The following is a 144,179-nucleotide window of genomic DNA, read 5'->3' as shown; positions in this document are numbered from 1 at the left end:
ATATCGTTGCTTTTCAAGCTAAACATATGATGTGATATACTAAATTGAAGGTCTTTTTTGTACAAAATCAACTATTTAATAGTTGAAGCAGTATTCTGAAACCCGGATACACTCAATGGAAAATTGTATGTTTAACAAACAAAAAAAGTTCAGAAAGTTATAGAATCAGCACTTTTACCACTTTAAGAGCTTGTTTTTACATTTAATCCAGTTTTGACTAAATGTTTTAACATAGAGGGGGAATCGAGACGAGGGTCGTGGTGTATGTGTGTGTGTGTGTGTGTGTGTGTGTGTGTGTGTGTGTGTGTGTGTGTGTATGTGTGTGTGTGTGTGTGTGGTGTATGTGTGTGTGTGTGTGTGTGTGTGTGTGTGTGTGTGTGTAGAGCGATTCAGACCAAACTACTGGACCGATCTTTATGAAATTTGACATGAGAGTTCCTGGAAATGATATCCCCGGATATTTTTTTTCGATAAATACTTTTGATGACGTCATATCCGGCTTTTTGTAAAAGTTGAGGCGGCACTGTCACACCCTCATTTTTCAATCAAATTGATGGAAATTTTTGTACAGCAATCTTCGACGAAGGCCGGACTTCGGTATTGCATTTCAGCTTGGTGGCTTAAAAGTTAATTAATGACTTTGGTCATTAAAAATCTGAAAATTGTAATAATTTTTTTTATATAAAACGATCCAAATTTACGTTCATCTTATTCTACATCATTTCTTGATTCCAAAAACATATAAATATGTTATATTTGGATTAAAAACAAGCTCTAAAAATTAAAAATATAAAAATTATGATCAACATTAAATTTCCGAAATCGATTTAAAAACAATTTCATCTTATTCCTTGTCGGTTCCTGATTCCAAAAACATATAGATATGATATGTTTGGATTAAAAACACGCTAAGAAAGTTAAAACGAAGAGAGGCACAGAAAAGCGTGCTATGCAGCACAGCGAAACCACTACCGCGCTGAACAGGCTCGTCAGTTTCACTCCGTTATGCACAAGCGGCGGACTACGGTCATTGTGAAAAAATGCAGTGCGTTCAGTTTCATTCTGTGAGTTCCATAGACCTGATTGTAAATAGTTTTAAACATGGAAGTTACCATGTTAACTGAAAAAAGAAACAAACTTGCATCGGTTTCGAATAGCATTAACTGCTGAAGAGACGACAAACAATAATAACCAACCAACCAACCAGCCAACCAACCAACCAACCAACCAACCAACCAACCATTTTCAATTTACCGAACAACAATCCACAAACATTAGCATACAGTCAAACAGCGAAAGAAGAGGTTGTATGGATTATGCTGAAGCTCATCAGAACAGAACGTCTTTGGTTTACTATAAGGGGAAAAAACCTTGTAAAAGGCACTATTCAATATTGAGTCCTTGGTTTACAAATGGACGATAATATACTTGTATGTTTAAGACACTATTCAATATTGAATATGCTGAAATTCTTTAAAACAGGACCTGCTTCAGCTTGGTTTACTAATGGACTAAAATGTAGGCCCTACTTGTAAAAGGCATTGTAATTCAATAATAATAATAATAATAATTCTCTTTATTTATATAGCGCCTTATCCGAAGTTCAAAGCGCTTTTATGCCGTGTGAGATGGAATTTTTTTACACAATATATCACGCATTCACATCGACCAGCAAACCTCAAGCCTGTTAGGCGAATGTTCACCTTTCGCGGCCTTTATTCCAAGTCACACGGGTATTTGATGGACATTTTTTATCTATGCCTATACAATTTTGCCAGGAAAGACCCTTTTGTCAATCGTGGGATCTTTAACGTGCACACCCCAATATAGTGTACACGAAGGGACCTCGGTTTTTCGTCTCATCCGAAAGACTAGCACTTGAACCCAATCAAGTTTGCGTTTTAATGAAACAGATCCTGTGATTGGTCAGAATGCCCCAACTCATTACAAATTACTGGTCATTAATTGTCGATAACCACTTGCTAAAAAAATCCATTAACAACCTGCTGGCGAGGAGCATTGATACAGCCTCAACTAGTCTCGGTTAGCTTTGAGGGTCATTTTACAAAATACCGAGACCATAAGGTATGCGAAGTGATCACGTCGAATACGTGACGTAAGTTGATGCATGAATTCTTCCGGACTACGTCAGTCAATTCCAAAGATCGCTTTTGTGATGCAAAGAATTTGTTTTGGAGTTTGCTGTCCAGAAACCCGTCAAAAAAGAAGGGAAAATGTGTGTGAAAGAAAACAAAACAGGAGCAGAGTGATACGACAGGAATACAGAGACATATTTCTTGGGACTTGACCCTTGCAGGTAGGTGGACTGAAAGTAGTGTGTGAACAGAACAGAACCAATTCTGTCTGTTTACAACCGCATGAAAGCAGGAACACACCGGTGACACTGTGACGGTTCCCCTACGCTTTGTGTCCGGTGCCCTGACCCTTTGTGTTCGGTTCCCACTCGGTTCCCACACGCCAAAATTCGCGGACAAAACATCCATTTATGGTAGTATTACGCAATGTTGCTCTCTGAGAATGGTCTTGTTAGATCTGTGAGTGTTTACACTACATGCCTAGGTGCTGTTGGATTGAAGGTTTTTGATATTTTAGCCGTTATTAGGTAGAATGCCTTCCACTTTACTGCAAAACTGCATAATTCGTAGCATCGGCAAGAAATATCCTACCAAAAAATGCCTGCTTGGAACTGTCGTTGGTCCAGCAAAAAGTTCAACATGTCTGTAGCAGACAGCCCAAGTTTCAAGATTGTAGGGCCATCCAAACAGCCGTAATAATAAAAACAACAAAAGTAGTCAGTGAAATTGGCTGTGTTCGGTCCCCACACACTTTTGTGACGTAGGCGTGACGGTTCCCATAATTCATTGTGTCGGTCCCCACTTTCTGTGTCGGACCCCACTTTCGACCTAATTTCTCTGTGACGGACCCCACAACCAGCCTATTTTGTGTCGGTCCCCACACCTTCTTGGATTTATGACTTGCCGGTTACTTGTATCATTGTATTCATTGAATCTAATTGTCTCGGAGTTATTTTTCAGCAAAAACCGGCAAGGCAGCACCTTTTGTGATACCAAGTAAGTCAGATGACATCAGTATGTGTGTGTGTGTGTGTGTGTGTGTGTGTGTCTGTGTGTGTGTATGTGTGAGAGAGAGAGAGAGAGAGAGAGAGAGAGAGAGAGAGAGAGAGAGAGAGAGAGAGAGAGAGTGAGAGAGAGAGAGAGAGATTGACACCTTTCCAGATCACTCCGGTTATGCGACACTACCGCGAGCGTCACTACCGCGTGTCACACTACGGCGAGTACGACACTACCGCGTGTAACACTACCGCGTGTCACACTACCGCGAGTACGACACTACCGCGAGTATAACACTGCCGCGTGTCACACTACCGCGCGTACCACAACCGCGAGTACCATAACCGTAGAGAGAACGCATGCAAACTTACTTCTTGTGAGTTTGTGTTCTAACGGCTTTGATTGGAAGCAACCCATTCTATATGTATTCTGATAGTGTGTTCTGATCGTTTTGAGTTCTTGGTTAGCATGACAAACATTGAATTAGTGTTCAGAGAACAGACCAGGCCTTTTTGTTTTATATTTCAAGGAAACATTTCAACCTTTGCCTTCAGCCATGGAAGTCATAAAATGACACGCGGTAATGTTATACTCGCGGTAGTGTGACACGCGGTAGTGTTATACTCGCGGTAGTGTCGTACTCGCGGTAGTGTCGTACTCGCGGTAAGTTCTGTTTCCGTACCCGCGACAGCGGCAGCGACAAAAGAAAACGCGCGCAAACGCGTGACGTGTTTCCGTACTTGCGTTTTAAACATGCGGTAAAATCTGTAAACTCACGCGTTGCCGCGCGACAACGCGAAAAAATCGCTCCAGGACCCTTTCAAAAAAATCGCGTCGCTTGCCGCTTGTCGCGCCGCTAACGCGTCGCGCGTGTGGAAACACTCCTGGTCATTTTCTATGTGCTTGATTTTCGTCGCACCGCTGGAAAAACGCTATCGCGGGTACGGAAACACAACTTTAGTGTGAGACGCGGTAGTGGTACTCGCGGTAGTGACGCTCGCGGTAGTGACCAGTACCCGATCACTCCACATAAACGCTGGTTCTGGTTGCATTGTGCCGCTGACATACAGCTAATAGGATTTTTACACCCCCAGTATAGGGGTGTGTATAGGTTTCACTCGATGTGTTTGTGTTCGCAAGTAGATCTCAAGAATGAACGGACCGATCGTCACCAAACTTGGTGAACAGGTTCTATACATTCCTGAGACGGTCCTTACAAAAATTGGGACCAGTCAAACACACGGTTAGGGAGTTATTGGTGGATTAAAATTATACAAGGCCTGGTATAGACGGACACCCCCGTTGGTCAAAGGGAAATAACCATTCTCACTGCCACCAACTGAGAAGGCTATTTCCCTTTGACGGGGGTGTAGTTCCTATCGGAGGAATTTCTTGTTTTAATCCTTTTGTGGTATTGCTGATGATGCTGAACATGTATTTTACTAGTTTACCAATATGTATCTTTGACCCTGATAGCCTACGAAAACGGAGCAATCATGGCCCAACATTGGCCCAATGCTGAATTTATTGGCGCGGTGTTGAGCCTTAGTCGGGCCGTTGTCGTAGGCTGTCAGGGTTTATGTAGCCTTGTTCCATTGTATTCTGACTGTCATAAAGTAATAAAGTAGATGTGTACTGCCGGGCAGTACATACCCCAAGCGAAGTCGTCCATCTGTGTGTACATGATTCTCTCTCTCTCTCTCTCTCTCTCTCTCTCTCTCTCTCTCTCTCTCTCTCTCTCTCTCTCTCTCTGTCTTAAAATGTGTCATCGATGACGTGTTTTCATACTTGCTAATGCGGCAGGCTAATCATGACGTCAAATTGAAACTTCTTGAAGTCTCTCAGAAAGGGACATGAAAACCATGTGGGGGTTACTAGTTTGGGCTGAAAAAAACCCCAACTCCACCTAAAATTCAAGCGCCTATGGGGCTGAATTATGCAGCATAAATTGTGAAACATCAGGATATCTCACACTTTCAATTCTGCCATCATGTCAAATCTGACAACAAACCTACCCACAAAATGTCATAAATATCGGTGTAGAATTGAGACTTAACGGTTTTTAACTGCCAAAAATAAGTTTTTTTGACTGGAATAGTTTGTCTTGAAATTCAGTTTGGGACAACGGACCCACCCACTAAATTTCATAAAGATAGGTGAAAATTTAAATGTAACGGTTTTTAACTGCCAAAATTATGTTTTTCTTCTGGAAAAGTATGGAGTGAAAATCAGTTGGGGACAACGAACCTACCCACAAAATTTCATAAATATCGATGAAGAATTGAGATTTAACGGTTTTTAACTGCCAAAAATAAGGTTTTTTGTCTGGAAAAGTATGTCTTAAAATTCAGTTTGGGACAACGGACCCACCCACTAAATTTCATAAAGATAGGTGAAGAATTGAAATTTAACGTTTTTTAACTGCCAAAATTATGTCTTTCTTCTGGAAAAGTATAGAGTGAAAATCAGTTGGGGACAACGAACCTACCCACAAAATTTCATAAATATCGATGAAGAATTGAAATTTAACGGTTTTTAACTGCCAAAATTATGTTTTTCTTCTGGAAAAGTATGGAGTGAAAATAAGTTGGGGACAACAAACCTACCTTTAAAATTTCATAAGAATCAGTGAAGAAATAGGATTTAACGATTTTTTAACGGCCTTTAAATCATTGGTGATGTCATCATAACCCAGTCGTTGTAGTTGTCGTCGTAGTTGTTGGTGTTGTTGTTGTCATGTTCGTTGTCGTGATTGTTGTTGTTCTCGTGTTGTTGTTTTTGTTGTTGTTGTTGTTGTTGTTGTTGTTGTTGTTGTCGTCGTCGTCGTCGATGTCATTTGTTGTTGTTGTTGTTATCGTCGTCGTCGTCGTCATCGTCGTCGTTGTCAGAGGTTATTTCTAAAGATTTCATTGATAGTCTTTGTTCTCGTCACCAAGACTTGCTAAGAACAAGCTTGGAACAGCAAGAGTTCCAAGAACAAGATTAGAACAACTCATTACATCATTACCAGTACGTCATTTGTATTTAGAACACACTTTAGAAAAAAACCTCTTCAGCTACAAACCAGTCACCCTCACATGTCGGAGGTGTTTGTCTAAACCACTTACTGAAATGTTTTGAGGTTTAATGACCATACACATGTTGAACCGGTGAGTGTCTTCCGCTGCTTAATTCGCAAATAACTATTTTATTAAAGTCCGCTTGAAACGCTCAAAGATGAAATTCCATGTTAAAAAGTGACAAAAGTTTCACATTTTCCCGTTGTAACAGCTTCCGATGATATTATATGAAAATTCTGATCCTCTGAGAGGATTCCCCGAAACAAAATCAGTTTGTACGCCTAATTTTAATAGAATTGTCCAAACAGTGTCGCTAATATTGTGCTAAAAGATGAATTCTAGAACAATGTTCACAGACAGACACCACTTGGCAAAAAAATTTTCAGTGCTGGGAGATGAAAAAAAAAACTACCTCGCTACGCGCGGGCTCCGCCCGCGCTCCGCTTGGATTAATTTTAAGAGAAAGCAGTCATGAACACAAGGAGCTGGGAAAAGTTGCCTCTTACAACAAGCGTGGATAAAGACACATACTTGACACAGGCAAGTACTCTTTTTTTTTTTCAATCACCACTAGAAGTCCCTGGGCAGCATTTTGCTCTGAAAACTGAATCTCACATACGACAGGTGGATCAATTATTTTAAAAATGTGCCAAATTGCATATCTCCAAGGCCTTAAGACTAAGAGTAGATATTGGGAAGGCCAGTTCAAGAAGGTGTGGGTGGATCAACACATAATTTGCTGGTATACTGGGAACCGTCCCAGAGATAAATAATGTTATATATTATTTGTGGCATAAACTAATAAAGTTAGTCTCTCTCTCTCTCTCTCTCTCTCTCTCTCTCTCTCTCTCTCTCTCTCTCTCTCACACACACATACACACACATACTGATGTCATCTGACTTACTTGGTATCACAAAAGGTGCTGCCTTGCCGGTTTTTGCTGAAAAATAACTCCGAGACAATTAGATTCAATGAATACAATGATACAAGTAACCGGCAAGTCATAAATCCAAGAAGGTGTGGGGACCGACACAAAATAGGCTGGTTGTGGGGTCCGTCACAGAGAAATTAGGTCGAAAGTGGGGTCCGACACAGAAAGTGGGGACCGACACAATGAATTATGGGAACCGTCACGCCTACGTCACAAAAGTGTGTGGGGACCGAACACAGCCAATTTCACTGACTACTTTTGTTGTTTTTATTATTACGGCTGTTTGGATGGCCCTACAATCTTGAAACTTGGGCTGTCTGCTACAGACATGTTGAACTTTTTGCTGGACCAACGACAGTTCCAAGCAGGCATTTTTTGGTAGGATATTTCTTGCCGATGCTACGAATTATGCAGTTTTGCAGTAAAGTGGAAGGCATTCTACCTAATAACGGCTAAAATATCAAAAACCTTCAATCCAACAGCACCTAGGCATGTAGTGTAAACACTCACAGATCTAACAAGACCATTCTCAGAGAGCAACATTGCGTAATACTACCATAAATGGATGTTTTGTCCGCGAATTTTGGCGTGTGGGAACCGAGTGGGAACCGAACACAAAGGGTCAGGGCACCGGACACAAAGCGTAGGGGAACCGTCACAGTGTCACCGGTGTGAGGAAAGAGATCGTCGTCAGATTGAATTACAATAACATTAACATGCTTCCATTTGAAACTTCTCGGTCTTCATCGGGGATTGACGCCCTCCCAAAGTCTAATTGAAGCCCGACGGAGCGAAATCCCCGATGAAGACCTCGAAGTTTCAAATGGAAGCATGTTTATCCTACATACGTGAGAGAGACACCCGTGAGATAATAATCGTTCAAATCACACGTGTGTGTATCATGTAAATGAGGTCATGTCAAGTAAGTCTGGCAGGGACCTTTTTTCCACTGCTCATGATGCCAAAGTCACCGAGACAAACGTCATTATAGAAAAAAAAATTGCGCTCGCTAATTACCCTCGATGAATTTTTTGAACTAACACGTCACGCCACACTTTCAGAGTGACGTTTCTTTGCTTTGACGTAATAGATTGCACGAGGCTTTAGAAGAGATCTAGGTTCCAAAACAAGCGTCTTAAATTTAGCTGCCCCGAATGCAGGACATTTTCAGTAAAATACACGTAAGTACAGTATGTAGGATAAACAGAATACTACATGTCTTGCTGTTTCGTACCAGATTTACACTCGTTGCTTTTTCAAATAGTGAACAGCTCGCTTTCGCTCGCAGTTCAATATTAAAAAAAAAAACTCGTGTAAATCTGGTACGACACAGCCAGCCATGTAGTATTCTCTATTAATGTGTAAATGTTTACTCCTGAGTCCTTGGTTTACTAATGGACTCAAAATACACTTCTATAAGGCACTATTCAATATTGAATATGCTGAAGTTCTTCAAAACAGGGCCTTCTTGGTTTACTAATGGACTAACATTAACTGGTATGAGCACTATCATAGTTCAATATTAGTTTTGCTGAAGTTCTTCAAAACAGTACCTTCTTGGTTTACTAATGGACTAACATTAACTGGTATAAGCACTATCATATTCATAGTTCAATATTAGTTTTGCTGAAGTTCTTCAAAACAGGACCTCCTTGGTTGTTAATGGACTAAAATGTACTTGTAAAACGCACAATATTGAGTCCTTGGTTTACTAATGGACTAAAATATTACTGCACAAGACATTATTGATTACGCTAAAGTTCATCAGAAACGACATCTCTGTTACATTTTTTATTGCGAATTGGTTGCTGAAAATCGGCATACAAAGTAACCGTCTAAACGTGAAAAATAGGCTGAATTTTGTACTTGAGTTATCTGTTTATTATCACAATCCGAAAACAGACTACTTACGTACAATTAGAGAGAGAGAAAAACGAATGACAGCCCAACATAAAAGTTACCCGGGCCGCCCAGAAACCAAATGAAGGATAATGCAAGATCGGCTGACAACGCGGAAGGTCATTTTCATTTACAGGAGCGTACCTGGGAGGAAAAAAGTCCCAAATGACGAAGGATACCAAAGACAATAACAGACAGCCGGATGGTAAGTATCCAAAAATACCAACCGAACTCCAACGCTGAAGAAGAAATCGGATAAATACAGCGCAAAATGCCAGAAGGTCAGTCACAATCAAGGCGGGTAAATTACAGAACAGGACGTCAAATACCATTAGACCAAACGCACAACCCTGGCCGAAGCCCCAAGCACTGCGCTGCAGGAAATGGAAGTCTACTCCTGCAGATGAAAAACGGCTGCCCGATTCGACTCTCAAGGAAGGCAGCAGCAAATGAAATTTGTAAGAGCCCGATGAAGGAAGACATTGCTTGAAAGCTGGATGGTGTGGTCACAGCATGCCTTGTAATTAACCGCTGTCTTTAGTGTGAACTTGAACACACCTTGTGAAATGCTGCTTTTTTGCTTCCGTGTGTTGAGGGTGGGTGAGAGAGGGAGAGAGAGAGAGAGAGGGGGTGGGGTGTGTAATTACCGGTGTCTTCTCTGGGATGGCGTTTGTCGAGTGTGAACTTGAACACAGCTTATGAAATGCTGCTTGTTTTTCCATTACCAAAGTTCATGTTTGCGACAAGTGAATATTCTGCATAGGTAAAAAAGCAAAGTAGGAGGTATAAGTAAGAGGTGGGGTAGGGTACGGGGATATTGTAGTATGGAGAATGCTTTTTTCTACCCGTGCAAGCAAAGTCGGAAAGCAAGCACACAAAATAACGAAGAATTTGAATCTACAAGAAGAAAAGTTGAAATGACTGAAATGACCGCGTATTCAGTTTGGCAGTGTTTGTGTCACACATAGGAAAGCAGCACCTCTTTTGCTTTTAACGCGCTCTAAAAATCATTCATGACACGGATAATCTCACACTATTAGAGTTTTGAAGCGTTTTTGCCTCGCCTGTTTACCTGTATGATGTAATGGGTGAGTATTTGTTCTGAACAGTATCTCTCTGTACTGTATGCATGGGTCCGTCCGTGAACAAAAACAACCTCAAGACCCACCTCGCCTCGTGTAAACAGTTCACCTCACCGTCTCAGATCTTGTCATTAAACAGCATCGGTGTTGTCTGAGCACTGTGGTCATTTTTGAAGAATTAATGTCGTGTAAGACGCTGGTGCCTTATTCGAACATTAATTCATCAACATATTCAAACTCACTCCAGCAAGCATTCAGGGTTTTGAATTTTGGTATGTGACTTAGTGGAGGGATAGTCGTTTCCCGTGTAAAAGAAACAACACATAAGGAGCCAATCTGGGAACGTTTTCTGACGATCTGGACCTTAAAATGTTCAAGGGACATTCGCTGTGCTGTAATTTAAGAAACACCTGCAATGAATTGCTAGAAAGAGTTCCGTAACTTTGCTAAATAATATATAAACATTAAAGGTACAGTCAGCCTCCCGTAAACCACCACAGACACTGTCACTGTCAGGCTTTTATACACAGTACAAACACCCTTTCGTTTAAACACTCACCGCTTGAGAACATCCTAGGTGCCCTACATAAAGAGTGAGCAATTTTAAAATAATTCATTTTTGTGTGGCCAGCCAAATCAGACAATCGGACGGCGCGATCTGGCGCTCGACTTTTAAAATCAAAATAATAAATTGACAGCTTGTTACACAAACATTCTTACATCATAAAATCATTATTTTTTTCATCAAGACAAGATTAGTACAACTCGAAGTTTTGAAAGTTTAAAAAAAAAATAGCCCGGAAGTGTGTCCCGCAAAACGTGGTTCTCGTACAGACGAATGATCTGCATCGCCAGTTTCTTTGAACGCGGTCAACCGCCACCGCTCAGTTCGTGTGACTTGCAGCCGTTTGTTGCGATTTAGATTCAGAGGTAGACAATAACGTGCTATTGCAGATACAGCCAGTCGCATTGAAATCACAAACTGACTACTAAATTGTGAGAAAAAAAGGAAAGTTAAATGGATCACACGGGTTCACGATGGCTCAGGGGTTAGATAAACCACGAAAACGGGTGTGTGGTTTACGCGAGCTAAATCAGCCATTCAAACGAACTGTGTCATTGAATGATATTAAATGTTATTGCAAGTGAACGTGTTCGATAAGGTTAGAACTGCTTTTTTTCATGAGAAGATTTAAATCGTTCTGTAAACCATTTGAGACGGACTGGGGCTTTAATATGCAAGCGGTTTTCATCTTCTATCTGTGTCAGGAGTCCAACATTAATTTAAATTTTAGTCCTGATAGTACACATTCGCCAAAGCAGATTAAAGTAAAAACAGTAATCTAGCTAAAGCACGCACATTCTGTGCCTACCTTACTAAAGCGCATGTAAATAAACGCCCTTTCCACTGGAGAGTATACACGGCCTCAAATAACTACCAAACACTCTATTTAGATCTGAAACAATAGATCTCCTGAGAAAACTAAAATGTGGTTGAGCGTCGTCAAATTTCAAGGTCAACACAGGGTTATGATCCGGTCATACACATTTAATAAGCGTTAGAGTCAAAACAGGGTTATGATCCGGTCATACACATTTAAGCGTTAGAGTCAAAACAGGGTTATGATCCGGTCATACACATTTAGCGTTAGAGTCGTATAAGCGTTTGCCTTTCTTGTTAGATCTGTTCACAATAACGGATGATGTTCCTAGGTTGGAATAATTACACTGCCTTTGGAAGCAATATTCTTCAAGAAGTTACAATGGTTTTCATTAATGGCTTTCTCGATTACATCATGAAAAAACGGATTGATCGTTTGCTACACATTTGATTTTTCTGTTTTAATATATCTTCTCTTTGAAAATGGGTAATAATTTCGAAATTCGGCTCACCGCGACGGGCTTTTTACTTTACATTTCGTAACGAACTGATTCAGCTTTTGGCGGCACAATAGATTGAAAATCGCTTCACTTCAATCGCCTGGCAAGGTCAAAACAATGCACACACTGAATAATGCAAAAAGATGTTCTACTAATAGATTTATCTCTTGAGATCACTGACAAGAAAGAACAATTTCCCAAAACGCCTGTGTTAAAAAGGAAACGCTGTGTTCAGAATCAACACTATCAAAGACGTATTGATAGCTTTTGTAAGTTGCTCATTTGAATATGTAATGACAAAAGGTTGATTGTTTGACACGCAAAATTGCATCCATCTGATAAGAATACCTTTCCTTTGCGAATCTTTGGAACTTGGGCGATAATTTCTAGTGTTTCAACTTCATAATAGCATTTTTTCTCTCTATTATGACTTGATTCAGCCTTCGGCGGCGCAACCGTTGAAAAATCGCTTCACTTCAATCGATTGTCCCGGTCAAAGTATAGCCCGTATTGATGAGAAAAGATGTTCTTCTTGTAGATTAGCCTTTTCAGATTGCTGAGAGAGAAGAGCGTTTTCCAAAAATGCCTGTGTCAAAATAAAAACACTGTGTTCAGAATCAACCCTACCCCCCGCGGGTTAGGGGGAAGAATTATTTACCCGATGCTCCCCAGCATGTCGTAAGAGGCGACTAACGGATTCTGTTTCTCTTTTTACACTTGTTAAGTGTTTCTTGTATAGAATATAGTCCATTTTTGTAAAGATTTTAGTCAAGCAGTATGTAAGAAATGTTAAGTCCTTTGTACTGGAAACTTGCATTCTCCCAGTAAGGTAATACATTGTACTACGTTGCAAGCCCCTGGAGCAAATTTTTGATTAGTGCTTTTGTGAACAAGAAACAATTGACAAGTGGCTCTATCCCATCTCCCCCCTTTCCCCGTCGCGATATAACCTTCGTGGTTGAAAACGACGTTAAACACCAAATAAAGAAAGAAATAAAGAAAGAATCAACCCTGTCAACGACGTAATAAAAGATTTTGTAAGTTGCTCTTTTGAATGTATAATAACAGAAGGGTGATCGTATGACACGCGAAATTTCATCCATCTGATAAGAATACCTTTCCTTTGCGAATCTTTGGAACTTGGGCGATAATTTCTAGTGTTTCAACTTCATAATAGCATTTTTTCTCTCTATTATGACTTATTCAGCCTTCGGCGGCGCAACCGTTGGAAAATCGCTTCACTTCAATCGATTGGCCCGGTCAAAGTGTAGCCCGTATCGATGTGAAAAGATGTTCTTGTAGATTAGCCTTTTGAGATTACTGAGAGAAAAGAGCGATTTTCAAAAATGCCTGTGTCAAAATGAAAACACTCTGTTCAGAATCAATCATATTCACAACATTTTTACAATAGTCATAAGTCGCTCTGTAGAATACATACTAACAAATACTGGTTGGTCCGGTGTCAGAATAATGTGACATGAAGCCTGTGCTGCGACTTGTATGAAGTCTTATATCGCGCGCGTATCTCCAGACTCGGACTTAAGGCGCAGGGATCTATTTATGCCGTGTGAGATGGAATTTTTTACACAATACATCACGCATTCACATCGACCAGCAGATCGCAGCCATTTCGGCGCATATCCTACTTTTCACGGCCTATTATTCCAAGTCACACGGGTATTTTGGTGGACATTTTTTTTTTATCTATGCCTATACAATTTTGCCAGGAAAGACCCTTTTGTCAATCGTGGGATCTTTAACGTGCACACCCCAATGTAGTGTACACGAAGGGACCTCGGTTTTTCGTCTCATCCGAAAGACTAGCAATTGAACCCACCACTTAGGTAAGGGGGGAGAAAATTGCTAACGCCCTGACCCAGGGTCGAACTCGCAACCTCTCGCTTCCGAGCGCAAGTGCGTTACCACTCGGCCACCCAGTCCTTCTGTCTTGTGTGTGGCGCACGTTAAATGTCAAAGCAGCACCGCCCTGATATAGCCCTTCGTGGTCGGCTGGGCGTTAAGCAAACAAACAAACAAATACTAACAAATGATTGATCTGAAACTGCGTCTAATATGTTTTCCTTGGGAGATCTCAGAACTTACGCAATTCGGCCTTCGGAAGTATAACAGTTGAAAAATCACTTCACTTCAATCGATTGGCCCGGTCAAAGCAATGCACACATTGATGAGAAAAGGTATTCTACTGATAGATTGGCCTTTTTAAATTATTGACAGAAAAGAGCGATTTCCAGAAACATCTGTGTCAAAAATAAAGCACTGTGTTCGGAACTGACCCTTTTTCAAGACGTTAATATAATTTTGATAAGTCGCTCTTCCACATACATCATAACAAAGGGTTGATCTTATGCCACACTAAGTTTCAGTATTGTACTTTAAACAGTTTTCCGGTTTTTAAAGGAGTCTGGTCTTTATTTTAAGATTTGAATTTTAAAACTACCTAATTTATTTGACATATAGTGTCTTGCTTTGACTTTTTTGTTGCCTTCGGGTGACGTTACGGTTTTTATGTATTAGAATTGTTTTAATCTAAAAATGTGTAATGATTAACTTGTGGGGTCCTGATTTGGCCTATTATGGTCCGCTGGACCCGAAAAGCAATAGCTAACTAACTAACTAACTAACTAAACAGTTTTCCTTCGCGCACTCTTGGAACTTGGGTGACGATTTTGAGTGTTCAGCTTGCCGCGACGTCAAATAGCTTTTTCCCTGTACACCGCGTCTGCGGCTAAGTCCGAAGCGGAAGATAGCGTTTTAGGGCAAGTTTGGGACTTGTTTTACTCATTAAAACAAAAACGGGACGTTCACATACCAACAATCATTCAAAAGAACAACAACTGGAAAAAAACCTTGCAAGTTGTTTGACGTTTTCGAAATATTTATTAAGCCTTTTAAATCTTCAGAGAAAAGTAAAAGAAATTCACGGCTGTGGCCGCCATTTTGAATTTTCACTGTGGGCCTCCCTACATGTGTGTTTGGTAAACACAATGTCGAGGTCATTATCATACTAGATGACTGAATCAATCAACGCTGCAAATATAGAGAATACTACATGGCTTGCTGTGTCGTACCAGATTTACACGAGATGCTTTTTAAAATATTGAACTGCGAGCGAAAGCGAGCTTTTCAATATTTTAAAGAGCAACTCGTGTAAATCTGGTACGACACAGCAAGCCATGTAGTATTCAGTTTATCATACATACTGTACTTACGTGTATTTTACTCAAAACGATCGATATTCGAGGCGTCCAAATTGAAGATGCTTCTTTTAGAACCTTGATTACTTCCAAAGCCTCGTGCAATCTTTCACGTCAAAGCAAAGAAACGTCACTCTAGAGAGTGTAACGTGACGTTATGTTCTAAAAATTCTTCCAGGGGGAAAGAGCAGCCGCAAAAGTGTCCCTAGGATGACGTTTGCCTCAGTGACTTTGGCATCATAAGCAGTGGAAAATCAGGTCCCTGCCAGACTTGTTTGACATTAACAGTTACATGATATATAAACGTATGATTTGAACGATATTATTGTCTCATGAGCAGTCTCTCTCGCGTATGTAGGATTAAAAAAAACAGTTTCAAACTTAAAGGCTTTGGTGTCATCAAATTCCTGGAGCTCATTTTGTCACTATCTCGGTACTCTGAACATTCTTTTTGTCTACACCCTGGCTCTGCGCCCTTTGATGTTTTAGTTGAACGTTAGGTGATGTCTGTCTTCTTCTTTACTTATTTTCTTCTTTCTCTTTCTGTCATCTCTCCTCCGTCGCGATATAACCTTCGTAGTTGAAAACGACGTTAAACACCAAATAAAGAAAAAGTCATCTCTCCTTGTATGTTTATAGTCTTTTTTGATGACGAAAACATAACGTCGAAACCGGTTCTTGTTCGTATTTTATTGTCCATGTTTCTCGTGGGTACATTTTCACAATGGTATCTTGTTCTTGTGTAGATTGAAAAGTGAGGAAGTTTTAGAACCTTCTTTTTGACAGTGATAGACCTGATTGAAAATAGTTTTAAACATGGAAGTTACCATGTGAACTAAAAAAACGAAACTAACTTGCATCGGTCTGGAATAGCCTTAAAATGCTGAAGAGACGATAAACAATAATAACGAACCAATCATCTTGTTCTTGTTTTATTCATTTCCTCGGAAACACAGAGCACTAGCGTAGTACTACCAAAAGGAGGCGACAGTCTCCTGTGGAGCTCATTTTGTCACTGTCTGGTAACTCTGAATATTCTTTTTGTCTACACCCTGGCCCCGTCCCTTATGTATTGTACGGCTTATGAACACTCTGGGTTCCCCTTGCATCAACGAATTGCTTCCACCCTCGCACAAACCGGCACGGTTGGCCTAGTGGTAAGGCGTCCGCCCCGTGATCGGGAGGTCGTGGGTTCGAACCCCGGCCGGGTCATACCTAAGACTTTAAAATTGGCAATCTAGTGGCTGCTCCGCCTGGCGTCTGGCATTATGGGGTTAGTGCTAGGGCTGGTTGGTCCGGTGTCAGAATAATGTGACTGGGTGAGACATGAAGCCTGTGCTGCGACTTCTGTCTTGTGTGTGGCGCACGTTATATGTCAAAGCAGCACCGCCCTGATATGGCCCTTCGTGGTCGGCTGGGCGTTAAGCAAACAAACAAACAAATAAACCCTCGCACAAAGCTATGCAATGCAATAATTTGGTTTCCCCTTGATAGTCGACGATAGAGTAATCCTTGTCTTGTCTTGTCGTGTTTTTTCTTGTCATGTGTTGCCTTGACCTGTCTTGTCCTCTTTTATTAATTTACTTGTTCTGTTTTTCTTGTCTTGTTTTTTAAGGTGACATGACTGTAACTGATGATATTCGAAAGCAATATGTATCATTGAAATTGTGACGAACACACACACACAGACTTAATGTAGTAAATTCATTACATCTATTAACACGAAAATTGCTTTGAAAGGTTTGGGTGCAATTGTCCTAATATGGTAGGGGGGGGCATATGTCCGGGGGGGCTGTTGTCGGAGCGTAATTGTCCTGCTACCCAGCTTCCTACACATTTTTTACAGTGATACACCTGATTGTAAATAGTTTTAAACACGGAAGTTACCATGTGAACTGAAAAAAGAAACTAACTTGCATCGGTCTGGAATAGCCTTAAAATGGTGAAGAGACGATAAACAATGATAACCAACCAACATCCTACACACTCCAAGCAACACGCATCCTCATCATTCACGTCCTAGTATACAGACACTACCAAGCACAAGTCGACGGTTTCCCGTGGAGCTCAGTTTGTCACAGTCTCGTTTCTCTCACCATCCCTTTTGTCTACACCATGGTCCTGTCCGCTTTTTCTTGCACGGCTTGGGGACACTCGGGGTCCCCTTGCATCAACGAATTGCTTCCACCCTCGAGGAAAGCTCGGCGGGAGAAAGTCCAGATGAATCTGTCTGCAAACTCGGCTGGCTGCCTGAACCGATTTACAGAGTAGGGTAATGGGTTTGGAATTTTCCTTCAGTGTGTTGGCCTGTTAAAGGTGTAACTTGTGCTAGTGAAAACGCAACAAGGCATTTTAAAAGGGATACGTGTGGTCCGAAATCGCCCCATAAGCTGCTCAGTTCGATTTGGTGTGTACAATTATGTCACCACACACACACGGAATATCTTAAAGTTAGTGTTTGAACTTTCAATTATTCCCATCTTAAACTTGTGTCTTTGCAGACAACTTTCTCCATTCCGTGCCTTTGTTTTTGTTCTCGTCCTGTTTTCGCTCTTTGAGGGCGGTGGATCTTGCTCGCATAATATTATGCAATAGTTTACAGATTTCGGAGTTCCGTCTCCTTGTGTTACGGATGAAAACCAACACTGAAACAATAAGTGGATGAACAGAATTGGGACTCAAACACAGGAAAGCCTACATAACTAAATCGTTCCCCTATTTACATTGATTTAAAGGCACAGTCTTTTCCGTGAAAACAATTCGGCGCATTTCTTAAATCTGGTCAGGCTTTTACGTGGAATAAAGCCATCTATCCACGTGGACACAAACCAGAAATCAACATCCTGATAATTGTCTGTGCAGAGATGGATTCTTTTCATGAATGAGTTTTTGATGGAATTAAATCATCGACACATTCTTACTCTGCATAGAAAGCAATCAGGATGCTTATTTTTGGTATGTCTCCAAGTGGAGGGATGATCCTATACCATGCGAAAGCCTGTCAAGTGAGCCGAACTGTTTTCCCTGGAAGGAGTTCACCTTAAATTGTTTAGCATAATTAGTTAAAAACCAGCTGTGATCTCATTAGGGAGCGAAAATGGAAAACGACGTGTTTCTTTTTCCAAAAGATTGAAACAAATGCCAAACACACACACACACACACACACGCATTGACAAACACACACACACACACACACACACACACACACACACACACACACACATTTCACATACATACCACCACACCACACACACACACACACCACCACCACACACACACACACACGCACACACACATACATACACACACTCACACACAGAATGACATACACATACATACACACACTCACACACACACACACAAAAACACATACACACACACACACATACACACACATACACACACATACACACACACACACACACACATACACACACATTCACATACACACACACATACACACACACACACACACACACACACACACACACACACACACACACACACACACACACACACACACACACACACACTCTATGTGTACGCTCGAACAGACGGTCAGAGAAGTGACTGCTTTGAATTGGAGACAGGAAAAGCAATCCCCTGTTATTCAGAGATAGAGAGAGAGATGGTTGATGATAGTTGGTTTTTCATGTCCTTTTAACCTATTTAGCTACTCGGGACTGATTCGTTTATTTTCCTTTTTCACGAGTGAGTGGGATAGAAAATAAAAGATACAGGGTAACAGAGATAGAGAGAGAGAGCGCGTGCGAGAGAGATAGATCCCTCCGGTTGTTCCTGTTTTACCCTTGCTTCTCTAACCAAACTGCGCTCATTCTTTGTCGGGCAACAGCCCACGTCCTACATACTAAAGCGAATCTACCCAGCATGATCAATTGTAATGCATTTGGCGTGATCTACAACTTTAAGAAGGCTCCCCCGTGGCCTATGCAATTGCACCAATGCGCATGGCTGAGGTGATCACATGACAGTGATGGAAGTGACCTGGACTTCCTGTGTACTCAAGGGAGGCTACTTTCACAACCTCTCTAAGATTCAAGCCACGTTATATCAACTCCAACAAGGGAAAGAACTCCCCAGGGACGGGATACTTGCGATTGGTTGTGTTACATTTGTCCGCCCTCGTCCTGAACTTTTTATTTGTTGGTGCCCACTGATCCTTTATTTTTTTATATTTTTTAGCACAAATTCTTTTCTGTCGCACGAACGGTAACTCTCTCTCTCTCTCTCTCTCTCTCTCTCTCTCTCTCTCTCTCTCTCTCTCTCTCTCTCTCTCTCTCTCTCTCCATCCTCTCTCTCTCTCTCTCTCTCTCTCTCTCTCTCTCTCTCTCTCTTTCTCTAGCTTTAGATGTTATATCCACTGATTCACGCTTGCACAATCATCGAAACATAATTTATGACTACAGAAAAGAAGAAATAAGCTGCGCATTAATAGGGAATTCTGGGTTGGGTAAACAAGGATTAAAAAATAAAACGGGGTTCCACTGAAAAGAAAACTGTTGATAAAAATAAATAAGAACTCAAACAGGTTGTTGCTTTTGGGTGAGTGTTTTTTTTAAGTTCTTTCAACCGATATGGCTATCAGGGACCGTTTCTCATACAGGCTGGGATTCTAAATATTTGTAAACGATTTTGGTCATTAAATGCAATATCAGATGCTGGGCCAGCTCCCGTCACGGTCTGTAGCGGTAAAAAATAAACAGAGCATGTTGTCCCTCTAAACACACAGACGTCAGAAAGTAAAAACTTGCGCAGTTAAACAACAAGGACGGCGAGTTTCACGTGCTCGCTTTCCCAAGACACTGTCCCTCTCATCATGCCACCTCACGTATGATTTTCCCTCTTTTTGCCCTTCTTCTTCTTCTCTGCCCGTGACCCATGAGCTAGGGAGGCACCCTTCCAGCAAACACATTCCCCTGCAAAGTAAACGCGCTATCATCAATTAGCTTCGGTCCTCAGATCTTGTAAGCTCAGGATGGCTCGTTAGAGCCTCGGTAGGATCCGCTGCAAAATATCAAGTTAAACACTTGGTGTGTTTGGCGGAACGATCGAGAATGGTCGTCCAGGGTTCTGCGCACAAAGAAGCTGAGTGTGGTTTCATCTCTGATCTATGGAGCTAAAGGATGGCCCGAATTGTCATGTACAAACATTGATTTTGCAGTTTGATGCCGGTTATAATGCAATAAAACGGCCCCTTGGGTCAGACTATCTGCTTCTCGTTTTCCTGACCCTCGTGATCTTGCTTGGGTAGGGTAACGGTTTAGAACGATGGCAGTGTTGGCGGTGGTGGTTGTTGTGGCCAATGACAATAGATGTTGACGATAATCTGTGCGACCACTCGTGCCTCGTCAGAATAATATTAAAGAAAAGGCACTTGCAAGGCTTGTGTGAGAAAAAATCTTCAGTCTCCCGTTGTACCGGAACTCCTAGCTCTCTCTTCCTCCGCCGCCCCTCACGCACCATCTCTCTCTCTCTCTCTCTCTCTCTCTCTCTCTCTCTCTCTCTCTCTCTCTCTCTCTCTCTCTCTCTCTCTCTCTCTCTCTCTCTCTCTCTCTCTCTCTCTCTCTTCTCTCTCTCTCTCTCTTGCACATACACGTACGCGCACACACACACACACACACACACACACACGTACGCGCACACTCACACACCCACTCATACACACACACACACACACACTACTCAAATGTCCTTTCACTTTCTTTGTCTAAACACTTACGTATACACAGCAATGATTTTCTTGCTTTGACGTGCACGTCTTGAACTAAAAAGGGACACCAATAGGTGCTCAAGGGAGACTTGCTTTCTCAAAATGCCATTCAGTATCTCAGTGCTCAAAGGATATCCGGGGGCTTTAATCAATATTTAGTCACTGTCATTTACGGAGTACCGTACTATAGAACATTTCAAATACGGAAATATTGAGCGAAACAGAAATCTTTCCAAGCAATAAATCAAAGTGCATTTCAAATCTCGCCAATCATCTAAATGGCATGCACCCATTTACCCACGTTGTCGACTATGTAGTTTCGAACTTAAAAAAAGAGGAAGCAAACAAAAATCGGACAAAAGATGGTCAGATACCTTATTTTATTTGCATGTCTGTTCTGAGAAACGCAAATCTCGACCTCAGCTGTCCTATTCTCGTGACGTACAGACCTTCGAGACTACGAGCGTGCTTCAAAGAACCTTGCAAACTTCTGCTTGGGCTCACCGAAACTTCAAATCCGGGCACGTGACTTTCCAACGCCATCTTGAACACGCAAAATGGCGTCAGTGAGATGCCCTCGTGTCGCGGCCTGTGAGCTAAAGTTCCCGTTTGATGTTTAGATTAAACACAAAGATGGTGGCTTGCGCAAGGAGGTTGGTTTGTGCAAGAGCGTCAGCAAAACAGGAAGGCGGAGAAAGCAAAGGTCATATTGAATTTCCGAGCATGTACCGCTTTATTTTCGGCACACGTTTTTTTTCCCGGATGCTATTCCTCAGAGGGGTTTTGCTTTGATTTTGTTGTTGCCTTCGGGTGACGTTACTGATTATTTATATTAGAATTGTCTTAATCTAAATATGTGTAATGATTAACTTGTGGGGTCCTGATTTGGCCTATTATGGTCCGCTGGACCCGAAAAGCAACAGCTAACTAACTTACTATTCCTCAGAGATTGACAAAAAGTCAACGTTTTGTTTAAAAACATTTATCCCATGACCTGCCTCTTTGTCTCTGTTAGCTGAGGAGGTGGTTATTCTGAATCATCCATCGCAACCATATGAATTATCCATCACAACCGAGTTTCGATCTCAACTGTCATTGGTCATTGTCTTTGATTTCAGAGTACAATTGAATAATTTATAAAGGTCATCTGCATATTCAGAGTTTACAGATGGACTACTTTTTTCAACATACGACTGAAATATTTTATGGTGTCAAAGTCAAAATCACGTATAGGTACAGGCCTACATGTGTAAATATTGAGAAAATAAAGATTACTTCATACGATACGCACATTCTGCATGGATTTAAAGAGCGGAGTCGAGATATTTCGCTGGGTGAAGCGACTGCATGGTCAAAGGCATGTTTAACGAGTATCGCGAGTGGGATCAAGGGACTAGTCACTATACTCCCTACTTTTTACACAGACAGCCATCTACACAGAATCGTGAGAGAGAGAGAGAGAGAGAGAGAGAGAGAGAGAGAGAGAGAGAGAGAGAGACACACAGAGACACAGAGACACAGAGAGACAGAGACACAGAGACAGAGAGAGCAATCAAAACACAACCCAGTCACCTGGTAGTTTGAAAACTCAATCTGAAACTGACATCGATTGTCGAAGGCAGCCTGCGGTGCATAACTCTCGAAAAGTTGTAGCTGGGAACCCGTTGAGATCCATTCCAACGCCCAAAAAATTATCAAAAGAGTCACCATGAAGTCAAATCAAACGTTAGGTTTTCTCATTTGATTATTTGCTTTGGCTTTAAGTGTATTGCTTCGATTGATAGCTGAATCTGCTTGCAACCGTGCTGTTCAAGACTGTTCGAACTGTCGTCTGCTAGACGGGCTTGTGTGAATCCGAGTCGAGTAAACTGCGGGGTTCAGCGACAAATGAGGGAGTGGCATCAAAATGAAAAGAAGAAGACGAAAAGAAGTTTGAGATACAGTTAAGATATATGGGGAAGAGAAGAGGATGTGAGGTGTTAGATGTAGCCAACCTTAGGTGTTCAAACTCAAGACCGGGACAAAGTAGAAAGCGATGTACCGCGACCGACTCTCAGTGCCGACATACAACTTCCAAGCTTTATTGCTTAACGTCTACAACAGGCGAAGTATTGAAGCTTTGGCTCACCTAAACCCGACGACTGAATATGTAAGTGATCCACGTGTGAAAACCGAAACAGAACAGCGCGATGACAGCCAACATTTCTATCCCCGACTGACAAACAGTAACACTGCATGCGAACTGACTTGGGTCAACGATCAAACCAGCACGGCCCGAACTGAATTTTTTGCGCTGCCATTATCGTGCGCAATTCTGGTAAAAATATAAACCCGGTATGCCGAATTGAGTATAACGAAAGCCGATGTCAAATATACACAGGGATATTTTAAAATGACTTTCAAAATGTAAAAGCAGACAGCAGACCTTTTTATAAGCAATATGAATGATTGAATGTCCACATACAAGTCGAATGACGCCGTCCATTATGCTGACAAATGCGAACTAGCTTTGCGCATGAATTCATTGACATGAATTTCGACTGCGGAGGCTTTTGGCTAGCTGAAAACAGGCACGTGCAGGTTTTAGTGGAAAAAGTAAGTGTTTTTAATGAAAACGTCGGAGTAATGGGATAAATAGCTTACACACCTCGTCCTGAATATCTTGCATATTTTCCCTCGGGTCGATTTTCAGGTATTACCTCGCCAAAGGCTCGGTAATACCTGAAAATCGACCCTCGGGAAAATATGCAAGATAATCAGAACTCGGAGTGTGTAACCTATATGTCTTGCATGCTTAGAATAGGGAGAATTAGCGTGTTTTTTTTGTTAATTGCGTAAATTGATAATCTACAATGGCTTCGCGTGGTCTGTTTACGGAACAAGATTAAAGATGAATAAATAAATAAAATACTCAAATGAATTTTTTTGTGTAATTAAGTACGAAAAAATGTCTACTGAGGATATTGTGTCGAGATTCATGGAGTAATAACCTTTTGCTGATGGAGGTTTTTGTTTGTAAATTTGTTTGTTGTTTTAATTATTGCTGTTTTGGGGTCTTTATTTATTTTTCTAGTTGCATTTAATCATGCTTGTTTAGCATTCCTTGAAAAGAATGCGCACATTTGCAAGAAAAAATGAAGATATTTTGGACACAAAAACAGACTCGTCTGAAAGAAACCGCGGTAAATGCGGAATGTATTTCTAGTTGGGTTTGCGAATCCGGATTAAATAGCTTTGGGGTCAGAGGCGTTATGTATCGATTGAATAAGGGATTTCCTTTCTTTGAGCCATGTGAAGTAAGAAGCCGGAAAAAAACATCATTTGGGCATGTTTTCCTCACAAACCTGACGCTTTGAGTTAATTAATGTTGTTGTTTTGTTTTGTTTTGTAATTTGAATGCACGCAGACAGATTGACCGAACTTGTGCGCATAGCTTACACTCTGCACAGTACTCTTCTATTTCCCTATTTATGTTTTGTATTTCCCGGCTACATGCTCTCAGGCTGAATTCATCTAAGCAATTCGAGGGTTCAAGCCAAACACTGCATCAAAAACATATCCTGTAATACGATCCACTACCGTCTCACTCAAAAATGTTCAGTGACGACCACTTGAAACCATAACCTGTATTACCCTCCATTCCCTAGAACAATAACCCCTTGAGGACGCGTAGTACCATACTCAGTTGTCGCAGACGTCTACCAGGAGCTGGCACTGTTTGGACAAGCAAGCAGCGAGCTGTTGTTGGAGATGCCAGAAATCACAGACAGGCAAGACCCCATCGGGCATTTTTCGGAGAGAGAGGGGTCTGTACCTTGCTCTCTGACTGCTGTTGATTACTGGCAAAAGACTGACGTTTTCACTATCCAGTAACCAGTAACGAATTTGTCGACTCGTTACACTAAAGTCTGGCATTTATTCGGAGAGAGAGAGGAGTCTGTGCATTGCTCTCTGATTGTTGTAAGTTACTAGCAAAAGACTATTAAGTAAGTTTTCACTATCCATCTCAGACACTGTCAACGCATTCAACAAAAGTCGAGCATTTTCGGAATCCCCAGCTCTTGTATTGTACAGCATAGTCTGCAAAATAGCCGAAAAAGAATCTGAATAACAAGAAGTACATTACGTGTGTGCTTGTATAACCTCAAATCTGAAATGTTGCTTAGTATATGCCTTGGCCTATCCCCGAACGCGTACATTTAAAAAGATGAGATAATGGTTTATGACAAAAAGGTAACCGAGCCGAGGTTTTACTCAGTATCGCATGCCCCTAATGGCCTTGCCGTGATGACGTTAACGTGATTCGAAGCGATGGCAAATAGGTACCCATAGGCATAACGTGCCTGTTGAAATTAATTTTTACGCCGACTCTCGGAAGGAAACCCGCGACTAAAAGTTAGTGTGTTATGTTATATGAAGTCTTATATCGCGCGCGTATCTCCAGACTCAGACTGTGTTAAGCTAGATGACATACCCTTGAGCCGCCCCGTCCTTCACCATGTATGAGAACATAAAAGGAACTAACCTCTGCAGCTCTCTTTGGATTTTTAAAGGAGTCTGGCCTTTATTTTAAGATTAGAATTTTAAAAATCCTTGACACGTAGGGTTTTGATTTAGCTTTTATGTTCCCTTCGGGTGACGTTCCTAATTTTGTTTATTGAAATTGGTTTAATTTAAATATGTGTAATGTTAAACTTGTAGGGTCCTGATTTGGCCAATATGGTCCGCTGGACCCAAAAAGCAACAATTAACTAACTAACTAACCTAGTATCAAACGAGAGAAAAAACAAAGTAACTAACTCATTACATCATTAACAAACTGACTAATCTAATTACTTACTACCTTAGTGACTGAATGGTGGTTGTCCTTTGGGTCCGAAGAAGACTTTTTTGTTTTGCATCCTATCTATGTACACGTAGGTGGCTCTGCAATCCTAGGCGCAGAGTCTGGAACAGTGGGGGCACTGGAAGTCTGTTGTGGTCACAGCAGGTTTAGCGCTATGGCGTTTCTTTCGCGCAAATTAGTGACTGAATGACTGCTTAACTAACTACACGGATACTTTACTTCTTGAATAAGTAACTCGATCAGAAGCAATGGACCGACTACCTCATAAACAAGGTTGCTATATATATCGACCAGGGCAGCAAGAGTGCACCATATTGTTCACACAGTCTTGCACTAAAATTCAATAGAATCAACAGAAACCGACATCCTGGCTGTACGCCTACCTTGGTGTACAAACAGTGCAGCCTGGCACCAGTTTTTGCCATCGTCACTATACTGACGCCTGCAACTCAAAGGAAGACAACGGACCGACAGAGACCTCAGAACAGCCAAGCTCGATTGGCCATGATTGTGTCCATTGTTAGGAGCGAGACGCGATTGGCAAGCTGTCGGACCGACCCCAGCTAAGACACGGTAATGTCTTTGGCAAACCGGGCGGTCATTGCCACGAGAACTGGCGTACTCCTCTTGAGGTTGTTATATCACCCTCTGTATTCCTTGTACAGTGGAGCCTCTCTCTCAAGACCCTCCATTATATAAGAATCCCTCTACTATGAGACAATATTGCGGGAACATGCCCCTAATGGTTTTACCGTGAGGGCGTTAAACAAAATGCATCATCATTCATAAGACATTTCCTCGGACGTGTTCTTCATAGTATCACTACATAATTTTGCCTCCATTGTGTAGACTCTCTCTCTCTTGTAAGAACTATTTTCTCAGATTTTCGGAGGTCCTAAAGCAGAGGTTTCACGGTATTATCTTCTTTTCTCTGAATCCGGTTTTCATTTCTGAAAAATAGGCAAGCTCTTTGAGGGACCTCTTTGAAGACACTGAACTGTTTTAGCAAGTTCGCCGGTCATTACCACGACAAACAATATCTGTCCAGAAAAATTTGTAAAAGACTTCTTATGTTGTTTTAAAACGAAGAAAAAGAATGGCGAGTTATCTCGGTGCTTTCAAATATAACACAGAACAAAGTTTAGCAATCAGTGATGCCAATTGGGAGAAATTTTTGATACTTTTCTAGGTCAGTTATTTTACGTATTTCATCGAGTGACGTTATGGTTTTTCTTATTGTATTTGGGGCATAGTTTTTAGAGGTTGCATTTACCCAAGGGACTCGCGTCCGTGTTTTATGTAAGCTGCCTGATAATAAGTTTCGACCCAGGTTTAAGGACGGGGATGTAGCTCAGTCGGTAGCGCGCTGGATTTGTATCCAGTTGGCCGCTGTCAGCGTGAGTTCGTCACCACGTTCGACGAGAGATTTATTTCTCAGAGTCAACTTTGTGTGCAGACTCTCCTCGGTGTCCGAACACCCCCGAGTGTACACGCAAGCACAAGACCAAGTGCGCACGAAAAAGATCATGTAATCCATGTCAGAGTTCGGTGGGTTATAGAAACACGACAATACCCAGCATGCTTCCTCTGAAAACGGCGTATGGCTGCCTAAATGGCGGGTTAAAAAACGGTCATACACGTAAAATTCCACTCGTGCAAAAAAACCACGAGTGTACGTGGGAGTTTCAGCCCACGAACGCAGAAGAAGAAGAAGCAGAAGAAGACCCAGGTTTGACGTCTAAAGGTGTGGATAAAAATGCTGTTTCAATTTAAATTTGCTTTCTTTTTTCCCCCTTCTTTGTTTGACTTTTGTTAGTTTTTTTCTTGAAGGTGCTATCTGTTTTTGCTTCATTTATCTTTTTTACATGCAGTCAAGTTCTGATTTTTTTGTAACGTTGTCTTGATGATGATAATATAAACTTTTTGTGTGTGCTGCGCTTCAAACGTTGTGTTTGTTTGTTCTCCTTTTTCTGATGTTTGTTTTTCAAAACGCGCAATCATTTCACAGAACACCGCCTGGAGCGGGTCTGCCAGACAGTCGCCTTTTTTTTAAATCAAAGAAAACACATCAATTGTATTTATTCTTGAAAAATATCAAAGTTCAAACGTGATGCAAAATGTTTGAAGCCTAGAAGACTGCTGACACGACAACACTCCGTGTGTATGCGTGTGTGGGTCTGAGTGTGTCAGTGTGTGTGTGTGCGTGTGTGTGTGTGTGTGTGTGTGTGTGTGTGTGTGTGTGTGTGTGTGTGTGTGTGTGTGTGTGTGTGTGTGTGTGCTTCCACTTCAAGCTTCAACTTCACATTACAGAGAAAACAGACAAAGAATGTTTTAAAAATGAATTTCAAACTTCCTACATATTTAATCTGCATAACCTCTTTTCTGTTTAGCCTTAGGCAAAATGCAACCCAAAATAAACAAGAGGGCTTACCTATTCCGAAGATGCTACATATTGATTTTTCCCTTCTCATTAATTTTATTTCAAGGACATTTTGTTTCGACACAAACTCCGTTAAAACCAAGTTCTCGGTACTTCAAGAGTATTCTGTTTTAGTACAACCTCACTCAAAACAAAATCTCTTAGACGATTCTTCTAGTTGTTTTTTCTACTCTAGCTTCTTTGGTTTTACATAAGAGTTTATCAGTGCTTACGGGTTTTGAATTATTGCTAGGACGAGTCATGGAGTTTTGAAACAGCTTCTGTAGAGCATTTTGTATTATTACTGCCACTGAGAACGTATGCCTTTACCTACGGCATTGACGAATCTTTTATTCTTTTTCATGGCCTAAAAGGCAGTCTTCTTCGGAACAAACTCAGAACTTAAAATGTTACCTATTCCTGAGACCTTTCATTGATTTTTCTTCCTGCTCTAGTAGAAATTTGTTTACCCCAAACTCATCCCAGGCAATTTCTTCCAATCGAACACAACAGCAACGCCCCGGACGCTGCATTCTTGATGACAGCAATCTTGTCAGGAGTAGGTGCGCGAGATTGAAATTCTAATTCTGCAGTTGACAAAATTCGATATGCGCCCAGCGAGAAGGCCGGACTAGGGAACAATAGCGCACGACAGGCGACAAGCGACGTTTCATGAGCAGATATAGGACCCGGCCTCCACCTTCTCCCTCCCCTCCCCTAGCCCGCTGCCCCTCTTTCTCTCTTTCTCTCTGTCTCCCCCTTCTCCCGCCATCTCGTCATTGACCGGCTACGTGTCTTCTGGAATCCCGGCCTACTGCTCTCAAATCGAAAGAAGATCGAGCCCAGCGAGAAAGAGACCGAAAGGAAAAGAGAGCGAAGGAAGGGAGAGTACTCCCTGCAACTCGTGCCGAGAAGCAGACGATTGTCGATTGAGAAGAACGGGCAGAGCGGCAAAAAGAATTGTCGCCAGAAAGTGCTGCCCGAGCCTTGGCTGTGAACATGTGAAGTTGTTCAAGACTTTAGCTGAGTTGTGATTTTAGACTGGCGTCAAACTTGCGGAATGGAACGGAGCACGGTTTTCTTAACCTTTATCTTCACAGTTTTACTGTGGCCAGGGTGAGTTTTTATTGACACATATTTTCTCTCTAATTTCGAACACACAAATATTTCATGTCGATTTTGAAAACGGTGCCTTATTTGTATGTAAACATCGTAACCCGTGTATGCTTTGGAGGTTTTTGTTCAGTTTGTTTTGTTTTATTCAAGTGAATACATCTGTCCATTTGCCCTACTGTTTTGTTTTGGTTTTTAGAGCGTTCGATGTTGTGCTGCATGATTATGTTTTGTATTTAATGTCAGACTTTAACAGCAGTACAATGCTTGCCTGTTCCCTGAAAAAAATGATTTTGATGCAAAATACAAGTTAGTACCCATACACAAAATTAATCTTTGAAAAACATGTTGCTCGGTAACGAATGGGTACTGTATTTAACCAAACGACTTGCACCTGGGTGGGGATAAAGCAGAAACACAAGCAGATTTGTCCAAACTTTTTTTATTTTGAGTTTTTGCTATCGTTTTTTGTGTGAAATGTTATCTGGACTACAGATGCGCAAGTACTACTACAAATACATCACAGACCTAGAATTGTTTTCATATTAACAGAGAGTGTATGATTAAAGAGTTTATTTATTTGTGAGCAATGGATAATGCGCCGCAATGAACATTCGAACAAGAACATAACATATACGGTACAATTGCCAAACTTACCATCTATTTGATTCTTATTTTCAACTTTTTACATTTAGTCAAGTTTTGACTAAATGTTTTAACATAGAGGGGGAATCGAGACGAGGGTCGTGGTGTATGTGTGTGTGTGTGTGTGTCTGTGCTTGTGTGGGTGTAGGGCGATTCAGAGTAAACTACTGGACCGATCTTTATGAAATTTGACATGGGAGTTCCTGGGTATGATATCCCCAGACTTTTTTTCATTTTTTCAATAAACATCTTTGATGACGTCATATCCGGCTTTTTGTAAAAATTGAGGCGGCACTGTCACACCCTCATTTTTCAATCAAATTGATTGAAATTTTGGCAAAGCAATCTTCGACGAAGGTCGGACTTTGGTATTGCATTTCAGCTTGGAGGCTTAAAAATTAATTAATGACTTTGGTAATTAAAAATCCGAAAATTGTAATTAAAATTATGTTTGTATAAAACGATCCAAACTTACGTTCATCTTATTCTTCGTCATTTTCTGATTCCAAAAACATATAGATATGTTATATTCGGATTAAAAACAAGCTCTGAAAATTAAAAATATAAAAATTATGATTAAAATTAAATTTCCGAAATCGATTTAAAAACAATTTCATCTTATTCCTTGTCGGTTCCTGATTCCAAAAACATATAGATATGATATGTTTGGATTAAAAACACGCTCAGAAAGTTAAAGCCAAGAGAAGTACAGAAAAGCGTGCTATGCAGCACAGCGCAACTGCTACTGCGCTAAACAGGCTCGTCAATTTCACTGCCTTTTGTACGAGCGGCGGACTACGGTCATTTTGAAAAAATGCAGTGCGTTCAGTTTCATTCTGTGAGTTCCACAGCTTGACTAAATGTAGTAATTTCGCCTTACGCGACTTGTTATTCTTTGATTTCAATCAGTTATTCTGAATTTGGTGACGTCACTGGTTCATGAAGGGCTGTAAGAACAGACTAGGCAGACTAGAGCGAGAGCTTGGAACTCCGCCCTCATTTTGCGAAACCATACCTATATCTTACTTATCCAGCCAGAACTGATTGTTGTGTCTTTAAACACGCCAGGAGTTAAATATGATATTAAAAGAAAATTCAATCGAAAAATACAAGCGCAAGCATTTGCTTGTCTTGCTTTGTTTTTTATTTTTTAATCTTCGTTGTGTGGATTGACAAAAGACGTGAGAGAGAGGTAGAGTTGATTTTTGTTCTTTTTGGCTTTTTCTTTCTTTTTGCTTGATGTTTGAGTGAGAGGAGGTATAAATCGTTCGTGACTGTCAATAAGCAAACAAAGCGCCAGAAACACGTTAAGAACAGGGCTATTGTTTGCTCAAAACTATCCCCAGATTTTATGTGGCAGCTGCCAGAAAATGAAAACCAACCCACACGGACCCACGCACACACGCACACACACACACACACACACACACACACACACACACACACACACACACACACACACACACACACACACACACACACATACACACATAAAGAAACACACCCACACGCAAAAACACACAGTGCGCGCGCGTGCACGCATATAGACACGCAGAATATATTAACCCTCAACAAAACCACAAACAAAGAAAACCAATTAACTATGTAAGTTCCCGCAGTGGGGCACTGCGGTTATGAAATTAAAGGCCCCTCCTGTTTTTGGAACCGCAGGAGCTTTCTAGTTTGCTGTTAGGTAGATTTTTGGTTCCTCTTTCCTGTCATGCTCTCTTTTTCTTCATGAATTCTTTTCTTTTTTCTGCCTTCTTGCTCATTCACCTGTATTTTTTCCAAAAATCTCTTCTCTTGCCGCTTGTCTCGCGATTCATGTATAGTTTAATCTGTTAGTGTTCTGATGTAAGTCCAGCAGTAGATAGGTTAAGCCTATTTTAACATACTGGAAACTGGTAATCTTCCAGTAGGTATTAATTTAGTTTTACTAAAGCCTGCTGGGACACAAGTAATGGGTTAGTGCATTTGTAAACAGGAATCGCTTGACAAGTGGCCCCCTTCATCCCCCCCCTTCCTCGTCCTGATATGGCTCTGCGTAGTCGGCTGGACGTTAAGTAACAAATAAACAAAACAAACTATGTAAGTTCCATACGAATCTGTAACTTGTTGACGGAAATAATCAATCAAATAATCAAAATTCAATAAATCAATTAATCAATCAATCATCTATTACAAACCGCTCAAAACGCAACTAAAACATGAGGAAAAGATGAACAAGAAACCCACAAAATGGGATGGGGTGTGGTCAGACAAAGGTTATTCTAATTTATCATGCATAATTTTTCAGGAAAAAAACAATCTGCCTTACACCCTTCTCCCTTCCCCACAGTACTGACTTTTATATATAAAGAGTAAACTATGATTAATGTCTTAATCGCATGTCGTTATAAGTATGTGTTTAGTCATTGTTCCTTTTTCTCTGAAGGCGGGGACGCTTTTAATAAGAAATACGTCTTTACAAGAACAGCACACATTTGGAATACGGTGTGATTTTTAGGTTTTTGGTTGTTGTTGTTTTTTTTATAGAGTTTTCATAATCAAGAAAAAGGGTTGGTCAGTAAATCCGAGGTGTTTGTTCAAGAGGATTAAGTCTGCTTCACCGAATATTGTCGTGTACAATATTCCAGAATTATACAAAGATGCGACATTCGTTTACAAACATTAATACGATGCGTTTTGAATGCATGATTTTTTTTATAGAGCATGTTGTAGTTTTGTTTTCTTTGTAACCTTATTTCATAACATATCCGCTAAGAAATGTTGGTAGTGTCCTTTTTTTGCAGTCGTTTCATTAAAAAAAAGTGAAACAAGAAAAAGATACTTGCAACTGAAATCAACGATGCCTAGTTTCTGCTGCGAAGACCGTGCAATTCTAAATAAAGAAGACAGAATGGCACCATAAAGCAGATTTCATTGACCATGGTTGCTGAGCGTTTGTTGATGATGTTAATAACATTACATCATAACACCACGGATTTCTGCGGAAGGGAATAATATTCCGGAGTAACGTCACCGAGTTTTGCAGAAAATGACGCCATTCTTTCGCCCGGGCGGACTTCACAATTTATGCCCTCGCTGGAGCTCGGCGCAATGCAATCATGACCATGAGTTCATTATCTTGCACGCTGAGCTCGACCTAATCCCACGTCTTCTACTGTCTGGAAGCTGGAGCAATTGTATTAGGAGAGCAGAGAAAGTAGGGGCAATGGAAGAGGGGTTTGGATAAAGACAACATGAAAGTGTGGCATTTCAGGCTGTCATTATGTCAGTTAAATAAAATTGTTTTATCAGACACTCTTTCGGTCTATTTTCAATACAAAAACAGAACAGTTACCGTGCATTTCCATGAGCCTCGCAGTCGATTCACATTTTGTGACTGATGAGGTTTTATGTAGATAATTTCTGTGAAATTCATGATTGTACAATCGCGGTTCCTCTTAAATCAACTTTTGGTGTTTTATGTTTGTGTCAGTAATTGATTTCACACGTTCCCGCATCGGTGTGACAACATACATTACTTATGTGCTACATTCCCAGGTTATATATTCCCTCGTTGTAGCATGTCGCAATGCAATTGGGCTGATTTCAGCACTCTGAGCTCCACCTAATCCCACATCGTCTAGTGTCTGCAAGCTGAAGCAGTTGTATCTGAAGAAAGGGTCTTCCGTTGGGGCAGAGAGAGAGAGACAGAGAAGGAGTGTTACAATTACATTTAATTGTGAAACATTAGGTGTCGTTAGGGCAATCAATACATGCGTTAACAAGCACATTTCAGTTACACAAGTTCATATACTGCAGTTCATAACCAGAATTATGCGTCTCCATTCATCACGCCATTTCATGTTTTATTTATTTAATTATTCATTGACTTCAATCTTTATATCAGTATGCCTTTTGACTCTCGCCATTTTGAACTGATACAAATTGAACACAATAACCATATTTAGGTAAGGCAACAAATGTCACGTATCTTTCTTTAATGAATATTAAACATGATTGATATATCTTCGAATCATTCTTTTTGTACTACAAAAATCCGTCAAATCAATGATTTGATGCTTTTATTTTTTAGTTATTTGTTTGTTGGTATTCTGCCCATGTGACATACCTCGCGGTTCATGTAAATGGAGTCATTCGTTTCTAAATGTCGTCATTTACAGCTGGGAATACAGCATTTACGGTGTATGAAATTGAAATAAAATTTACTATAAAACAAAATCTTAATACAAAATATCGCTCGTGTAACATGTATCCAACTTTTGACAATAACCATCTTTATGGGACACAAATTTGCATAAGTTTGCCGTCTAAACAAAAAAAGTGTTTGTGGAATAACAGAATCCCGATTCATTAATTTCTTTATGAACATGTAACGCATATGCTACAATAAAACGAGAGAGTTGTGAATTATAACACGATGTCTCTCATGTCTATATCATGAATGTTGTTGTTGTCTTCTTGTGGATAAATCTATTTCTGTCAGAAACACCGATCCAGCATTAGCAAACGTATAACTTTTGTTGTTAATGTAACAGGTAATTCACTTCACTTTTGTTGTTAATGTAACAGGTAATTCACACGTTCACACGCACACACGCACACACACACACACACACACACACACACACACACACACACACACACACACACACACACACACACACACACACACACACACACACACACTGAAGTAATTATGCGTAAGACCAGAGTTCGTGCTTAGGACATGCTCAAGCAAGATGACACACGTTCATCCATGTTTAATTGGCACTGTTCTAAATTATGATGATTGAACTAGAACATCACATATATAGTACTATGCCATGCAGTTTAAATGCAAAAAACACAACAACACACACGCAACAAACCAACAAAAACATATGTATGCATTTGTTAACATGTTTTGTGTCTTCAGATCTTTCATTTGTATCCAAAAACGTACTTCAAGTTATCTTCTAGTATTACTCCCTAGCAGAAAATCTCCACTAATTCCCCTTCTCGTCATATCCCCAGGAAAGTCATAACATGGGCCATTTCTCACTTTTGCAAAGCCTGACTGCACAATTAATGCAACCGTGAAATGCTGATAAATGTAGTAAGAGAAGTATGTCCCTGCTTGTGCACAGAGGCTAGTATTTTGCTGAAATTACTCGTGAATTTCGCCAATGGAAACTTGTACGATAATGACAGTGAATATTCCAAGTTACACCTTTACTCGGAGCTATTAAGGCGTATTATCTGGTACATACATGTTTAGCTTGTAGGTGAAATTCAATCGTCTAGCGTGATGTTGAGACATTAACGCCATTTAAGCAGACCTGTAAATTATAGCTCTCTTGAATAAGACATCGTATTTATTGAAACGTGACATGGATGAAATTCGAAACAGATAGGCAGCTAATGTTGCAAAGACAAAAATAACAAAAATGTGTAACTTAGACATAACGACAAATTCAACATAATTATACTCTTCAAAAAAAGTTAAGGACCGGTCATGAAATGTTCACAATGTTTAGAATATTCACCAAAAATCAAGGGTTTGACAATTTGATTGAAACGTCACTTTTTTTATTTAACAAAAGGGCAGTAAGTCTTGCTCTATGAACATTTTTGGCAGGCAGTGTTACTGTGTCATGCTAAACAGGTGGGAAAAGTGAGGTTTTCTTTAATAAGGGGGCAGTTTTCAAAGTCCTATAACATCGGTGCAAGACATGCCAGGACAAAAACCAGTAATCCACTTGCTACAACAGGGTTCCAGCAACGAAATGTGCTCACAAATTTGTGTTTGTAAAATGACACACTGACAAAGTAATGCAATAAAACAACATGCCCCTATCACGAAAACGGAGCGACTTGGATAAGGCAAGGGCAGTTTGATGGCTACAAGATGTTGTTTCTGCCAGGTAAGTGTTACAGTGTCTCACTTCAACATCATCGGACTGAAGCAATGGCTTCAAGCAATTGGCAGAGTACAGTTACGACAATGTAATGGTCGACCACAACAATGAAGGATCGCCTCATCCAAATGAAGGTCATGCAGCAAAATAAGTAACTGAAAAGGCAGGAGGCATCGACCATGAGCTGCCACCACACACTGTTGTCAGTAATCAAAGTGTTGATATAGACATAAAAGAAAGTCATCAGGCATGAAAATTCTCCGTATTTTCCGTATTTTTGAAAAAAATAAACCGTATTTTTTTTTTTTCCGTATTTTTCCGTTTTTGTTTTTTGTTTTTTTGTTTTCTAGTCATAGTTATAGTAAAATAGTTTTGGGGCCATGTTTAAATCCAATTTTAAGGCTCAGATAGCCCCAGATTGCACCAAATTGCACCCTTGAAAAAAAATTTCCGGGGGGGGCATGCCCCCGGACCCCCCTACAAGTCTTGGCGCTTCGCGCCTGCGAAACTTGGCGCTACTCGCCTTCCAATTTTGTTTTCAGTATTTTTTTTCTTCTTCAGTTTTCATGCCTGGTCATGTATTATTAGTGGAATTGACATTTTGCTTGCACTTACGTAATGGCTCTTCTGTGCTGTATTCTTCGGCCTACACGCTCTCTCGTATGAGATCAAGTGGGTTGTTTTTTTTATAAAGGAAAACAAGAACAAACACTTTATTATTGGTTGACAGAATTAAATTTGCCTTCAAACCTGTCTCACAAATTACAAAGAGAAATCACACTAAGATGGATAAATATGAAACATGATATTTAACACCGTGTTATGATAATAATAATAATAATAACGGGAATTTATAAAGCGCCTTATCAGAAGTTCAAAGCGCGTGACAACAATACATGTATACAAAAATCATACAATCACTGTCAGATTCAAACAACACATCATGCACATCTCACACATAAGTAAGAATATCATTCTTCGTCTGAACACGTTTTTGGCAATTACTAGGAGTTGCATGTCAGTCTTTGCTGTCTAATTTTATACAAGGCTAAGCGTTTGAAAATTAGGTCTATTAAAAACGGTATTCCACTTTGTGTCTTTTCTCTAATAACGTGTATAAGGCATTATTACTTAACATGGTAAGGTTCTCATTTTGTAAAAGACAGGCGCAATATTATTCAGCCCGGTATTTTGCGACAGGTTCGTGATGTGTGCTTTTATTTACAATCAGGAACACATTTTACATGAGAAGGTGTTTCTCGCAAATGATAAGTACGCAGATTGGAGGCTGTGTCGGTGCATATAATACAGATCAGGAGCAACACTTTTTTTTAAATTGAAAAACAGTGAATGAAGAGAGAAAAAAAGCGATTTCATAAAAACCAAGAGAAAATGTCGCACGAAACAACAAACAAAATGTTTGCAAATGCATGCGTGAAGTGGACACAACGACAGACACCACAAACAAGGCTCCACAACAATTCATTTCAATCCAACCCATTCCTGCATACCCCCACTTGCCATTTTATCGATATCTTCACATGCCATTTTTTTTTCTCAACAAACACAATGATAAAATCCACCAAGTTTGTAGCCTGGAGATTGAGCACGTGAGACTCGAGTGTTTTCTTTCATCTTCCCCCGTGTCCTCTCCAAGGTTCTCGCACGTCTTTTGCTCATTGAACCCGCGCGCCTTGCCACTGAAAGGCTGGGGCATCTTCACGTTCCTCTCGATGGAAGGAATCTTTGATCCCCGCAGACACCCTGCCTCCTTTGGGTGATGCGACCATGCTCCACCATTCTCTGCCCGCTTGTTTGGATATGGTTTGAGGGAGGAGGCTCGGAGTCTTCTTTTCTCTTGGAGTCTTCTTTTCTCTTCACCCCTTTCTGCTGTCAGATTCCTGGTTAATATCCGGGGAGGGGTAGTGCCTCTTTTTGTATGTGTGTGTGGTTTTTTTAAATTTTTAATGTGGTAATTGTGGCGTGAAATAAGGAGGCTAAGGTCTGTGGACGTTGCGATGACGCCATCTGAATTTTAAAGTGGAGGATTGTGCAGTTTCTGCGGACATTTGCTGGCAAAAGGTTGTTGGAGGTTTTTTTTAATGCATGACATCTGATGCCTTGCCTAAATCTGGTTATCGTGTTGAATTTGTATTCAAATGGATTCCGAAGACCTTCAAGAAATATTGCTCAAGTAGAAAAATGCAAATGGAGATGCTCACAAGGGGAATAAAATGCAAACGTTGAATTAATAAAATATCAATAGTAAAAAAGATTGAAGTGGTGAGAGTTTGGTGCAATGTCATTAACACACACACACACACACACACACACACACACACACACACACACACACACATAAACACACACACACACATACACAGACACACACACACACACACAAACACACAAAAAACACACACACACACACACAAACACACACACACACAGACACACACACACACACAGACACACACACACACACACACAAACACACACACACACACACAAACACACACAAACACACACACACAAACACACACACACACACACACCCACACACACACACACACACACACACACACACACACACACACACACACAAACACACACACACACAACGGGAGTGTGTGTCTGTGCGAGAGAGAAAGAGAGAGTGAGAGAGAGCTACAAATGTATATTATTTTTAGCTCCTGATTTTCTTTCCACTCAAAAATTTAACGAAATCGATCATTCCACAAAAACTACGATGAGTTTTTTTCTGTTTGACGGAGATTAATTGTTTGCTGCACTGATGCGAGCAACGTTTTATACAATCATGCCAACGCGGGTAAACAGCTCGGCATCTTGATAAATATGCTCTATCAGCGTTAATCAACGTGGATTGTGCAGAATGAATATCGATCGATAAATGTCGTTTAGCGAGACAGCTTCTGCGTGTTTTCTGCCAGAATCTGTCACTTTACCTAGCACTTATTTTGACAGAGCACTCGCAATGTTTCCTAATAACCGTCAACTAATACCCTAAAAGGCTTTGACGTAAATGATTTCTCTCTTTCTGATTTTTGTGAACTTAGCAGATCAGTTAAAACTTTTAATGCGTTAAGTTATTTACTTTTCCAGTGTCTTCAATGTGCAGCCGGCTTCTAGGGCCAAGAGATGGACATCTATTGGCTCACACTACGGAATGAACGTTCAAAAACGTTCACGTTGTGCAATTAAAGAACAACAAGGCATGCTTAACATTTTCCTTTCTCTTCAATTTCAGTCATTTCATGTGAGAAGCGCTGCTGAGACATGCTGTCTCTAACTTTATGCAAATCTACACACAATCCTCGCCTTTCTTTTGATGCAAACTAATGCTGTTTTCGATCCGAAGATTTGCCAGCGTCCAGTCATAAATACCGCCATAAAAACGGCAATATGCAAGCGGTCCAATATTCCCGCAAAACGGGCCTGCGGCCACAAGCCCGTGCAAAGCCCACTTTCATTAACTTAAGCTCCGGCGGGATCCGGCCCGATCGGGCACGGGGCACGTACTTTAAATGCCCTGTAATCGCCCCCTTGCCCTAAGCCTCGCGTACTCCCGCGCAGCCCGAGACTTCTCGTGACCTGGCCTCTGGCGCTTCCCGTGTTTTCATACCGCGAAAAAATTGCATGCATCTATGTCTGATAGGAAAGGATAGTAAGGCAGGAGGTTGTTATGTGAAGAGGAAGAAGTATGAAGACGAGGAGGGATGGGGAGAAGTGTGTCTGTGTATTTCTGAGTTTTGAAAGAAAGTAGGCGTCTGGATTTGGATGTGAATCTAAGATCAGGAAGTGAGAAGGGCAAAAGTGTGTCTGGGGTCAGGAAAAAGACCAGTATTGATTTAAATGTTTGATGGCTACCAGAGATGTGTTTGAAGATAGTCTTAACTGAGTTGCTTCCTTTCAACGCACAGAGAGAGAGAGAGAGAGAGAGAGAGAGAGAGAGAGAGAGAGAGAGAGAGAGAGAGAGAGAGAGAGAGAGAGAGAGAGAGAGAGCGAGCGAGAGATGGGGTAGAGGTTGGGGGGTGTGCTGCGTGGGTACAATTGGGTTTTTTTCTCACCAAGGGCAAAAGAAGGCCTTCGAAGGATTATTTCAAATCTTACGATTTACAAAGGGATTGTTAAATACATCCTGCCTGCATGGTTTTGTTGAGAAAAGATCGATGTTATGTTGATGAGCAGCTTAAACTATGTCACATTGATCGAAATTCTACTTATTTGGATAAGATACTGAGTTTTGAGTCCTTTCTCTCATGTTTGGTCAGATCCTGCATAAAACAAACTCCACATTTTCTCAAAACTTGTGACGACAGACAAATGTGCAAAAAACGAGAAGATCTAAAAACAAGTTGTGAAGTCTGATTTAAAGCAGCTGAAAGCAAAAAACGGATTGGAAAAGAGAGAAGTTTGAAATCCAAATGGGAACCCTCTGCCTCACTGGCCCTGAAATAACGCTCTTGACGACCCATTCATCAGGGCAGAATCAATTTAAAATGACGGTTAGAATTAGGAAAAAATTGAAATTTTCAAAGAGCAGCTGGTGCTGCCACGGAAACGTCACTGTGGTGGGTTTTCTTCAGAACGTACTAATGCATTCTTTGAAGTAAACACAAATTCAGTTCAGCTCTCCGTGGAGAATGGTTTCGAATGTATTTAAATGTGTAAAGATGCAAGTGGTAGCTTTGTGTTCCCCTGTTTAGGTATACTCTATATCTAAGCTTTGCGTGTTTTACTGCATCGTTTTTAATTTCCTTTACTTCCTTCTGTTTTAGGGGTTGCGTCACCAGTTGATGTGTCACGTGTTTGTTTTGTTTTGTGATTTTTAGTGTTGTTGTTTTTTGTTGTAAATTTGTTGTATAGTTGTTCTTCTACGCGAGATGACCCAAGTCGTGTCAACGTACTAGTAAATAACAAACACGTCGCTAGAGCGATATAAAAATATTCAGACAGTCTGTTGGTTTAATATATGGAAATGAACGATAAGACTTAACCAAGATTGACTGGCCCAAGCTTGTCGATCGAGAGTGTCGCTGGCCTGTCTTAATTGGCAAATCATGGCAACAATGAGCCTACTCTTATGGATTTTTGAGTACATTTTCAAAGTCACAACCAACCTGTCTAAAATAATGTGAGTTAAAGGCACAGTGCAGCTCACAGCCTTCGTTTTGCGTTTTTGTTGCAGCTGAGTGCATTTACAGTTCAAAAATCCTCCTATGGTAGTAAAACAAACCCAAAACTACCCAACGACGACATCTGTGAAGCTCGACAGTTTCTTGTTCACGCGAGTGCATAAATTAACCTAGTTATTACGTGGTGTTTGGTCGGAGTTCGATTCAACTGAGTGATTCCGGCCTCGATTTTGTTTTACACAAACTCATGATGACGTCTGACATAGTTTGCTAGTGACGTGTCTTTTTGTGCATGATGTGGTGATCTTACTTACTTACTTAGGCCCTTTGCTCCCAGCGGAGCATAGGCCATTGACGTCTTCTGTCGTCAATGCTTCTGTAACGTTGTTTGTTTTCTAGGCAGGGGTGTTGGCCCCATACAAACCTCTGAATGAGGTGATCTACCTGATCTAAATTTAGATCCAAAAATAGGTCAAGACCAGCCGGGTCCGAGTACGAAATTAATTCGTAAAAAAATCGCAGTTCTTGACTCTTTGGGTGCAAGTCAATGAAACTTGGTAGTTCTTCTAACGGATAGCTGCCTGAGGTATGACTAAAAGCCCCAGGGGCTCCGTGCACATGGATTTGACAAGTTCAGTACCTTTAAGAAAATAAAGAATGCAATGAAAACACCTTTTTTTCTGTTCGAACCAATTTCAATTATGAGGTAACAAATTTGAATAACGTTTCTAAATATCAATACTCGAGCTTCCAAGCTTAAATACAATCCCCCAGGCCAGACCGTATCAAAGGTTGCTTGACTAAAACTGTCAATAAATGTGATTGAAAAATATGGTCGCCACAGTGCCGGCTCTATTTTTAACTGACAGATGTGACTTTAAAAACTCCTCCAAAACTCTCACACACACACACACACACACACACACACACACACACACACACACACACACACACACAAACACCCGCTACACACACACACACACACACACACACACACAGTCACACACACACACACACACACACACACACACACACACACACTCACAACTTTCGGAGGATGTCATCTGAAGTAATTCATGATCATATGCATAGTTTCGTAAACTTCTATCCGGTATCAGGAGTGTATGAACTCACAAACACAGTCACCCACGCACACACTTTTGGAAACAAAGTTGAATCTCGTATCTGCGTATTTTTGAGTCACTTGAGAAAAAGTGACTCTATGTAATCGGTCAGTGTTAGTCTGTCCGGCCGGCCGTCCGGCCGGCCGTCCGTAGACACCACCTTAACGTTGGACTTTTCTCGGAAACTATCAAAGCGATCCGGCTCATATTTTGTTTAGTCGTGACCTCCAATGACCTCTACACTTTAACGATGGTTTCGTTGACCTTTGACCTTTTTCAAGGTCACAGGTCAGCGTCAAAGGAAAAATTAGACATTTTATATCTTTGACAAAGTTCATCGGATGTGATTGAAACTTTGTAGGATTATTCTTTACATCAAAGTATTTACATCTGTAGCCTTTTACGAACGTTATCAGAAAAACAAGGGAGATAACTAGCCTTTTCTGTTCGGCAACACACAACTTAACGTTGGGCTTTTCTCGGAAACTATAAAAGTGACCGGGCTCAAATTTTATGTGAACGTGACTCCCAGTGACCTCTACACTTTGACGTCTGCTTTGGTGACCTTTGACCTTTTTCAAGGTCACAGGTATGTCTTGAAGGAAAAAAATTGAAATATCATATCTCTGAAACTATTCATCGGATTTGATTCAAACTTTATAGGATTATTCTTTACATCAAATTATTTACATCTGTATTGTGTTGTGAATAGCAATTTCTTCCTGTCCATCTGATGCCTCATATAATATTCAGAACTGCGAAAGTGACTCGATCGAGCGTTTGCTCTTCTTGTTTTGTATTTGAAACTATTTCAAAATCCACAGAATTGTGCAAGTTCGGAAATCGTAAATATGCGGTTCAGGGGCGGTTTTTTTCTTCTTTTTTTAATTTTATTTTTTACCTCAGTTGCATACAGGTTGCTACTACCCTTCTTATTTGCCTTTTTTCCTTTATTATTTTTTTTTCAGACTGGGAGCATCCTTCTTCATATGTCTTTTTTCTTTTATCAATCAAATTCTTACATTTTTAAATCAACAGCCTAAATAACGGGTTGAAAGAAAAAACAAAAACAAGAAAAACAACTTAATGGGGCGGTTTTGTTCTTCATTTATGGCTTGAGACCTGTAAACAAGAATGCTTGTTTTCATAATTTGCAAACAATACATCAGGCTTTCAGGTTGTTCAAGTAAATTTAGACGAACACATCTGGCTAATCCACTCTGGCTAGTTCTTTGAAGCTGCTCCCAGCAAAGGAAAAGTGGAATTTTCTTATGATGTTGGCAGAATGTAGCTGTGTTGTTTTGAGGAATCCATTCAGTTCATGCCAGACTAGTCACCAGCACCCAGAATACCCCCCTGGCTCCTTTCAGCCTCAATCAGCCCGTCATCAAACCGGTCACCTGAAAATACCAGGACGAGGAAAGCTAGGGCAATTTCAAAGCCCAAGGACGTTACATGGAGGTCATCCCTGATTGAAAGAACTCGTGCGGGAAATGCGTTCACCTCATCTGCACATGAAACACGCATATTTCTTAGACACTGGGCCGCTCACATCACACATTTCAAAAGTTCGCAGAGATCAATGAGGTTTTTCATCTCCTTTTTTTATTCACTCTTATTTGATTAAGAGTAAATAATGGCAATCTTAACAGGAAGTAATAAATCATGATTAACGATATTGATTCTAAAAAAGCCTCTAAATGCGCGATTAAATATTCAGTCAATCATTGCAAGGGCGTGCACACGATCGAAAATCCACATTGATTGATCTGCTCTTATTATACCATTTGTTTCATCAAGCGGACAAAGTCATGTTACTCCTCTGGCACAACATCGCCCCACTCTTATCTGTTTACATTCAGTCAAGTTTTGTCTAAATTATTTGACATAGACTGGTGTCTGTCTTTGTGTGTGAACGTGTGTGTGTGTGTGTGCTCGTAGAGCGATTCCCAGAAACCAACTGGACCGATCTTCATGTAACTGTACATACATTTTTCCCGATGGTATCCCCAGATCATTTTTCTTTTTTTCCAGAAATGTCTTTGATTACGTCATATCCAGTTTTGCGTGAAAGTTGAGGTGGCACTGTCACGCCTTCATTTGTCGTTTAAATTGATTGACATTTTGGTCAAGCTATCTTCGACGAAGCCTGGACTATTTGATTGCATTTCAGCTTGGAAGCTTAACATTTTTAATGAGTTTTAATAATCGATCCAAAATAATTCCATGTTATTCTTTAATATTTCCTGAATCCAAAAATATAATAGATATGCCATGTTTACTCTGAAAATGTACTCACAATCAAAGAAAATTGGTTAATTAGGCACTAGACGAGCTGGACCCGTTTCAATCTTCGGGTTTTAGGTACCGAAGCCTTAGTACAGCTACATGTAGTCTCGGTGTTGGCTGTTTTTGTTCTTAGTGTTGATCTTAAAGTTTCAGGCCGACAGATTGACTAAATGTTTTCATATCGCTTCACGCGACTTGTCTTTCGTTCCGTCTGTATTTGACTTAATGTATTGATGGATACTGGGAACTAAACAAAGGTGGCGCACGTTAAATGTCAAAGCAGCTCCGCCCTGATATCACCCTTCGTGGTGGACTGGGCGTTAAGCAAACAAACAAACAAACAAACAAACAAACAAACAAACAAACAAAGGAAAGCATATGAAAAGACATTAGTTTGGTAGAATCGTGTTTTGTTATACTGCGATAGACCTACATGTAAATAGTTTCCAACACGGAGGCAACTATTTGAACTGAGAAAGGAAAAAAAATTGAATCGCCCCGAATAGCCAAATACGTTGAAAGGACACGAACACTCAACAACCACCTATTTCAAATGTGCATAACGACATGCAAAGAATCAGCCGGAAAAGTTTGTCTCAGTAAAAAAAAAACAAATGCATCGACTACTTTCTCTTGCTTTTTTTCCTTCAAAAATGATTTTGTTACACTCTTCAAGCTTGTGATAATTACCGCGAGTGTACCTGCACATTTGCAGAACAAAGTTTGGGTATCTGATTTAAGCAGCGTTCAATTTATGACACATAGCAGTTAAATCCATCCCAACTTCCTGAATATGTGAACACACAACCGTTACACCCGATCCAGCATCCTGCTTAAAGGTTGAAGTTCACATTCCAAGCACCAGGCCGGACGACTAGCGTGGTACATGCTGGCAGCTGTTTAATCAACGCTCCACTTTGCATAACAATGAAACGGATTGTTCCCGTAATCGATCCAATCTATCTTCTACCTTTCAACTTTCCTTGCTGAACCCGTTTGTTGTAGAGAACAAAGCCAGGGTGTGTTTTGTGAGATCGTTTGGCCTTCGTTTCCCAAAGGAGACGGAGAAGTAGCTGAAACGTATGCGTGCTGGGAATGGGGGGGAGCACGAAAACCTTATCGTCGGAAGACGAAAGAGTTTTATGGAGGCCGGGTGTGGAAATGGAGTAAGGGTGTAGAGGGAGGGGTAGGCGATTGGAGGTTCTCTTTCTTGAAGCATTATCCTCCCGCTGGTGCAATCGGGCATAACTCACGCCGGGGACTCCCAATGGCCTGTGGAAAAGTTTCATTATCGCTGTGAGAACAGCCTGCTGGGCGGCCCTGAGGGACTCATCAAGGCACGACGGCCAGCATGCGTGATGAAGGTGGCGAATATTGGCCGCTGACGGCCGTTTCAATCCTCCATTCTTCATAGATTTCTCCTTTGCTTTCGTGGCTCTCTGAGGGAGTGTCTGAACACAGGAATATATCTGGGGAATACAGCCATCAAACAGATTGTGAGCGCCAAGAGATGTTTTTAACGTTTCAAGGAATGTTTGAATTTAGGGTTATATTGACCACTATGGGTCCCCCACAGCTCTCTGGGAGTGTATTTGAACGCGGTCACATATTCATAAAAATAGAAGGTACACATAAATACATTTTAGTTTTGGGGAATCTATTAATATATAGGATTATGTAGGACGATACAGATTCAGATGTTCTTTTACGGACCTCTCGGCTCTATGAAGACATGTATGAACACAAAAGAATACACACCATGAGATTTGTTTTATGTTTGAGGAATGTTTGAATACAGGAACATAAAGACCAATACAGATATTGAAATGCTTAACATTGTGTCTGAACACTGAAATATGAACACTGAAATATATCCTTCAAAACGAGAGTGTTAGGTTATGAGAATGTTAAAAGACAGGAACATAAAGATCGATTGATATTCAGATAATGGATGTTATTATGCTGGCTCTCTCGGCCAAAATGCCCAACATTGTAAATGTCAACAGATTGTTTTCCTGGTGTAAAGACTAAAGAAAAAAGTCTAGACATAATAACATCTATGTCTTTATCGGCTTTCATTCTTCTTGCAGCTCAAAAAGCAATCTCTCAACACAGGAACATATGCGTCAAAACAGATTGTACACAATAAGTTGTTTTGTTTTAATTTGTGTGTGTAATGTTTTTAAGTAGTGTATAAACGCAGGTGGTAAAAATCAATGAACGTTTAAACAGTTTAGGTTTAGTTTCCTTTACATTCGCAGCTGCCTTGGAAATAAATCTGTCAAACAAGATTGTAAATGTCAAGAAGATATTATTTCCTTCAGTTTTCTTTGTCCCCACGTTGGAATAAAGTTCGTTTAGAAAGTGAGAGGAATAAAATGAGATAACAACAAAAAAAACTGCGGGTATCTGTAAAGCGGTTTGAAAGTGCGAATTTTGGCAACAGACACCTCCCTTGTCGATTTTGTTATAACAAAATGAAAAGCAGTCCTTTTTTCATCTTTCTGTTTGTTCTTCCACCAGTTTTATGATAACAGGTTTTCATCATCTAACTTAATGCTAGAATAAAACGTAATTGCATCTCGCTGCCTGATAATAAACCAGGCGACGAAGGGCCAAAGCGATCATGAAACGCCTGATTAAAGATTTCTGTTTCTCTCTTATCTCGCTCAAAATGTCCATCTGACCATAACAGTCGGACTTAATATTGCCAGGACCCTAATACATTTCTTTGCAAAAGTGTAACGTAACAAAGGTACACGATGAAGAAAGATAGCTGGTCTAATGCCCGAGAGGAGCATTATTTAGATATTGGCGGGAGATTATGGTTTGTGCTCAGTGGTGGAAATGATTTTAGTGTCCATCCAAAGAGTACTTGGGAAAACAAGTTTATATAATTATCGTTCCCGGAGGCTGGCTTTTTTTTTATTAAGTAGTATTCCTTTCAGAAATATTTGTCTTTTGAATTGATTAATGGCAAATATTTGGAATGGTGTTGTTTGTGTTTTTATACTTATTGTTCCAAGGGACTGGCTTTTGCATTAACACCAAAGGATTCCTTTCAGAAATGTTTATCCTCTTAACAAAATAATGGCCGTCAGCTGAATTACTTGTATGAGTATTTTTCCCCCTGTTGATCCCAAACGGAAAAAATGAAAGAGAATCGGTGAAGCGCATTGGTCCCCCGGGGAACAGTTTGGATTACTGCATCGTCCCCAAGGCAGACACTTGCTGGTGGGGGTCAGAGCAGGGTGTTACACCGTGTTCCACAAGGTTGACCTAGTATGCTCCAAAAGGTTGACAAGACTAGCACGTACATCTCGTGAATGCAAGTAATGACAACTGACTTCAGCTTCATAACTTTTAGGAAATTTAGAGCTGACCTAGACACGGATAAACCAGGATTTATCGATGCTAGTGTCAAGCAAACCAAAAGGGGCGACCTTTTTTAAGGCTACTTGATCCGTTTTGGCGATGGCAGTAAAATTCCAAAAGCTAACTTGTACGTGACGGTGTTTTTTATTAAGGGGAGCATTTCTTTCTCAGCACAGTCCAGTAGCTCTAAGCAATATTTTGTGCACAGAAAAGATGATGTTTTAAGAATGTTTACGTACTTGACTGTACCATGCTGTGAATATTTCGATACGACTCTCTCACGACCTAGTACAAACAGAAACCATGTTTAAGTGCTTATGCAGATCAAAACAAATTTCGAGTGAAATAAAAGAAAAAACTCTATGCAAGTTGGCTATTCAAAAGTGACAATATTTCGACGCCTATTTTTTCTCCGAACTGTCATCTCCATATCTCTCAGAATCCTTTGCCCTTGTTCCTACACCACCTCCCCTCTCCTCCCTCCTCCTCCTCCTCCTACACTTCCAACACGACACCCCCCAGATGCCCAGGTCGCGTTGTGGAGAAGGAATCCCAGACGACCTTTGCGAGGGCCAATTTCTGCGCGCAGTGAGCGATAAATAGGCATTAGCACACATCTCGACAACCCGTGGTGGCAACGCAAAATGAAGCGCCATTCTATCAGACTCTCGTCTGTCATCGTTTGTCTGAGGACGTGGCAAGGACCATGGCGCAAAACACATAATCTTCAGAGTAATGATCAAGCGATCCTCGAGTCTGCCAAAGAGCGAGCGTCTGGGTGTAAACACGATAGTTGAAGTAATTGTCATGTATCATACGATCGAGTTCTGCCGCATCGTGATTTTTTTGTTGGAGGAAAGTACGTAGGTCTTGTGTAAGACAGCAATACCAGGGGACTTTTTCCCTCACTAGTGCCTGTTCTTTGCTGATGCACCACCACTACCACAAACTTGCATAACCCCGTGTGACAGATATCTGAGTCTGAAGTGGGCTTTTATTGTCATGAATTGAACACTTTGTCAAATACCTCAGCCGATCTTAAGTTCTTTTCCAGACTTACTTGCAGGAATTATTTACTTGATGATTTATTTCTTATCGAATCATTGCTGTTGTAAGAATCACGCAAGAGTGTATTGTCTGCGTAACATAGACTGCATCAAAGCTAGAAGTCGTGGAAGAACAGTTCTGCCACTGAATAGAAATCAACAAATAAAAATCAACAAACTGACGAACAAACAAACAAACAAACAAAATACAGATAACAAACAAAAATGTATCGTGTATTTTGGAAAATAGTTTCATGAATCGTTTTAACGTTACAAACAGTAGTCCGACGATATTGAACATACTGAGGCTAGGGTCAGCATGTCCATGAAGTCCATTCACAATATAGAAAATACGATTTTCGGAATTGATCTTGGTTTTTTTTCTACTCTTTACGAATACTCCTTTTCAATGCACCATAGTTTCAGGAATTTACAGCTGGACAGATAAACCTAGTACGTAAGAAATCAAAAATAAAGTGAAACAAAATGGACGCAAAATTGAAAATCTTTTTAGAAGTGTTGGGTTATATAGGCGCGGCTGAATTCTGTGCACGTCAAGTTCTTTGACGGAAGATGTCAGGGGCTTATCTGGGAACAATAGCGGGGTATTAACAAGGGAAGGCTCTTCAACCTCTCAATCTCCCAGCATCCCTTGGGAAGGACAACAATGGCTGCCGATCTCCGCGTGAACAGGTCATTTGCAACCTGTTCTTTGGGGGCTTCGATTTTTCTGTCTCTGCCTTTCTTATCGAAGCTATCGGAATGTCTTCGTTTTGCGCTGTCCACGTACAGCAGCTGTTTGCAGCTAGGTTCAGTTTCAGTTTGCAGCGTTCTCTTCGTGCAAGATTTATCACAAGTCTGAAATTAACTAAAAAGTTTGAACAGATGTCAAATATACAGCAACTTGTAAAATGTCCAAACTTTAGCTGTCGGCAAAGTGTTTGAGTAGTAAACCTCGACCATTCTCAAAAGAAAATTGTCTCTTGTGTACAACAGCTGGTATGGATAGCCAAGCTCGTGCTCATGGCGAATTTTCTGCTTCGTGCTTATATTAACTTTTGAAACAATCGGTCTCATGCAACAGCAAAGCTTAACAAGTCGCGTGAAGCGATATAAAAACATTTAGTCAAGATCAACACCACAAACCAATCATCGCCGAGACTACATTCAGATAGTCTCGGCTAACCATACCGAAGACCGAGAAGGTTCACGCCCGCCGCCTCGAAGCACGCGTTGGTAGTACTTACTGAACCTATTTTCTTTCATTCTGAGCACATTTTTAGAGTAAACATGACATATTTATATATTTTTGAATTCAGGAGAAGATGAGGAATACCATACAATCATTTTTAAATCTGTTTGGGAACAATCGATTTTAATGACAACTTTAATGAGCAAACTTATTAATTAATGTGTAAACCTCCAAGCTGAAATGCAATACCAAAGTCCGGGTATCGTCGAAGATAACTTGACCAAAATGTCAACCAATTTGGTTGAAAATTGAGAGCGTGACAGTCACACACACACACACACACACACACACACACACACACACACACACACACACACACACACACACACACACACATCACAACCCTCGTCTCGACTCCCTGGCTATGATAAAACATCTAGTCAAAACTTGACTAAATGTAAAAAGAGCTTGCCATAAGCTCACAGCTACGAGCACATTTCTTACTCGCAATGTTTAAAAGAATAACCAACCCTCTCTTCACAATGACGATAAAGCAAACTTTACCCACCTACACGCCATGACACTGTTCTCGTGCCTGTCTCGTGGTCAATGCAACATTGTAAGAGTCACAACGATTGGTTGAATTGGTTGTTGGTACTTAACGTCCCTTCAAACCTATGTGTCCATGCAGGGCCGACGCTAACTTGTTTCCTTTCATGATCCAACGACAAGTAGTACAATTTGGAATAGTGCAAAGAATCAAACCACATATTGGACTTAGTCTCTATTCCATCTCAGTCCAGATCCACACAAGCTATCACATTTCCGCAGCTGACCAGGCCATTACGGGTAGTTAATCGTGCCTTTTCCAACGCATCGCGGAGTCGATTAAAAAGAGGAAGAAGTGCAGCCGGCTGCTTGCAGTACAGACCGGAAATAGGGGTCATTATGCCTGCCGTGCTCCCAATCAACATCCCCCTCAACTTTTCCCGCTTCCCTTTCGGAATGCGGCCACGGCCCGAGGCTTCATGTTAAACACAAATCACCCGACTCGCTGGGCCTCTGGGGGCTGATGGCAAACGGTGCCTATGATGGAAGCGATCCTGAGGTTTCACGTGTGGGTCCAGAAAAGAGAAGGGCAGAGAGAAAAAAAACTCGTACAGTTTGGAACGCGCTCCTGGGAGCTGTGAAGGCGCGCGTCCGCAGCAATTAAGAATTACGGAAGTGTATGGGTGCTTGGGTCTAAATTAATCTCGCTTGCAGCCATAGAAAAGCAGAGGAGAAGAGCCGTTTAAATCTAATCTGATGGCCCTCGCTCAGCCACGACGCTGTAGTAATTGACGCCAGAAACAGTCGTTCTTTCTTTTCTTTTCTTCGCGATTGTTTTCCTGCACTTTTTATCTGTGTGTTCTGTGATGCATTTATCTTCCTGATTTCATCAAACACTATGGTTGGGTTTTTTTCGTCGCTTTTGTTCGCATCCGTTTACCTGTTTTCAAACGCCGTTTCCAGTATCCAAAAACAAAAAGACTGCAAACGTTCCAAAATTCAGAATACAAAAACAAACAACATACAAATAACGTTCTAACAGTACTTAACAACATACCTTTCTTGATTTTTTATTTATTAAGAATGCATTAGTTGCGTCAAACTCTACCTTTTATATCTGTCCTCGCTTTATAACAGAGTTTTGGAAACTCGGAACCCAATTTGTCTGGATTGAGACGGTGTCTTAAATTCCTCGTGTCCATGCACTTAGCTTTGAGAGTTAAAGAGTATCGATTCCAGAGTCCTCTAGACAATGTGTATCGGTGGCATATTTCTAACAGGTCACTTTCTGTCATATGTCCACACAGCGATAAGCAGAAGAGGCATGAAATAATTAGGTTAAATTGTGTGAATGCCTGACTTTTGTGATGTCTTCCGCCCTTACGTACTCTCTCTCTCTCTATCTCTCTCTCTCTCTCTCTCTCTCTCTCTCTCTCTCTCTCTCTCTCTATCTCTCTCTCTCGCTCTCTCTGTCTCTCTGTCTCTCTGTCTCTCGCTCTCTTTCTCTCTCTCTCTCTCTCTCTCTCTCTCTCTCTCTCTCTCTCTCTCTCTCTCTCTCTCTCTCTCTCTCTCTCTGTCTCTCTCTGTCTCTCCCTCTCCCTCTCTCTCTCTGTCTCTCTATTTCTCTGTCTCTCTCTCTCTCTCTCTCTCTCTCTCTCTCTCTCTCTCTCTCTCTCTCTCTCTCTCTCTCTCTCTCTCTCTTTCTCTCTGTGTACGTGTATGTAAACACTGAGGATCCCCCTCCCGAAAGAAGAAGTCCAGAAGAAGATAAAACGAGGACAGATTGGAAAGAGGAGGCACACATATAACAAGACGTAATTGCAGAACCTTAATCAGGTTTCAAATGTGGGTGTTTTCTTTTTTCACACACCTTCCCTTTAAGTCCAAACTTCTCGAAATTCTCTCTTCATCCTCCTCTCGCCTTTTCTTTTCTTATAAGTCATTTTCGGCCTCTAATTGCTTCTGCCCTCCGGTATCCCAAATAATAAAAAGCTTAGCAGAGGGTAATCAGAGAGCGACAGCGTCCATTTGCCTCCAGACCGCTCCTCCACTTTACCTCCCCGGAATTCAATTTGCTTATTACGTCCCTTGGCCAAGAGTCGCTGCCCTTCCTGCCGCGTGTGTGTCGCACGTGCGGTATTGTTTAAGTAGGTCACTGGCTGTCTTCTTGATGTGGTCTTTTCTCGTTGTGGTCTTTAGCTGTGCACCTGTTTGATGTTTTTAGTGGCTGGCTGACGGAGTATATTCCGCATAAAAAAAAGGTAGTGTGTGAAAAAAAAGAACATATTAATGCTGGTAAGACCAGTTTACACACACTGGGTGGCCGAGTGGTAACGCACTTGCGCTCGGAAGCGAGAGGTTGCGAGTTCGACCCTGGGTCAGGGCGTTAGCAATTTTCTCCCCCCTTTCCTAACCTAGGTGGTGGGTTCAAGTGCTAGTCTTTCGGATGAGACGAAAAACCGAGGTCCCTTCGTGTACACTACATTGGGGTGTGCACGTTAAAGATCCCACGATTGACAAAAGGGTCTTTCCTGGCAAAATTGTATAGGCATAGATAAAAAAAAAAACAATGTCCACCAAAATACCCGTGTGACTTGGAATAATAGGCCGTGAAAAGTAGGATATGCGCCGAAATGGCTGCGATCTGCTGGCCGATGTGAATGCGTGGTGTATTGTGTAAAAAATTCCATCTCACACGGCATAAATAGATCCCTGCGCCTTGAGTCCGAGTCTGGAGATACGCGCGCTATATAAGACTTCATATAACAAAGGCGCTCACACACTCGCGCGCACACACACACACACACACACACATACACACACACACACACACACACACACACACACACATATACACACACACACACACACACACATTTATCACATGTACACCTTCCTGAGACATACGACCAAGAACTCCAGATGAAATGAAGCCCAGAACCCAGGAGCTACAAAGGTTGTTGCATAATCCTCAGTTGAAAATGAGAGCTTTCCCTTTTCACTTGGACTAGTACAGCCTCTATTACACCCAAAAGCTGGGACCTTATCCATGGAACTTTGACTCTGGAAAATCAAAGGGCTTCGTCACTTTGAGATATTGGCTAACTGTCGATTTTGTTCCATTCCATGCCTCCATGTGTAGTGGTTGCTCTTGGATTTGAGCACGTTCGACTGCTCAAGAAATACAGTTGACCTCATGACTGATTTCCCCTGTAATGTTTGAAATATAGAATCTTTGAACTCGAAAACGTGACGTTTGGAGCAGCAAAACTACAGGCCATTTGATAAGAACGGGGAAATTTCCTCCGTTTTCAACGCCGTGCATTTTCAGGGGGGTGTAGGGTAAGGACGGGGACGAGGAATAACGATTAGATTACGGTCTTTAAAAGTAGGTTGTCAAGGGCGTTATTTTTCACGAACTCATTCAGATGTCAGTTCTTGCAAAAGATTTCATCAATAATATTCGTAATTATTTGTTTCTAATTGTAATGACTGTAATTTGTGCGCGAAGCATCGACAGTTCAATACGCACTTCTCCACATTAATTGAATGGATAATATCACGTGATATGCACAAGCAATCGAATTTGTGCAATTAAGAGAACGACTTCCTGAAAATCGTATCAGTGTTTCCATACTGTATGTAAAAAGAGTGAGTGAAACCTTTTGCCACAAACACTAGTCTTTCGGTGAAAAAAAAGAAGAAAACACTGATAAATAATGAAACAAACTTCGATAACTGGGAATACCTTCTTGTAAATAAAGATGTGCGTCTTGCTGACTTTGCATGCAGTTTTCATATATCCATTTCATTTCATTTTGTGTATTAACAAGATAGCAAATAATGCAGTGTGTTTGATAATATTTTGTTCAACCATTTTCTTGGTCAGAATACCGCGCGATATTTTTTTGTTGATACAAATTTTGATGTGAGTCCTGCTGAATGAGTAAGTATAGTGTCTTCGTCTTACTTTCATTTCACTGCTTTTTGTGGATAGGCAGAATATCAACATGTCTTTGCTATTTTTCTCTCCATTTTTGTCAAAAGCCTAAGTGGGCGAGCATATCACTTCAATGTGTACTTTATGATAGGTACAACATAGTGTCAGATATACTTATAGTTTTGTGCAAAACCATCAAACAACTAAATATTGAACGAACAAAGTGTGACCAAGATCTCGTAATAATGTTTTGTGACTAAAAAATATCGATATGCGGCGACCGAAGTTACATGTATAGTGGTTTTAATCGTCTTTTTTCATATCATTGCTCTTTGTGGACCCGCAACGATAACTATATTTTTCACTGTTTTTGTCAGAAAACCAAGCGGGCGAGCAAGTTACTGTAATGTTTCCCTTGTGGTCAGTGTAGGGGTCGGCAAGGCGAAATATGAAACATAAACAATGACGACCTATCCACCCAGACTCCCCGGTGTAGTATAACAATGTGTAGCTGCTATCGATTCTAGAACTCTGTTTGTGATGGATGATTGCAACTACTCGCAAGATAACACTAAAAAACACGATCGAAAGGAACGTGGTGTGGTGAAAAAGAACGGATATTAAGATAAAGCTAAAAGGAAAAGTTAAATGATGTTGAAAGCTAAGAGAATGAAAGCCATGTTTGTGCTATAATTATTCTCTTAAATGTAAGTAGCTAAGTCATCATGGGTAAGAGAAGCTAACTGTGTTGAATGTCACTGTCAATGTTAAGGAATTCTAGTTGACTGTGCTGGCGATGCTTATCTCAGAGATAGGTACAATTATCTCAAAGACATTCCAATGTGTGTGCTTACAGGCACAACAGTTGTCAAAAACAGCACATTTGAAGAACACTTTAAAAATAGATCAGAGTTGTGAGTATTATCTTAGAGACTGGCTGGAAATCCTCCCCCCCTCCAAAAAAAAAACCCACACACACACAAACACTTCTGTAAAACTTTTTTTAAGAGGACAATAATAGTCTCTGTTTTTGCGTAGCTGAAAGTGTGATTAAGAACAATGATGTCTGACTAGGTTCTCTGGAAGATATTATTGAATTTGCATTGAAATCCGTCTTTTTCATTAAAAGCAAATGCTGCCCACACTGATCGGTAGAAATGGATGAAAACTTGCAGGAATCAATTTACTGTTGGGGCACTAAAACAATACTTACCACCAAAACGTCCGGTTTACTCAAGCCGAAATGCACACAGTTCGTTTTATAGACAAGAACAGCTTTCAACTTTAATTACTGTCAGAACGCCTCCTTGCATTTCGGATTATTTTTGTCTCTCGGGAAATCAAAATGTGATATTTGCAAATTGATTTACAGATCGTATTTTTCTGCTGTTTCGTCACTATTCTCTCGGGAGCAAGAAATGGCGCATGTTTTCAAGTGATGGGAAACAAGAAGTTGATTCGTTTTAATTTGAACTCACTTGATGATGTGGACTTTTTGAATACCATGCTTCCCTGCGTACACAATTAGAGAGAAAGAAGGAAAGAAAAGGCGAGAGGGAAATAACTGAAATACGCAGTTAGTTAAGAGAACGGCACCACCAATCATTCAATAATTAGGGTTATATTTCTTTCTGTAATTTCCAAACATGTCAAACATTTCTGCTCGCACACACACACACACACACACACACACACACACACACACACACACACACACACACACACACACACACACACACACACACACACATCGACTCATATCTACATGTATGTATCTAACCATATCCAGACTGTCTGTCTGCATCGCTCTGTCTCTCTCTCTCTCTCTCTCTCTCTCTCTCTCTCTCTCTCTCTCTCTCTCTCTCTCTCTCTCTCTCTCTCTCTCTCTCTCAGCGTATTCAAGTTATCTGTTTGCATGGAAACGTATTTTACTTTTGTCAAAAATAAGCATATACAAGATGTGCTCATTAGGTTCAGAGCTGGCGTGTCCGAATTACGCTCACATAAATTGAGATACTCCCCACATACCCCACAGGACTTGTTTTGCCCATTCTGCAAAAAAGCACCTGAGGATGAAATGCACATTTTATTTTACTGTGATGCATTGAACGATCTTCGCTGTCAATACTTACCCTTTAAATACACATCATATCCTTGTTTGGTTTCCTTTCAGTTGATAATGCAAAACAAGAAGGGTCTCCATGATTTAGGCAGATTTATTTATTATGTTAACAAACGCCGTGATTTACTTCCTAAGGTGTAACAGAATGATTTATTTTGCTTCATGTCTCTCTGTTTTGTTGATGTGGTTGAGTGCATTGCGTAGCTGCTAGTTTTTAAACAACTATGTCCTTTGATGTATGTTGTAGTTGAGGATGTATTTGATGAGGCACCAGCCATCCCATGTACATACCCATACATGTATGTATTGTGTGTGTGTGTGGGTGTGTGTGTGTGTGTGTGTGTGTGTGTGTGTGTGTGTGTGTGTGTGTGTGTGTGTGTGTGTGTGTGTGTGTGTGTGTGTTTGTGTTTGTGAGAGAAGGAGTGAAAGTCAGAGTGTGTGTGTGTATGTGTGTGAGAGTGGGTGAGAGAGAGAGAGAGAGAGAGAGAGAGAGAGAGAGAGAGAGAGAGAGAGAGAGTCATGTTTGATATATGTACCGGTTGTAACGGGTCAGTTGGCCTAAACAATAAACTTTCTGAGTTCTGAGCTCTCTCTCTCTCTCTCTCTCTCTCTCTCTCTCTCTCTCTCTCTCTCTCTCTCTCTCTCTCTCTCTCTCTCTCTCTCTCTCTCTCTCTCTCTCTCTCTTTTGGCCTCACCTTTTCAACAAGACATAGTTATGGCGTCGCAATTGAAGACGCAGCAACAAGAGCAAAGCGAAGCACGAGCGAAATTTTGAATACTTTAAAGAACATGGGTTGTAACTCATTTGATGTATTTTTTAAGTTATTTGATGCGCAAGTATTGCCAATATTATCATATGGAGCCGAAATTTGGGGTTATGAGAAGTATGACCAATTGGAACGTGTTCATTTATTTGCATGTAAACGGTTTCTGCACGTAGTAGATAAAACTCCCAATGATGTTGTGTATGGTGAATTGGGTAGGTATCCTCTTTGGGTGACAACAGTCACAAGGTTGATTAAATATTGGTTACGGTTATTGAGACAGCCAGACAATTAATTTTTATTCAAAGAAGGCATACAAAATGTTGTTCAACCTCCACGAAAAAGGTGGTATCACATGGGTAACGCATGTAAAGGCAGTTTTGTGTGAAAATGGATTTTACCAAGTTTGGATGTTTGGATGTGGAAACGAGAGGGTGTTTTTTGCAGAACTGAAGGAGAGGCTCTGCGGTTCCTTCTGTCATGATTGGCGTAATCATTTGGACTCGAGTGAGCGCCTATTACTGTATGGAAAATATAAAGCCTGTTTTGAAAAAGAACGTTGTGTGGACATTTTATGGAAAGATGTGTACAGAAATGTCATCGCTCAATTTAGAATGGGTGTATCACAGATAAATATCCACAGATATCGCTTCCAAAATTCAACAGAAAACAAGTGTTGCCCCTTTTGTGAAGATAAATTACAGACCGAAATTCTTTTTTTTTTTTTTAATGCCAAACATATTGTGAGTTAAGAAGAAAGTATTTAGCACAGTTTTTAAGTGTAGGTGATCAGTTGGGCAGTATGATTTCCATGTTTAAAAAACAAGACACAGAAACAATTGTAGATTTAGCAAAGTTTTAGTTTTTTTTGCATTTCAGTTAAGATTGTCAATGTTAAATAATAATGAGGATTAATTGTCGCTGAAGGTTTAGTTGTTGCTGTATTTATTGTTCGGTTGTATGTATATATTAGGCAGCATTGATGTGCAAGATTATTGATAGAGGAAAGCTTGGAACAAACCACAATGTATTTTGCATACGTTTATAATTAAATATCATGTTGTCTATTTTTTCCTGTGATTCATGTGTACCCCCCCCCCCCCCCCCCCCCATTGAAAGGGGCTGTAGGCCCATATTCAATTAAACTGTGTCAGTGTCAGTGTCTCTTTCTCTCTCTCTCTCTCTCTCTCTCTCTCTCTCTCTCTCTCTCTCTCTCTCTTTCTCTCTCTCTCTCGCTGTCTTTCTCTCTCTCTTTCTCTCTTTCTATCTCTCTCTCTTTCTCTCTCTCTCTTTCTCTCTTTCTCGCTCTCTCTCTCTCTCATTTCTCTCTTTCTCTCTCTCTCTCATCTCTGTCTCTGTCTCTCTCTCTCTCTCTCTCTCTCTCTCTCTCTCTCTCTCTCTCTCTCTCTCTCTCTCTCTGCGATTGACAATCTGGATGATAACAGATCTCACTCCACGATGCGAACGACTGTGCTAAACCTAGAAGACACAGACACTCAACGCGGACTGGTTTCCATGCCGCGACGGAAACGATAAATATTGTGTATTGTTTTAAATGTCTCGCAAAGCTGTACATTTTACCCCAACCAACCCATTTTGAAATGAACCTTCGTGTTTATTCAATAAAATGTCAAAGCGTCTCTGCGAATTTGACAGTATCTCTGAGACTTTAACACAGTGTGACATGCAAAGAGCCAAGTCTGGGCCACCACACGGACGTAACGATATGTAAATGAGATTAAGGCTGGGCGGGAGCCGTCGACAGGCTAACTTCTGGTGTCTGGCAGTCAGAGTATGATCTGACTCCGAAACAAGATGAAACAGTCTAGTTGCTTGCCATTTCTTCGTCATTTTAGAACTGTGTGTTTGTTGGAGAAGGAAGCACAAGGGAGAGGGAAGAGAAAGAGAGAGTGTGTGTGAATATTCTCAGTGTGTGTGTGTGTGTGTGTGTGTGTGTATTTGTACCTCTGTGAGGAACCCAGAGGAAAAGGTCGACCAATAGAACGACGAAGACGACAACTATGCTGCTGATGAAAACAAGGAAGAGGGAAAGGAAGAGGAAAACAATGACCAGTCGTAGGTGGCAACGGTCAGATTCTGGACTTGACCTACATTGCAACGCGCCACTTTTATAGTCAGTACAAAAATGGAAGCCATTAGGCAATGGCAAATTGTCTCAGACAATGCGTTGACAAGGTTATCGCAACTGCAGACACTTCCAAAGTGAAAATCCAATGCAGACAGTAAAAGCCAATGTCTATGTTTCTTTCAATTTATTCAGCCAGCCTAAGTATTTTAGACAGATCACTCAGAGCTAAGCTGACAAAGCAGGGGCTGTGTTAAGTGGGAATTGTCACAAATGAGATGCTTTTAGCCGTCAAACCTCTAGAGCTTCTAAAACTTGAAAATGCCAGACAAGAATCGCCCTTTGCATGAAAGTCCAAGGCTTTTGGGAATAAGTGACGTCGTCTGGCACTCTTTTCGGATCAGTATAAGGAGAGATTGGGGATGGGACAAGGAAGGGGGGGGGGTGTAAGACAAAAATGGAATAGGGAGTAGTGATTTGGTTTGGTGGGGGAGGGGGTGAGAGGGATAGAAAAATTGTGTTTAGAGATGTTTAGGTGGTTAGTGATTTAGAGGTAAGTTACGAATGGCTGCGTGTTAATGTGTGTGCGTTCGTTTTTATGTGTGTGTATGTTCGATCACATGTGTGAGTGTGCTTATGTGTGTGTGTCCGTGTGCGTGTGTGTCTTTCTGTCGTAAACTGACAGACAGACAGACAGACAGATCCTAGAGAAGCGCAGAGACACGGAGTGAATGTTGCGTGTCTGTTGACAGGAACGAAGCTGACAGATCACGTTTGCTGTTAAAACGAGAGGAAAATTGCAGCAGAACTCGATCACTATTTTTTTCCGTGCGAAACACTTTTTATCTTTTGGAAAATTATCCAGGAACCCTGAAGATTTGAGAAGTCGGGAGACGCTGCACTTTAAAGTTCATCCTTTCGCCTGACCTCTTAGCTGTTGGGCGGTCAATATTTGTCTGTGGTCGTCTGTTTTTGTGACGTGATGCGTGCTGGGTTGTGCACGTGCAATTTATATTTTTGCCCTTGCGTTTTTTTGTCGGGTCTTGACCCTGTTTGGAAAACTTGGGTCGTGCTCAAGAAGGATTTGGAATCGTCACTGTCAGATTTTAGATTAGATGTAATTGTGTGGAGTCGGTGAAAAATAAGAACATACGCTTTCGTCCCCATTGGAAACTTGCAAGAGAGGTCAAGAAGGAGGAGGAGATGCACGATGAGGAAGAGGAGGGGGAATATAAACACACTGGAGGGGCCCAAGAGACCTTGGCACTCGCTGAAAATGTCACGTATCAATGAGTGTGCAAAACAGCAGAGCACACCATTTTGATTGGAGTAAGCCGGTCGATTTCAGCGGTTTACTCATGAGAAATATTTCTCACAACGTCAGTGGACTTTTTCCGCTGTGAGGTTTTAAAACGCAGAAAGGAAAAACTATGAAACACCAGAGCTTACGAGAACGTGAAAAGTTCGCGAGTATGTCAAACGCGAACATACACCTCAAATGGAACATGCCGACACAAAGAACAGGCTACAAAAACAAACGCACACGGAAACACGCCTGCTCTAAAAGCCTACATCGCAAAACTATGTCCACAGCCTTACTAAACATGCACCTTGATTTTAAGGAGCCAGATGACGACCTGAGAGGCGTCCCAATCTTCCTGGGCTAGAAAAGGACTGACAAGCTCCTCGCCTGCTGAAAGCTCTGACTCTAAAAAAAAAAAAAAAATGATGAACAGTTCTATTCCAGGGAGTGGACCTATGTCTTCTCACAAAAGGAACCGTAAAGAATCGAGGAGTAGGCGTCATCATACAACACTCAAACAGAAGCCTGACACCCAGAGCTATGCAACTGAAAAGATCTCATGCAACTATAGAGCGGAGTCAACAGCACTTCGCCGTGCATTGTACATGTAGACATTCACAACGTCAGCTCAGCTCAAAAGACCGTCTTCTTCACAGATTGCAGATCCCTACTGCAGGGACTTGAGAATACCGGAAGCGAAAAGTATCTACATATCATCAAGAAAGTCCTGCACGATGCATCAAGACAGTCCACAATCACACTCGAGTGGATTTCAATCCCAACGAGGGATCGCTGGGATCGAGAAGGCTAACGCCCGTTTCAAGTTAGGCAATAACAATGCAGCAGTTCAGCCACATAGTGACCGACAGAGAAGTGAAAATAATAATCAACAATTACTACCGGTCACGGTGGAAGAGGAGGCGCAGACAGTGGGGTTGACCCAGTCCGCCGACAGAGACACAAGCAGATAATCCTCTTCAAACTGAGGACTGAGTCACATCAGCCGCCTGAAGATTGACCACACCGACACATATTCATTTTGCACAGGGTCACAGATCCCTAAACATATCCTTCGACACTTGGCCGGGGCCATGATGCTCCTCGTGGTCAAATCTGGCGAGAGGATGCGGGGGGGGGGGGGGGAAAAGCTACAGGTGCGGTTTTGGGTTGCCCATCTCGACCATGATAGACCGTGGGATTCGTCTTGACGACCCAGAAGTAGATCTGACCCATTACTGGTCATATCGACCGCAGAAGAAGAAGATGCCTGCAAAATCTAACCGTTCGGCCTTCAAGTAATGTTCTCTGATCACGTTATATTTTCATCAGTTTGCACAATATAACCAAACACACTTTTTCAGCATGCCGATGCGCAATCACATTCAACCGAATATCTCATGGAAATTGAAACGTGATGCGTGCCTGGGGAATGCGAGAATCTGTGAGTGACCCAGATACTAAGAACAACATGCAAAGCAAACGAATACGCGTAGTTTTGATAACGCCTTGAAAGTCTACGTTGCCGCGTAAAATCTCTTCTTTTGTTCATACAGAAAATGCAAATGAGTCTGCTTCTCTAATACGTGTATCATAGCTGTATGAGTCAATTATTGACACAAACACACCCAAGTGTCAAGGATTTCACAGAAAAACAAGCTGTGGTTAAAGCAGACCTGTTTACCCTTACGATTTTGGCGTAATTTATTACGATTTTCTGAAAAAAATACGCCATTCCGCTATCCGTGTCAAGACTACGATTTTCATTAAAAAAAAATTTTTTTTTTTAATTAATTAACATGTTTGGCATTGTTTTTTTCAATGGCAAAATGGGGTGAAAAAGCACAGGACTGACCAGAGATCATGTCTGTCTGATGAGACGCTGGAGAGCCTTCTAGTGGTGAAGTCTCGCCCTCACTCATTCGGCAAGCGCAAGTACAGTAAAGAAGCGCTTGACACACTGAAAAAGGCCTACTACGAGCAAAAGAAAAAGAATCAGTGATGCATGTGCTTTTGATGGGATCTTCTTTGAAATTATGATGACTACAAAAACTGACTGATGTGTTTTGTTTGTAAATGATGGATATATGTGCATGATTGCGTTTCGCAGACACAGTTGTCATGTGCCGCGGCGTTGTAATTGGCGACGAATGCTGGATGATTACTATTTTTGTGCCAGGATTACTATTTTTGGGGCTGAGCATTACTCCAAAACACTTATGGGGGTAAACAGATCTGTTAAAGGCACAGTAAGCCTCCCGTAAACCATCACAGATACGGTCAGGCTTTTACACACAGTACAAACACCCTTTCATTTAAACACTCACCGATTGAGAACATCCTAGGTGCCCTCCGTAAAGAGCGAACAATTTTCAAAGAATTTATTTTTGCGTTGTTTATCTTACCCCTGAGCCATCGTGAACCCGTGTGATCAAGTTTCCCTTTTTCACAATGTAGTCGTCAGTTAGTCATTTGAATGCGACTCGATGTGAGCTTATCTACAATAGCACGTTTTTATGCACGAAACAAACGGCTGTGGTTCACAAGAACTCTAGCGATGGCTTTTGACTGTTGCCGAGAGGAACGGCGATGTGCCGCATAAACCGTCGTCTGCTACGACCCTTGCGTGACCCTGCTTCTGGGCTTTTCTTTTTTCAAACTTTCACAACTTCGAATTGCACTGATCTTGTCTTGATGAAAAAAGAATTCTTTTATGATTAAAGAATGTTTGTGTAACAAGCTGTCAATTTATTATTTAGATTTTAAAAGTTAGGTCTAGCGCAAAAACGCACCACGGTCCAAAAACATTCTGATAATCATCGATCCACGGCTATCGCCAGTTTAAGGGAAGTAACTCATTTTTGACCTGAGTTCAGGATGGGTCCAAAAAGTGTTCGAGACAATCTGCAAAATTAATTCTTTAAAAATTGCTCGCTCTTTACGTAGGGCACCTAGGATGTTCCCGTTTGGTGAGCGTTCAAATGGAAGGGTGTTTGTACTGTGTGTAAAAGCCTGACAGTACCTGTGATGGTTTACGGGAGGCTTACTGTCCGGGCGTGATTTCCGGGATATTCATAACAGCCGTCCAGCACCAAAACAAGGCGCCATTGTTGTAAAGGGCCAAGTCCACGAAAATAAATTCTTTGAAAATTTCTCACGCTCGACAGAAAGCAGCCAGGATGTTCCCGTTCGGTGAGCGTTTAAATGGAAGTATGCTTGTACTGTATGTAGACGCTCGGGGAGCTCTGTGATGGTTTACGGGAGGCTTACTGTGCCTTTAAGACAAATGTTTCAATATGAGTGTGTGTGTTTGTGCTTGCGTGTGTTCTTTGTGTCAGTATTTGACTTTGTCTCTGTGTCTACGTTTCTGTTTCTCCCTCTCACACTGCGTATCTTTGTGACTGTGTGATTCCATGACATTCCTTCCTCGAGTTGTCTCTGTTGACTTTCTTTTTTCTCCTCCATGCACTTCTTCTGCACAGTTTTCTCAAGAAGAAAAACCCTGATTGTCTTTTCATGGACATCTCAGCCTGGGGATAAGCGGAAACTTGGTTGTGAATCAGTGCACGTTTTATCGCCCAATCTCACGCAGTTAGCCTTGATGGAAACGAATGTGCCTGTTGCCATGCTGTTAGATGAAATATGTTTTTGTAGCAGGAAAGCGGATGCGCACAGATATGTGGATGGGATGTGCTGGGGGGGGGGGGGGGCGGATGGCGACGATGACCAAGAGAGAGTGAGTGAGAGGGAGATACAGAGAGAGAGAGGGGTGGGTGGAAGGAGAGACAATCATTTTTAGTAAAGTCCATTGATTGTTACTGTATCATTCAACAATTCATAGATTCAATATATGAGGAGCACTTTTAGAATCAACCACAAGTTATAAGCTTATATATGGTTGAAACTTATTTTACCGCAAAACCAAGATTCCCCATGAAATTTCAGACTATGAGGAAAATAGAAGAATTTCAAGTTAAAAGGTACTGATTCCAATAAAGATCTTGTAATTTGTTGTCTGTTGCAGGCGTGGTGTGGCCATGCTGTCTGACCACACGACTGTGACACGCGTGTTGGATAACCTATTGAGTGGCTACAACAAGGAGGTGCGCCCTGGCATTGGAAGTACGTTCCTCTGTGTATGTGTGTATGTGAGTGTATGTGTGTGGCTGGGTGGATGCCTGTGTTGGTAGTTACACGTGTGTTGGATAACCTGCTGCATGTCTACAACAACGAGGTGCGCCCTGCAGACCTGTTTACCCTTACGATTTTGGCGTAATTTTTTACGATTTTCTGCAAAAAATACGCCATTCCGCTATCCGTGTCAAGACTACGATTTTCATAAATGGTAAAAATCCCCCCCCCAAAAAAATATTTTTATTTTTTATTTATTAATTCACATGTTTGGCATTGTTTTTTTCAATGGCAAAATGGGGTGAAAAAGCACAGGACTGACCAGAGATCATGTCTGTCTGATGAGACGCTGGAGAGCCTTCTTGTGGTGAAGTCTCGCCCTCACTCATTCGGCAAGCGCAAGTACAGTAGAGAAGCGCTTGACACACTGAAAAAGGCCTACTACGAGCAAAAGAAAAAGAATCAGTTATGCATGGGCTTTTGATGTGATCTTCTGTTAACATGGCAGACACGCTGAAATTGTATCCATGATTACAAAATCATGTAATTTCCAACATGGAAACATCTTCGAAAATAAGCGTATAAATAACTGTATTTTGTTGTTGATTGATCAGTGTTGCTGCCTTTTGATTGCACAAAAACGGATTTTTTTCTCACGCAACTATTTAAAAGCTCAGCCAATGTATTTAATTCATTATCAATAAATAGATTTTTAATTGTTTGAAGATCAGTATGTTTTTGTTTCTCCCAGATTATCATTTTTAGTTCCTCCTAGATAAATGTTTTGAGTTACTCCGAGGTCGTAGCCTTTTTAGTTCTCATCGATCATAATGTTTTTAGCTTTTCCTAGCTAATAATGTTTTAGTTTCTGTTGAATCGTTATGTTTTTAGTTTATCCTGTATGTTGCAGTTCCACTTTTTACCTTGTGTTTTAGATACAATATCTAAGAACACACCAAAGTTATATTCAATACTTTACAACAGTCATGCTTCAAATCAATCTCGTAAAACACTGATGATTTAGATTAATGAATAAATTTATTGGTTGGTAATATTTCCGGATTCTTTAACAAACTATTTCTATTTTAGATCTAACGAATTTGCGTTCATAGTTAATTGTTCTTGCATTGACAGCTAGTTTAATGTCGAACTGGACTTATCTTAAATGGGCTGGTTAGTTACAAAGTCCGAATGTCCTGATGGAAGCCTGGATTCACATGATGACCGTAGCAGTGACGAACTTGATGCAGATCACTGGATGATGATGATAATTAGTAGACAAACTCCTTTTGCTCCTCGCTGGTGGATCACACTGGTGGCGTAGCTTGATTAGTTCACCCTTATCCCAGCGGATCCTAGACGCTCGAACCCCTGGATCAAAGGTAATACTTGTTATTAACAACGGTATCCTAGGATCAAGGTTAATTTTGATTTCTTGCCCTATCTTCATGTCGGGCGGTTCGCAGACAAACCAAGCATGGTTACTGAATAAAATACTAGATCTATATGCCGAACTAACTTGCAGCATGTACGTTTATGATTAACTTCATTAAACATTCTAAAACAAATATCATATGCGAATAGATGTGAGTGTATAATAGCTGTTCCTTGATGGGCGCTCGATATTACAACGACACCTTACCTCTTGATGCTCCTTTCCGGACACTACTCTACGAGTCTGTGCGGCTGCGGGTTACATCTCAGGCCTTGGGATGGTAGGTTAAGTGCCGGCGGCTTTTCATCGGTGGTTACACAGGATTCTTGTTCCCCACTTGTAGCCTCTCAGTACCCGGCAAATAGAGTGACCGTAATGGTTAGCGGTTCACGTTTCCTTCCTCCAAATAACTGTTTTCATCCCACGATGCAACTCCATGAGTTACGTAAATTCGCATATTAATGACGCAGTAATGACGTTGATCCAACATGTAGATTCTCATACTAGTGACGTCATTACTTCGTCTCCAAGGTCTCGTAGACTCTTACCCTAATGGTGCAACAAAATATTTCAGTCTCGGCTAAACAAGAGTTGTTTGGAGTTGAGTCGTAACATAACCCCGGGGGGTGGACAAGCGAAATCTTATTTCGTTTCCGTTTATACGACTCAATATACAATACAATACAATACAATATACAATATGCATATACAATTGTTTCCACATTTTGGAGTAGATCCGCATGAGCCTGTCGCGGCCAGTTTGGCCTCACTACTCCAACGGGGTGGACAAATTTTCCTTCTGGACTCTGAAGCTCAGTTGATGCGACTCAAATAGTCGGCACCTAGGTTGTCCTTTCCTGGCATCTTCACCCATCGAAACTGGCCTCGTGACGTCACAAACGCGGTTTTGTCTCTGTCTTCCTCGACAATGGGTATTCCCCAGTAGCCACGCGTGAGACCTAGCTTGGAGAAGTACTTGGCTTTTCCTAAGCTTTGGAATAAATGTTGAACGTCGGTGATGGGTTCCCCATCGAACACCGTGACATCATTCAACCCACGGAGGTCCGCGCAAAAGCAGTACTTTCCTTCTTCTTTCTTTTTGACGAGAACAATGGGTGAATTGTAAGCTGAGTTGGCGGGTTCGATGACTCCTAGCTTCAACATCTCTTCGACTTCATTCTCCACCATCTTCACATATATATGCATGTGGAATGGGGCGTGGTCTTATATAGACCGGTTTCTTGTCTGTGACCTCGATTCGACACGTAGTCAGATTCGTGGTGAGTGGTACGTCGGTCAGATTATCTAGTCTGTCCGCGCAGATCTGTCTCGCTTCAGTTCGCTGTGACTGAGTGAGTTTCTCTGAAAAGTGCACGTGGTCTAAACCTTCTGTGCGCTTTGTCTCAAATGTTGGGATAGTCCTCTGACTGTCCAACCTGAAGATGTCGTCGTTAGTGGTTTCGTCCTCCTCTACCACTACTGAGACGATCACTTCTTCCTCTTCTTCTTCTACTACTACAACCGGAATTGTTCCATCGGTGACAGGTTGCTCACGTTCGACGTAAGACTTGAGGAGGTTGACATGGAATACTTTTTCCTTCCTCCTTACTTGGACTTTGTAGTCGAAATCATTCAACTTCTCTAACACTTCAAATGGACCTTGCCAAGTGAGTTCCAGTTTGTTTGTTTTCAATGGCTTGAGAATCAGGACTTTCTCTCCTGGTTTTAGCGACCTTGGTTTGGCTTTACGATCGTAATATTGAGCAGATCGCACTGAGGCTTTTTTCAGGTTCTCTCGAGCAAGCAAACAGGTCTCTTCGATCCTCTCACGAAGGTTCACTACATATTCCGCAGTGGTTTTGACCTCATCTGAGACGCTCTCATCTGTCCAAATCTGTCTCAAGAGTTGCATTGGTCCTCTGACAGTACGCCCGAACAACAGTTCGAATGGCGAGAAACCTAAACTCTCTTGAGGAGTCTCGCGGTATGCGAACAGTAATGCAGAGATGAACGTATCCCATGCTTTGGGCTGTTCTATGCACATCTTTTTGAGCATGTTCTTTAACGTGCCATTCATTCTCTCGCACAAACCGTTTCCAGCTGGATGAAATACCGCAGAGGTTTTCCTTTTGATGCGGAGGAGTTCAGTGACTTCCTGCATCAGAGTGCCTGTGAACTGGCTCCCGTTATCAGTCAGTATTTCACTTGGGATACCGAGTCTAGTCCAAAAATCCCACAAAGCATCGGCTACTGTCTCGGCGTGGATGTCCTTCAACGCGACAGCTTCAGGGTAGCGGGTGGCGAAGTCAACCATGACGAGGATGTACCGTTTTTTTGTTCTCGGACATAGGAAGAATAGGCCCTATGATATCGACGGCTACTCTTCTGAAAGCAGTATCGAACACTGGCATCTTGCCCAATGGGACCTTCTTCGTAAGGTGTTTTGGCGCGGATCGCTGGCAAGCGTCACATGACAAGCAGTAGCGGCGGATCTCAACACCACAGCATGGCCACCAAAATTCGCGTCTAATCCTTTCGGCGGTACGACGCTGACCTTGGTGTCCTGCCATTGGATGATCATGGCCGAATGCGAGCACCTTACTACGGAACGATTTGGGAAGAATAACCTTCAAAGACTCCTCTCCTTTCCGATTGAACGTCGACTGGTACAAGATACCATTCTTTTCCACGACCCTCATGTGGCCTCTCTCTTCTCCGGTAGCAGCTTGTTTCCTGATGCTGTCTAACGAAGGATCTGTCTTCTGAGCCTCGCGTAAGTCCTTTGGAGTAAACATATCCGATGTTGGCTCCCGGCTACTTGGCTTACTCGCAGATTTGTCTCTATCATTGTCCAATTTGGACTGTGCTCTGGTATCTACACACCGGTGACACTGTGACGGTTCCCCTACGCTTTGTGTTCGGTGCCCTGACCCTTTGTGTTCGGTTCCCACTCGGTTCCCACACGCCAAAATTCGCGGACAAAACATCCATTTATGGTAGTATTACGCAATGTTGCTCTCTGAGAATGGTCTTGTTAGATCTGTGAGTGTTTACACTACATGCCTAGGTGCTGTTGGATTGAAGGTTTTTGATATTTTAGCCGTTATTAGGTAGAATGCCTTCCACTTTACTGCAAAACTGCATAATTCGTAGCATCGGCAAGAAATATCCTACCAAAAAATGCCTGCTTGGAACTGTCGTTGGTCCAGCAAAAAGTTCAACATGTCTGTAGCAGACAGCCCAAGTTTCAAGATTGTAGGGCCATCCAAACAGCCGTAATAATAACAACAACAAAAGTAGTCAGTGAAATTGGCTGTGTTCGGTCCCCCCACACTTTTGTGACGTAGGCGTGACGGTTCCCATAATTCATTGTGTCGGTCCCCACTTTCTGTGTCGGACCCCACTTTCGACCTAATTTCTCTGTGACGGACCCCACAACCAGCCTATTTTGTGTCGGTCCCCACACCTTCTTGGATTTATGACTTGCCGGTTACTTGTATCATTGTATTCATTGAATCCAATTGTCTCGGAGTTATTTTTCAGCAAAAACCGGCAAGGCAGCACCTTTTGTGATACCAAGTAAGTCAGATGACATCAGTATGTGTGTGTATGTGTGTGTGTGTGTGTGTGTGTGTGTGTGTGTGTGTGTGTGTGTGTGTGTGTGTGTGTGTGTATGTGTGAGAGAGAGAGAGAGAGAGAGAGAGAGAGAGAGAGTGAGAGAGAGAGAGAGAGAGAGAGAGTGATTGACACCTTTCCAGATCACTCCGGTTATGCGACACTACCGCGAGCGTCACTACCGCGTGTCACACTACGGTGAGTACGACACTACCGCGTGTAACACTACCGCGTGTCACACTACCGCGAGTATAACACTGCCGCGTGTCACACTACCGCGCGTACCACAACCGCGAGTACCATAACCGTAGAGAGAACGCATGCAAACTTACTTCTTGTGAGTTTGTGTTCTAACGGCTTTGATTGGAAGCAACCCATTCTATATGTATTCTGATAGTGTGTTCTGATCGTTTTGAGTTCTTGGTTAGCATGACAAACATTGAATTAGTGTTCAGAGAACAGACCAGGCCTTTTTGTTTTATATTTCAAGGAAACATTTCAACCTTTGCCTTCAGCCATGGAAGTCATAAAATGACACGCGGTAATGTTATACTCGCGGTAGTGTGACACGCGGTAGTGTTATACTCGCGGTAGTGTCGTACTCGCGGTAATGTCGTACTCGCGGTAAGTTCTGTTTCCGTACCCGCGACAGCGGCAGCGACAAAAGAAAACGCGCGCAAACGCGTGACGTGTTTCCGTACTTGCGTTTTAAACATGCGGTAAAATCTGTAAACTCCCGCGTTGCCGCGCGACAACGCGAAAAAATCGCTCCATGACCCTTTCAAAAAAATCGCGTCGCTTGCCGCTTGTCGCGCCGCTAACGCGTCGCGCGTGTGGAAACACTCCTGGTCATTTTCTATGTGCTTGATTTTCGTCGCACCGCTGGAAAAACGCTGTCGCGGGTACGGAAACACAACTTTAGTGTGAGACGCGGTAGTGGTACTCGCGGTAGTGACGCTCGCGGTAGTGACCAGCACCCGATCACTCCACATAAACGCTGGTTCTGGTTGCATTGTGCCGCTGACATACAGCTAATAGGATTTTTACACCCCCGGTATAGGGGTGTGTATAGGTTTCACTCGATGTGTTTGTGTTCGCAAGTAGATCTCAAGAATGAACGGACCGATCGTCACCAAACTTGGTGAACAGGTTCTATACATTCCTGAGACGGTCCTTACAAAAATTGGGACCAGTCAAACACACGGTTAGGGAGTTATTGGTGGATTAAAATTATACAAGGCCTGGTATAGACGGACACTCCCGTTGGTCAAAGGGAAATAACCATTCTCACTGCCACCAACTGAGAAGGTTATTTCCCTTTGACGGGGGTGTAGTTCCTATCGGAGGAATTTCTTGTTTTAATCCTTCTGTGGTATTGCTGATGATGCTGAACATGTATTTTACTAGTTTACCAATATGTATCTTTGACCCTGATAGCCTACGAAAACGGAGCAATCATGGCCCAACATTGGCCCAATGCTGAATTTATTGGCGCGGTGTTGAGCCTTAGTCGGGCCGTTGTCGTAGGCTGTCAGGGTTTATGTAGCCTTGTTCCATTGTATTCTGACTGTCATAAAGTAATTAATTTTAAGAGAAAGCAGTCATGAACACAAGGAGCTGGGAAAAGTTGCCTCTTACAACAAGCGTGGATAAAGACACATACTTGACACAGGCAAGTACTCTTTTTTTTTTCAATCACCACTAGAAGTCCCTGGGCAGCATTTTGCTCTGAAAACTGAATCTCACATACGACAGGTGGATCTTTTATTTTAAAAATGTGCCAAATTGCATATCTCCAAGGCCGTAAGACTAAGAGTAGATATTGGGAAGGCCAGTTCAAGAAGGTGTGGGTGGATCAACACATAATTTGCTGGTATACTGGGAACCGTCCCAGAGATAAATAATGTTATATATTATTTGTGGCATAAACTAATAAAGTTAGTCTCTCTCTCTCTCTCTCTCTCTCTCTCTCTCTCTCTCTCTCTCTCTCTCTCTCTCTCTCTCTCTCTCTCTCTCTCTCACACACACACACACACACATACTGATGTCATCTGACTTACTTGGTATCACAAAAGGTGCTGCCTTGCCGGTTTTTGCTGAAAAATAACTCCGAGACAATTAGATTCAATGAATACAATGATACAAGTAACCGGCAAGTCATAAATCCAAGAAGGTGTGGGGACCGACACAAAATAGGCTGGTTGTGGGGTCCGTCACAGAGAAATTAGGTCGAAAGTGGGGTCCGACACAGAAAGTGGGGACCGACACAATGAATTATGGGAACCGTCACGCCTACGTCACAAAAGTGTGGGGGGACCGAACACAGCCAATTTCACTGACTACTTTTGTTGTTTTTATTATTACGGCTGTTTGGATGGCCCTACAATCTTGAAACTTGGGCTGTCTGCTACAGACATGTTGAACTTTTTGCTGGACCAACGACAGTTCCAAGCAGGCATTTTTTGGTAGGATATTTCTTGCCGATGCTACGAATTATGCAGTTTTGCAGTAAAGTGGAAGGCATTCTACCTAATAACGGCTAAAATATCAAAAACCTTCAATCCAACAGCACCTAGGCATGTAGTGTAAACACTCACAGATCTAACAAGACCATTCTCAGAGAGCAACATTGCGTAATACTACCATAAATGGATGTTTTGTCCGCGAATTTTGGCGTGTGGGAACCGAGTGGGAACCGAACACAAAGGGTCAGGGCACCGAACACAAAGCGTAGGGGAACCGTCACAGTGTCACCGGTGTGATCTACGGCCCCAGCGACTGTCTCAGCGCTGTCGTGATACCAGGCAGGTTCTCTGACAGGGAAAATCGGTGTTTTCCTCCTGTCGTTCTGAGTTCCATGGAACTCCCCTATGAGCACCGGCATTATGGGATCCGCCATGACCACGACTTCTGTCTCTCCGCAGAAGAAGGGCGAATCCACATGAATGATCGCGGTCTCGCAGTACCGGACTTTACTTTTGTCCGCTAACGTGGTCCTCTTTCTCTGACCAGTCATTTTGTCGGCCGGCACAAGATGTGCGGCCACCACAATCGAGCTACAGCCCGAGTCTCTCAGGGCGTTCACTCGTTTGCCGTTGACTTTGACGTCAACTAGATCCGAAAACTTTTTTGTGGTGCAGTCTCGACACAATTTATCTAACGGGGATTTTCTTCCCTGTGTTTCGCGTCGGACATCTTCAACTGTCACAGCTCCGGCGGTGTTGCCTTTTTTCCGTAAGGGACAATCGCTCGAACGGTGTAGACCCACGCGACAATAGAAGCATAGTCCTGCTTCTCGGAGTTTTTCGCGTTCCGCCGGTGTCAAAGAAGATCTTTTACCTTGTTGAGGTGATGGTTTATGATCCTTCTCAAAACGTTTCGTTCCGTCCTGAGGAGTTCGCGTTGGTGTCGGTCTCAATTTATTTTGGCTTCTGTTCAGCTCATAATCGGACGCGAGTTTTCCCATCTCCTTGGCATTGATCGGGTTCCGGTCTTTGACATGCACGGCGAGATCGGAAGGCATTGACTGCAAGGACTGCTCTCGCAGGATCAAATCGGTTAATCCTTTGACAGTTTTCTCGCACGGATCAAGCTCGATCCACTTGGTTAGGTACCGATCGAGTCTAGTGATGTGTTCTTTGTAAGTTTCCGCGGGATTACGTCTAGTATTGCGGAATTTCATGCGATATTGCTCAGCGGTGAGCTGGAATCCTTCAAATAACGCGCTCTTCACCTTTTCATAGTCGTCAACATCCTCATCGTCCATTTTGGACACGATGGTACGGGCCTTACCTTTCAAGAAGTATATCAGCCGGGAGGCTTTCTTTGATTCGTCCAAATTCATATCTCTGGCATAGTGTTCAAACTGTTTGAGCCAGGATTCAACGTCATCCTTGTCATCAAGGTAAGGGATTTTGGGAATGAAACGGGGATCATGGTCATGTGAGGGTTGGGAAGGATGAGCTGCGTTTCCATTCGTGTTCATCTGAACCTCGCTCTGAATGCGCAGCTCTTCTATCCTAAAGAGTCTGTTTCTCTCATTCTCTTGGCGCTCATCTTTACGCTCTTCTAGTGCTAGCCTACTGGCTTCTCGCTCATGTTCACGCTCTTTATCCCTCTCCCCTTGGACGAATGACTGTAGTTCCTTTCCCTCCAAACCCAACTCTTTCCCCATGGTGATCAATTCCTTGATCGAACTGACGCTGGGACTTGATGGAACGGTCTGCTCGACCTGTCCGTTCACAGGCTGAGCGGCGTGGCAGTCATCACCTAGATCGGTGATATCAATCAGATTTGCTCCTTCTGTATATTCTGGGTCTATGCCCACGGTTGACGAGAATCTGGTGTAGTGCTGATGATGTCTGGTATCAGCCATTTTAGGTAATCCCTCAAAATGCAAAACTTTGGTACATCCACTCTTGGTGGTACTCTAATATGGAAGACTCTTACCCGCAGGTATTGTACAACCTTTCAACACTGGTACAAACAATGTTACACGCGCACGTGATTTTTCCTACACCTGTCCTTCGTCTCTATCTTGAACCGAAACGACTAACTAGGACTTAGTGGTGTGTCGCTGAGTAAGTTGCCTTACAAAGCCTTATGTGATGACGACCTTCAGTCTGTCAACACACCCACAGAAGTTTTCCCCACTATTAACTATCAACCCGCGGGTTATAGATAACTAATAATGTGAAGCACAACTTAAATAAGCAACACGTTTTAAATGTTACTCCGACTAGAGTTATAATTTAATCTGAACTTAAACTAAGGTCCTAGTACTATCGAGCGTCCATCCTGGTTGGAATTATAACACACTCACCGTTTTGATCAGAACTTGAGAGTATAATTCGAACCGACAGTTAGTTAGTAAACTGCCAATTTCCCGTGAAGTTGTCGAACATCAATTCTATGTCTTACCTTATGACTATGATACTGTTCGACGAACTAGATGGAAATCCTTCCACGAATTAATTTAGCAAAAACGCTGTTCGTGAACAACAGCGATCGCGAAGATTCTTTGGGCAGAATGTACCCAAATCAAACACGGAGTTATTTAAAATTTCTTCTTACAGAAATAATTTAAATATTCTACTTACCACCGTCTGGTCTGTATATGAGTGAATCCGACATGAAGCAGGAAATGATTTTGAATTTTGAAGAAAGAAAAAAATGAAGACAGATTTTTCCAGAAAATATTCTAATTTCCGTCGCTTCACGGATAATTTGACTAACTAATTTATGGGGTAAACCAGTTGTCAATGCAAGTTTTTCTTAGGTACGAACACGAGTTCAGTATAGATCTCCGGACAGAGCCCCCATTGTTGCAGTTCCACTTTTTACCTTGTGTTTTAGATACAATATCTAAGAACACACCAAAGTTATATTCAATACTTTACAACAGTCATGCTTCAAATCAATCTCGTAAAACACTGATGATTTAGATTAATGAATAAATTTATTGGTTGGTAATATTTCCGGATTCTTTAACAAACTATTTCTATTTTAGATCTAACGAATTTGCGTTCATAGTTAATTGTTCTTGCATTGACAGCTAGTTTAATGTCGAACTGGACTTATCTTAAATGGGCTGGTTAGTTACAAAGTCCGAATGTCCTGATGGAAGCCTGGATTCACATGATGACCGTAGCAGTGACGAACTTGATGCAGATCACTGGATGATGATGATAATTAGTAGACAAACTCCTTTTGCTCCTCGCTGGTGGATCACACTGGTGGCGTAGCTTGATTAGTTCACCCTTATCCCAGCGGATCCTAGACGCTCGAACCCCTGGATCAAAGGTAATACTTGTTATTAACAACGGTATCCTAGGATCAAGGTTAATTTTGATTTCTTGCCCTATCTTCATGTCGGGCGGTTCGCAGACAAACCAAGCATGGTTACTGAATAAAATACTAGATCTATATGCCGAACTAACTTGCAGCATGTACGTTTATGATTAACTTCATTAAACATTCTAAAACAAATATCATATGCGAATAGATGTGAGTGTATAATAGCTGTTCCTTGATGGGCGCTCGATATTACAACGACACCTTACCTCTTGATGCTCCTTTCCGGACACTACTCTACGAGTCTGTGCGGCTGCGGGTTACATCTCAGGCCTTGGGATGGTAGGTTAAGTGCCGGCGGCTTTTCATCGGTGGTTACACAGGATTCTTGTTCCCCACTTGTAGCCTCTCAGTACCCGGCAAATAGAGTGACCGTAATGGTTAGCGGTTCACGTTTCCTTCCTCCAAATAACTGTTTTCATCCCACGATGCAACTCCATGAGTTACGTAAATTCGCATATTAATGACGCAGTAATGACGTTGATCCAACATGTAGATTCTCATACTAGTGACGTCATTACTTCGTCTCCAAGGTCTCGTAGACTCTTACCCTAATGGTGCAACAAAATATTTCAGTCTCGGCTAAACAAGAGTTGTTTGGAGTTGAGTCGTAACACTGTATCATTAGTTGTTTTACTTTCTCCTTGATCATTAGATTTTTAGTGTCTCCTGGATAATTAGGTGTTTAGTTTCTCCTGGATCTTAATGCTTTTAGTTTGTCCTAGATCGTTCTGTTTTTGTATCTCATCAAAAGATTCTCTTAGATCTTGGTGTATTTGGTTTTCATTGTTCATTTAATTGCAGTACGTGTTTAGTCTTTCTTAGATTATAATGTTCTTAGTTTCTCCGAGGTTATAATGTTTTTAGTTTCTCCGAGGTTATAATGTTTTTAGTTTCTCCGAGGTTATAATGTTTTTAGTACCCACCAGATCATTATGTTTTAGTTCCCCCTCTGTAGCTGCTTGAATGTCCTAAATTTTGTTTTCGTTGATCCTTATGTTTTTAGTTTCTTCTAGATCGTAAAGTGCTTTTTCCCCAGATAATAATGTGTTGAGTTTATCGTAGATCATAATGGTTGACTTTATCCTAAATTAAATCATAGAGTCTTTTGTTTTTTCCGAGGTACTTGATTACATGACGTTTTTATTTTGTCTAAGGTTCTATGGTTTTTTTAGTTTCTCTTGGATCATTATGTTTTTTCAGTTTCTTCCAGAACAAAATATTTTAGTTGCTTCCAGATAATATTGCTCAAGTTTCTCCTTTAGTAACTGCTTGAATGTCTAACGTTTTGCTTCTCCTTAATCATTGTGGTGTGGGTTTCCCTTAGATTGTAATGTTTGTAGTTTTTCATAGATAATAATTGTTTTAGTTTCTCCTGGATGATTACAGGGAGTTGTCTTGCGGATTGCTAATTTCGTTTCTCATCTTTGCCTGTTGTTTAAATCAGCAAATTATGCTGTAACTCTTCTTTAAGAATACAAGAAACCAAAAGACTTTAAGTACTTGTATGCGTTGAACCCCCCAAGAGAACCTAAAACATGAATATATAGTACACGACGTCGGTCAAACTGTCACATACTATCATGACTGAATCCCTCAAACTTGGTCCCAAGGGGAAGAACACTCCTTCCTTGCTGTTGACAAATGCTGTTGTGGTTGAAGTTGCCTGCCCCTCGTTGATCGTTTTTCTCTTCCCCACGATCGTAAATGTCGACTGAAAGGGACTTAAACACGCCTGATGAATAGATACAGCGTGTGCAGATCACATAACATAAAAAATACCGTGTGCATTAAAATACAGGGCGTATAAGCAAAGAATAGAGGGTCAAGAAAGATCCGTTTATTACTTTAACATATTCCATAACTGCAGGTTGTTACTACAGTTTGTGTCTAACATATACCTCATATATTCCACTTTGTGTTCTATTTAGTGTTGTTTTAAATGTTGGATCATAGTGTGCGTTTTCAAAGAATCCGTTGAGCATTTTGCTTTCAGCAACCTTCTACAGTTTGTAATTAGATTATTGAGAATTTTACCTCCGATTTCAAACAAGTTGTTTATGGTCATAACATACAAAAGTCACCGCATATTACATATCAATGTAAAGGTTATTAAGTGCTCTATCTGCAAACAAGATACCGTTGTGTTATTTCATTGTGTAAGTAGGGAAACAATCTTCTTTCATTTTATACCAAAAGCATCGCTGTGCTGTTAATGTTACAGCTACTACAAGCTGAATACTAGCTCTCAATAATTATTAGACAACCTGTATAATTATTGTGCTGGGGCACCTTGTGATCGTGCTCGCTCCGCATATGAATCATAGGGAAATAAATCAATCCGAAGTGGATGGTTTTGAATAACCAAATCCTGGCAAGTGGCATACTTAGAAGCCAGATAACTTATTTAGTTGCCTGTGTTTTCGCACTGTGTTCAGGCCAACTGCACAATCTCTAGCCAGAGAATAAAGCAGAAATGTGACCCTCCACCACGGAATGAGTCGCATGTCACCTTTGCATGATTTTCATATTTTTATATTTTCCTAAAGAGATTTTATGCTCTATCCAGTGGTGAAAACCGTTTTAGAAAAGAGCGAAAACTGTTTGAGTTATAATCCTGTGACTAAGGTGACCCTCACACTGTTACCTGACACTCTCCGGACTTATATCAAGCCTAGCGCACAACCGCGCGAGGTGACATGCGACTCATTTCGTGGTGGAGGGTCACAAATGTTGCCTGAAAAAAATGTTCGTCTCTGCATGAAGCACGTAAACTGTCTGAGTCCCAGCAGGAAAAATAGAGCAAAAAGAGACTCATTTTCGAACAGAAAGATAGATCAGTCGCTAAGCTCCTTCCTAACCAAAACCACAATCATTTGTTTCGATACATTTTCCACATTTTTACAACACCGACTTATATTTTTTTTAAAAATCCACTGACCTTATCCAACATAATTGCATCGTACATCTAGCCGAGTCAGATTTCTTCCGTGCTCAGTGCCGAAGCAAAACAGGCTACCATACAACAGATGTGCCACAGGCAAACCATTGACAATCATTTATTTTCCATTCTGCTTTAGAAACTTGGCAGAAGATCTGAACATACCTGCTTGTTAAATTTCATTATTTATCTGCAAAAAGATTAATACTGCGAAACATCCTCTTCAGCTATGATTGAAAATGATTATGGCCCGGCGTTGCCCGAGGATATGATTATCTCGAAGCGATTTTAAAATCGACATTTCGTTTGTTCTTCAATGGAAATCTCTGGGAAAGGGGGTGGGGGGGGTATAGGGTCGGGATGGAGGTCTTAGATGAAAACAAATTGCTTCAGATGGTTGATTATATTTGTGTAACAAAATGGATCAATATTTTGAAAGCGACTCTTTCATAGGCAGTGCATAAGTGCCATGGGCATCACCATCACCACCATCAACATCGTTGTCGTTGTTTCTGTCGACTTTGTAGCTCATATTCGTTTTTCTCGATCAACTTGAACACCATTTCCATTGCCGTAGTCTTTGTTGGCATCGTCATTGTACTGTCATCATCGTCATCGTTTAAGCAACAATAGGACAGCACAGTTTGACCAGTTAACCAGACTGACAATTTGACTCGTCTGCGAACACACTATAAGAAAATCAGAGTAAAGAAAAGGGGACTAGAAAAACCATCGCACAGGACACCATTGTTTCTGACATTTCTGACTAAGCAGATGTTTTGTCACTGATTTCATATAAACCCATAGTCGAGTCAGCTTATACTCTCACAGGAGGTGCGTGTGCGTATATCAATGGCGGTGCAGCCGACAGTAATGACAGCCCCGCGAGATGGATAGCGCGCGCTCCACGCCCCACCCCCCGCTGTTCCCGCCCCCCAAAACCCATCATTTCCTCAATGTAGCTCTGATTGCAGCAGGAAATTTTATAAATTGCCCAAATAACACACGCCTCTTCGGAAGGGGGAGCAGCACATTCATCACCCAGGATAGGGCGACAGGGAACTGAAAAACATACGAGGGGCAGCAAAAATGTGTGAGACTTTCGACATCGACCGTCTGCAAAATCAGAGTGACTTGTTAGAGCTTGGAGAGAAAGGCCGTGGTAAGGGGAAGGGGGGTACAATGGTAGACATATTGTGAGATATCTGGTGCTTAAAGCGTCTGAGTTGACAATCATGGTTTCCATCGAGATAAATATATATATATATTAAAAAAATAAACATTCGCGGAGCATCAAACAATTTGTCAGGCTTCTTTAAAGATACTTTTGCAAATTTAGATCGGCTTGTTTCAGTTGGCAGAAAAAGGGGGAGGGGGGGGGGGGAGTCTCATTAATGGTAGGCGTATCGAGAGATCTTAGTCAATGAATAATATGATTTCATCTTCCAAAAAACATATGGAGCGGAAATTTGTATGACTTTCAATATTGACCTTCTGCAAAATCAAAATGACTTTTTTTTCCAGCTAGCAGCAAAGAGCAGAAGTAGGCGGCTGGGGTGGGGGGGGGGGGGGAATAATGACAGGCATAGTGAGATATTCCTGGCTTTCAACGGTTCAGGTAATGACATGGTTTCATCTCCACGGCTGAGACGTTCTCTCGCCGTTGCGTCGACTTTTGCAAAATCAGACTGATAAGTTCAACTGATCCGGCAGAAAATTGTAGAAAGGAGATACAAGTTCAATGGAAGAGGGGCGGGTGTGGGGGGGGGGGGGGGGGTGTGGAGGGGTGATCGTCTGCGTTTTTCATGATGCAAGACGTGCACACTCCTTGCTGTCCAAGACGATGGAAGTGAAGACTTCTCCACTCTCTCAGCACCTTAAGCACGAACACTGGACCGAGGGTCGCTCAAAGACTGCAGGAATAGTGACATAACTCATTTACATCGCCGAAAAGCTCAAGAAAGACAGGCTTTCATCCCCCCAAAAAACAAAAACATACGGAGTAAAACATAAGTTGTGAGATTCTCAAAACCGACTTCGTTCAAGCTGACAGAAAAAGAGGGCGTGATGGAGGGGTTAGGGGGGTAAATGATAAGATTAGTGGTGAGATGCTTCTGGGTTTCAAAGGGTTAAAGTATGACAGTTTTGTTTTTGAAAACTACATGTGTACAGAGCAACACTTTGTGAGCTTTCCACATAGACCATGCCAAAATCAAACTGATTCAATTCTACATGACACCAAAAGTAGGGGGTTAATTGGCAAGTATAGTCAGAGACATCTAGCGTTGATCTCCATAAGTTTACGGGGCAAACTGTTGTGATATTGACGTCAACGTTGCCAAAATCAGACTGACATGTTTAAGCTGGCAGAAAAACAGGCCGGGTGGGGGGTGCTAGTTAGGGGGGGCGGGTCAATTGCAGACATAGTTAGAGAACACTAATGTATAATCTCATCTAAAAACTAAAAACATCCAAAAACACGGATTTTGTTCTTCTTTTTTTCTTAAACAAATCTCGAAATTGACCTCATTGAAAGCATACGTATTCGTATATGAGCCTTGCATATTTTCACTCAAAGAGCTGTGTACCACAAACAGACTAGATGATGAGGTCTCAGAAACTCTGACTGCATCGAACCTTCACACATTCAGACCGACTCCTTCAAGCTAGTAGAAAAAATAGTGGTGTGGGTGGCGGGGATGTACAATGGCAGGCACAGTGAGGATCTCGCGGTTTTCAAAGGTATATGGTATGAGATGGCTTTGTCTCCAACAAACACACTGAGAAACAATGTGTTAGGCTGGGCATTGACATACGCCAAAACAAGACTGACTCGTTGAAGCTGGTAGCAAAGAAGAGGAAATAGGGTCTGTGGGAGGGGATGGGGGTTAACAATCACAGGAATGGTGAGAAGCTTCTGGCATTTCAAAGCTTCAGACCATGACATGGTTCCATCTACACGGATGAGACTGTCGACATCGACCTCCTACAAAATCACACTGACTCGTTCAAGCTGGCAGAATAAAGGCTGGCAGGGCTGTTGGTAGTGGGGAGGTAGAATGGCTGGCATTATGAGAAGCTCCTGGCTTTCCGGGGTCAGCACATGGCAAGGTTTCACCCCTGAATGGCGGGCAGTCAGCGGAATAAATGAGAAGCGGTCATAACGGCCAGACGTTGACTGCTGCAGGGGCTGCTTGCACGTTGACCTACTGCCTGTCATCGTTTGTCTCCGACGCTCTGGTTTGGGAGTAAGAGCTGAGGTCGAGGCTCCATAGTAATCTACCAAAAGGGGGAAGAGAGGAAGAGAGCGATAGGGGGGAAAGAGAGAGAGAGAGAATGGCGGTGTTGGGAGCATAAATGCTGGAGTATATTTGTCGTCCCCCCCCCCCCCCACCCACCGTGTTTGTGGGCATGTAAAGATCACAAACAAATCTTGTCATCAAGCAAAAGTCCTTTCTGACTTAAACTGTACACTGTAAAATGAGGCAATCGAGTGTTAATACTTTTGATAATGACGTTGGAACTGGAAACAGAATTACTGAAAATACCGGCACCTACTGACGAGAACTGATTTTTTTGGGCGTGACTGTCAACGTTTGCGAAGGCTCTGGCTTTGGCTAGCTCGCTTGTGAACGTGAATCCCAAAGTGATTTAATATTCGACGACTAACAACTGTGTTGTGCAGAACGAAAGTCGTGTGTCTCAGCTATATAGCGATACGTTTTCGTCCATTAATAACAGTTACACTGGTTAAACTCAAAGGTCGGTGACCGTTGTCAGCAGTAGCCGGATGCGCAGTTCAGCTGGGTCAGTCTTAATTTCGTGCGGCCACGTCGGTGACAGGTCCAATCAGAGACAGTGAAGCTGCAATATATCTGGTCGAATCTAGAAAAGACAAGGACGAATCCGATAACAGTAAATCTATCGTTATTAGACTGGTAGACCAGTCAAGCGACGAGTTCTGGTCGGGTAAATGGGTCAGTCTTAATTTCGTGCGACCGCATCTGTGACAAGTCAGATCTAGAAAAGACAGGGACAGATACGAGAACGATAAAGCTTGTCTTACTAAACTAGTAGACCAATCACGCGGGGAGGGATGTAAATGAAGTCCAGCCTTTGACCAAGGACACAGAGAGAAAGATTGACTTGTCTTTAATATCTATGGAAAGAGCGTGTGGGCCAAGTCTACCAACCTATCCATGCTAAAGCTTTCAGACATGAAGTGGGAGAGGGGGCGAGGATTTTGGAGGTGCGCAGGACAACCTTACAAAGTCTTTTAGACACTAAGCGGGGAAAGGGACGAAGTAGGGCGTAGGAGAATGGGCTTGGAGTGATAGACATTCCCAGACACAAGATCTTGATGTCTCCATTGATAACTCCCTTTTTCGATCACGGGCCATTCTTGCCTTGCCCTCAACAAGGAGACCTTGGTGCTACTGTGACCCGGAGGTCCTTGTATCCGCAAAACTCAGTTTGTGGCGATGCAGGCGCATTGGCGGTCGCTGGTACTTTTCTGGTGGCTGTCCCTAATGAGGATCCTTTGTATCGGTCCCTGGGAATCCCTGGCTGTGTTTGCATTAGCGGGGTTTGGGTTGGTGGCCACTTGCTAGCCGTAATGAAGGGCCCTCAGACTGAGAAGATTGTAGCAGTCAAGCTTTTGTGTTGGCCTTCTTCCACTTTTCCCATCGAACGTCTTCACTGAAGAAGACACTGGATTAGACGGCTTTCTACGTTGGATCAGGCACTGTTCGTACCGTCTTCATCTCTTCACAAGCCGTTATTTGTGGGGGAACGATAGGGTACAAGTTATATTTGACGGGTAAACGACAAAGATTTGTTAACAATCTGTGTAAAGCACATACATGCTCTAAGGTCACAGTAGATTTGTCTTCTTTGACTTGCCAGGGTAACTGATATCAACTCGTAGTAGCTGTTAGTTTGTTAACAATCTGTGTAAAGCACATACATGCTCTAAGGTCACAGTAGATTTGTCTTCTTTGACTTGCCAGGGTAACTGATATCAACTCGTAGTAGCTGTTAGTTCTACTTGTGCTTTTAGAGGCTAATTAGAACAACGAAAAATAATTTCCTTTTGGGCGGTAGTAACCGCAACCTTGGCGCTCAGTTATAAGGGGTGTAACAGTACACGATTGTATTCTTCATTGAGAAGATCAGGATTGGTGAACTTTATCTTGGAAAATCTTGAATAATAACGGGTTCACTTCATTGTTGAATGTCAACATCTTCAAATGTGACCCTCCACCACGAAATGAGTCGCATGTCACCTCGCGCGGTTCTGCGCTGGGCTTAATATAAGCCCGGGGAGTGTCTGGTAACAGTGTGAGGGTCACCTTAGTCACAGGCTTATAACTCAAACAGTTTTTGCTCTTTTCTAAAACGGGTTTCACCACTGGATAGAGCATACAAACCTCTTTATGAAAATGTAAAAATATGAAAATCATGCAAAGGTGACATGCGACTCATTCCGTGGTGGAGGGTCACAAATTAGATGTGGAAGTTTACTGAACTGCGGGCAGGCGACACAGTAAAGACGGAAATGCTGTTGTAGTTCATATGACTGCATTTACCCGCTGAGTTATATAGAGCATTGATCCCTGGTCACAATTCTTTTTATGACAAACGATCTTCCATTTAAGAAACTGGTCTTGGTTCATCTAAGAAATCTACCTGGATTCTTTTGCAATATGACTGGCAAGTCTTAAAAACAGCGGATCCGAGAGTCTGATACCTAGGAGTCTCTACTGTACCACATGGGGGTTGGAGGGGGGGGGAGTGCCTTAGAAAACTGTACGAGGCCCATAATATGCTAGACGAAGAAAGGCAGGAGCGTACATTTAAAGGCGCACCCGACGGGCGAAGTGGCGCAGTGGTAAGACGTCGGCCTCCTAATCGGGAGGTCGTGAGTTCGAATCCCGGTCGCTGCCGCCTGGTGGGTTAAAAGTGGAGATTTTTCCGATCTCCCAGGTCAACTTTTGTGCAGACCTGCTAGTGACTTAACCCCCTTCGTGTGTACAAGCAAGCACAAGACCAAGTGCGCACGGAAAAGATCCTGTAGACCATGTCGGAGTTTGGTGGGTTATGGAAACACGAACATACCCAGCATGCCTACCCAACGAAAGCGGAGTGAAGATGACTATGCTCTCAGAGTATGGTGTGGGGAACCCAAAACTAAATGGGCAAACGAGCACACGTCACCAGAATTTCTGGAACGCTGAAGAAAAGAAGAAGAAAGGCGCACTCCTTCTCGTGTTAAAAGTTTTGCTCACCAACTGAGATCTGGCTATGCTGGGATAGTCATATCCCATGTAAGCCTGGCCAAATCTGGGAAGGAGAGTGCCTTTAACATCATGGAAAGTGCGACAAAAACTTATTTTAAGAAAAGGGGCGAAAATGTGATTGGCATATGGGGAGGGGTGAAAGGAAAAGGGCGAGGAGGAGAGAGCGATGGGGTACGGGAAAATGCTGCAGAACTTGGAAAGCGGTGGGGGATGAGCCGGGGAGAGGGGGTGGGTGGGTGTGAAGAGAGAGCAAGGAGGGAGGGGTGCTAGTCCGCCTTTTTCATGATGCGGAACGTGCAGACTCTTGGCTGTCCCAGACGATTGAAGTGAAGAATTCTCCCATCCTCTCTGCACCTCGAGCACGTACACTGGACCGTGGCTCCCTCAAACACTTCATCTATCTCTCCTTTTGTCCGCACACCGGCACGTAGTTACCTCCCCTCGCCTCTTGGGGAAAGGGCCAGAAGATTGAGTTGCGTCCCTTTTCTGTTGGTACTTTCACTGGCAAGAGCAATAATTCAGAGATGGCTGCTCTTTGGATGATGGATTTTGGCACATGCATGATCAGATCGTATTTTGACCTCCTGTACAGGGCTGAAGGTCATAGGAGTGAATGGTGCACACGCACAATGAAAACCCTGCTGGTGTAGATGACTACATTGTAATGTGTGGTGTAACCCTGCTGGTGTAGATGACTACATTGTAATGTGTGGGACGTCATGCAAGAACTCACAATTGATGTCAAGATTATAAAAGCATTGAAGCATGAACAGGACTCGTCCTACCATCACACTAACCTACCCCTAACTGGAAATTGATGTTGGGCGACAACGCAATCAACTTTGCTGTCATTCACTGGCCTCGCCCGCAATTTTTACAAACTTTAACAAAAGTGAACTCTCCGCTCGTTAAATGTACTTTATAGTAATCCTGCTGGCCGATCAATGTAATCATTTACATTGTTAATGGCAATTTTTGGTGCGTGTGTGTGTGTGTGTGTGTGTGTGTGTGTGTGTGTGTGTGTGTGTGTGTGTGCGTGCGTGTGTGCCAGTGTGTGTGTGTGAGTGTGTGTGTGTTAATGTGTACGCTCGTGTGTGTGTATATATATACGCGCTCACATGTGTGTGTGTGTCTGTGTATATACGCGCTCACATGTGTGTGTGTGTGTGTGTGTGTGTGTGTGTGTGTGTGTGTGTGTGTGTGTGTGTGTGTGTGTGTGTGTGTGCCAGTGTGTGTGTGTGTGTGTTAATGCGTACGCTCGTGTGTGTGTGTGTATATATACGCGCTCACATGTGTGTGTGTCTGTGTATATACGCGCTCACGTGTGTGTGTGTGTGTGTGTGTATGTGTGTGTGTGTGTGTGTGTGTGTGTGTGTGTGTGTGTGTGTGTGTGTGTGTGACACAGAGAGGAAACTGAGAGAGAGACACACAGACAGAGAGAGACAGAGAAAGAGAGACAAACAGACAGACAGACACAAAGGAACAGCAATCCTTGATAACGATTAAATGCTTTCAGTCCGATTTATTCGTGTGTGTTTTTAATGGCGAACAACTGGACAGTCAGAAGAAGACGGACAATACCGATGGAATATCTTTGACTCATTTTGCTGCTTGTATGACGTGATTGTTTCTCCTCTAACAACCAACTGATCTTTGATGTTGATTTCTATGCTTTGATTATTTTTCAGGGCAAACTGTGATGGTCGATACAAACATGCTTATCAAGAGTATGGGGCCCATCTCGGAAAATGATATGGTGAGTCCATACATTTTCTTAAAATAAATTATAAGAGAAAGGGGTGGGTGGATAGCTGCTCGTGCTGCTGCTTTTGTTCGTGAACATTCCTAATCTCTCTCTATTTCTCTCTCTATTTCTCTCTCTCTCCCTTCTCTCTCTCATCCCCTCTCTCTCTCTCTCTCTCTCTCTCTCTCATCCCCTCTCTCTCTCTCTCTCTCTCTCTCTCTCTCTCTCTCTCTCTCTCTCTCTCTCTCTCTCTCTCTCTCTCTCTCTCTCTCTCTCTCTCTCTCTCTCTCTCTGTTTATTATTTAGCCATTGTAGATTAGTCCCTCTCTAGGGCGAGGGCCAGATGTAAAAAAAAGTATATTGCTATTTCATATGTTACGTGGATTTCCATTGGTCAATTGGGCAAAACTGAGCTCAGTGCAAAAGTGATATTGACGACATTTCCGTCGATATCAAAACCTCTTTATTGCTTCCCCACTTCAAAAACAAAAACACCTAAATTTAAAAACAAACAAATATATATGAAAATGTAATTATCCCAGAATTTAGTTGAGCAAGTGACTAAAGACTTTTTGAAAGGAAAGACATTTTAAAATACTGAAAAGTACAAGAACAGAGTGAACAAAAAGAAATAATAATCAGAGGGAGGAATATGGAACAGCCAAAACTGAGACAAATACTTTTGTAATTTCTTTACAGAAAATACAACATGTCCAGAGAATTAGCAATATATCTAACATTGACTGACTGTGTGATGATATCTTCTGCCATTGGTCTGTTTCGACAGTGATATCAAAATCTCGACCTCCGGTCTCGATTTTGATATCACTGTCTCAACAGACCATAGCAGAAGATATCATCACACAGTCCGTCAATATTGGGTAAAATCCCTGCTTATTCTATTACCCTCGTTAAATAAAGTCATTCTCTCTCTCTCTCTCTCTCTCTCTCTCTCTCTCTCTCTCTCTCTCTCTCTCTCTCTCTCTCTCTCTCTCTCTCTCTCTCTCTCTCTTTTTCTCTCTCGCTCTGTTTCCTTGATGTAAAACCTTTCTGTATAGATGGTAAATCCAAATCAAGCCTTTTCTCACTTTGATTTTGTGGCTGTCTTTAATTAAGGAAAAGCCTTTATTGGTCGTTTTCTTAAAGTGATTGAAGAGAGGAAGGCCAGCGCTTTTAGCAGAGTATGTACGGAGAGCTGCTATTGTTTATTTTTGCAATGTTATGCTATTTTCGTCTTAGTAGTGCCTGCATCATACACTAAAGTTCACTATGTTAACTTGGCGAAAAACCGTTCTTGAACCTTGTCAGGACCATCCGTTTTTTCCTAGATAATATCAAGGCATGAGGAATAAAACTGAGTTTTCCGTTTGAGTGATTAAAAAATGTGCTGGTCAAACAACTATCTCCAGAATTACCCCAACAGAAGCCTGCCAAGTGCAAGACTCCAAGGACAAAGCGAGATATCCGCAGCGGTAAGTTCATCCTATGTTCACAAGACGCCAGCCATTTTTGTACGCGGTATGTGTGATCAGCAAACATCTTTCTTGCTTTAGTTTTCCCAACTGCCACTCAATGTTTTCATACACTGGCACCTTACTGGGAATAGGCCGTGCGAATATTGACATCTTCGTTATGTAAGACGAAGAGCAAATTTGTTTTTTTGCAGCTTTGGGGTGTGTGTATCTGTAATGATGTGTGCCAGGGTTTGATTGGCATCAGCAGTGCTATTAACCCGTGTCACACACTGTTTGTTCGTCGGATATGAAGGATGTAGTTTAACCAAACAGTAAGACTGGGAGGTCAAGAACCGCAAAATAGACTCTTTTTCTCTCTTTCTTTGTCACTCTTTATCTCCTTCTCTGCTCTCTGTCTCTGTCCATCTCTCTCTAGCTCTGTCTGTCTGTCTGTCTGTCTGTCTGTCTGTCTGTCTCTGTCTCTCTCTCTCTCTCTCTCTCTCTCTCTCTCTCTCTCTCTCTCAACAGAGGCGTACATAAACACTTTCTACCCCACATATGTTGACCAAGTGGTTTTTTTAGCCGAGACCAGCTGTTCTGCAGCTGGTCACTCAGAATTGAGGTAACTGTGTAGTACTGTGTATCAACACGCTGGAATGCAGGCGTTAGATTGACGTTACAGAAAAAGACTGAAGCTAACAGTCTGAGCGGTTATATCCGTACCTGGTCAGAGAGAGCCATATGAGTGGGTACGGATATATCCGTAGCCTACTTGGGAGACAATGAGTAAAAGGAACATTACACAGGCAAACAATGCTGTCTATTCTTGAAAGGCAACAATGAGGCGAACAGGTCTTTCCCCCTCATATTTATTACTCATCTTACACACATTCACTGCAGACCAAACGTTATGTATGATCATATCACGGATGCTTTGTCACATTGGCATGCATAATAACATAGATATTATACCATTTGGGCACGGAGTGCAAAGAATCCATTTCTTGTTTCGTTCATCACAGGAAAACCTCAACATTAAACAAGCTGGAAATATTGCTTGGAAATCCACATCTAACGAATTTCTTCGTAAAGAGTTCAACATTCATGACAAGCGAGTAGGAATTACGCACTTGTGAATGGCTGAAACGACTCGGTGTCCTTGTTCGCCATCAGTGAATTCTGAAGTATATGTGATATATCTAGTTATTGTTGCTGAATATTGCAGACGCGAGTCCTTCAATCTTATGTGAGATTTGTTGTGCCTATATGCTTCATTTCCAATCCATAACAGCGACTTGATTTTGTTCTGGTGCCTGTTGTCTCCCACTACAGTTTTATCCTAAAAGGATTATATTTATTTGTTTGCACTGCGATCGATGTGATCACTGTGTAAACGGCGTCATTCATTCACGTCAAAAGCAGTGTCTGCTTGCATGACCTTTCTGTGTTCGTCACAGATAACGGCAAGGGTTATTGCCCTGGCCAAACAGAATCTGTTGATTCTCATCTTTTATGTCTCTCATAAGGCACAACCCTGCTTGCGTTTATCCCTTGGACGGCTACAAATCACGCCATGAATGTGGTATCTGTATGCATAGCTAGTGTTTCACAAGGCAGTTTGTTAAAGACCATCTGTTTGTAGTTGCGCAACGTGTACAGTGGACCGGCACGGTTGGCCTAGTGGTAAAGCGTCCGCCCCGTGATCTGAAGGTCGTGGGTTCGAACCCCATACCTAAGACTTTAAAATTGGCAATCTAGTGGCTGCTCCGCCTGGCGTCTGGCATTATGGGGTTAGTGCTATGACTGGTTGGTCCGATGTCAGAATAATGTGACTGGGTGAGACAATGAAGCCTGTGCTGCGACTTCTGTCTTGTGTGTGGCGCACGTTATATGTCAAAGCAGCACCGCCCTGATATGGCCCTTCGTGGTCGGCTGGGCGTTAAGCAAACAAACAAACAAACAAACGTGTACAGTTTTCACTGCGTCCGTTTGTGCGGCATTATCTTGTCCAGGGAACACATTTTAGTATAGTTTTGTTTGTGTGTTGTTTTTTGGGGGTGCGGGGTTGTTAGTTGTTGTTTTTGGAGTGTGTGCGTGGGTTTTTTTTACAGATTTTTTAAAGCTGTTTTACCTTCTTAGGGTCGTTATAAATATGATTACACACGAAAGCATATCTTAGCTTCCTTTTAGTATAAGTCTTAGCAATGCAATAAACTTTTTTTCAAACACACACCACGAGGCTTGACAAGTTCAACAAAGCATTTCAATATATGAAGCAGCAACCGATACACATTAAAATTAAATGTATTCGTATGCTTCAACCGCTTCAGCAAAGGATTGTACAGAAAGCAGTGATCAGTGCCTTCAATGACAAAGATTGTCCCGACTAACTTGGAAGTCTACAGACCGACGAGCAAACTCAACGTGAAAACCGATGTCAAAACCTTGAAGATTAAGGCCCAAGAGGAGGAAGTACTTTTACTCAAATTTCTTTTAAATTCCCAAGTCAGACAGTAGGTAAAGCGATCGACTGACAGCAATTCCAAAACCTGTTAAGCCTACTTCGTGAAAGGTACTTAGTAATAGTGTGTTGTGATTCTTAGTTATCTATATATATATATATAGATGAATACCCGCTTCTCCGGGTACGGCTTCGCCGGGAAGAAGTAGAGCCGAATACCCGGCTTTGCCCGGTGTACGCCGGTTTTGCCGGCGCACCGTACGAAGGAAGGGAGATAAACGCGCAAAACACTGGAGAAGATAAGGAAGAGTAATACCCGGCTTCGCCGGGACAGTGACCTTCTAAAAATAGTAACGGGAATATGGATTGAGCGTTGTCGACAGTGACCTTCTAAAAATAGTAACGGGAATATGGATTGACGCCACACGAAGGAAAGGAGATAAACGCAAAACACTGGAGAAGATAAGGAAGAGTTACTGGGAATGGATCTGGGAAGATGAACAGAAAAACCAAAATCAGTTCAGCGCTGCGCGCTGAGAGCACGTGTTCAAAATTCTCATCGACCAGGTTGTGTCCGGGGTCTACCTGAATATGCCCGCCAAATTTGAAGCAGATCCATCGAGAACTTTGGCCGTGCATCGCGAACACACACACACACACACACACACACAGACACAAGCCGTATATATATATCTAGATATATATGCTATTGTTTGTATTATCTGTGGCAATTTGTGTATTCTTTGCAGTTTATGAAAAGAACAACGTCTAAGAAACCTCCACCTCTATCACCCTTGTATGAATCAAAACGCAGCCTTTGTAGCAACCACTGTGGAAAATAGACCCTGGATTTGACGTTACTCAATGTACAGCTTCTGGTTGTAAGGATCAAAGTGTAGTCCACAGATTGATAGAAACCGGCGTGGGTCGTGAAGAAAAATTGGCACCGTTGCATGAATCTGGTGCGAATCATGAGACAAATTATCAGCCATAGGATGAATAGGCCAATTAGTGCACTGACCTGTAGGCCATCCCTCCAATCAGATGCCTCCTTCCTTCCAAGGTCATCTCTTGTCAGTTTTGACAACTTGTCACTGGCTAACACTTCTAAGATAACCCCGTGAAAAAGGGTAAAATTGACCCGTTATCGGTGCGATGCAGGCAGCCAAGGGGTGAAATTACTTCCCAAAAATATGCATTCCTTCTCATGATCTTTGACAGGTTTGATGCGACCACAGTCAAATGAGGTCAAGGTGTTGGACCACTTAGACCGTTCCATGAAGGATGCTAAGATCGATGGTCCATGGAATACCCTTGACGTTTCCAAGGCTTGATGGTTTATGTATTATTTGCTTTCAACCATAGTTATAAATGAGGGTTTTAAAAGCTATTCATGAACAATGCAGTCATACTGATAATAGCTTGATAATTCCCCAATGGTATATATCTAGCCGCACGGCACTTACTGTATCATGTTCCTGTATGATTGGCAGGCTCATGTAAACAAAAGTGGCAGACAGACAGACACAAATGTACAAACACAAACAGACAGACCTAAAGACACACACGCGCGCGCGCACGCACGCACGCACCCATGCACAACAAAACCGCACACACACACACACACACTGCATGCCAAAAGCTATCAATTGAAAGCAGTATGCAATTTACATAACGTTACGAATATGTTGAAACAGAGATTGCACATTGTTAGTGCTTCCTTCACTAGCAGTAATCACGGATGAAGGCGTGTCGTCATTGCTAAAAGAAACATAAGAAATCAAAACTAAAGAATAAATCAAAACAAAAGAAAGAACGAATGAATGAATAAATGAATGAATGAAATACGGAGAGCGAAAAAGTCAATTACTTGTTTCCTTTATTTTACAACCGCGACACAGACTAATTTGCTATTCTTTCCCACAGTCAACAGTAGTAATTCAACTTGGTGTCATCAATTGAATTAACATCAAAGGAAGTGGGCCAAGAAAATGAATAAAACACGCTTAAACCAAAGGAAGTGGGGAGCGTTTTATCTCGACAGCGCTTACCAATGAACTATTTGTACATGGCACCACACGCTGAAAATAAAGAAAAGCTTCGTATTCGTTCACACGGCATAGTGGGACCTTTTTTGCTCAGGGTATTTTGTCATCACCAGTACGAGACGTTTCATCTCCACAACCCTTATACTGTTTGTAAATATGACTGGCGCGAAACAAAGAATTATTACGCATTCTTCCTCACGACAAGAGAACATTTGCTCTACTCCAGTATTCCATCACAGCCAGTGCAGGGCGTTTCATCTCCATCGAACCGACCAAGACGATCAGTTGTACTAAGTTCAGCAGGATCTCAGAGCGACCGGGGAATAATCTTCCTTCGTTGGGATCATCGGAGAAGCGTGGAATTGAGCAAGGGAATCAATCAGCTAACTCCATTCCTGCAAGATCAATCGGAGTCGGATCGTGGTTGGGGCGCTAAGTGCTACTTTGCCATACTAAACAGTCGTGTTTACACAGGTACTGAGTAGATCAGCTTCAGCCCTAGCGCTTTTCTTCCCGTGGGACTGTACTTAATTAACTTCTCTCATCAAAGATGCCCATTTCTAGTCGACTCAAGGCTCGTTGATACAGGCCGTCGCCCGTGAAATCTCGTTGGAGGTGACATTTTGTGTGGGAGTCGAAATCTCGTTTGAAAAGTGTTGTGAGAAGTGTTTGTAGGTCTCTTATCTATCATGGTCCTTGAATAAAGTGAAGACTAGATCAGATGCAGCTTAGAACCGTTTGACGAATTTAAAAGGCCTTGACGCAGAAGAAAAAAAAGTTAAAACTTCTACATAAAATAAATATGACTCAAGACAACTTAATAATCTTGAAAGACAAATTTAACACAGTTTAAGAAATTCATTATTCGTTGGATAAATATCTCTCTCTCTCTCTCTCTCTCTCTCTCTCTCTCTCTCTCTCTCTCTCTCTCTCTCTCTCTCTCTCTCTCTCTCTCTCTCTCTCTCTCTCTCTCTCTCTCTCTCTCTCTCTCTCTCTCTCTCTCTCTCTCTCTCTCAGCTATCCTGACCTCTTACCTGTATCTTCCCCGTGCAGTCGTACTCCATGCAGGTGTATTTCAGCTTGACTGAAATCTTTCTTCTAAATATTTCCATCTTGTTAGCTTCCAGATCAAAGCACTCGACGCAGAGGTACTTCTGTCAGCAATGACTTATCATGACCCTCTTTCTATTTTTCCCATGAACAGTCGTACTCGATGCAGGTGTACTTCTGTCGGCAATGACTTATCATGACCCTATTTCTATTTTTCGCATGAACAGTCGTACTCGATGCAGGTGTACTGCTGTCGGCAATGACTTATCATGACCCTCTTTCTATTTTTCCCATGAGCAGTCGTACTCGATGCAGGTGTACTTCCGACAGCGATGGCGTGACGAACGCTTGCAGTTCAACATGACCAACGTGACGCAGTTCACGCTCAGCAACCGTTTCATGAACCACATCTGGAAACCTCCGACATACTTCCTCAACGGCCGTCGCTCCAAGCTGCACAACATCACTGTACCCAACCAGTTTGTCAGGATTGAGTCCAACGGGAACATCTACATGTCCAAGCGGTACGTTGCGGTTGTTGTTGTTGTTGTGGTGGTGGTAATTAAATATACCTTCCCATTGCACACGTCGTCGTTGTTGCTGTTGCTGTTGCTGGCGTTGGTGGTGGTGTGGATGATGATGATGACGATGATTTTGAAAAAGCAAATTGTACACACGGCAGCAAATACAAATGAATTCTGTGTATTTCGTTTTCATTTCAGTTGAAACAGTCCAAAGACATGTGCGTATGGGTCGGGGGGAGGGCTGGGGTAGGTTGTTTTTTGTTTTTTTGTTTTTTCTTGCAGCTGCTGACTTCTTTTCATGCCATTGTGCGCTCAAGCGTCACTTGAACCAGAAAAAAAGTAAAACCTCATTACTCTACCTTCACAGTCCGTTACACATGGTGGCAATTTCATTTGCATACTAACCTTGTTTTCGACAATTTGTTTTTTTCACACTGATGCAGCTTCGCATTAGTGAAAATCCTCCACTGAACATACTACAAATAGATGCTGCAGAAAACACGGAAGAAGAAAAACATATTATTTTTTTCTATTTTTCTTTTTTTCCTTTTTTGTTTTAAGCCGGTGTTTTTTCACCCCATCTCAGCATCTTTGCACCCCATCTCAGTGTCTTTTCAACCAGTGTCGGCGCATTTTTCCCCATTCGGTGAAGGTGTCACTCAAGAAGACACGGAAGGAAAAGGGATTATCGACCTTTGCCATCACAGCTTGCCCGTCCAACTGGATTGACAAGCCGGTGGTTCAGCCAATTTGTTGTCACTGGAATAATCTGACAAACACGTTATTCCTGGCGCTTGTCTTCTTGAAAAAAGAGAACACATGGGAGAACAATTGAAGCCTTCTTTAGAACTGAATTTTAACACAAATGCATACACGCATGCACCCACAAACGCACGCACGAACGTACGCACGCGCGCACGCACGTACACACGCACTCAAACACACACACACACACACACACACACACACACACACGCAAAACACACACACACGTACACACACACACACACACTTGCACACACCTTCTCTCTCTCTCTCTCTCTCTCTCTCTCTCTCTCTCTCTCTCTCTCTCTCTCTCTCTCTCTCTTTCTCGCATATTTTTTCTTCGTTTTCATCCCACCTCAGTATTTTTTTTCTGTCACTCACCCATTCTGTGTCCCGAGAATCTCTGTGTCTGACTCTGCCTGTCTTTCTCTCTCTCTCTCTCTCTCTCTCTCTCTCTCTCTCTCTCTCTCTCTCTCTCTCTCTCTCTCTCTCTCTCTCTCTCTCTCTTTCTCTCCACACACCGCCACCACCACCACCATCACTCCCTATCTTCCCCCTCTTTCTCAAGCTTTCTCATTTTCTGTCTTTTGTCCTCTTATTAAATTAGCGGGCAGCAGCTTCAGTTGCGTAACAGGCAGGTAATCACGGTCCTCTCTTGACGCGCTGCACCGTGCGCGATGGCTGCATTGTCGCTGCTGATCCCAACGGAAAATTAACGGAGGGAAACCCACACCCTTATTTTCCTAAAAAGCGAAAGAATTGTGGATGAGGATTAAAAAAAAATCTGAACGAATTCGAATTATGGAAGATTTGTATAGGGGTTGGTTAGGGGTGGGTGGGTGTGAGGTAGAGGAGAAAGAGAGAGAGAGAGAGAGAGAGAGAGAGAGAGAGAGAGAGAGAGAGAGAGAGAGAGAGAGAGAGAGAGAGCGCGAGAGAGAGAGCGAGAGAGAGAGAGAGAGCGAGAGAGAGAGAGAGAAAGAGAGAGAGAGAGAGAGAGAGAGAGAGAGAGAGAGAGAGAGAGAGAGAGAGAGAGAGAACTCGCCCTACATTCACAACTCCGGCATATTATTATAAGATTGATTAAGCAAAACACCTGAAATTTAAACAAAGTTAGAAAAGCCACGGAATAATCACGAAGCTCGATTTAGGAAACCCGAATATAATCAATACTCGACTAAAGAATGGCACACAAGACGGACCAAAAAGCAGACGTCAGTGAAACCAGCTAACAAGAGAGAAAAGCGAATGTAATTGATACAAAAAATTGCAAACAACCACACAACGATGTGTTCTGCAGTCCAGATCAAGGAAATGTCTAACCTGTCTGATTTTTCCGTCTAGTTTAGTTTTTTGTTTTTTGTCCTTTCTTTTATTTCGTTCCTTTCTTTCTTTCTTGGTCTTTTGGTCTTTCTTTCTTTTTACATTTAGTCAAGTTTTGACTAAATGTTTTAACATAGAGGGGGAATCGAGACGAGGGTCGTGGTGTATGTGTGTGTGTGTGTGTGTCTGTGTGTCTGTCTGTCTGTCTGTCTGTCTGTCTGTCTGTCTGTGTCTGTCTGTGTGTGTCTGTGCGTGTGAGTAGAGTGATTCAGACCAAACTACTTTACCGATCTTTATGAAATTTTACATGAGAGTTCCTGGGAATGATATCCCCGGACGTTTTTTTCTTTTTTTCGATAAATACTTTTGATGACGTCATATCCGGATTTTTGTAAAAGTTGAGGCGGCACTTTCACACCCTCATTTTTCAATCAAATTGATTGAACGTTTTGTAAAGCAATCTTCGACAAAGGCCGGACTTCGGTATTGCATTTCAGCTTGGTGGCTTAAAAATTAATTAATGACTTTGGTCATTAAAAATCTGAAAATTGTAATACATGTTTTTTATATAAAACGATCCAAATTTACATTCATCTTATTCTACATCATTTCCTGATTCCAAAAACATATACATATGTTATATTTGGATTAAAAACAAGCTCTAAAAATTAAAAATATAAAAATTATGTTAAAATTAAATTTCCGAAATCATTTTAAAAACAATTTCATCTTATTCCTTGTCGGTTCCTGATTCCAAAAACATATAGATATAATATGTTTGGATTAAAAACATGCTCAGAAAGTTAAAACGAGAGAGGTACAGAAAAGCGTGCTATGCAGCACAGCGAAACCACTACCGCGCTGAACAGGCTCGTCAGTTTCACTCCGTTATGCACAAGCGGCGGACTACGGTCATTGTGAAAAAAATGCAGTGCGTTCAGTTTCATTCTGTGAGTTCCACAGCTTGACTAAATGTAGTAATTTCGCCTTACGCGACTTGTTTCTTTCTTTATTTGTCTTTTTTTCTCCTTTTTTCCCTTTCTTTTTTTCTTTTTCTTTTTTCATATGAAGCTACTTAACGATGCTGATTAAATCTGCCTAATCCGGAAACTAAGTTTCTCTCCGGAGATTGAGTCGTGGCTACTTTGCATACCGCTCTGACAGTCTGCGACACAAAAGTTCCGTCTTCTGTTTTATTACCCAGGTGAATACATTTTTTCTTGGAAAAAAAGGGAGAGACTCAAACTCAGACTCAGACTCAGAACTTTATTACAAAAGGATAAAGGTTTTAGGCAAAGCCTATTCTTCCAACCTGTCCTTTATACAACACATAAAGACAGACGGACATAAAAAATAAAAATTCAATCATATAAGATACAGAATTACATTGTATGGATTGCAACACAATGTGCATTTAAGGAATTATATAAGGAGAACTCAAAACAGCAAAGGAGGTTGGTTCTTATGGTAGGACAGCTACTAGATGAAAAAGCTCTTATTGTTTAGTTGTATTCAAGAGAACGAATAAGGATTCTTTTCTGCAGGAAAGTATTACATGAAGAAACTAATAACGGTAATCAAATATACCTCCCCATTGCACACGTTGTCGTTGTCGTTGTCGTTGTCGTTGTTGTTGTTGTTGTTCGCCCTTTACGGCTTACAACACCCTTCAGAAAGAAAAAAACTCACGGAAAAACAAACCTAACATCACTTTACCCCACCCTATCCGCACCTCAGTTTGCTGCTGTTCGTCATCGAAATAAGACACTTTTCTTTATTTGGTGTTTTACGTCGTTTCAACCACGAAGGTTATATCGTGACGGGGGAAGGGGGGAGATGGGATAGAGACACTTGTCAATTGTTTCTTGTTCACAAAAGCACTAATCAAAAATTTGCTCCAGGCGCTTGCAACGTAGTACAATATATTACCTTACTGGGAGAATGCAAGTTTCCAGTACAAAGGACTTAACATTTCTTACATACTGCTTGACTAAAATCTTTACAAAAATTGACTATATTCTATACAAGAAACACTTAACAAGGGTAAAAGGAGAAACAGAATCCGTTAGTCGCCTCTTACGACATGCTGGGGAGCATCGGGTAAATTCTTTCTCGTCCCAACCAATATGGGACTCCCCCTAACCCGCGGGGGGTAAAATAAGACACCCATCCCTGTCCTATCTCCTTCCTTCTCACCCTACCCCCCACCCCACCTCGCCTCGAATTAGAATACGCATTTGGACAACCTTTCTGCTCATCATTCTTGCTGCTTGTCATCCAGCTTGAGGCAGCCATGGCAGGGCAGCAACGACTGAATTGAAGGGGAAAAGGAAATGAGACGTAAACGCGGGAATAGTACTACTACTGGTAATGGAGGGGGAGAAAAAGAAAGCGAGAACGTGACATTTTACTCCCGGACACCTTGCTATTGCCGGCTGGAAATGTCCTATTGTGCTGTGGGAGCTTATCGAACTGAGCCTTGATGTGTGTGTGTGTGTGTGTGTGTGTGTGTGTACAGTGATTCGTGCGGCTCGCGCGCGCGTGTGTGTGTGTGTGTGTGTATGTGACAGTGAGTGCATGTGTGTGACTGTCACTCTGGTGACTGTTATACCAAAGGTGGGTGTGCAAGTTTAAAAGGGATTGCTTTCACTGTTATTGGAGGCTAAATGTCCGGTTCACTATGATCAATATGTCCGGTTTGCCGAATGACCAAATCAAAATGTCCAGGTTGCCAAAATGTTCAGAACGAAAATGTCCGGCTAGGAAAACTTCCAGACAGTCACATCTCCAGGAGCGAAATGTCCTGGAGCCAAATTCCCCGGGAGGACGGAAGTGTCACGCAAGGAAAGAAAACAAGGAAGAAACAGACATCGATCACCCTGGATGGAGGAAGGAAGACAGCAGGTCTAGAGCGCCGTAACGATCTCAGAATGGGTAAATGAAGGTGGAGAGAGCAGTATAGGACTCTCATCGGGGAGAGGCCACAGCGGGCGACAAAACCTGCATCCTTTCACACAACAACACCACTGCCAGGCTGTGAGAGCTTGGGGAATGGGATAAATGTTTCAGTTCTTTGGATTTGGGGAGGTTTTCTGTTTGAGTGTTTGTCAACAGTGACACTGGTTTCAATTCAATTCAGTTCAATTCAATACAACCTTATGTTCTGAACGTATAGAAATATGTCTTTTGACTCGTTCGTTTGTATATATCATGTCCCTGAGGGCTTCCCATATGTTGAAACTTCTATTTTAGTTTCAGATGCAAACGAGTTGAATTAACTTAACGATCACCCTAAAGATGCCTCCCTGCCCGAGTAAACTATCTTGTAAATCACTATTTATTCGGTCAGAATTTTACACAGGATAGGAGAATTCTTCCGCTTCAACACACACCAATAAAATCAGTTGCCAGCCGTAATTCCTGTTCAGAATGGGATTTTTTTTCCTGAATTAATTTCCGAAATGTCCGGCAAATCAAATTTCCGGAACGAAAATGTCCGAGTACAAAAATTTCTATAGATAGAAAAATATCCGGGAATGAAATTTCCAGGACCAAAATTTCCAGGAGCAGGGAATTGTCAAGCAAAGACAAAACAACACACACACACACACACACACACACACACACACACACACACACAAACACACACACACACACACACACATACACACACACACACACACAAAGCAAAGCAAAGCAAAGCAAAGCAAAGCACACACAAACAGACATCGATCCTCATGGATTAAGAAAGGAAGAAGGCAGGTCTAGAGCCTGCATAACGATTTCAGAACGAGCAAGTGAAGGTGGGTCCGAGATCCTCACGTAAAATGACAACAAACCCCAACGTCTGCAGACACGATCATTCACAACCAAACGCATTCCACGATCTCTCAGAAACAAAACAAAAAATCAGATTTGGCACCTCCCGCAGGAATGAGCACTTTTTTCTCCAGGATCCTTACTTGGAATATACTTACACACCCAAGGGACCGACCAAAAATGGTCGTTAAAGGCAGGTAGTCGCTATGGGAAGGTGTATCATATAGGTAAAAACTCATGTGGGATCTTTGGAGTGGTCGTTGTAGGCTTGTGGTCGCTTTCAAGGGGTGGTCGTTGTAGGCTTGTGGTCGCTTTCAAGGGGTGGTCGTTGTAGGCTTGTGGTCGCTTTCAAGGGGTGGTCGTTTTGGAGAGGTGGTAGCTTTCGAGATGTGGTCGCAAGGGCAGATTCGCCTGGATCTCCGCAACTTCAGGCACAATCATTCAGAAATCAGAACCCAACGCCCTCAACAATCACTCGATCAGACTCCAGGGCCGAGGTGCACGAGAAATTTACCAACCGGGTGGGAGTCGGCCGCGGTGTTGGATTGGTTGAAATTGAGATTTTTTGTGATTTCAACGAATCAGACCCGCGGTTTGTTATCCTGTTTGGGTTTCACCCTCTTTCGCTTCGTGTACCGCAGCCCTGCAGACCGGATCTGTCCCGTCGCGCAAGAACAACCATCTTAAATCCTCACTTGGAATGTTTATACAAAAAACTTTCAACGACTTCAAGCACAATCATTCAGATCCGAACGCCTTCCACAATCTCTCAAATACCTTAAACAGACCGGATTCGGCGCGTCACGCAATCAGCATTAAACTGGAGCGAGCACGTGGAATAAAAGAGACCAGGGGCGGCGTAGGAAGCTGGCTCCTCAGGAGAGTCTTCGATCCTCCCGATCCTTTTCCTCCCTCTCACACTCAATGCTCAACACTCAACACTCTTACACATAGCTCGTGTCCTCAACCCACTGCGCTCACCTCCTTCAAACTGCAATTCCGGCCTCGTCATGGTTTTTGTCCCTCTCCGTGTTTTCCCCTCTGGAGCTCGCTCCCGCTCTCTTGACCTGGCCAATGGTTTCAACTGTTAATTGTCTCCTCCGCGGATATGTTCAATGCTTTCAAGTGGAAGAAAATCGTGGAGGTGGTGGAAGGGTGAAGGAGTATTGAAAGCTGTTTGGCTCAAAACAGGTGCGCGAACAACTGTTGGAGAAAAGGGCGTTGACATTTCCTGAATAACTGTTAGTGTGAAAGCCAAAGTTGAGACAGAAGGACAACTCTTGTGCCTGATCCATTTATCAATGTTCATGTGTATTCCCAGTCCGAGTTTTTCTGTATTCACATAACCACGTGTTAACTATCTTTTGCGCGAGCTTATTGTTAATGATGGACACTTGCTCCCTTCCCAAGATGATACCCTCCGATCGTAAAAAAAGCGATTTACGGGCGTACAGAATGAACGTATGTATTATGGGCGCGTTTGTGCTCGCGCACCTGTTTTGGGTCAAATGGCTTTCCATTAGGGAGGGGTGGAAGGGGGGGGGGGCGATCGAGGGAGGGGGGAGAGGAACAGAGACAGAGAGTAATAACTTGTGTTGTAAAAAAAACTAGTGTGATCTTCCACTATTTTGGGAACAGTTTTTCAGTCAGAAAAATTACAAAAACTAATGAATGTGTTTGGTATTTGAATACATAAACATAGTGTTCACATTTGATAAATAAGAAAAGTTCGGCCAATATACATAGATTTATTTACTACCGGATCCTAACATAAAAACGACACGACTGCAAAGACATCTAGTCATTAATTGCCTGATGTCATCTAATGAAGTAAGAACATAATAAGTATTTTTAAGTCTCAAATAAGAATGGCTTAATTTGCTTGCAGACTGACGATTCATGCCCGCTGTCCAATGCGACTGGCCCGTTATCCAATGGATGCACAAGTTTGTCCACTCTACATTGGCAGCTGTAAGTATCTTAAGTCTGAGCAGAAAGCTGTGATCCGGAATCCCTGTGCGCTTACTGCACATTTCAAGTCTTTCATAACAAATCTGTTCAATGAAATGTCATCACGTACAATACTAAGGGAAGATGCTGGGATGTTGGTTGCAAGTATACAACAGTAACGACAGAAGAGTTGTTATTGTGATATTTATTCCCCCCTCTGCTTCTTTACCTCTGTAAACTTGTAGGGGTAGTTATTTTTCGATAATGACCCAGCAACCAAACAAATAACGACCCAGCAACAGCCTGAATCCTCGATAGTGCAATGGGTTGAGAAGTTCTGTTTCGGTACTACTTTTTGCGACTGAAAAGTTCCGAACGCTCTAACATACGAAGTATACATCTCTGGAGCAAACAATACAAACATGCCGCATTTAAATTAACAACTACAGGCCTGAACACATGAATCTTCATATAAAGTCCATGAGTTCGGTTGTTTTCTGAATCTAGATTTGCCGTGCTCAAACGTTCATCACAAGCAATTTCCCGCAAGGCAAGTAACTCATACTTTGTCTAGCGACAAGAGTAGTTCCCCTTCTTTTCACTCAGTTTCTTCGACAATCCGACGGTCAGTTTTCAACAATATTTCATTTAATAAACAGATCACACGCAACCAAATGCACACATCTCATCAATTTAAACAACATAAAGCGGTTTCGTACACTATTTTCCCCAGAAAACTGAACTTCATACAGTTTTTAACGTTGGAACACGGGTGCAAAAGTTCGTCTGCTAGTCCCATTTGACGAAAAAACATTATCCTAAACGATACCAAAACATATACAGAACACACAATATCTGCCTTTGCCGCCACAGCAGAATAACAGCATTTATTCCCCCCTCTGCTTCTTTACCTCTGTAAACTTGTAGAGCTAGTTATTTTTCGATAATGACCCAGCAACCAAACAAATAACGAGCCAGCAACAGCCTGAATCCTCGATAGTGCAATGGGTTGAGAAGCTGTTCTGTTTCGGTACTACTTTTGCGACTGAAAAGTTCCGAACGCTCTATACGTACGAAGTATACATCTCTGGAGCAAACAATACAAACATACCGCATTTAAATTAACAACTACAGGCCTGAACACATGAATCTCCATATAAAATCCATGAGTTCGGTTGTTTTCTGAATCTAGATCTGCCGTGCACAAACCGTTCATCACAAGCAAATTCCCAAGGCAAGTAACTCATACTCTGGCGACAAGAGTAGTTCCCCTTCTTTTAACGCAGTTTCTTCGACAACACTGACTGCAATCCGACGGTCAGTTTTCAACAATATTTCATTTTATAAACAGATCACACGCAACCAAATGCACACATCTCATCAATTTAAACAACATAAAGCGGTTTCATACACTATTTTCCCCAGAAAACTGAACTTCATACAGTAATTAACGTTGGAACACGGGTGCAAAAGTTCGTCTGCTAGTCCCATTTGACGAAAGAACATTTACTAAGCGATACTAAAACATAAACAGAACACACAATATCTGCCTTTACCGCCACAGCAGAATAACAGCATATCTGTGTACTTGATTTTAGTCCAAAACAGGGAAACTGAAAAGAAGTGTTAACAGAATGGAATGATTTGCACGGAACTATACAACCGCGCATTAATCGATCGCCTGCGCAGGTTGACTGGTTGAGTGATTCGGATTCGATCAAACTTTCGCACAAAAACTCCTGTTTTTTTGGAATAACTGAAGAAAGGAGGAATAAAGAGGTTACACACCTCGTCTCAGTGATTATTAAAAATAATGGTCTCAGTTCGCGGTCATGAAAAAGCTCGCTGAAGCTCGCATTTTTCATGATCCGCTAACTTCGACCATTATTTTTAATAATCACTGAGACTCGGCATGTAACCTCTACATCTGTGTACTTGATTTTAGTCCAAAATAGGAAAACTGACAAGAAGTGTTAACAGAATGGAATGATTTGCACGGAACTATACAACCGCGCATTAATCGATCGCCTGCGCAGGTTGACTGGTTGAGTGAATAGGATTCGATCAAACTTTCGCAAAAAACCTCCTCTTTTCTTTGAATAACTGAAGAAAGGAGGAATAAAGAGGTTACACACCTCGTCTCAGTGATTATAAAAAATAATGGTCTCAGTTCGCGGTCATGAAAAAGCTCGCTAAAGCTCGCATTTTTCATGATCCGCTAACTTCGACCATTATTTTTAATAATCACTGAGACTCGGCATGTAACCTCTACGTATTGGGCAATGAAGTCGAGGCTAAAACCGCACTTAACAAGAACAAGAAGAAGAGTTTAATGCGTGATATAGCATAGAAGCCATCGGTAATCGTCCTGGTGGGTATATGTATTCGTAAACGCATACATTGACATGTTTTCAGAGGAAAAAAGGCAAATTTAAATCAGAGTTTCCTAATTTACATGAAAGTTAGTACACCTCTCCTGCACACACTTCCTCTGTAAGTATATGAAAACGTCAGTAGTTTTCATATCGCTATTCTAAACTGCACAATCCATACCTTTCCTTTGAAATCCACTGTACCATGCTTTGATTTGTGTGCAGTTGGCTACACGACAAAGCTGATTTAAAACTGATCTAGCCAAACCTTTGGATATTCACTACATTATGCCTTGTGTGCATTTGGCTACACGACACACTAATTTAAAACTGCTCAGCCAAACCTTTGGATATTCACTACATTATGCCTTGTGTGCATTTGGCTACACGACACACTAATACTGCTCAGCCAAACCTTTGGATATTCACTACACTATGCGTTGTGTGCATTTGACTACACGACACGCTAATTTAAAACTGCTCAGCCAAACCTTTGGATATTCACTACACTAGCGCCTTGTGTGCATTTGGCTACACGACACGCTGATTCATGCTCTAGCCAAACCTTTGGATATTCACTATACTATGCGTTGTGTGCATTTGGCTACACGACACGCTGATTTAAAACGGCTCTAGCCAAACCTTTGGAAATTCACTTTACTATGCTTTGTGTGCATTTGGCTACACGACACGCTAATTTAAAACTGCTCTAGCCAAACCTTTGGATATTCACTACACTATGCCTTGTGTGCATTTGGTTCCAATTGACTCTCTCAAAACTAGTCCAGTCAAACCTGTGAAAATTCACTTTACTATGATTTGAGTTGACCTGTGTGCATTTGGCTACACGACACGATGATTCAAAACTGCTCTAGATAGCCACACCTTTAGAAATTCACTTTACTATGCTTTGTGTGCATTTGGCTACACGACACGCTGATTCAAAACGGCTATAGCCAAACCGTTGGAAATTCACTTTACTATGCTTTGTGTGCATTTGGGTACACGACACGCTAATTTAAAACTGTTCTTGCCAAACCTTTGGATATTCACTATAAGTACCATGCTTTGTGTGCATTTGGCTACACGACACGCTGATTCCAAACTAGTCCAGCCAAACCTTTCAAAATTCACTTTGCTGTGCTTTGAGTGGACCTGTGTGCGTTTGGCTACACAACACGCTGATGCAAAACAACTATATCCAAACCTTTTGAAATTATGTATACTATCCTTTGACCTGTTTGCAGATGGCTACACGACAAAGGACGTGGTCTATCGCTGGCTGAAGGGAGCCCCGGCTGTGGATGTGGATGCCGGAGTCACCATGTCACAGTTTGAGATGGGAGAGATTGACTATGCCAACACGACTGGGTACAGTCGTCTTGGTAAGTTTGTTTGGTTGGTTGGTTGGTTTGCTTTTTGTTGTTGTTGGTTTTCTGCAGGATTCAGTAGGCAACAGTTTCTCGTTGATAGTACTGATGTCAGCAACTGGCGAAACGCCGAAATATATCAAAACGATGAAAACTTAGTCAACATTTTGAGGGACGTGACGACGACTCCCCCCCCCCCCCCCCCCCCCAAGCCCACCAGTCTCGCAATGACTACCTTAAACATCCAAAAATAACCGAAACTTGTATGGCCATTTCGGCAAAATGTTCACAGAAAATGAAATCCAGCAACATCCCTGCAACATAGTGTCTTTTATTGTTCATGGTTCTTTCCAGGTGAAACGTCTCACCTGTGCGTGTACATGCACATGCGTCGAGCCGTGGGTTTTTTCCTGTTGGAGACCTACGTGCCATGCTACCTGATCGTCAGCCTGTCCTGGGTGTCCTTCTGGATCAACAGGGATGCTGCTCCTGCCAGGGTTCTGCTGGGTATGTCTTCCGCTTTTAAACCTGTGTGTGTGTGTGTGTGTGTGTGTGTGTGTGTGTGTGTGTGTGTGTGTGTGTGTGTACGCGCGCGTGTGTGTGTCTGTGTCTGTGTGTCTGTGTGTGTGTGTGTGTTTGCTGCTGCTCCTGCCAGGCTTCTACTGGGTATGTCTCCCGATACTGCTATTGCTTGGCCAACGTTATGGGTGTTTACTTTTCCCTGTGTTTGGAGGTGAGAATGGGTGGGTGGGGAGGATGTTTGTGAGTGGATGTGGGGTGGGTTTGTCTTGGTTGGTGTTATTGTGTGTGTGTGTGTGTGTGTGTGTGTGTGTGTGTGTGTGTGTGTGTGTGTGTGTGTGTGTGTGTGTGTGTGTGTGTGCAGTTTAATTGTCATTATTTGTTTGGCGTAAAAGAAAAGGTTAAAATGTAAACGAACCATAAAACAGCTTCACATTTCTCGACAAAAACCAGTCAAACTAAACTCACACGAGAGCTCTTTAAAGGGTAAAAACCTCTTTGTCTCACACAATAAAGTACGCACAGAAAAGGTCATCAAGAAAACTCCGAGACAAATTCGTATTGACTCATCAGACATTAACACCTGCACAAGAGATAACAAAGATGATTTGACTGTCTCAAACAATACACTACCCACACGAGAAAGAAATACTGATTGACTGTTTCACACAATACAGCAACCACACTATAGAAAGAAGTTCCAATTGACTGTCTCGAACAATACAGCAACCACACTAGAAAGAAGTTCCAATTGACTCTCTCAAACAATACAGCAACCACATTATAGAAAGAAGTTCCAATTGACTCTCTCAAACAATACAGCAACCACACTAGAAAGAAGTTCCAATTGACTCTCTCAAACAATACAGCAACCACACTATAGAAAGAAGTTCCAATTGACTCTCTCAAACAAAAAATACTGCAACCACACTAGAAAGAAGTTCCAATTGACTCTCTCAAACAATACAGCAACCACACTAGAAAGAAGTTCCAATTGACTCTCTCAAACAATACAGCAACCACACTAGAAAGAAGTTCCAATTGACTCTCTCAAACAATACAGCAACCACACTATAGAAAGAAGTTCCAATTGACTCTCTCAAACAATACAGCAACCACACTAGAAAGAAGTTCCAATTGACTCTCTCACACAATACAGCAACCACACTAGAAAGAAGTTCCAATTGACTCTCTCAAACAATACAGCAACAACACTAGAAAGAAGTTCCAATTGACTGTCTCAAACAATACACTACCCACACGAGAAAGAAATTCTGATTGACTGTCTCAAACAATACAGCAACCACACGAGAAAGAAATTGTGATTGGCTGTCTCAACAATGCAGCAACCACACTATAGAAAGAAGTTCCAATTGACTCTCTCAAACAATACAGCAACCACACTAGAAAGAAATTCTGATTGCCTGGCTCAAACAATACACTACCCACACGAGAAAGAAATTCTGATTGACTGTCTCAAACAATACACTACCCACACGAGAAAGAAATACTGATTGACTTTCTAAAACGTAACGGTACCCACACAAAAAGAAATTCTGATTGACTGTCTCAGACAATACAGCAACCACACGTGAAAGAAATTATGATTGACTGTTTCACACAATACAGCAACCACACGTGAAAGAAATTATGATTGACTGTCTCAAACAATACAGCAACAACGCGAGAAAGAAATTATGATTGACTGTCTCAAACAATACAGCAACCGTAACAGTAAATAAAACGTAACAGTACCCACACAAAAAGAGATAATGATTGACTGTCTCAAACAATACACTACCCACACAAGAAAGACATTCTGATTGACTGTCTCAAACAATACAGCAACCACACGGAAAGAAGTTCTGATTGACTCTCTCAAGCAATACAGCAACTTGACCACACTAGAAAGAAATTCTGATTGCCTGGCTCAAACAATACAGCAACCACACGTGAAAGAAGTTCCAATTGACTCTCTCAAACAATACAGCAACCACACTAGAAAGAAATTCTGATTGCCTGGCTCAAACAATACAGCAACCACACGTGAAAGAAGTTCCAATTGACTCTCTCAAACAATACAGCAACCACACTAGAAAGAAATTCTGATTGCCTGGCTCAAACAATACAGCAACCACACGTGAAAGAAGTTCCAATTGACTCTCTCAAACAATACAGCAACCACACTAGAAAGAAATTCTCAGAATTTCTTTCTAGTGTGGTTGCTGTATTGTTTGAGAGAGTCAATCAGAATGTCTTTCTTGTGTGGGTAGTGTATTGTTTGAGACAGTCAATCATTATCTCTTTTTGTGTGGGTACTGTTACGTTTTATTTACTGTTACCACACCGTCACACCCCGCCTCTCTGTCTCTGTCTCTGTCTCTCTGTCTCTCTGTCTCTCTCTCTCTCTCTCTCTCTCTCTCTCTCTCTCTCTCTCTCTCTTTCTCCTCCTTATTTTGAGTCTTAGTGTAAAATTAATTTGAGAAACATGGGAAGGAAGAGAAAGGGGGGAGGGGGGGCTATGATTAAGCTGAAATATGCATTTCAGGGCCATTTTTGTGTGTCTAAAACACTAAAAACCTTCAGCTTCTGGGGACTTCGCCCCCAGACGCCTTCTGCGGCCCCCAGACCCCCACCTTCTTTTTCCTTAATTATCACTTTTTCTGAATGCCGATTTCAGGTTTTTTTTAACAAGGCAATTTTCATCCCTGATTCTGATTGCCTGGCTCAAACAATACACTACCCACACGAGAGAGAATTTCTGATTGACTGACTCAAACGTAACGGTACCCACAAGAGAATGACTGTGTTGCCTTCACTGGCTCCATCGTTTTATGAAAGTCGGGGACTGGGGGACTCGATGGAGGAAGACGGAACAAAGCGAAAGAAATATGGCAAGAAAATGGGCAAGCGTCGTCTCCTTGACTGATGATAGGTGGGGGCAATTTTGACTCCAGGCCAGAACCAGACAGCTTCGTTTACTTTGCAAGCAATGCATTAATTGCCCCTCGGCTGATCCGGCCATTTCACCGCCCGGGGAGCTGGAGGGGATCCCAGCGGAAAAGGGTTCGCGGTGGCTCGATGAAAAGCAGTGAGAGTTTTAAACCCCCCGCGATTCATGAAGAGCTGAGAATTGAGATCAATTGCCAAGGATTGTTTGCCGTGGGTTTTTAGGGAGATATTTCTCATCCTGAGTATTGGGGTCGGGGTATGTACACCGATCGAACAAGATTGGCTTGTGTTTGAACAGTGAACGATATGTTGAAACGGTATATGGACTGCTTTATGGGCCGTGGTTCCTGTTTGAGCCTAAGATCTCTGGTGCTGGATGAATGCCTGTAAATGTGTGCTGTCAAGGTGTAGGGCCTATACCTTCTCGTGTAAAGCACCATGTACCCCCATTCCCCACCACCCCGAACGCCACCCCCGCCCCCTTCCATGGATCCGCGGCCCAGGCTTTTAGATATGGTAACTTGTACAACATCAACCCAGGTTTTTGTGTGAATTTTTTTATGCGGATTTTGTTGTTACGTAATGATCAACAGTCTTAGTTCCGACGAGTCCAGCTTTCACTCCTAAATATGTTAATGCTCCCATTGTCAGGAACAGATTTAGCGTTTGTTTGTTTGTTTGCTTAACGCCCAGCCGACCACGAAGGGCCATATCAGGGCGGTGCTGCTTTGACATTTAACGTGCGCCACACACAAGACAGAAGTCGCAGCACAGTCTTCATGTCTCACCCAGTCACATTATTCTGACACCGGACCAACCAGTCCTAGCACTAACCCCATAATGCCAGACGCCAGGCGGAGCAGCCACTAGATTGCCAATTTAAAGTCTTAGGTATGACCCGGCCGGGGTTCGAACCCGGTACCCACGACCTCCCGATCACGGGGCGGACGCATTACCACTAGGCCAACCGTGCCGGTCGGATATAGCGTAAAAAGCTTGTCACAGAACGGCTGGTTTTCAAAACAGATACAACAAGAAGAAAGTACACAGGTGCATCAAATGACCAATACCTATACAGATTTCGTTATTTGTCCAGGTAGAGAAATCCATGTATCCCATATGAGGCTAGAAGGATCTATGATAATATACTATAGATAGTGCATACAGGAAGTGAAGTATCTTTAAGAAAGAAAAGCGAAAAAGTTGAACAAATTGAAAATACTGAAACTGCAGGCTTAAGGCGAATGAGAATGCGCCGTTCAACCTGAAAGAAGAATATCCCCTGCGTGGCAGTGTGACGTGAATAGGATTGTGAGGTCAGACGGAGTCTTACGCGTGACACTACGCCGTAACCGGGTCCTGCGAGTCCCGACAGGACTTTCTGCCCAGCTGGGAGTCGTGTATCAGGATTACATTTTGTCCGCCTGTGGTCTTCAGGGGAAAAGGCGGGGTTTCGCTTCATTATGCATTCAGTTATCGGGTCATCACAGTCCCTGCGAGACAAGGCGAGATCCCGTGGGATATTTGCTGCTGCATGGTACCTACGCATGCGTTGCTGAATTATCGCGAGCTCTCACGAGAATGAACGTAGGCCGCGAAGAAATGCTACGAGTTGGAAGTTGTTAAAGCTACTTGGATGCACATTTACATTTAGTTTTGAGTTGCAGGGTTGTAGGCAAAAGCTTTCTGTATACTTTGACTGGTTTCTGTGTGCGGTCTACACACGTTTTATCTATGGACATGAAAGATCAATGCAGTTGTTAAGAAATTCATTCAATGCAAAGACGGCTGGTTGCAGTAACTTCCACTTCTTGCAGGTGTAACGACCATCCTCAGCTTGGCGCCAGTAAGGATGACGGGAAAGAAGGGCTGACTCGAGAATGTGTCCAAATAGGGGAAGGACGCGCAAAGTAATCCAAAAATTCCAGACAGTTCAGTGATTGTTTACACAAGAAAGAATAATTAATCTTTTAACATCCACATTTTGCAGGTGTAACGACAATTCTGAGCTTCGCCGCTGCAGGGATGACGGTGAGAGAGGGTCAGCCTCGTATGTGTGTTAAGATGGTGGAAGGATGCGCATAGAAAATGTAAACATTCTAGACAGATAAAGCGATTGTTTACACGAGAAGGAATTTTTCTTTGAAACATCCATGTTTTGCAGGTGTAACGACTTTCCTCAGCCTGGCAGCGGTAGGGATGACGGTGAGAGGAGGTCTGCCTCGAAAGTGTGTCCAGATGGTGGAAAGATGCGCAAAGTTCCAGACAAATCGTTGATTTCTTTCTTTCTTTGTTTGCTTAACGCCCAGCCGACCACGAAGAGCCATATCAGGGCGGTGCTGCTTTGACATATAACGTGCGCCACACACAAGACAGAAGTCGCAGCACAGGCTTCATGTCTCACCCAGTCACATTATTCTGACACCGGACCAACCAGTCCTAGCACTAACCCCATAATGCCAGACGCCAGGCGGAGCAGCCACTAGATTGCCAATTTTAAAGTCTTAGGTATGACCCGGCCGGGGTTCGAACCCACGACCTCCCGATCACGGGGCGGACGCCTTACCACTAGGCCACCGTGCCGGCCAAATCGTTGATGACTTACACGAGAAGGAATCTGTCTTTATCTTAACATCCACGTTTTGCAGGGGTAACGACCATCCTCAGCCTGGCAGCGGTAGGGATGACGGTGAGAGAGGGTCTGCCTAGAGTGCCCTACGCCACCGCCCTGGACGTGTTCCAGTACATGTGTCTGGTGTACGCCATGGCCGCCCTCATAGAGTACGCCGCCGTCAACTACTTCACGAAACTCATGCCCAAGGAAGGGGGACTCGACGAAGAAGAAGAGGAAGAGGAGGAGGGGTACGACGGGGAGGTGTTAGAGGAGGTGAGTTTTTGATGTAGGGTAGTGGGGGTTGGCTGGGGATTACGGGGGGGGGGGGGGGGGGGGGGTTGTAGAAGAGGGGAGTGAAGGAGGTAAACCCGAAGCGTGGGTCTAGTAGTAACATAAATCAGTCCGATCTGTTGAAACTATTAACATCCGATGCTAATTTCCTGAGAGAGGAATCATTCGGTTTCTGCTGTTTAAGTTCTGGTGGAGGTCTTCTTCGACAAAGGCCGGACTTTGATATTGTATTTCAGCTTTGAGGCTTAGAAATTAATGAATGAGTTTGGTCATTAAATAATCTGAAAAATTATTTTTTTATAAAACGATCCAAAAATAAGTTCATCTTATTCTTCATCATTTTCTGATTCCAAAACCATATAAAATATGTTATATTCGGATTAAAAACAAGCTCTGAAAATTAAAAATATGAAATTTATGAATAAAATTAGATTTCCAAAATCGTTTTAAAAACATTTTCATCTAATTCCTTGTCGGTTTCTGATTCCAAAAACATATAGATATATATGATATGTTTGGATTAAAACAAGCTCAGAAAGTAAAAATAGAGATACAGAAAAGCGTGTTATCCTGCTCAGCACAACCACTACCGCGCTATTCTGGCTTGTCAATTTCACTGCCTTTGCCACGAGTGGTGGACTGACGATAATACGAGTATTTGGTCTTGGTGAAAAAAATTCAGTGCGTTCAGTTTCATTCTGTGAGTTCGACAGTTTTACTAAATAGGCCTATGTTGTATTTTTGCCTTCCGCGTCTTGTTTAAGTTGATGCCGTTGATCAGTTTGTGTAGATGCATGTGTTGGTGTACATGGCTGGATTGAATGTTTTTTAACCGCAATGTCAAAACAAATTCCCAACCTTGGGAAATAAATGATTCTGTATTCTGTATTCTGTTTTCTGAACCACGCCTCTTTCAACATTAGGCACACAAAAAAAAAGTTGTATGTTTCTGGTCACCCGACCCTACCTAGTTTTTTCCCGCCGACCCTAGACTTTTTTTTATTACATTTGTAAAAAAGAGAGAAAAAAAAAGCGTCAAAACGAAAGTAACAGACGGCAGATGACACAAGGGGGAAAACCCCGCATTCGTTTTGTCTCATTTGTTGGCTCACGTAAGTGTAGCCTATGCGATCATAACTTTGTCTGTCTGTGCGTTTGTGCGTGTGTGTGTGTGTGTGTGTGTTTGTGCGTGCGTGTGTGTGTATGTCTGTGGTAGAAACTCTAACATTTGAAGACGTCACATTACATTGACGTCACATTATGACGTAAGAGGGTTAGACGTCACGCGAAGGAAGTACTGAAAGTCTCGGTCATTATTATTTTGAGCGCGCCGAGACTAGTTGGCAGTCGTGTCCTGTAAGTAGGCTGCATGCAGACAGACAGATCTAGATCTAGTGTCTCGCTTTCTTGCACAGTTTCACCTATGCTCTTTCTGTGTGTGTGTGTGTGTGTGTGTGTGTGTGTGTGTGTGTGTGTGTGTGTGTGTGTGTGTGTGTGTTCACAACTACATAACTGGGTTCCTTGCATTAACACACAAGCGTCCAACTGGGTTTAAAAAAAAAGTCGGTTCCAAAAATAGGGACCCACTTTTTTTACTACTGTTTCTAGAAGGAAAGTGTCAAATGAAGATTCTCAGAAGTTTTCAAGGCTGGAACCTTTTTGTGCACTTTAGTCAACTTTGTGTGTATATTAGTTCACACACCAAAGCGTGTGAAAAAGTTTCTGAGTTTCCGAAACACACAGCCCAAGGACAGATAACTCTAGTTACTGACGAGTTGCATTTTCAAGATGGCGACGCCTCGTCGATCCAAGGTAAGCGGGAAACTTAATTTTATGATTGTTTCATTATTAGGGAACAGAAACTGTATGTTTTTGTCATTGTTCTTTTTAATTTATTGTGAATAAGTGTTTTTGTGTAGGCTATATTATCTTGGGATGAGGCAGTGACTGATCGAACGGCGGAGATAGTATTGATCTATTTTTCACGCAAGAAAAATGCCTGTACTTTCTTCTTTCATGCTATTTGTGCGTTTAGTGCTGAATTTATGAGTAGGTAACTTGAGGATGGTGATAATAATATGGCATTTCTTAGCTAAGCTTACAGAAAACACGATTTGAAAAGACCGGCTGTCAATCCGATCTCTAATAGACGCAGGCTGTTCTTCTAGTTTCCACCCGCCTTCATCTTTTTGAAGATTCTGTTAGTGTTTAACACAGCACTCGGGGCAACACATAATATTGATAAACATGCACAACAAAATTGAATATTGACAGCATGCGCATGCATGTGTATATCATTGCTGTAAGTGTAATTGTTTGCATTTTATTTGCAGATGATTTCTTCAGCAAGCCATTATGACGGGTAATTCAAAGGTGAGAAGGATCACGATTAATCAATGTCAGTGCATCCTGGCTGGTCCATGAGAGTGGGAAATCTGTGGGTTGATCTGTAACCAAATCAAACCAATAAATTTCATTTTTGTAGAGCTCCAGCCTGGCATTTAATATTATAAATGATGAGAAAGACTACATGGGTCATTGGGTGAACATTCCATTGTCAGAAATGTGTGATTGGGTTTGTTAATTGTTGGATGCTTAACGCCCAGTCCACAACTATAGGCGACCTCAGGGATGACTCATGATAGGGTTATTAAACGGGAAAATACAGGTGTATGGACATAGGGCGGCAGAAACAAAACACCCTCGCGGGGCCGGAGAATAAAGCGACCCCTGAAAACTAAAAGGGCTTAACCCCCTGTCCACCCTAACCGTTATGACTGCTTAAATGTTATGTCCCTCCGTTCGGTTGTTCATCTGGCTGTCTGTCCGTCTTACTGTCCGTGCACGCCGGAGAAAAATATAACTTTAAAGATGCACAGAGTTGAAGTCTAAATCAACAGTATTTTGATAATTATGTACACTTTATTAATATACTGGTAATGTTTATTTAGTAAAAAAACTTAATTTTGCACAAGATATCGCTGCGTACATATATGACCATTTTTACCTGCCGAAACAAATCACCTTACCTCTTGCTCTCACTGTTCTAGAACTGTGACGTCATTTCACATTTTCAGTACACTCTAGCTTAGTTACACACAGTCAATGTGAAGAAAGTCTCCTTTGACTGCCAAATTTTGCGATTCTGAATGTTGTTCAGTCAGCAGTTGTGAAAATAATAGTGAAATAAAGCAAGACCTGTTGCTGTTCTTCAACTTCAAGAATACCAGTATGAGTTGTATTGCAGTGATGCAAGCAAGGAATTAGTAAACAACCAACTGTATTTAGTGGAGTCTCATCAGGCTTTGGTGTGATCATGAAAACCGAATTCATACTACAGTAGAACCCCCATTTACGACTTTGGAAAAACCTTGAAAATTAGGTCGTAAAAAAGGGGGGGGGGGGGGGGAGTCTTAAAATGGTTGTTTGAGTTTTTGGCCCGGGCGGTCATGAATTTGGTTGCAGTGTACAATGTATGTACTGTTATGTACTGTCAATGTACACACACAAACACACAGTTGCAGTTTACAGTCCTATCTACACACACACACACCCAAACACATTACAGCAGAACAACTTTAACTCAAGTTTCAAAGAAAATTTACTCATGGCGTAATGCTCGCTCCCCGCCGAGTGAAGCACATTTGACATTGTGGCGCAACCAGTAAAATCCGAATGTCCTGCTCGATAGAAAGCATAACGACTTTTCTCCCGAATCATGTTTCTGCTCACAGGAATGTTTCTTCGCCGTGCATCGCTAAACTTGTCTCATACATGATCGTTGAGGTCTTCGTACAGGCACCTTTCTTTGCGTACTTTCGCTTCGCTATCCTTCTCCCCATCTTGATAACACCGAGTCTTTATTCTTGACGATACACAGGATTTGCGTCTTCCCGACTCCTAAGTAAGTCGCCACGGATTGCCATTTCGCTCGATTAGCGATTACTTTATTACCTCTCTACTCAAGAGTTGGCGCTTTTCTCTTTATTTCGCGAATTCAGCTTAGACACGTTTTGATAACATAATCATAGATTCTGTACCATCTGTGGCATAGGCCTATCACTCACAGTCACATTTATATTTGAAAAAAATTCACCTACTGCCCCTTGAATCATGAATGCACTGTTACGAGAATTAATAAACACTTAAAGCAGATGCCATCAGAATCTGAATGTCTAAACTCTAAAAGAAACATTTACAACAGGGCATGGTTTTCTAGTTTGCTTACTTTTTTTTTATAAAGACTTACAAAGTGCTCGCGATTGTCTCTTTTGGTACACTCTAAGTCATTACGGTAGCCCACCAAGTACTGTTATGATGTCAAGTCTTATGTCAAGCACCAAGTCCAAAATTTCCAGGTGTGCTCATTCACTTTTGATAAATGAAAATAATACAAATTGGCGATGCTCATTTTTGTGAAATTATTTTCAGATTGATATAAAAGCAACTTCATTCTACCTCTGTTAATTTTCCCTTCGTACTACTTCAGTGCATCTTTAGTTTAAAGTGAGGCCACCTCCAAAACTATGTTCATACCTCAACCATGATGTTGGATCTAGGCTGTTTGCATTCTTCAATTTCTTGTCAGCTGAATTTTCCTCTCAGCATTAATATTGACAGTTCTGGCTCTCCACTACTTGAACCTTTTGTTTTTCAACAGGGTGTCACATGGTGCCAAAGAGACCCATGAAACCAGGGTATCCAAAGCGTCGGCAGAGAGGCAAAAGAGGAGGGAAAAGAGGACGTTCGAGTCTTCATACTCATCACTACCTTCTAGGTTAGCCTCATTTTCATTGTCTTTTGCACATGGGATCAGCTCCATGATTAGCTAGGTCTACGTTTCCCAGGTGTATGTTCCTTCAGGTCTCTATTCCTCGAGTCCTTTATTTCCCCCCATTCCCTCTGGTCTCAGTTCCCCAGGTGTATGTTCCCTCCAGGGCCAGGGAACAAAGCCCTGCGGGACATTAACCAGGGGAAACACGGACCTGCTCCCATTGTGTCCTTGGGCTGAAGGCTCACGCTCCTATTTGTGACCAAGTGTAACCATGCTAGCCTTTCACACTTGTAAAAAACTTGGTCTGCATCGTTTTAAGATAAAGCAAGGACTTGGTTTAGATTTTGTTCTGACATGTTAGATAGTGCCTATATTGTTTTGTTTCCATCTGACTATGACTGCCTAAATGTCATCCGTTCATCTGTCCCTCCATCCGGTTGTCCATCGGGCTGTCTGTCCATCTAACTGTCCGTCCGTCTGGCTACATGTCTGGGCACGATGGGGTTGTCTGTCCCTCCATCAGGTTGTCCGTCTGGCTGTCCGTGCACGCCGGGGAAAAATACAACTTTAACGTGAGGTCACCTCCAAAACTAAATATTTCATACCTCAACAGACTGTCCATGATGTTGGAATGACTTGGATCTAGTCTGTTTGCATTCTTGTCAGCTGAATTTTCCTCTCAGCATTAGTATTGACAGTTCTATATCTCCACTACTTGAACCTTTTGTTTTTTAACAGGTTGTCACATAGTGCAAGAGAGGACAATCAAACCAGGGTACTCAAAGCGTCAGCAGAGAGGCATGAGAGCCCAGGACAAAAGAGGCCGTATGAGTTTTCATCCGATTCTTCATACTCACCACCACAATCTAGGTTAGTCTTATCTTCATTGTCTTTTCTGTCCGGGATCACTTACACGATAACCCATGTCCATGTTCCCCAGGTCCATGTTCCTTCAGGTCTATGTTTGCCCAGGTCTGTGCACAGGCGGAAGGTATCGTTCACTGGACCACTACTTTCATAGAAAGACTACAAGGTATGTCACTCAGCTTCAAGTCGTCTGTGTTCTTGGAGTCGCTTCCTGCGGACAATTTTTGTGTTCAAGGCGGTTTGCCTCTTCCAACAGTCTGTGTAAGGTCAAATAAATACAGTTGAATGATTGTTTTAACTACATCATACATGTATCTTTAATTTTCAGCTGCCGTCTGCTGCAAGTTGTTTTTGAGTCACTTGAGAAAATGTGACTCTATGTAATCGGTCAGTGTTAGTCTGTCCGGCCGGCCGGCTGTCTGGCCGGCCGGCCGTCCGTAGACACCACCTTAACGTTGGACTTTTCTCGGAAACTATCAAAGCGATCGGGCTCATATTTTGTTTAGTCGTGACCTCCAATGACCTCTACACTTTAACGATGGTTTCGTTGACCTTTGACCTTTTTCAAGGTCACAGGTCAGCGTCAAAGGAAAAATTAGACATTTTATATCTTTGACAAAGTTCATCGGATGTGATTGAAACTTTGTAGGATTATTCTTTACATCAAAGTATTTACATCTGTAGCCTTTTACGAACGTTATCAGAAAAACAAGGGAGATAACTAGCCTTTTCTGTTCGGCAACACACAACTTAACGTTGGGCTTTTCTCGGAAACTATAAAAGTGACCGGGCTCAAATTTTATGTGAACGTGACTCCCAGTGACCTCTACACTTTGACGTCTGCTTTGGTGACCTTTGACCTTTTTCAAGGTCACAGGTATGTCTTGAAGGAAAAAAATTGAAATATCATATCTCTGAAACTATTCATCGGATTTGATTCAAACTTTATAGGATTATTCTTTACATCAAATTATTTACATCTGTATTGTGTTGTGAATAGCAATTTCTTCCTGTCCATCTGATGCCTCATATAATATTCAGAACTGCGAAAGTGACTCGATCGAGCGTTTGCTCTTCTTGTTAACCATCATTTTGACGAATGTTCGTTTGCGAACCGCTACCTGTAGTTGGGAAGAAATCATGCATCCCGCACCGAATATGCATACGGGTGCTCATTGGTCTAAAACATATGTAAATATTGCAGCGAAGGGAAGCTACCCACGGGAGTTTCACTTTAGGTTTTTGTTAGGTTTTTGGTGAAGAACCGTTTGCCAAATCAAAAATAATCATCGAATATCCGGTTATTAACCAATGAGCGCATCGCACTACCAACTCCTCGGACCTACAACTGTTCAGCTTTCCCACGGGATCTAAGTGATATGCCGGCGACAGACGCGTTTGGTCGCACAAAATACGGTGCAGCGGACAGGCAGCTAAACATAAAAGGTACAGATAGTTAGAACATTCATTTATCCTGGCATTTGTAAAGTTACAAAGAATCTCGACATTGGCAATTATTATTTGCATAATTTTTTTTGAAGTTAGTGGAGCAAGACTCGAAGCTGAGTGTCATACCTTGTAGTCTTTCTATGAAAGTAGTGGTCCAGTGAACGATACCTTCCGCCTGTGGTCTGTGTTCCCTTGGGTCTATGTTCCTTCAGGTATATATGTTTGCCCAGGTCTATGTTTCATAAGCCAGAAACACAGTCGATCAACTGCAGTTGTCCGAGAGAACCACAGTAATCCGACATTATCGGGTTTCACAAACAAAATTTCAGTCGGCCGACTGCGGGTCATCTCACCTGAAGTCGGCCAAACACGGTGATGCTCTCCCCCCAACACTGTGTTCGGCTTACTGCGGTAAACCGAAAATAAATGTAATTATCCGCACAGTCAATGACACAATGACAATGCTCACACTTTGATTATGTTTTCTCTGGCCGATATGAATGCGTGATGTGATGTGTAAAACAATTCCATCTCAAACGGCATAAATAAATCCCTGCGCCTTGAATATGTGCGCAATATAAATTGTATAAAATAAAATTTAAAATTTTTTAAAAATAAATCCCTGCGCTTAGAACTGTACCCACGGAATACGCGCGACATAAGCCTCATATTGATTGACTTTTTTGGATTGTGAGCCAAACCTTGTGATTGTTCTTCGAAATGTATCTATCATGACGCAGTAATCCAGGAGACAAGTCAGGGTTATGTCTTGAAGACGTCACATTATGGCGTAAGAGGGTTAGACGTCACGCGAAGGAATTACTGAAAGTCTCGATCATTGTTATTTTGAGCGGGCCGAGACTAGTTTTTTCTTCCATCGCCATTTCCACGTGCAAATGAGCAAACGGAAGTGGTAATGTTGCTAAATTTAGCCCTCGACTTGGCCATTCGGATTACTGTACAGTTGGTTGACTGCGGTTGTCCGCGGGTGACGGTGATTCGCTCATGAAACGCGCTTTTCGGTGACCCGGCGATCAACCACAGTCGATCGACTGGGCCCCAGGGGCCAGTTTCATAAGATAGCAGTGAACCGACTGACAGTCGATCGACTGCCCAGTCGATCGACTGTGGTTGATCGCCGAGGTCACCGAAAAGCGCGTTTCATAAGAATGAAAACTATTGCACGGAATCAAGTAATTTTTGTTGTCACAAGTTTTCCCCAAACTGGTCTTTGATGTAATGAAAAAGGCAAAGTAGTGACTTCATTAGTTTGCCCAGGTTCCAAAATATAATGAGTCCCCCTCGTATTGCTTTGTTTCTAGCTGACTATGACTGCCTAAATGTCATCCGTTCATCTGTCCCTCCATCAGGTTGTCCGTCTGGCTGTCCGTGCACGCCGGGGAAAAATACAACTTTAACGTGAGGTCACCTCCAAAACTATAATTTATTTCATACCTCAACAGACTGTCCATGATGTTGGAATGACTTGGATCTAGTCTGTTTGCATTCTTGTCAGCTGAATTTTCCTCTCAGCATTAGTATTGACAGTTCTATATCTCCACTACTTGAACCTTTTTTTTCAACAGGTTGTCACATAGTGCCAGAGAGGACCATCAAACCAGGGTACCCAAAGCGTCAGCAGAGAGGCGTGAGAGCCGAGGACGAAAGGAGAAAAAAGAGGCCGTTCGAGTCTTCATCCGATTCTTCATACTCACCACCACCATCTAGGTTAGTCTTATCTTCATTGTCTTTTCTGTCCGGGATCACTTACACGATTACCCATGTCCATGTTCCCCAGGTCCATGTTCCCCCAGGTCTATGTTCCTTCAAGTCTATGTTCTCTTAGGTCTATGTTCCTTCAGGTATATGTTTGCCCAGGTCTCTGTTCCCTGAGGTTTATATTTTCCACCATGATTATGTTTTCTCTGGTCTCAGTTCCCTAGTTCTAAATTCCCTGGGTGTATGTTCCCTCCAGGCCCAGGAAACAAAGCCCTGCACAACATTAACCAGGGGAAACAGACCTGCTCCCATAGTGACCTTGGGCTGAAAGCTCACGCTCTTGTTTGTGACCAAGAGTAAACCATGCTTGCCTTTCACACTTGGAGAAAACTGGGTCTGTATCATTTTAAGATAAAGCAAGGACTTGGTTTAGATTTTGTTCTGACATGTTAGATAGTGCCTATATTGCTTTGTTTCCATCTGACTATGACTGCCTACATGTTATCCCTTCATCTGTCCCTCAATTTGATTGTCCGTCTGGCTGTCTGTCCATCTGACTGTCCATCTGACCGTCCGTCTGGCTGGTTGTCCGTCTGCTGTCTGTCTATATGACTGGCTGTCTGTCCATTTGTCTGTCTATCTGACGGGTTGTCTGTCCATCTGACTGTCCGTCCGTCTGGCTGTCCCTGCACACCGGGGAAACCTAAAACTTTAATGTGCGGTCACCTCCAAAACCATGTTTCATACTTTAACCAGGCTGTCCATGATGTTGGAATGACTTGGATCTAGTCTGTTTGCATTCTTGTCAGCTGAATTTTCCTCTCAGCATTAATATTGACAGTTCTGGCTCTCCACTACTTGAACCTTTTGTTTTTCAACAGGGTGTCACACAGTGCCAGAGAGGACCATGAAACCAGGATAGCCCAAGGGTCAGCAGAGAGGCATGAAAGCCGAGGTCGAAAGAGGAAGAGAGTAAAGAGGCCGTTCGAGTCTTCACCGATTCTTCATACTCACCACCGCCATCTAGGTTAGCCTTATCTTCATTGTCTGTTTGTGTCTGGATTCAGCTTCATCATTACCCAGGTCTGTGTTTCCCCAGGTCTATGTTTCTCCAGGTCCGTTTCTAAGGTCTGTGTTCCCCCAGGTCTGTGTTTCCCCAGGTCTGTGTTCCCCCAGGTCTGTGTTCCCCCAGGTCTGTTCCTCAGGTCTGTGTTCCCAGACCTGCCTACCCTTACGATTTGGGCGTAACTTACTACGAATGTTAACCCAAACTACGCCACCATGCTTTCCAGAATGGAAGTACGATTTTTAAGAATCCAAAAGTATGATTTTTTGCATCTTATCTCGAAGTAAATCCGATCAGTATAGTTGCTTTCGCAGAGCTTGAGTTTGCGCCTGCGCGAGATCATTTAGGCAATATCCGGTCATTTCCGGTCTGTTCAGCCACAAACAAGATAGACGCTGCCGTTCGCATTACAATGAATTAGCGACGCGTGGAAAATCTGAGTCCCCACGAGACAGACGAATCTGACGAGGAAGCTTGTCACAGTGGTGGTAAAAGGATTGCTGTGAGAAAGAAGACAGCCATTCAACAGAAATACAAAGGCAGCTAAATGAAATCGTGGCCATGCCTAGGACCTTAATCAAAAGGACCAAAGCACGTCTTGTGTTCCCTTTGCCACAGTGACTTTTCGTGTGCACACATTGGAAAATATGACTGTGCATAGCACATCGGGACAGATTATCACAAGGATGCAGTACAGAGAGCTCATAGAAACAAAAAGACGTTCAAATTACCTGTTTCTTTATCAGGAAGTTGAGTGATACAGTAACAAAACTGGAGGGAGAAATTATCCGAGCAGAAGACTTAGTGTCAATGTGCAAAATGATTGCCGAATGGAACCTGATTACACTTTCTTCCAACAGATTACTCTTTTTGGCTTGACTCATTACACCTTGTAATTTTGGGGGTAGGCAGGTCTGTGTTCCCCCAGGTCTGTTCCTCAGGTCTGTGTTTCCTCAGGTCTGTGTTCCCCCAAGTCTGTGTTTCCCCAAGTCTGTGTTTCCCCAGGCCTGTTCCTCAAGTCTGTGTTCCCCCAGGTCTGTTCCTCAGGTCTGTGTTCCCCCAGGTCTGTGTTCCCCCAGGTCTGTGTTCCTCGGGTCTGTTCCCCCAGGTCTGTGTTTCCCCAGGTCTGTGTTTCCTCAGGTCTGTGTTCCCCCAAGTCTGTGTTCCCCCAGGTCTGTTCCTCAGGTCTGTGTTCTCCCAAGTCTGTGTTCCCCCAGGTTTGTTCCTCAGGTCTGTGTTCCCCCAAGTCTGTGTTTCCCCAGGTCTGTTCCCCCAGGTCTGTTTCCCTATGTCTGTGTTCCCCAAGGTCTGTTTCTCAGGTCTGTGTCCCCCCAGGTCTGTGTTTCCCCAGGTCTGTCTTCTTCTTCTTGTCGTTCGCCAATGCTAAACGTGGAGTCCAGCTCTGGTAATGAAGCTGGTGGTCTTATGAAGAGCCTCCACAGGTCCATGCAGCTTCTCATGAAGGGGCACCGGCCTGGTCCAGATCTCTCTCCTCAGGGGCTGGAGATTCCTGCAGTCCTGCAGGATGTGGGCTGCATCCTGCTCTGCGTCTCCACAGGGACACATGGGGGAGGGCACGGCTCGCAGTTTTTTGTGCAGGTGTTGTTGCATTCTGTTGTGCCCTGTTCTCAGGCGAAAAATGACTACCTGTTCAGGTCTTGACAGTTGGTGGTTGCTGTCGTGCGTTGGGGGGGGGGGGGGGGGGGGTTTAAGCAGAGACTTTATGACGGTTTTCATCTCTGTGGAGCTCACTGGGTTTTCTTCTTGTTCGTCCTCCGCACCCAGTTTGGCCATTTTATCCGCTTGTTCGTTCCCCTCTATCCCGCAGTGTTAGGGGACCCACTGCAATATCAATCAATCAATCAATATGAAGCTTATATAGCGCGTATTCCGTGGGTACAGTTCTAAGCGCTTGTCGAATACAGTCTTCAGACAAGTGATGTTATGAAGTGTCGTTGTAAGCTGAGGCAGTTTGTTGTTGTTGACTGCTTGCAGCACAGACAAGGCATCAGTCAGGAAGACAACTTGGGTGTCGGGATTGACCTTGCTGCTGATGGTATTGGCTGCGTGGATAAGCGCTTCTACCTCTGCTCTGTAGTTGGTGCAATGGAGGCCAGTTGGTATAGCCTCTGCTTGCCACTCTCCACTGGGGTGTTGGATGTAGACACCAGCTCCTCCTCTCTTGACGGCATCTGTGGCGGACCCATCTGTAAAGACCCGCATCCATGCTTCTTGGGGGTATCTTTCGTCGAGCATGGCAAGTGTCACCTGGCTTTCTTCTGCACATCGCTCTGTTCATCTTTTGTTGTGAGATGAGGAACTGTGGTCTGGATGGACACGTTTTCAAGGTTGTTTTTCCAGGGTGGTTCTTCAAGGGAGAAGTGTGATGGGTGAACCAGTTCAGGCATCTTTGCTTGGTGTTCTCTCTTCAGGGCCCGTGTCTCAGTTGCAAAGCTTGATCTCTTTAGCCTGCCAGAAGAGAGCTGCTTTATCCTTGCATTCATTTGGTGGTCTGGAATGCACTGGTACTTGATGTCTTGTACCATCGCTTTGCATTCTCTTCTCTTGCTGAGTGGAGGTATGCCGGTCACCTGTTGCATCTTGTCTATTGGGGTTGTCTTCATAGCGCCTGTGATGATTCTCATCGCTTGATTTTGGACTATCTCTAGGGTTTGAAGGTGCGTCTTGGCTGCTGTCATCCAAGAGCTAGATCCGTACTCAAGGTGAGGTCGTACGGTCCCCTGGTACACTGTCTTGAGGATCTTTTCGTTTGCGCCCCATTGTGATCCTGCCAGTTTCCTCATGATGTTCAGTTTTCTTCTGGCTTTTGCTTCCGCATTCATGATGTGATGTTGCCATGTCATGCGTTTGTCATATGTGACTCCGAGGTAAGTTTGCTGGTCTTCAAACTTCAGTGGCGTGTCACCCAACGTCAGTCTTCCAGGTTGTACTTTGGCGGAGAGTGTGAAGAGAGTAGCTGTTGTCTTGTCTCTGTTGATGGTTACACACCAGTTGTCTGTCCAAGCTGCAACTTTCTCGAGGGCAAGTTGCATCCTGTAGGTCGCAGTTGTTGCATGCTCCTCAGTGCACCAGAGAACAAGGTCATCAGCATACAGTGCTGCATGGACTCTACTGGGCAACTCGGGCATTCAACAGAAATACAAAGGCAGCTAGCTAAATGAAATCGTGGCCATGCCTAGGACCTTAATCAAAAGGACCAAAGCACGTCTTGTGTTCCCTTTGCCACTGTGACTTTTCGTGTGCACACATTGGAAAATATGACTGTGCATAGCCAGGGCCTAGCATTGTAAGCTGTTCGGCTTACTTTACGCCGAAATAACATCTCCAGTACGCGGAACTCGATTTGGTGTACTCCGAAATGCAAAAACCTGTTATTCCCAAACGGTAAACCCAAACAGTCCCAGCTTTCGTTTTGTGCGCTGTTCGGTTCAATTCTCAATCGGTTTGACAGTTTGCTTGAGCACGCACTTCCTGTGGCATCGCGCGACCATGCTTTGTGCCGGTGTTTTGTGGCTCTAGACTTGAAATAATGTCTCGAAGCGACATTGTTGAACGTGGTCAGCCATTCAGTGACAAAGAATCTAGGTATTCCTGGAAGTGGGAATGGCACTTTCAGGCCAAATAACACAAGATTGTCAGTTTTCTTGTTTTCTGTCTGTGTTTTGCTTGTTGGTGAAGGCATAATTTAGTTGCTCAATCTTCTTGGGGGGGGGGGGGGTCATTTTAGGTAAAAAAAATCTCAATTTATTTTTCAAATTTTCTATGAGTTTTTTTCTATTTCACCACTATATATATTTATATTTCTTCTTTTTTTCCCCCACCAGGGGCCAGACCCCCGCCTTTGTAAGCTGAACTCACTTTTTCCAATGCTAGGCCCTGATAGCACATCGGGACAAATGATCACAAGGATGCAGTACAGAGAGCTCATAGACGTTCAAATTACCTGTTTCTTTATCAGGAAGTTGAGTGATACAGTACAAAACTGGAAGGAGAAATTATCCGAGCAGAAGACTTAGTGACAATGTGCGAAATGATTGCCGAATGGAACCTGAATACACTTTCTTCCAACAGATTACTCTTTTTGGCTTGACTCATTACACCTTGTAATTTTGGGGGTAGGCAGGTCTGTGTTCCCCCAGGTCTGTTCCTCAGGTCTGTGTTTCCCCAGGTCTGTTCCTCAGGTCTGTGTTCCCCCAAGTCTGTGTTTCCCCAAGTGTGTTCCTCAAGTCTGTGTTCCCCCAGGTCTGTTCCTCAGGTCTGTGTTCTCCCAAGTCTGTGTTCCCCCAGGTTTGTTCCTCAGGTCTGTGTTCCCCCAGGTATGTGTTTCCCCAGGTCTGTTCCCCCAGGTCTGTTTCTCAGGTCTGTGTTCCCCAGGTCTGTTTCCCTATGTCTGTGTTCCACAAGATCTGTTTCTCAGGTCTGTGTTCCTCCAGGTCTGTTCCCCCAGGTCTGTGATCCCCCAGGTCTGTGTTCCCCCAGTTATGTTTCTCAGGTCTGTGTTCCACCAGGTCTGTTCCTCAGGTCTGTGTTTCCCCAGGTCTGTTCCCCAGGTCTGTGTTCCCCCAAGTCTGTGTTCCCCCTGGTGTGTTCTTCAGGTCTGTGTTCCTCCAGGTCTGTTCCTCAGGTTAGTCATCCCCCAGATCTCTGTTCCCTGAGGTCTAATTTCCTCTGTGTCTCTATTTCCCAAGGTCTATATACTAATAAATAATGTTGTGTGTGTGTGTGTGTTTTTTTTTTTTTAATGATTAATGTGTCCATCACCTTCGCAATATACTCTCACTCTCTCTTTCTCTCTCTGTTTTTTCCCTCTATGTCACTCAAACTTTGCTTGCAACAACTGCATTTTTGAATATAATTCTTCCTGTCCAATTGTTGTGAGTAAGATTATGTTGTCTCACACTCTTACCCTAACCTTTGTGGGATGTTGTATTCTGCAGATTCAGGATGCCGATCATCTCTTTGCCAGCCAAAGCAAGTCCTTTCAAGTGACCATTCAAGTGACCATTCAAGTGACCATTCAAGTGTTCAGTTTCCTGCTCTACTCAAAGAGGCACTGTCAGGTGGGGGGGGGGGGGGGGGGGTGGGGGCGGAGATAAATGCAAAAAACATTGTTGTATTTTTTGCCAACAAGTCAATGTAAAAATGTCTACCCACCTTGAATGAGTTCACAAAGAAGAGCCAGAGGTAGCTCAGATTTTGGCAGTGAAAAAAGAAACTTGCTTCGCCGACAAGCTTACCTTGGATCCACGAGTCGTCGCCATCTTGAAACTGCAACTCGTCAGTAACTAGAGTTATCTGTCCTTGGGCTGTGTGTTTCGGCAAGTCGGAAACTTTTTCACACGCTTTGGTGTGTGAACTAATATACACACAAAATTGACGAAAGTGCACAAAAAGGTTCCAGCCTTGAAAACTTCTCAGAACCCTCATTTGACACTTTTCTGCTAGAAACAGTAGTAAACAAAGTGGGTCCCTATTTCATAAACCGACTTTTTTTTAAAACAGTTTTTTGAAAAGGTAATTGGAAAAATGAAAGACGATGACATTTTCAGATTCGCTTCTCTTAAAGGCTGCCCTTTACGTAGCGTTCATTAATTAATTCCTATTGTTTACATGTGCCAATAATGTTATAAAACTGTACCTAAAGGGATATAATAAAGATTGGCTGTAGCTTTCGAACACAGAAAAAATTATTGCAGTATTGCAAAGTGGTGTTGATAGTGTCGAATGTAAACGGAACAGTCTCAAAGTGAAAGTGGATGTTTTCCGGAAATTGCGAAGTTAACAAGAATACAGAAAAGCTCGCTTTCCTGCTTAGCACAATACACTACCGCGCTAATCTGGCGTGTCAATATCACTACGTTTTGCACGTGGAAGGTGAGCGATTACCCCCCGCGGGTTAGGGGGAAGAATTTACCCGATGCTCCCCATGTCGTAAGAGGCGACTAACGGATTTTGTTTCTCCTTTTACCCTTGTTAAGTGTTTCTTGTATAGAATATTATATAGTCAATTTTTGTACAGAATTTAGTCAAGCAGTATGTAAGAAATGTTAAGTCCTTTGTACTGGAAACTTGAATTCTCCCAGTTAGGTAATATATTGTACTACGTTGCAAGCCCTTGGAGCAAATTTTTGATTAGTGCTTTTGTGAACAAGAAACAATTGACAAGTGGCTCTATCCCATCTTCCCCCTTTCCCCGTCGCGAAATAACCCTTCGTGGTTGAAAACGACGTTAAACACCAAATTAAGAAAGAAAGGTGAGCGATTTCCTTCACGCGGGGATTGATGAAGCTGTACTGTCTGTGTTGACAGTCTAAAAATAGCCTAAGTCCTGGAGAACTGTTGCTAAACATAGCAATAAACTTTATAAAGAATTAATTATTTCTCGTAATTGGTAAGGACTTCAAACCTAAAACTTTGCAGGAAGCTTAATTTATACATCCCCGCAACGATGGGAAAAGCCCTGGAAGTAATTAAAATTATTAAATAGGACTATGTCAGCCTTTAAAGTATGGGGAAAGACTGTTCTCAAGAAGACACATTGATAAGTTGCAGACTCCCCGAACTTGGAAGACTTTCTAAGATATTGAGGGATACGTCTGGAATGATAATTAGTACTATCAACCAGGCTATAGCATGGTTACACTTGGTCACAAACAGGAGTGTACTCCGAATGATATGGTTTTTGGAGACACTGGAAGATAGTCAATGTTTTTAAATTGCTATATGTGTGTGTTACAATATTGGTTGAAAATAACAATAATGAATGAAAACAGGATACCAAGAAAAGCGTATAATATGCTCTTGAAGTTGGATGAAAAGGATTAAACAAATTGGGCCACCAATGTTCACCTGGGTTTGTATAGATTTGGATTTGTATGGGAAAACCCAGGAGTTCAGTCAATCCCTGTATTTGTTCAAACATGTATGCAATGGTTAATTGATTGCAATGTCAAAATTGGTCCAGCCGCAAGACCCTTGCAAGTTTTCGAATGGGATTAGCAGTTACAGAGCCAAATAAGCACAGCCATGATAAAACTAAATTAACTACGGCATTTTTCTGTCCTTTTTGTAAAACATGTATTGAAAGTGATGTGCATTTTGTATTTGTATGCCTAGCGTATGAAGATTTGCGTGCAGAGTTGATTGCAGCAAAATAATACAGGATACCATGTATGTTTCGATTGTCAACACAATTGTACAGTCACAGAACCCTGCGCAGCTGCACATGTTAGAAAACTGGCCATTTTTTATTTGAAAGCCAAAAACACAAAAAGAAGTTGTATTTGGTTAAGTTGATGGTATTGTAATACGTTTTGTCCAGGAAAACTATGTCAGTTTATTACATGACAACATTTGTTTTATTGATCACACGTTCATATTTTTTGCAAGAGCGTATATATAGTTATCGTATGTTAAAAAGGTATGTGAATATGCGGATGATTGGGGAACAAATGCAGCGGACATGCATGTGAAATTCATGAAGAAGTGTCAGATATGCATGCACATGTGACTAACCCAGTACCCCCCGTGGGTTAGGGGGAGTCCCATATTGGTTGGGACTAGAAAGAATTTACCCGATGCTACCCTGCATGTCGTAAGAGGCGACTAACGGTTCTGTTTCTTCTCTTCTTTTGTCTTATTTCTGCCTTACCAGTCCTTTCACCTATATTTCCTTCCAAGAAAACTCTCCCTACTATTCCCTGCAGTTTTCCAATTCTTTTCTTGTTGTCTTATTTCTACCTGACTGGATCCATCACCTTTATTTCACTTACCAAAAGTCTTCTTTTCCACATCCTTATTTCTCTGCATCCCGCATGTCGTATGAGGCGACTAACGGATTCTGTTTCTCCTTTAACCCTTGTTGAGTGGTTCTTGTATAGAATATAGTCAATGTTTGTAAAGATTTTAGTCAAGCAGTATGTAAGAAATGTTTAGTCCTTCTTCATGACACTTTTTCTTGTATTGTTTTTGCTCTCCCTCACCCCTCAACTCCCTTTTCTGTACATAGCCTGATTTCTTTTTGTTTTAGTTCCTTTTATTTGGTGTTGAATGAAATGTGTTTTTATTGTGTTTTTTAATTTTCCATGTACCCTCACGGGGTTTTATCGGAATAAAACTTGACTTGACTTGACTTGACTTTGTACTGGAAACTTGCATTCTCCCAGTAAGGTCATATATTGTACTACGTTGCAAGCTCCTGGAGCAATTTTTTTGATTAGTGCTTTTGTGAACAAGAAACACTTAACAAGTGGCTCTATCCCATCTCCCCCCTTTCCCCTATCCCATCTCCCCCTTTCCCTCGTCGCGATATAACCTTCGTGGTTGAAAACGACGTTAAACACCAAATAAATAAAGAAAGAAAGACTAACCCAGTATCAAGTATGCCTGTGTGCCGAATATTTTCATATGAATTTCTGTTTGTTAATGTTATGGTGTATCACCCTATTTATGGGCTGAGGAATAAGTATTCTTGAGTCCTGAATACCTGAGGCATGTACATATATACTTTTATGCAGTATATGCTTTTGTTTTCTTCCAAGACAAATTACCAGAAGGAATGTCACTAGTTTTCGTATACTGTTTGAATTCCATGGACCATTTTCACCAAAGGGATTACTGAATAATCTCATGTCTGTTGTAAATTTTGGCCCATGACTTGTGGAGATATTACAATTTGGTGAAAATTAGGCTCGTTTTATGTAAAATATGCTGATTATTTGTTATTTTAGTTTCATCATTTTTCATAAATGTGCTTGGTTAATGTTTCAAATTAAATTTGCTGTTGTAGTTCATTCGGTGTTTTGCTCACAAAAAGTGTTTTGTCAGTTAACATTGATTTAAATAAAATTGGCTGACTAAACTTGATCCATTTGTCTTGAGTGTTTGCATCCATGTCTATAATAGGAGCGTTACAGACTTCACAAATAATGCTACAAATTGCGGATTAGCCAATGGACGAATGAATGTTCTGTTGAATGTTGAATACTGTACAGAATGCATGACCTTTTTTCCTTTTTTTTTAATAGTGGTGAGGCCCTCTACCACCAAAACGAATGTTTAGTCCAAGGCCGAATGCATTAATATGCCTGTGGCTAAATGGCTTTTAGCCATTGGTTAGACATTTATTTGTAACCATAGGCTAAGAAATTCCATTTTCGGACATAGGCTCATTCCTGAACATCACAATTCGTATTTGGTGTGGCGGCAAATTTAATGTGTCCAGGCTTATTATGACTTTCCACAATTGACGATGAGTTACTGATATCGAAACGCACACACACACACAAGAAACAGGGGCGGATCACAGCATGGTTAAGAGGGGGGGGGGGGGTTCAAATGTCTTTTAGGGAGAGTTCGACAACGCGAAACAGTTAATTGAGGACGCGAAGTGTTTAAACCATCTAGGGGGGTCTGGGGGCATGCCCCCCCCCCCCGGAATTCCTCTAATACACCTTCCAAAAAGTATATTTAGGAAGACAAATTTGGATCAAAACAAGGACAATTGACCAATCTGGTGTAACCTGAGACAGCAAATTGCCGACCTACTTTCTAAAACTGTCACTTAAAAGACAAAGGCCTGCTCCTATAGGGTCTGGGGGCATGCCCCCCCGGAGCAGTTTTGATATAAATCAAGGAAAATGGAGCAATCTGGTGCAACCTGAGCCATCAGTTTTTCTTTGTTTTTAATTTAAAAAAAAAAATTTAAGCGGGGGGGGGGGGGGGTCCGGAACCCCCCCCCTGGATCCGCCCCTGAGAGAACAAGGTGGAACTTCCAAATTTAGGCTCCAAACAGCAGAATCAGGTTTGGAACCCAGTTTGGTAGTTTGGTCGTCGGTGTGTATCTCAAGGAACCCACTAGTACAAAAAAGAAACCCACTTTTCCAAACTTTTCCAAAGTCAGCAACATCGAAGTTTGTTTAGATATTTTTCTTTTTTACTCATATTCGGATCATTTACAACTAAATGAAGCTGTATAGTGCTTTTTGAAGTGCTCACTAGTTTAGAACATGTGGAACCCAGTTGACATAATGTTAGCAATAAACCCAGTTGGGTGGCCTTGCATGTGTGTGTGTGTGTGTGTGTGTGTGTGTGTGTGTGTGACGGAGTGATTGAGTTTGTGTTACTGTTTGTCGATTTCTTACGTGAGCCTTGATGGCTTCGCCTCTTGTTTTGTAATGTGTTGTCTTTCTCTGTGTATAGTAAGTCCAGTCTCTTTGCGTCACTGTATAGTTATTTTCTACCCTGATAAAAAAAAAATTAAAAATTAAAAATAAAATCCCTACCTACCTACACTATTTTTTGTAGCCATGTTACCAGAAACATACAACTTTTTTTTTTGGGGGGGGGGGGCCTTACATTGTTGCATACACACCTTTGTACGTGTTCACGGCGAGTTCCCTGTAATACATATTTCACGCTGTCTTGTACTTTTTGTGGGTTCAGTGAGTGGTTCCTGCGATAATAGGACACGCTTAATTTGGACCAGCAAAAATGTCTAGCTGGCCTGTCACGACAAGTAGAGTTATGGCATGTGTATTGGGGTCGGTAGCTCAGTTGGTATATAGAACACTGAATCTGTGGCGGTCACGGGTTCGAATTCAGGCCGGGACGGACACGGGTTAACGTTATGTGCAGAGTCAGAGACGAATATATCCAAGTCCCACCCCCGCGTCACCACAGTGCAGTGGCTCGAAAAAGACCTCGGCCGTTCTGCCGTAAGTGCAGGTGACTGATTACACCTAAACACGCACACACCTGGGTAGGGCGACTCTTGTTGCTGCTAGCTTTCCACTGAGAGGAAGATGCGACCCGAATTTCCCAGCAGGGATGGGACAATAACGTATGACATGAACAAAGTTAATGTCTAAAGTGACAACACTAGAAGGTGTTCATTCTTGGGAGGTGTCCCACATCACAGACGTCAATAAACATTAACAAAATATATTTTAAATCTTCTCTTCTCCTCAGGCCTGCCCACCCCCTCTCAATGTCATCCTGACGGACAAGGAGGACGAGCGTGAGCGCGAGACGTTGCTGGACAACCGTTTCCGCGTCATTGAGGTGGAGGAGCAGCCGACGTCATACGCTACGACATACACCACGTTGTCATGTGGCAAGTTGTTCTGGCGGTGCCTGGTTGGGAACTGGTCTTACCGGATGGCTGTGAGTTGATTTGAACTGTGGTTAATTAATTAAAGTGTACTTACAGTGGCTCGAATTATGTATGCAACGAAAGGAACACAGCAAGCCAATGTGCTTTCACGGACAACTTTTTGAAGAGGCGGACAATGTCGTTCATACTATTGAAACCAACGAATGACAACGAGTAGACCGATAAAGACGGACAGAGAATGGCTGTAAGTTTTGAGAGTTGTTGCCTTGGATGATGTGCACAACAAAAGTTACCAACAGGGTGAGAACCACCCGCGGGGTAGGATTGCCTGGTTAGACTGATCATGAATCACCAGTACTGTATATCTCAATTTCCACAAATCCGAACCCGCGACTGGTTCCCACCGAGTTAATAACTTTCTTGTGCACAGTGGCACCGGTGACAGCTGTTATATAGGTCCACCTTGTCCACTACAATCAGTTTTGACTAGTGGTGGTGGTGGTAGTGATAAGTATCCCTAGCGGATTATGACTTTATTCAGTTATTCTGCAGAAAAACAGAAATGCTGGAGAAAAACTGTTTGTTTCTGCAGCATTTCTGCATAATGTCGTCTTTCGCGAGAGCAACGTTTTTTTCTGCAGTAAAACAGTTTTACTGCAGTAAAATTGAAATCAAGAATGCTGCAGTAAAACGGTGATGTTGTTTTACTGGAGAAAAACTGTTTACGCTTTTTCTTCAGCATTTTGGCATTATTCAGTTATTCTGCAGAAAAACAGAAATGCTGGAGAAAAACTGTTTTTTCTGCAGCATTTCTGCATAATGTCATCTTTCGCCGAAGCAACGGGTTTTTCTGGAGCAAAACATTTTACTGCAGTAAAATTGAAATCAAGAATGCTGCAGTAAAACGGTGCTGTTGTTTTACTGCAGAAAACCTGTTTACACTTTTTCTGCAGCATTTTGTACTGTCTCATTATAATGTTGGAGTACGCGAGCCCCCTCTGTCGAGAGATAGACAAAATACATTCGTGTACATGTCACGCACAACTATTGGTAATTCTGGATCAGTTCGTCTGATATAATGCCCTTATACTACACGCCTTTTGATTGGTACACTGCGGAACAAACTATTATACTATCCCAGGGGGCGACGAATACAAACGCTACTTTACAAGGTCGTTCGTTTTTCTCCAGAAAAACTGCCACAGACTATTCTGAAGAAAACGTTAATCGCAATAATGCTGCAGAAAACCAAGTAAACATTATGCTTCAGAAAAACTGTTTTACTGCAGTAAAAAAACGTTTCTTCGGCGAAAGATGACATTATGCAGAAATACTCCAGAAAAGACAGTTTTTCTCCAGCATTTCGGTTTTTCTCCAGAATAACTGAATAATGTCATATTCCGCCAAGAGCCAGTACAAAATGCTGCAGAAATAATGTAAACAGGTTTTCTGCAGTAAAACAACAGCACCGTTTTACTGCAGCATTCTTGATTTCAATTTTACTGCAGTAAAATGTTTTGCTGCAGAAAAAAACGCTGCTTCGGCGAAAAATGACATTATGCAGAAATGCTGCAGAAAAGAACGGTTTTTCTCCAGCATTTGTCTTTTCTGCAGAATAACTGAATACAGTCATAATCCGCTAAGGATAGATGAGGTGATGACTTATGATGATGTGTATGTACCTAAGCCTATATATGTGTATATATATATATATATATATATATATATATATATATGTGTGTGTGTGTGTGTGTGTGTGTGTCTGTGTGTGTGTGTGTGTCTGGTCTGCCTGCCTGTCTGTATGTCTATCTGTCTCGTCTGTCTGTGCTTGCATGTGGGCGTACGTGCGTTCACGTGTGTGTGTATGTGTGTGTGTGTGTGTGTGTGTGTGTGTATGTGTGTGTGTATATGAGTGGGCGTGTGTAAGCCCTTGCAACTTAAGTCCAGCCCCCACCCCCCACCCCCCATCCCCTTTTTCTGAGGAAATTCTCATATTTTTCTCTTGTTTACCCTACAGCGTGTGATGTCAGCGGACCCAGAGGGCGGGAACAGCGTTAGCAACATCGACATGATCTGCCGTCGTCTGTTTCCTTCCACCTTTATCATCCTCAACTTAATCTACTGGTTCATCTACCTCTACTTTGAGCCTGAGATAAACCTAGACAGAACCAAATTCATCACTACGTAAAATTTCACGTTTAAATCTGGTTGTCTTGTGTGATATGCTTCTTCAATTTGTCATGTAGATTTGAATGTCGTTGATTCTCATGGCCTTTACTTTCATTGTGTAATTATCTATATCCCTCTACCTTCGTTATCTCCAACTTCCCGTATGTACATGTAGTTCGAGTCTGAGATCAATCTAGACCGAGTAAAACTCATCACATCGTGATTTTATTTTGTAGTTGTGCGTTTTCATTGTGCCATAAATCCGTTCTTCTTCACTCCGTCATTTTCCTGTATTGGTCCATCCGCTTGTGGTTTGAGCCTCAGATCAATTAAAACCGAGAAAAACTCCACACCACGTGAATTTTACGTTTGTATTTGCTTGGTGTATTATTCGATCATCTCACTAGCCTGGTTGAAGAAATGTGGGCTTGAATATAGTCGATTCTGACATTTGCTTTTATTTGTATAATGTTTCCCTCTCCCGACCATTGCCATGTTAGTGTTAACCTTGTTATTAACAACTCTTGGTGTGTGTGTGTGTGTGTGTGTGTGTGTGTGTGTGTGTGTGTGTGTGTGTGCGCCCGCGTGTATGTGTAGTCTTTAATGGTTCACGTTCACACACTATTTTACTTTTTGCGGAGTTTGTTGATGTGTGGATACACATGTGTATATTATCAGTTCAATAAATGTTGGAACTGTTACTACCAGGGTGTATCTTAGAGTGTGCGCAATATAGTATTTTGTCTTCCTTGTGTCTCGGTGTCCTCCAAAATGTGTTGTCCACTATTTCTTTGTTTTAGCAGGATTTCTGTGGGTGTGCGTGTGTGTGTGTATGTGTCACGTTTTGCATTAAATAACCGAGAGATCTTGAGGTAGGAAAAGGTGAATGTGAATGAATGCAAATGCGCTAGTACGCTATCATACAGGAACAAACACAACTCCAAATGTAGGTTCCCTCCACTGTATTATACAGTTACAATAAACATACACACAAATACACACAATCATGACATAAATGTTAGGTATTCAAAAATTGGGTACTCACAGGTTTGGATGCAAAAACAAAGCGAGATTACAATCCCGTGCACAAATTTCACTAACAAAACCCTCTACCCTTCACTTATGTAGAGAAATACACAAACAGTCCGTGAACTCACAGGCACACGATATCTACTTTACTGGTATCGACTCACGGCTCGTGTGTAGTCAGAAAAACAGTTACAGTTCATATTCAGGCAGATTCAAATCACCGTCTGCTCTGCCTACTAAACACTCATTATATCTTATGTACTTAAGATCGTATAGACATATTTTAACTCTGTTCATACACAGAATTACACAGCGTCTATGGCCGTTCACTAGGAAATGTATCTGAAGTCTAATTCCTTCCACGGGCGACCTCGGTCTACTCAGTTCCTCTCGTCCTGTGACCTTTATGGTCCAACTATACGGACAACCATAACCTTGCAATAACTTCGCGAAATCCTGTCGAATTTCAGCTATGCTGGTCTAGAGTTACGATACTTCGGCGGCTTCTCAGATCCGTCACCCTTGTCATCTGGTCGCTATCTCACTCTCAGACAGGTTTTACGACGCACTGCACAACATAAATAGCGGACATCTTGTCTTAGATATCTGTCTGCTATGTTTACAGTTTACAGTGTTAGTCGATTCAACTTATGCGATAAACACTCTAGCGATATTCGAATGCTTATTCCATTTACCTGTTAAGTGCTGTACTGTCGCATCTATCCGGGCTTCCTTCCTCCCGGCCGATTACTTGGACAACCCCTCAATGTCCAAGGACAGTGGTAAAGTGTAACAATACCCTAGTTGCGATTTACAACATCAACTATTCTCGGTCAGTGAGCTGAACTCACAGTGCGTGCCACACACTTTGCTATGTCACACTATATCTCTGGTTAGCGCTCTAAAAGCGTGGAGAATATCACTGTCAAACTTTGCCTGTTACAGTGTTATTCGTGATTTCCTTCACAGTGAATACAAATGGAAAGAAAAAGAGAAGCACGAGAGTTTACTTGGAGACGCTTGTGTGGGTTTTGTCAAAAGACTATCTTTTAGAATGTATGTAAATGGGTATTTTGCAACCTTTGTTTCCATTTGGAGTAACATCACACCCTAAACTGGTCTAAACATGGTAGAAATCGCCTTTATTTTGTTAAGTTGTTTGTTTGGTTTGTTTGCTTAACGCCCAGCCGACCACGAAGGGTCATATCAGGGCCGCGGTGCTGCTTTGACATTTAACGTCCGCCACACACAAGACAGAAGTCGCAGAACAGGCTTCATGTCTCACCCAGTCACATTATTCTGACACCGGACCAACCAGTCCTAGTACTAACCCCATAATGCCAGACGCCAGGCGGAGCAGCCACTAGATTGCCAATTTTAACGTTTTAGGTATGACCCAGCCGGGGTTCGAACCCACGACCTCCCGATCACGGGGCGGACGCCTTACCACTAGGCCAACCGTGTCGGGTTTGTGAAGTTGTACAAAGTATCAAGCCTGTTAAAAATGCACACGATTACATGTACCTGAATAAAAAAAATTAAAAAAATAAATCCGACTCATCATGGTCGTGTCAGCACAAAGATTTAGTATTGATAGTGATCCCGAAGGCCTGTTTAGTCTAGACGTGCACATTTCGGATTTAACCCAAAAACAAGTCGCGTAAGGCGAAAATACAACATTTAGTCAAGCTCAGTCGAACTCACAGAATGAAACTGAACGCACTGCATTTTTTCACAATGACCGTAGTCCGCCGCTTGTGCAAAACGGAGTGAAACTGACGAGCATATTCAGCGCTGTAGTGGTTTCGCTGTGCTGCATAGCACGCTTTTCTGTACCTCTCTTCGTTTTAACTTTCTGAGCGTGTTTTTAATCCAAACATATATCTAATTGTTTTTGGAATCAGGAACCGACAAGGAATAAGACGAAATTGTTTTTAAATCGATTTCAGAAATTTAATTTTGATCATAATTTTAATATTTTTAATTTACAGAGCTTGTTTTTAATCCAAATATAACATATTTATATGTTTTTGGAATCAGAAAATGACGAAGAATAAGATGAAATTGTTTTTGGATCGTTTTATAAAAAAAATTTTTAATTACAAGTTTCCGATTTTTAATGACCAAACTCACTCATTAGTTTTTAAGCCACCAAACTGAAATGCAATACCGAACCCCGGCCTTTGTCGAAGATTGCTTTGCCAAAATTTCAATCAATCTGATTGAAAAATGAGGGTCTGACAGTGCCGCCTCAACTTTTACAAAAAGCCGGATATGACGTCATCAAAGGTATTAATCGAAAAAAAGAAAAAAATGTCCGGGGATATCATTCCCAGGAACTCTCATGTCAAATTTCATAAAGATCGGTCCAGTAGTTTAGTCTGAATCACTCTACACACACACACACGCACAGACAGACACACACACACACATACACACACACACACACACACACACACACACACACACACACACACACACACATACACCACGACCCTCGTCTCGATTCCCCCTCTATGCTAAAAATGTGTCAACGTAACGTGTGTGTGTCCACAACAGTACGCGTATACATATTTTGCTTGTTATGCTCGATTTGATGAGAAGTTCACTTTTTACATTTAGTCAAGTTTTGACTAAATGTTTTAACATCGAGGGGGGAATCGAAACGAGGGTCGTGGTGTATGTGTGTCTGTCTGTGCGTGTGTGTGTGTGTGTGTGTGTGTGTGTGTAGAGCGATTCAGACTAAACTACTGGACCGATCTTTATGAAATTTGACATGAGAGTTCCTGGGTATAAAATCCCCGAACGTTTTTTTCATTTTTTTGATAAATGTCTTTGATGACGTCATATCCGGCTTTTCGTGAAAGTTGAGGCGGCACTGTCACGCCCTCATTTTTCAACCAAATTGGTTGAAATTTTGGTCAAGTAATCTTCGACGAAGCCCGGACTTCGGTATTGCATTTCAGCTTGGTGGCTTAAAAATTAATTAATGACTTTGGTCATTAAAAATCTGAAAATTGTAAAAAAAAAATAAAAATTTATAAAACGATCCAAATTTACATTTATCTTATTCTCCATCATTTTCAGATTCCAAAAACATATAAATATGTTATATTCGGATTAAAAACAAGCTCTGAAAATTAAATATATAAAAATTATTATCAAAATTAAATTGTCCAAATCAATTTAAAAACACTTTCCTCTTATTCCTTGTCGGTTCCTGATTCCAAAAACATATAGATATGATATGTTTGGATTAAAAACACGCTCAGAAAGTTAAAACAAAGAGAGGTACAGAAACGCGTGTTATCCTTCTTAGCGCAACTACTACCCCGCTCTTCTTGTCAATTTCACTGCCTTTGCCATGAGCGGTGGACTGACGATGCTACGAGTATACGGTCTTGCTGAAAAATGGCATTGCGTTCAGTTTCATTCTGTGAGTTCGACAGCTACTTGACTAAATATTGTATTTTCGCCTTACGCGACTTGTTATATTTAGTCAAGTTTTGACTAAATATTTTAACATCGAGGGGGAATCGAAACGAGGGTCGTGGTGTATGTGCGTGCGTGTGTGCGTGCGTGTGTGTGTGTGTGTGTGTGTAGAGCGATTCAGACTAAACTACTGGACCGATCTTTATGAAATTTGACATGACAGTTCCTGGGTATGAAATCCCCGAACGTTTTTTTCATTTTTTTGATAAATGTCTTTGATGACGTCATATCCGGCTTTTCGTGAAAGTTGAGGCGGCACTGTCACGCCCTCATTTTTCAACCAAATTGGTTGAAATTTTGGTCAAGTAATCTTCGACGAAGCCCGGGGTTCGGTATTGCATTTCAGCTTGGTGGCTTAAAAATTAATTAATGACTTTGGTCATTAAAAATCTGAAAATTGTAAAAAAAAAAAAAAAATTTATAAAACGATCCAAATTTACGTTTATCTTATTCTCCGTCATTTGCTGATTCCAAAAACATATAAATATGTTATATTCGGATTAAAAACAAGCTCTGAAAATTAAATATATAAAAATTATTATCAAAATTAAATTGTCCAAATCAATTTAAAAACACATTCATCTTATTCCTTGTCGGTTCCTGATTCCAAAAACATATAGATATGATATGTTTGGATTAAAAACACGCTCAGAAAGTTAAAACAAAGAGAGGTACAGAAAAGCGTGCTATCCTTCTTAGCGCAACTACTACCCCGCTCTTCTTGTCAATTTCACTGCCTTTGCCATGAGCGGTGGACTGACGATGCTACGAGTATACGGTCTTGCTGAAAAATGGCATTGCGTTCAGTTTCATTCTGTGAGTTCGACAGCTACTTGAATAAATATTGTATTTTCGCCTTACGCGACTTGTTACATTTAGTCAAGTTTTGACTAAATGTTTTAACATAGAGGGGGAATCGAGACGAGGATCATGGTGTATGTGTGTGTGTGTGTGTGTGTGTGTGTGTGTGTGTGTGTGCGTATGTGTGTGTGGGTAGAGCGTTTCAGAGTAAACTACTGGACCGATCTTTATGAAATTTGACATGAGAGTTCCTGGGTATGATATCCCCGGACATTTTTTTCTTTTTTTCGATAAATGTCTTTGATGACGTCATATCCGGCTTTTTGTAAAAGGTGAGGCGGCACTGTCACACCCTCATTTTTCAATCAAAATGATTGAAATTTTGGCCAAGCAATCTTCGACGAAGGCCGGACTTCGGTATTGCATTTCAACTTGGTGGCTTAAAAATTAATTAATGACTTTGGTCATTAAAAATCTGAAAATTGTAAAAAACAAAATTATAAAACGATCCAAATTTACGTTCATCTTATTCTTCATCATTTTCTGATTCCAAAAACATATAAATATGTTATATTTGGATTAAAAACAAGCTCTGAAAATTAAAAAAATTAAAAATTATGATCAAAATAAAATTTTCGAAATCAATTTAAAAACACTTTCATCTTATTCCTTGACGGTTCCTGATTCCAAAAAAATATAGATATGATATGTTTGGATTAAAAGCACGCTCAGAAAGTTAAAACGAAGAGAGGTACAGTAAAGCGTGCTATGAAGCACAGCGCAACCGCTACCGCGCCAAACAGGCTCGTCACTTTCACTGCCTTTTGCACTAGCGGCGGACTACGTTCAATTTCATTCTGTGAGTTCCACAGCTTGACTAAATGTAGTAATTTCGCCTTACGCGACTTGTTGGTATTGTTATAATTCCTGTCCTGAATAAACTTTTGTTTCATACAACAAAACATAAGTAAATGTCCAGTTCTTCATGTGCAGAAAGGCGTATAATTATGGACATGATTATTACACCATGTTCTATCGTATAAGTAACATTGGGAATCCCTGAGACTTTCTTTTTTTTGCGGGTCAAGATTTCGCTTCTTTTTACATTTAGTCAAGTTTTGACTAAATGTTTTAACGTAGAGGGGGAATCGAGACGAGGGTCGTGGTGTATGTGTGTGTGTGTGTGTGTGAGTGTCTGTCTGTGCGTGTGTGTGTGTAGAGCGATTCATACTAAACTACTGGACCGATCTTTATGACATTTTATTCCCCCCTCTGCTTCTTTACCTCTGTAAACTTGTAGGGGTAGTTATTTTTCGATAATGACCCAGCAACCAAACAAATAATGACCTGAATCCTCGATAGTGCAATGGGTTGAGAAGCTGTTCTGTTTCGGTACTACTTTTTGCGACTGAAAAGTTCCGAACGCTCTAATGTACGAAGTATACATCTCTGGAGCAAACAATACAAACATACCGCATTTAAATTAACAACTACAGGCCTGAACACATGAATCTCCATATAAAATCCATGAGTTCGGTTGTTTTCTGAATCTAGATCAGACGTTCATCACAAGCAATTTCCCAAGGCAAGTAACTCATACTTTGTCTAGCGACAAGAGTAGTTCCCCTTCTTTTCACTCAGTTTCTTCGACAACAGACTGCAATCCGACGGTCAGTTTTCAACAATATTTCATTTAATAAACAGATCACACGCAACCAAATGCACACATCTCATCAATTTAAACAACATAAAGCGGTTTCATACACTATTTTCCCCAGAAAACTGAACTTCATACAGTTTTTAACGTTGGAACACGGGTGCAAAAGTTCGTCTGCTAGTCCCATTTGACGAAAGAACATTATCCTAACCGATACCAAAACATATACAGAACACACAATATCTGCCTTTGCCGCCACAGCAGAATAACAGCATATCTGTGTACTTGATTTTAGCCCAAAATAGGAAAACTGACAAGAAGTGTTAACAGAATGGAATGATTTGCACGGAACTATACAACCGCGCATTAATCGATCGCCTGCGCAGGTTGACTGGTTGAGAGAATAGGATTCGATCAAACTTTCGCAAAAAAACTCCTCTTTTCTTTGAATAACTGAAGAAAGGAGGAATAAAGAGGTTACACACCTCGTCTCAGTGATTATAAAAAATAATGGTCTCAGTTCGCGGTCATGAAAAAGCTCGCTAAAGCTCGCATTTTTCATGATCCGCTAACTTCGACCATTATTTTTAATAATCACTGAGACTCGGCATGTAACCTCTACTTACATGAGAGTTCCTGGGAATGATATCCCGGGACATTTTTTTCTTTTTTTCGATAAATGTCTTTGATGACGTCATATCCGGCTTTTTGTAAAAGTTGAGGCGGCACTGTCACACCCTCATTTTTCAATCAAATTGATTGAAACTTTGGCCAAGCAATCTTCGACGAAGGCCGGACTTCGGTATTGTATTTCAGCTTGGTGGCTTAAAAATTAATTGATGACTTTGGTCATCAAAAATCTGAAAATTGTAAAAATAAAAAAAAATTTATCCAAATTTACGTTCATCTTATTCTTCATCTTTTCCTGATTCCAAAAACATATAAATATGTTATATTTGGATTAAAAACAAGCTCTGAAAATTAAAAATATAAAAATTATGATCAAAATTAAATTTTCGAAATCAATTTAAAAACACTTTCATTTTATTCCTTGTCGGTTCCTGATTCCAAAAACATATAGATATGATATGTTTGGATTAAAAACACGCTCAGAAAGTTAAAACGAAGAGAGGTACAGTAAAGCGTGCTATGAAGCACAGCGCAACCGCTACCGCGCCAAACAGGCTCGTCACTTTCACTGCCTTTTGCACTAGCGGCGGACTACGTTCAGTTTCATTCTGTGAGTTCCACAGTTTGACTAAATGTAGTAATTTTGCCTTACGCGATTTTTTTTAATGCAGATGATTGTTTCTGTTTGTGGCTGGCAAGGCATGATAATTTTTGTCTGTATAATCAAGCTGTGTTTTGAAATACATTTCTTTTTGAATGATGCCCAAGACATGAGTTTTAGTGTGTGTGTGTGTGTGTGTGTGTGTGTGTGTGTGTGAATGTGTGTGTGTGTGTAGAGATATGCTCGAGTGATTTTGTCCCAGTTCTGTGGTAAATCATTTTTTGAAATAAACTATGAACTATGTAGGCTCTCAAGCCACACACACACACACGCACACACACACACACATGCAGAGATATATGCACACTCATACACTGTGTCAAGCTGTGTAAGAGCATTTATATAATAATCAAGGGACAGAATGAATAACTCACGGCATATACTCAAATGCATTTTCAAGATTTTTTCAAGCATCCTAGAAACAAATTCTGATGTTTCTT

The 144,179-nt window shown here is 42.0% G+C and overlaps 3 protein-coding genes and 2 long non-coding RNA genes across 7 annotated transcripts in view; 2 read left to right on the top strand and 3 right to left on the bottom strand.

The window, feature by feature from the left end:
• The first annotated feature begins 29,026 nt into the window (after positions 1-29,026).
• LOC138969285 (gamma-aminobutyric acid receptor subunit alpha-2-like) lies at positions 29,027-137,158 on the top strand. Its single transcript, XM_070342041.1, has 10 exons — positions 29,027-29,273; positions 64,789-64,886; positions 86,727-86,794; positions 94,096-94,319; positions 102,112-102,194; positions 105,793-105,930; positions 106,270-106,422; positions 112,035-112,273; positions 133,156-133,350; positions 135,318-137,158. The coding sequence occupies exons 1-10, from the start codon at positions 29,218-29,220 to the stop codon at positions 135,486-135,488; spliced, it is 1,425 nt and encodes a 474-aa protein (XP_070198142.1). The 5' UTR covers positions 29,027-29,217; the 3' UTR covers positions 135,489-137,158.
• LOC138969260 (uncharacterized) lies at positions 65,915-67,834 on the bottom strand. The gene is made up of 2 exons (XR_011456410.1): positions 66,538-67,834; positions 65,915-66,266 (listed from the first exon to the last, which is right to left on the bottom strand). It is a non-coding gene; the product is annotated as an uncharacterized lncRNA (long non-coding RNA).
• Positions 68,708-76,185, bottom strand: LOC138969633 (uncharacterized). Its single transcript, XM_070342491.1, has 3 exons — positions 76,008-76,185; positions 72,664-75,736; positions 68,708-68,715 (listed from the first exon to the last, which is right to left on the bottom strand). The coding sequence occupies exons 2-3, from the start codon at positions 74,318-74,320 to the stop codon at positions 68,708-68,710; spliced, it is 1,665 nt and encodes a 554-aa protein (XP_070198592.1). The 5' UTR covers positions 74,321-75,736; positions 76,008-76,185.
• On the top strand, positions 113,382-127,247 carry LOC138969287 (uncharacterized). 3 transcript variants are annotated; one of them, XR_011456415.1, is made up of 8 exons: positions 113,382-114,103; positions 114,625-114,664; positions 116,952-117,068; positions 117,804-117,935; positions 120,968-121,109; positions 121,357-121,494; positions 121,982-122,127; positions 127,125-127,247. It is a non-coding gene; the product is annotated as an uncharacterized lncRNA (long non-coding RNA). The 3 variants fall into 3 exon arrangements; XR_011456413.1 differs by lacking the exon at positions 121,357-121,494 and having other exon boundaries at positions 113,388-114,103; XR_011456414.1 differs by lacking the exons at positions 117,804-117,935; positions 121,357-121,494 and having other exon boundaries at positions 113,390-114,103.
• Positions 137,159-144,058: 6,900 nt separating the features above from the next.
• LOC138969282 (proton-coupled zinc antiporter SLC30A9, mitochondrial-like) overlaps positions 144,059-144,179 on the bottom strand; it is a 32,113-nt gene continuing 31,992 nt past the window's right edge. Inside the window, exon 18 of the mRNA XM_070342039.1 lies at positions 144,059-144,179. This exon is cut by the window's right edge and continues 4,622 nt beyond it. The gene's annotated coding sequence lies outside the window, so the exon portion shown is untranslated.

Source organism: Littorina saxatilis, linkage group LG6 (assembly GCF_037325665.1).
Source record: "Littorina saxatilis isolate snail1 linkage group LG6, US_GU_Lsax_2.0, whole genome shotgun sequence".
NCBI lineage: Eukaryota > Metazoa > Mollusca > Gastropoda > Littorinimorpha > Littorinidae > Littorina > Littorina saxatilis.
This window is presented reverse-complemented; position numbering and strand designations above follow the sequence as displayed.

Coding starts and splice junctions, on each gene's coding strand:
- LOC138969285 (XM_070342041.1), top strand. CDS start 29,218: ATGGAACGGAGCACGGTTTTCTTAACCTTTATCTTCACAGTTTTACTG. Junction 64,887..86,726: donor GGTGCGCCCTGGCATTGGAA/GTACGTTCCTCT, acceptor ATTATTTTTCAG/GGCAAACTGTGATGGTCGAT. Junction 106,423..112,034: donor TCCTGCCAGGGTTCTGCTGG/GTATGTCTTCCG, acceptor CACGTTTTGCAG/GGGTAACGACCATCCTCAGC.
- LOC138969633 (XM_070342491.1), bottom strand. CDS start 74,320: ATGGCTGATACCAGACATCATCAGCACTACACCAGATTCTCGTCAACC.